At 43.9% G+C, this 140426-nt stretch overlaps 7 protein-coding genes and 5 non-coding genes across 17 annotated transcripts in view; 9 read left to right on the top strand and 3 right to left on the bottom strand.

Annotated features, from left to right (window-relative positions):
• Nucleotides 1-64323: 64323 nt before the first annotated feature.
• Nucleotides 64324-69679, top strand: LCTL (lactase like). Of its 2 annotated transcripts, XM_058847012.1 has the most exons (7): nucleotides 64324-64413; nucleotides 64897-64992; nucleotides 65643-65697; nucleotides 65780-65941; nucleotides 66512-66786; nucleotides 67084-67210; nucleotides 69546-69679. In XM_058847012.1, exons 1-7 carry the CDS (start codon nucleotides 64324-64326, stop codon nucleotides 69659-69661), a joined length of 921 nt encoding a protein of 306 aa, XP_058702995.1. In that variant the 3' UTR covers nucleotides 69662-69679. The 2 variants fall into 2 exon arrangements, with proteins under 2 accessions (XP_058702995.1, XP_058702996.1); XM_058847013.1 differs by lacking the exon at nucleotides 64897-64992.
• A 1343-nt stretch (nucleotides 69680-71022) lies between these two features.
• ZWILCH (zwilch kinetochore protein) lies at nucleotides 71023-79840 on the bottom strand. Its single transcript, XM_058846898.1, has 18 exons — nucleotides 79670-79840; nucleotides 79340-79391; nucleotides 78757-78852; nucleotides 78531-78649; nucleotides 77745-77941; nucleotides 77213-77292; nucleotides 76792-76947; nucleotides 76517-76588; nucleotides 76108-76201; nucleotides 75692-75747; nucleotides 74730-74832; nucleotides 74083-74162; nucleotides 73742-73898; nucleotides 73139-73167; nucleotides 72653-72789; nucleotides 72302-72397; nucleotides 72097-72215; nucleotides 71023-71439 (listed from the first exon to the last, which is right to left on the bottom strand). Exons 1-18 carry the CDS (start codon nucleotides 79723-79725, stop codon nucleotides 71348-71350), a joined length of 1791 nt encoding a protein of 596 aa, XP_058702881.1. The 5' UTR covers nucleotides 79726-79840; the 3' UTR covers nucleotides 71023-71347.
• Nucleotides 79841-79945: 105 nt separating this feature from the next.
• Nucleotides 79946-85090, top strand: RPL4 (ribosomal protein L4). Its single transcript, XM_058846494.1, has 10 exons — nucleotides 79946-80099; nucleotides 81412-81583; nucleotides 82302-82408; nucleotides 82736-82874; nucleotides 83207-83331; nucleotides 83562-83691; nucleotides 84090-84246; nucleotides 84382-84465; nucleotides 84646-84766; nucleotides 84847-85090. Exons 1-10 carry the CDS (start codon nucleotides 80097-80099, stop codon nucleotides 85018-85020), a joined length of 1212 nt encoding a protein of 403 aa, XP_058702477.1. The 5' UTR covers nucleotides 79946-80096; the 3' UTR covers nucleotides 85021-85090.
• Nucleotides 81243-81343, top strand: LOC131583369 (small nucleolar RNA SNORD16). The gene has a single exon (XR_009278510.1). It is a non-coding gene; the product is annotated as a small nucleolar RNA SNORD16 (small nucleolar RNA).
• Nucleotides 82152-82222, top strand: LOC131583366 (small nucleolar RNA SNORD18). The gene has a single exon (XR_009278507.1). It is a non-coding gene; the product is annotated as a small nucleolar RNA SNORD18 (small nucleolar RNA).
• LOC131583368 (small nucleolar RNA SNORD16) lies at nucleotides 82575-82674 on the top strand. Its single transcript, XR_009278509.1, has one exon. It is a non-coding gene; the product is annotated as a small nucleolar RNA SNORD16 (small nucleolar RNA).
• LOC131583367 (small nucleolar RNA SNORD18) lies at nucleotides 83735-83804 on the top strand. Its single transcript, XR_009278508.1, has one exon. It is a non-coding gene; the product is annotated as a small nucleolar RNA SNORD18 (small nucleolar RNA).
• A 178-nt stretch (nucleotides 85091-85268) lies between the features above and the next one.
• Nucleotides 85269-88414, top strand: SNAPC5 (small nuclear RNA activating complex polypeptide 5). Its single transcript, XM_058846496.1, has 3 exons — nucleotides 85269-85416; nucleotides 86306-86395; nucleotides 86876-88414. The coding sequence occupies exons 1-3, from the start codon at nucleotides 85327-85329 to the stop codon at nucleotides 86987-86989; spliced, it is 294 nt and encodes a 97-aa protein (XP_058702479.1). The 5' UTR covers nucleotides 85269-85326; the 3' UTR covers nucleotides 86990-88414.
• A 451-nt stretch (nucleotides 88415-88865) lies between these two features.
• On the bottom strand, nucleotides 88866-121233 carry MAP2K1 (mitogen-activated protein kinase kinase 1). The gene is made up of 11 exons (XM_058846495.1): nucleotides 120901-121233; nucleotides 106605-106815; nucleotides 104866-105012; nucleotides 101554-101631; nucleotides 101018-101069; nucleotides 95674-95798; nucleotides 93359-93566; nucleotides 92848-92912; nucleotides 91546-91607; nucleotides 90631-90676; nucleotides 88866-89771 (listed from the first exon to the last, which is right to left on the bottom strand). The coding sequence occupies exons 1-11, from the start codon at nucleotides 120978-120980 to the stop codon at nucleotides 89658-89660; spliced, it is 1188 nt and encodes a 395-aa protein (XP_058702478.1). The 5' UTR covers nucleotides 120981-121233; the 3' UTR covers nucleotides 88866-89657.
• Nucleotides 121234-127425: 6192 nt separating this feature from the next.
• TIPIN (TIMELESS interacting protein) lies at nucleotides 127426-134001 on the top strand. 4 transcript variants are annotated; one of them, XM_058846946.1, is made up of 8 exons: nucleotides 127426-127603; nucleotides 127947-128107; nucleotides 128515-128608; nucleotides 128834-128909; nucleotides 130119-130241; nucleotides 130784-130847; nucleotides 132660-132857; nucleotides 133139-134001. In XM_058846946.1, exons 2-8 carry the CDS (start codon nucleotides 127975-127977, stop codon nucleotides 133294-133296), a joined length of 846 nt encoding a protein of 281 aa, XP_058702929.1. In that variant the 5' UTR covers nucleotides 127426-127603; nucleotides 127947-127974; the 3' UTR covers nucleotides 133297-134001. The 4 variants fall into 4 exon arrangements, with proteins under 4 accessions (XP_058702929.1, XP_058702931.1, XP_058702932.1 ...); XM_058846948.1 differs by having other exon boundaries at nucleotides 133142-134001; XM_058846949.1 differs by having other exon boundaries at nucleotides 132663-132857.
• Nucleotides 131682-131816, top strand: LOC131583365 (small Cajal body-specific RNA 14). Its single transcript, XR_009278506.1, has one exon. It is a non-coding gene; the product is annotated as a small Cajal body-specific RNA 14 (non-coding RNA).
• A 118-nt stretch (nucleotides 134002-134119) lies between the features above and the next one.
• DIS3L (DIS3 like exosome 3'-5' exoribonuclease) overlaps nucleotides 134120-140426 on the bottom strand; it is a 14351-nt gene continuing 8044 nt past the window's right edge. For both annotated transcript variants that reach the window (XM_058846944.1, XM_058846945.1), the window contains 9 exons: nucleotides 140070-140231; nucleotides 139175-139422; nucleotides 138314-138406; nucleotides 137188-137721; nucleotides 136166-136320; nucleotides 135893-136071; nucleotides 135435-135580; nucleotides 134747-134921; nucleotides 134120-134674 (listed from right to left, as the gene is read on the bottom strand). In XM_058846944.1, coding sequence (XP_058702927.1) covers nucleotides 134363-134674; nucleotides 134747-134921; nucleotides 135435-135580; nucleotides 135893-136071; nucleotides 136166-136320; nucleotides 137188-137721; nucleotides 138314-138406; nucleotides 139175-139422; nucleotides 140070-140231 — 2004 coding nt within the window. In that variant the 3' untranslated portion in view covers nucleotides 134120-134362. The remainder of the gene's footprint in view (nucleotides 134675-134746; nucleotides 134922-135434; nucleotides 135581-135892; nucleotides 136072-136165; nucleotides 136321-137187; nucleotides 137722-138313; nucleotides 138407-139174; nucleotides 139423-140069; nucleotides 140232-140426) is intronic.

Consider the following 140426-nt stretch of genomic DNA (forward strand, 5'->3'; position numbering starts at 1 on the left):
TGTAAACTGAGATTCTCAGCCTGGATCTGTTAACTCCAGTGTGTGACTACAGGCAGGGATAACATCCCAGTGCTTTGCACCACCAGCTCTGGGAATCATAAATGGATTTTAATGGTGACTGAGGGGCTGTGAATGAGGAAGAACTCTCTCTGCTTCCTTCCCAACAGCCTCACCTGATCTCCCAGAAAGCCTGAGAGTGCTCCTGGAACATTCACACCTGGCAGGTGGCACAGTCCCGGTAGCACAAGGCCTTGGCTCAAGCCCTGCTCTTGCTGATGGATTTTTTCCCAAAGCACCAGCTGTCCCCAAGGTTCCCAGCCCCGGCTGGCCGTGCCCTGTGCTGGGGAAGGGAGCAGCACCCGCAGCCCCTGGGGGATGTGGTCCCTGCCTGCCCTGCCAACAGCCACAAACCTCCCAGAGAGGAGCAGGAGCACTCCAGGGAAGGGCAGAGCCATGCCAAACCACAGGGTGGGGCGGGGAGAGTGTGTGCAGGAATTCTGCAGCTCTGGGACTGATAGCATCAGGGACTGAGGATGTCAGGATCACACACATTTGGAATTATCAGCAAGTCACCCTCAGGAGAGCATGGACCCCAGTGCGTGGCCCTGCACCAGCTTGGCCTGCTCTTGAGGCCTTTTTATGCTTTAAATAAACAGAATCAAAGTCCAAGAGTTAAAACTTGACTTAAACTCTTATAAACTGCCAGTTTCTGAAATCACACAAGCAAACAATACTAAAATAAATAAAACCTACAGGCGAACCCTTTCTAAGAGCCCACAGCATTGTTAATGTCAGTACCAGAGAGCGTTTGTCTTCTGTAAAGTTATATGAAGCCTTGGTTTGGCTGAACTCACGTTGTCTGGTCACTTCTCCCTTCCCTGGAGAGAATATGAATGGTTTCTATTTCGAGGAGGTTACAGGTAGCCATAAATTATCACCTAAGTGTGGGCTGCCTCAGCCCCAGCACCTTGCCAGCTCTTTGGAGCACTGGATGGCTTTGGCACTGAAACCTGCCAAGTCTTGGGCCACGTCAACTCAGTTTTTGACATGTGTTATGTGGATCACAGGGAACCATTGCAGAGACCTCGTTATGGAAGAATGAAGCATTTTTTCCCCATCTATCATAGGTACTTTTCAGATGACTGCATTCCTGCAGGACTAAATCATCTTTTTTAAAAGCAATTTTAGCTCCTCACTGCCCGTCCCTAAAATATCAGCCATGACCAGGTAGCTCAGATTGTCACTGAACAGAGTTAATTATCACATTGCTAATTGTGGAGCTTTGTCTTTCAGACACAAAAAGAAATTAATTACTACATTTAACTTTCTGACTCAAAGAAGTGAGTTGACATAAAATCCTGCCACGAGTGGAGATGCACACAAAGACCTTTTCCAAAGTACACATTCCCTTAATGCTCTTGGAATAAAGCTATTTATATGTAATGCATGTGATATATGTTAGCTCACTGATCTTTTGTAGTGTATGAAGGGATGTACTTTAAAGGCAGAGTTTAATTAAGTTTCTTAACACTCCTTTGTGAGGATAAAATAATCATTCCTGTTTTGCAGGCAAATGCTAAAAAGTTAATTAAATTACAAGATCGAGACAGTGACTTAGAGGCAGGGGCAGGAAAAGAGGTTGGAAGACTCAGTTCCAGTCCCAGCTGACAGGAAACTCTCCCCAATGAATGTTCTTGATCAAGACAGATTTCACCTGACTTCAGATCTCACCACAAAGCTCATATTTTCCTGCAGAGACAATCTGAACTGTGAGAAATGTTGCTTTCCTATAGAAAACATAAAATAATCTGAGTGTTGCAGAATGGTAACAATGATAAAGGAATACTTTGGATTCCAAATCTCAAAAACTCAGAATTAAAGACTCAGAATTAAAAACTCAGAATTAAAACTTGAATCAAAGCTGCAAGAACCTGAAAAAGTGCAATACAACACTTGATTTCTTTGGATTCTGAAGCTTCTGAAGGGTTCTGCCTTATTTGCTTCCTTCATCAAGTCCACGATAATCCAAATTAAATTAACAAATAGTTATTACTGGATGCAAAAATGCTGTTTGAAAGAAAAAGTGAGCTGGAGGGCAATCATTAAAATGATCCAGGTAGAAGGTCCACTGATTTACATAGAAATGATTTGTTATTATTGTATTAATGATGTCATTTCTTTATCAAGTCACGATACAAACCAAGTCAAGTGCTTGGCAGGGGATTAAAGGAAAGCTGCAACCCAAGTGAACATGCACAGCTTCATTCTTCTAGAAGAAAGCTTGAATATTCAGTTCATTGCGCCATCACTCCTTTGATTGGGCTAATTAAGTCAATTATGTAAAAATATTCTGGCTTGCCAGGGTAGGCAAGACTTGAGGAACAGTGGAAAAGAACAGAGAGAAGGAGGGTGCCCCAGAACTCCTGAGGAGAACCAAGCAAGAAGGGTGAAAGTAAACCCAGTGATTTGGGAACACAGGAATTAGGGAAATCTGGTTTGTGACACAGCTTGTGGTCGAGTCATGGTGGAACCTCAGTGGATCCTGGGATGTTCAGCAAAATGTGAGAGCTTGTGAAAGTCAAAATATTCATGGCATCTCCCTTGTCAGGGCAGCTTCTCTGTATGACAGAACGTGGGGAGTGTTAAATTCCTTTGGGTGAGCAGCTTCAGCTGTATCTGGAGATACACAGACAAACAAAACAACTTTTCAATGGAAAAGCAGCTCCCAGACACACAGAGCATCAGAGAACAGGGCTCATGAGGCTGAAGGGATTGTGCATCCTCCAGTCACCACTGGAATGGCTGAGAAAGCTGCAAGGCTCTGGAGACACCAGAAATCCTCCTGGATTTAGGGCTCTGGGGAGACACTCAGGGGATTTTGCTGCTTTTAGAGAAGATCCTGCAGCATTTCCTCCAAATTCAGCAGGTCTCTGAGCCTGACCTGTGCTCCTGCTGCCTCAGACATCACTCAGCTCAAAATGCAAAATTGCAAAAACGGAGCAGATAAGAGCAGTGGTCTTTAGCTCAGGTCAGCTTTCTGTTCCATAGGGAGAATAGGTGTGGCTTTGCTTTTCATTGCTTACTACAATGAAGAAAGCAAGTTTTACTTAATGGAAGGTGAATGCATTCTTGTTTATTCTCAAAGGATTATTCTGATTTCAAGTCAACCAATTTTAACACAAAAAAGTGACTGTGAAAACCCTGTTTGGGCCAAAAAGACCCTTCTTGTCACTAACCAAGCTGGCCTGGTGTGGTTGTTATTGTCTCTGAGCACCTGCTGCACTTCCCTGCAGAAAAGCTCCTGGTTTGTCCCTGCTGTGAGCAGAACTCCGCAGGGGCAGGTGCCAGAGTTGGGGCAGCACATAACAAAGTGTCCCTGCTGGAGCACGAGGAGACACAGGGACACAGCAGGGACTGTCCCCTTTGCCCAGCTCATCCTCTGGGCAGTGCTGGGCAGCCTGACCCGCACAAACCCAACCCAAACCTCAGAGCAGCGCGGTGCCCCTGCCCTGAACTCGGCACCGGAGCGGGAGCAGCAGCTCTGTGCTGGCCTCCAGTGCTCCCCAGGTGCAGAGGTGAGCATGAGGTAATCACACCTCCTGAATGTGAGGTTTAGTCTATAGGAAAGCAGCGGAATTGATGTCATTCTGGCACGCAGGGTGTTTTTTCTCTGTAAATTTAGCAGCCAGTAGCACACTGAGCTCCAGAACAGTGTGTGCACTGTGCTACACGTGGATCCCCCAAGCCAGGCCAGGGGTTTGTGACCTCGGCCATCAAACCCTCCTCAACACTCCCAGCCCAGCTGGGACACCTCACTGTGGCTTCCCCATCCCTGCAAGTGTCCAAGGCCAGGTTGGAACCAGGGAATAGTGGGATAGTGAAAGGTGTCCCTGCCCATAACAGAGGTGGAATGAGAGGAGCTTTAAGGTTTCTTCCAACTCCAACTATTCTGGGATCTACAATGCACACTGAGAAGGGGTTTGAACAGAAACTCTGTGTGTTTGCTCACAGAATCTAAACTCTCTCCTAGGGGTGTATTTCCCAAATGATGCAGCAGGTTGCTGCATTTTCAGCCATTTTTTTATTGCAAAATGCTCTTGTGGATACAGTTCCTTTACCAAGTTTAAAGCTTGAATTCCAGTTTGACTACCTGCCTTAGAAATGAGCAGAGCCCTTTCAATGGATCAAAGGCTTGCACTTAGAGGAACAAAACATATTGTTCTAAAGGTAAATACATTTCAGCTTATTAGTTATTCATCCTCACGCTCTCAGACAATGAGTTTTTAAGGTTTTTCAAAGTCACTGAGCCGTCTGTTATTAGACTTTTAAAATGCATTAGGCTCCTCATTAGGTGGCCACACTGCAATGACACATGTACTCTATTAGAAGCTGTGAACTTCTGCATGCCAGTGCTTCTGGGTTCTTTATTTTGTTTTACCAATGAGAAACATTTTATATGAATACAAGACTTTATTGTAAAAAAAAAAAAATTGTATTTCCCCAGTGTCTTTTTGTGTCAACAAAGGACTTTCCTGGAGAGTAATGAGTTTGCACTAAGCAGGCAAACACAAATAAACGAAGTCTATGTGGATAACCAAGTGTGGTGTCTGTATATATTGTATCTCCAAGGATTTAAAAACCCAACAGCACAAGGGATCTGCTCCTTTTGGAAAACAATAGCCATTTATGAAACATTTTTGCCAATTAAATTGCCAGAGAAAAATTAACCCTTATTATTGCAGATGTTTCCAAAGAGATTCTAAATAATCACTCAGCACTTTGCAGAGAGTCTGGAGCTGCCTTGGGCTCGAGCTTGGCCTTTCAGTGGCTGCACTGCTGGAATTCCCAAAGCCATTAAGAGATTTAGGTGCAAACATGCCCCTGATTTCAATGGATACAAAGGGTTAAACCTCTCCCAAGGTTTAAAAACCCCAGCACAGACTAGGACTGGCTTCACCACCACTGTGCTGGAACTTGGCAGTGGCTTAAGAGGACACATCAGCACTAAACAACAGTTTGGAACAGGAAGAGAAGATGAATATCTAAGCGGATTGAAACTCCAGAGGAAATATCACACAGGCTGGCTGGAAGGGACCCAGCAGGCTCAGCCTAATGGTTCTGGGCTTAGGCAAAGCTCTGCTCTGCTCAGGGTCTCACTACCAGCCATCCCTAGCCCCCATCAGCAGCTGGAAGCAGTAGCCAGAACCTCCCTCTAATAATACAGCTGAAAAAAATCAGTCATCAGATTATCTGATTATTTAGATATCTTCTAAAATCCAAACCAGCCCATTAATATGGAAGCACTGGTGGCCAGGGATGTCTGGGAGGACATGGAAGATCAAATTCACCCTCGTGTTCCTTTTATACAGAATATATAAAAAAAAAAGTCTTCCAAAACATAAATATATCCTATTTAGGATACAAGTAGGAGGAGCATTGCCCTGTTGCTTTTATACAGAAAAATAAATAAATATCTAAACTCTTTCACCCAGGAGTCCCAGAAGACTCCAAAATTTCCTGGTTATCTAGGAAAAGCCATTTACACAAGTGCTGTTTCCCAAGCCACGAGCCATAAATCACCTCCAGCCTCTGCACAGGGACATCCCAAGAACTGAAACTCCCGAGAGCTGGGACGGCAGCCAGAGCCCTCGGGAGCAGCCGCTCGGGGCTCCCACACCGGAACGTTCCTCGTGAAGCCTGCGGTGTCTCCAGCTCTTCCTGAAGGCAAATCCAGGAGAATGGGAAGGATCCTGTCTCTCCCAGCCTGATCCCATGTTAAAAATGCTAATGCAGGGCAGCTCCCACGTGGAGGAACCGCTCCGGTGAGTGGCTGTGGCCACGGCACCAGCGCAGGGAGCAGATCCCCTGGGAAAGAAGTCAAACTTCCAGGGATTCCTTCCTTAGCATGGCTCCCACCTGGGTCTTTGGGGGCAAAGTTTAAAGGTTCTGTCCTGCTGCAAGTTGCAGAGGCACTTGAGCCTGGCCTAAAGCCAACTCGGGGATTTCTTTCTTTCTTTCTTTCTTTATAGTCTGGCGAGTTCTTAGTTGGATCAGTTCTCTGGTCCAGGTCATTGCCCTGAAGCCTGATGCTGGAGCAAGGGAGGCAGCAGCAACGAAGATCTGGAAGACAATGAGAGTGGGATGGGATTTCTGTTGTGCCAACAGCAGATAATTATTTCAGGATGAAGTGACACCTAACAGCAGCCTCGCTTGTTTTTGGGAACATCTTCTGGACACAGCACCACAAACTGCACTCTGGGCATTCTTCCAAAGCAATACAGCTATTTTTAAGAAAGAGAATATTCCAAAAGAGAAATGGATTGACATAAGAAATTTGGGGATTCAAAAGAAGATGGTTGTTGGTGTTGAGGAGTGCTCTGTAGAAAATGCATTCCTTTCTCTCAGATTCCCATTGGTTCGCTGTGCTGTATCAGCTCATGGTGCACTTTAAAAGTCCCATTTAAACCTCATGAATGGTTTTTCAGGATGAAAGGGAACAAAGCCTTGGCAGCACTGAGGCACAGGCACAGCTCAGTGACTCTGTGGACGGCTCCCCCTCGTGCCTCTTCCAACAGGAGGTGATTCCCTCACACCCCACATGGACACACCAGACACGTGTTCAGAGTCTCTGATGTACAGGGATGACATTTCACAAAGGACACTGAAATCTCAGCTCTTTATCAACACATGTTTCATAATTAGAATCACATTAAGTGTGGTTTTAGCAAGGTGGTCCTGTCAGGGTGAGGCCTCGCACGGTTGTGGTTTTGATTTACTGGACGCAGTAATTACTTTCTGAGATGAAAGAACCAAAATATGTGTCAAAATATTAATGGCCACTGTCTAAGGAGGCAGAAGGCTTGTGCTGGCTCTTGGGTGATGTGATGAGTGTTAACTCTGTCAGCCCAGCTGAGCAGCTGCCCCTGAGGCAACACAAACATCACCCTTCACTCATTTCCCATCTCATTTTTTGCATAAACATCTTCTGACGGGAAGCTCTTTGCCCTTAAGATTTCAGGGGTCCATGAATGCAAAAATAAATTAATCAGAGGGAATAGATGTATGCTCAATCTGGATAATCTCCCTACAGTGGAGCTGTTTGTGCAATGATTTCGTACCGAGGTTGCACACTGCAATTCTTTACACAGAAAATCCCTAAAAAGGGGTTCTGCTTTAAACCAGGGACCTGGGCAGCTTCCTGAACAGAAGGAGCTGGCCCAAGTCATGTTTGGATTATTCCAAAAATGACCTTTCCCAGCAGGACTTCACTGAGTTTAGCTGGGCACTTTCTATTTAGATCCCAGTGTCAAGGTCCAAAAAAAGATCTGCACTTAATAAACCTTCCTTTATGCTGAGGATTCAGACCCTGGGATTTCACTTCCCTCTCTCCACACACATCATTTTGACCCACAGGACAAGTTTTATACAGCCTGTCTTCAGCTGCAATAGAGCACAAATTTAATACTCCTGACAAATCCATTTTTTGCCTAACCCATCTTCTCCTCAATCACAAATCCCACTTGAAAACACTTTGAAATGGACACCTACTAATTAACAGCCCCACAGAAATTTGAATAATTCTGCAAAATTAAAGCATCTAAAATGAAATTTCAAAAGTCCTGTCTTTGAATGACCTCAATCCCTAGATCCAGCTTTACTGCCAAAACCTGCCACACTCAGGGAAACAGCTGAAACAAGGGAAGAAATAAGGATATTGCAGCCTAATTCACCTTTTAAACATTGCCATTGGTATTATTTCATGAATTTTTGTAGAGGATTTAACTTCTCCCTAGGTCTCTATCAACACTTTTTCAAGTAATGACAAATCTGATTTGTTACAGGAAAAAGCTGAGTGTATCTCAAGCCCTGAAGTACAGCTTAGGAACATCGACTTCCCAGCTTCCAGATCCCTTTGGAAACACTGAATCCATTGTACAGGACTTTTTCACTCGCTCTGCACAGAGCCTGTGGAGGCTGGAATGGGCTCAGTGGGATTTGTGATGGAATCCTGAGTGCCCTGAGGTGAGAGAGACTCGTGTCAGGGATGTCAGGGAAGCTGTATTTCACTGCTGGAATGTTCCTTGTCTCCAGGTACACTCACAGGGTCCTTCCATGGGCTCACATGGGATGGAGCCTCCACAGCCACGGCTTTAAAAAGTTTTGGTGTCTTTAATTGTTGTTTCATTACACATATTTTATCATTTATCCAGAATTTTTCATTTCAACCCCTAGTCTGGTAGATTTACAGAAGCCAACCAGTACAACTGGTTCGGATCTAAAGTTGTAGCCCCCCTTATTCCAAATGATTTGGGATTTTATTTACTATTGCACACAGGCTCCAGAAGGTACAGACTGCATCCTGTGTGTGAACACAGGGCTGTAGCCTTGGGAAATTCAGAATTTAAGGAACACAGAGTCATCCTCTGCACCAGTCACCAGTTCACAACCTGCAAACACAGCAAGCCCAGTTAGGGAGAGATCTGAGGACATGTGGGACTCCTCATGAAGGTACTGACAGCGTGTTTAACCCCAGAACCCTCACAGGACTTAAAAATTAAACTAATAGGAAAGGCAAAACACCTTTTTCCACTAAACTTTCCCAGGGAATCTAATCTTACTGGTTTTAACCCACTTAAGTTGCTCAGCTGCTGCAGAGGGATTTTAATTCTTTGGCTACACTTTGGACACCAGCATCAAAGGGAGAATTTGACTTTCTGGATGAAAAGTGTGCCTCCAACAATACTCAGCCCCAGGGTCTAAGGGGAGGACATTTCCTCCGTCTGCTCTCCTCAGTAGTATCTGTACTTGGTGTCTGCTCTCTCAGTGAGGTGGGGAATCCTCTCTGGAGAAAAAAGCCTTTTTTCCTTACAGGGGAAAACACCAGGAGATGGAAATCTGATGGATTTAATTTGTCCTGGTGTGCAAAGGAATACCTGAAACAGAATTTCAGCTGCCAAGTCTCCATCTTGCTTTCTCCTGGCTGCTGTCACTTCCTTGCACATCTTCTTCCCACAGAGATGGAGCCTGAGCTCATCCAGAGGGACACAGGTAACTCCATGACCATCCAATGGCCAGGATAAAACCAGCTCCCACTAATTCCATGGGAATAAATCAGCCCAGACCTCACCCAGGGATTTTAGGTGGCACCTGAGTGCAAATGACAAGCCATGACAATAATGGCCATTAGCACTTTTCCTGGGCAGAGCCCATATTCCCATTTCCTTGAACGAGATGATAATTATGGACAGGAGCCTGCAAAGGCCCTTTTTTGCCATAACTATTCTGTTTCCTCACTCCCAGTCAGATGGTGGGAGATTTTTTTGAGTGCCCCTACTGTAAATTGCCAAGAATAACTGTTGCCTCCCCTAAAATGGGAGTGAAAACAGCCCTGCGGGTTCCCTCTGAAGTGACAGCAGCTCTGACCGACTTCAAAGGCAACACGAGGTTTTTAGTGAGGGTTGTTTGTTGATTTTTTCTCCAGTGAAGTGATATTACATGGCATTTCCAACCCTCAATCCTATTAAGTGACAGAACTACCTAATAGCACTCATTAAATAACATAACTTGGTGTCAGAAATTCACTGACAGGCTCCTGCAATTGAAGTGGTAGATTTATGCCCTAAAAAAATACAGGTTTGGTGTTATTGTGACTGGGGTTTTTTAATAAATGTCATTTATTTTAACAGGTGAAAGCATAAGAGCCAGGACAGTTCATGAAAAGGTTATCACAGCTGAGAAGCTGGTGCCTGAATTTTACATTTAGAGGGAAGAAAGCACTAAGAAAATGTTCATTGCTGCTGAATTCCTCCAGCTCTGGGAGATCATTTCTTAGGTGACACCTCCCTTCTCTGCAATGCTGTACAAGGCACTCAGATGTTCCAGCACTGTTCAGGAACTTTCCATCCCTCTGTCCAAGGAAGCACCCAGAGTGGAGCACAGGTATAAGACAAGAAACAGCCTGAAGCTCTCAAAGGCAAAGGCAGAATTCAGAGAACCCTCTCTTACCATCATTACAGCTCAAGGATGGTGTCCAGGCACCCTGCACAGGGACAGGTGACCTTGGACACAACCAAAGCCATTTTAGGTCAGCACAGGGACTGAGCTGAGCTGCTCCAACAGCTGAGGCTGCTGAAAGAGCTGTCCCACAACCTTCTCTCCTTTTTGTTTTTCCACCAGCACTTCCCACCACCCAATCCTTGATACCAGTTTGAACTTTTACCAGCCCTTCACTGCTACCTGCACAAATCCTCAGGTCTCTTACCTCGGTTTTCTGCAGGTGCAGTGAGATGAATCTGCTCAGACAGGAGCCCAAGTGCCAGAGCAGCACAGAGAACCTTCCAGGACCATGAAATAATTTAGGTGTAAAGGGACCTCTGGAGGTCACCAAGTCCAGGACAGTGAATCACCATCTTGGCTCTGCTGGATCAGGCAGAGCAGGCAAACCATCCTGCATCCTTCTGCATCTGGCACCAAAATCCCAACTCTCACAATTGTCCAAAAAGGTTTAAAGTTGTTGGGTTTTTTTTGTTGTTACAAAAACTTCTTTTTGTACTCTAAAACAACAACAACAAAAAAATCTTCCTGGAAATAACAATTACCAGTTAAATCCCAGACTAGGACATTTTGACCAAAGGCAGAATGCTCAAAGGAATACCTAAACAATGCAGTGAATATTTGTGCAGCAGGAAGAGTTTGGAGGTGTTTGTTTATCATAGTTTGTTCCTACTAGACAGAAAGGTTCCTAAAGAACCCATATAAAGAGCTCTGATTATTAATAGTCATGAAATGGTATTTCTAACCTGTTTATAAATGGTTTAAAGGAAATCACAAATACATAAAAAACAAACCCAAGTTTACAGTAAAAGGCCAGAGAACTAAATTGCTTATTCCAATAAGCAGTGTGTTATATGGAATGAAGCTGAGCATGTCTGCCATCATTTTACCTGGAAAAAAATCAAAATGGGAAGAGGAGGAAAGATTTTTAGTTTGCCATTTTTTTGCAGAAGCCAAACAAAAGGGAAATGCCCAAATATTGTATTACCCTACTGTACATATGGACAAGTAGTTTGAGTAATGCACACAATGATTTCACAATGTGCTTTGAAAACATCCAATAATGGCTTTGGAAATATGGGAAAGTAATTTTTAACACCACATAAAAAAAGTAATAGAGGGCCCAATCCTGTCACCACTAACTTAAACTGGGGAGAGCTGAACTTTCAGGATCTTCTGGTGGATTTAGAACATTTTTCAACAGCCTAAATCAGACATTAGCAAAGCCCAGCCTTGCTGTCTCCCATCACATCCCCACTTGTTAAATGATTCCCCTCCATTATAATTTGAAGCAGAAGTATTTTTAATGTGTTGAATCTTTGTGTATTTGGACAGTGCCTCCCTTTCCCTGTCACTCTGACAGCTCTGAGCACTCTGGCCATCAGCTGCCTGAGCTGCAGCCCAGCCCTGGAACCACCAGAGTCTGGTGAACTTCTGATTTTCTGCATAATACTGCCACAAAAACCAATGGCTTGCAACCAGTCAGAGGACACTTCTGGAAATGCAAAGAGAGTTCAGTTTCCAGAGATCTTTAGGTTTGAAAGAAACATTTTAACGTTGCCTACACAGTAGGAAAAATACCAAGGATGAATGTAGGGGTTGAGGTTGTGTTAGGGACCAGCCACCCTCCCCATCAATAACATCAGAATATGGCACACTTCACAAGGTGAGCCCTTCCCTTCCTCACCCATCCCCTCTGCAGTTTCAGGTGGTTCTGGAAACACCAAACCTCTGCATGTGGCTTGGGAGATTTCAACCACTGTCCTGCAAACCTGGTGCACTTCCCAAGATGCAGCTGGATCAGACCAAAATTCTGATGCAATTTATTTAAAAAGGGAAAAAACCCAAGCAAATGAATACTGAGTTATTCTTTCTCATGCAATCTCACTGGCCAAGCCTGTACTGCAGGGCTCATCCATTTCTGCCTCCTCTGGCTCCCACCTCGGACACACCCGGCACGCTCCGATCCAAAAGCACCGTGTCATGCACCAGGGAGTTAATGCAGCAAACACAAGGGCAATGACCCAGAGTTCTCACTTACCCTCTGCTTGTCTCACAGCATTTCCAGTAGAATTTCTGCTTTAAGCATCTAAAACCTTTCAGTTTCTGTCAACTGATGTAACTCATGAACTGAAACCTTGAAGCCGTACAAACACGGAAAGGCTCTGCCCAACATCCACCAGGACTCAGGAATCCTCTGGGGTGCCTCAGAGCCAACTTCCCCTTCTCTTCCAATGTGTTAAACCCTACAATTCAGCTCAAATAAACCACAGACTCTAAAAGATCCAGAGGTTCCTTCTAGTCCCCTACTTGGGGTTTATATGCAGTCTGGCTTTAAGTTCAGCTCTACTGTGAATGCCTCTATCAGTGCCTGGCAACTCTTCACATGTCCAAGGCAGCTCATCAGATTAATTCAGTCTGTTTTGTCTTTTCCTTCCAGTTTAGTGTCACCCACAAACAGGAAAACTTTTCCTATTAAATTCTCTTGCTGCTCTGGAAGGCCTGAAACAACGTGATAAAAAAGTTCTACCACGGTAAAGTTGGTCTTGAGAAGGAAAGTTCATTTCTCGTGCTTTTTATGACCTTGCTGACATTTCCTAGCCATTAGCTGGAAATGTTAAATGATAAAAAATACAATATTAATCAACCAATTGAGTTGCCAGTTCTAATTTTGGATAGAAAACTGGACAGAGAAATAATCAAGGACTTACCAGAAAAGCAGATGGCTGCAGAGTGCTTCTGGCAGTCATGCTACTCGCACATGGGACCACTTGTGTTTAACAAATTGGACAACAGAGAGAGAATTGAAATGGAAATTGGGGCTCTACTCCATTCAAATTCTTCAGAATGTTTGTTTTGGATTTAAACCTCTGCTGCAATTTACAACTCTAGATTAGATAGAGCAAGAGTAATATTCTTGACTAGAAGGAAAACAGAATGGCTGAACTGTTTGCCAACTCACACACATTGTTTCCCTGTGTACAAATAATACCAACATAGAAAGGGGTCTAAATAAAACACAGCACTAAACGTGTCTTTACTACACAGCAATAAAGTTGCATGAGACATTTCCCTGAGTCAAACTGCAAGGCCCATATCAGCATGGAAATGGGATGGAAGGAAAACCCAGAGCAACCTGAGATGTCACAGCTGTCCCCGTGCAGCAGGGACCTCCTATTGCAACTGAGAATCCATCCCAAAACACACTGCTCAGGAATTAAAGGGGCATTTGTTTCCAGCATGAACCAGTTTTGAGACACATGGCATAGTTCAATGCTTCTTAATTGATCAGGAAGGTAAAAAACCACAAAACCAATGTCAGCTGTATCAATACCAAGGCACACAGGTAGCAGATGACACCAAAAAAGGAAGAAAAAAGACTCATTCTGTCAGTCTTCCTGTAAGAAATGAGTTACCTCAGTGTTTAACAGGAAAACATGAAGGTCTTTCTCAGTGAGATGCCAGTTGCAGCTTAAGGAAATGTATGGCCAAATATGACATCACCTACCACAACCAAAAATTAAGATGAAAGTTGTGCTGGTCTCAGGGACCAGTCACTCACCAGGGAACCGGTGGTTTTATGTGCACGCCTTCCTGAAGAATCCAAAAATAACATTTTTCCATGGAGCAGAAATTCCTGCAGCGTTCACGCTTTTCCTTTCAGCAATGTTGCAATCCAACGTGCCAGCCCTGTGTAATGAGGTCACTCGACAGCGTAATTTGTAGTATTTTAGTCTGTCAAAATTGATCCCAGGGTTTCTATGGCAACTAGATCCAAACAAAAGATGGAGCAGACAGAATTCGTCTCTCCCTGCCACCACCCAGATTTTTGTATAAATATATATGTGTGTATATATATAAAGCATTACACATATATAAAGTTAATGTTCATGATTCATCATTAAGCAGTGCTAGAAAACTGGCACTGGAGAAATAGCAACACACAGAGCTAACATTAAAAAAAGGTAATAAATGTATAAACTGACATCAATAAAACACATTAAAAAAAGGGAATTCTTCAATTCTCAAACACCTGGGAACAGAGCATGCTTTTCCCCTAAAACCCAGTCAGGAAAAGGTGTTATTCATTTCTGGCTGGAATGGATGGAAGAGGACCCTGGCTTTGCTGCCATGAGGTGGAGAACACACCACCTTCCCCCCAGAAAAGATCACCCTTCAACCATTACTGTTTAACATGTTCATGCTTAGGAAAGCTTGACTGTTATCAGCTTCCTAAGCCTGGGTTTGGAAGTTCTTATGCAAGTCTTGCATGTCTGTCAATTTAATTTAGTGGCCTTACAGGAGATGAGCTGGGTCCAGTGGTTGGATGGGAAATTCTGGATGTGGAACCCAAAGCCATTTCCAGTCAAATAATATTATTAATATCAACACCAGCCAGCCCCTTCCTTTTGAAATAGAAAGGTGGGGTGAAAAGCTCCATTTTCCTACATATCACTTCTCCTTGACATTGGAAGAGCTTCTGAGCACTCCTCAGGAGATGTCATTTGGGTCCTGAACTCAGATTGCCAGCCACACACTGTGCTCCTAACACAATTCCTGACAATCCAAGCAAATCCCAGAACAGCCACATGGGTCCTGACCTGAGCTTTAAAGAGAGGATGAAGCTCCCCTAACAGGTGACACGTACCTGCCTCCAGAAATCTGTGTGGAGTCCATCAATGATTTCCTGACTCCTGTGCACTGTCACTTCACAGCTTCTGGTGTAAAAACATGGGACAGTTTGAGCAGATCCCTAAAAAGGGTGGGAGGGAATTTCTGAGAGCTGATGTGTGAGCTGGGAAGAGGCTGATGATACACTGATTTTTGTTGTGTTGTGTCAGTGCAGGTCCTGTGGGTTTGCTGCTGGCTGCCATCTCTGGAGGTCACCATGTGCCTGATTCCCAAGGCTCTGGATCAGCCACAGGATGGGATTGTGGCTGGAGGGCAGTTTGTCCTCTACACCAACCACTGCTGCCTGTTAAGAAAAAGAGAGAATGTTAAGTTAGAGAAATATTTGCTATTTAAAAGAAAAAAACACACTCAAGAGCAGTGATCCCAAACTGATCCCAAATTCTCCTCCTAGAAAAAAAAAATTCCCCATCAGTTTATGTCCAATGGACAAAAAATTCATGGTGAATACAGGAACAAAATGGTGTGCATGCACAATTTGAAGCACAGGAATATTTCCACAGTTTACCCTCCTAAAATTAAACACACTCAAGTCTTTCACCTGAGTAAAGACCCTGACCCCACAAAGCTCATCCACTCCATGGCAATTCCCTTGAGTCATGAAAAGTGAAGAATCCAACCCTGGCAGAACATGAACTATGTATTATACTGAATTACAGATGCTTCTTTAGCAACTTCTGTCTTTACAGAATATTCACAGCTTATCTTACAGCTGACCCAGGCCTTGGCATGTCTTCAGGTGAATATATTTATAAAAATGTACAAAATGAGCTTTTACCTCTTTTTAACTTCAAAAAAATCATTGCTCTGCTACTGCAGCAGAAGATGCAAAACGCTTGTTTAGGCAGGAGTGTTTAAACAGTAGAAAAATAAATGAAACTGTGGATTTCTTCCTAATTATCACCAGTTTGTGACTGTCAGAGAAGATGTACCTTTTCCATGTGAAACCCCTCGTTACCCCCTCCTTCCAATAAAGGCAATCAACATTGAACTTAAAAGTTCCTGTCTGCATCCACTTTACTGGCTGCACCATCCTGCCCTTTGAAATGGAGTCGTGTACGAGGCCCATCAGAAAAACTGGAGGAAATTGGAGATAAAAAAGATTTTAAAATAAAAACAGTATTTATGTGTCCCAAATGGGAAGTTTGGAGCAGCAAGGGCAGGAAACGGGCCGGTATTTAAGCTGATTACCCAAGCAAAGTCCTCTGCCTTTTCAGCAGAGCCACGGTCCCTCAGTAAAACCATTTCAATTAATTGGAGTTGGGGGCAGGGGGAGCGGGGGGAAGATGTCACATTTTATCTGGAGTGTTAGTGATGGCTGGCTGGAGAGGGGCTTTCAGGGCTGCTAATTGGGCCCGTTTGCTGCGACGCCACACCGGCTTTGGCTGACGGGCCCTAACGAGGCCTGGGCGCAGGTGGCCGCGGTGGCCGCGCTGTCGCAGCCGCTCAGCGCCCGCTCGGCTGCGCCGGCGGCTCGAGGCCCACCGGGCACGGGCCCAAAGGTCCTCCCCGGAGAGGGAGCGAGATCCTGCCCGTTTGTACCAGGAATTCACACAAATAAAAGTCTTCTGGGCCACGCCAGCCCCATGGACATGGATCTTATTACGCGTTTTACCTAATTATCCAGCGGGCTTTTCTCGTCGCGGAGCCCCGGCCCCTCGGGCCGCGCTTCCGTGGGTGTTTGCACACATGTAAAAACTACATCTCCTCATTCACACTTGCACATAACTGACGAGACAAATAATATTATCCTAGTGGGAAGAGCCAGAATTAGAAAGGAAATACTGCAACGTTTAGATTTAATCTGGTGAGCGTTAGATCGTGATTCACTCTGACATAAAAGCTCAAGAGCGCATTTAGCCAGGGTGAAACGCATTACTGTGTTTTACATGAGAAGGAAATAAGTCTGATGTTTCATGGGCTGCATTATTTGCTGTTGAAATCCTAATGACTGCCCACGCTCTACACCTACGTTGTACCTAATGAATTGGGTTTAAATTTTAGAAAGCTCCAGCAACAAATTGGAAGATCGTATTTGCTTCTGGCTCTCCACTGCAGAGGAGATTTTTAGTAAAAGAGAACAGAAAAATGACAATCAATTTTAAAAAAAAGGTTTCAAATGTAGCACTTCATTTATCTTGCCCACATTTCACAGCAGTATTTTTAAAATAAGCATCTTTTTTGATAAAATATTTTTTCTAACAGCATAAACGGGATTGGCATCCCTGGTTTTCAGTATCCACAGTTAAATATCCTGCTCAAGGCTCAGGAAGTTTTGCTTTATCAAATAAAACACTGAATTAATGCTCCATATGAAACAGTGGCTGAATCAACACGAGTTTTACAACTGCCTTAACCCAACCTTCTGCTTGCTTCTCACCCACACCCACAAGATTCCATTGCTTCCCTCCCATCAGCTCCTGCTTTTTGGTGGCCACAGGGAAGAACAAATCCCTGCAGCCTCCTCCCTGCTCAGGGACAGTCTCTTTGGATGGCAGCACTGTCCTGCTCTGGTTTAACACAACCCAGGACTGGCAGGCTCCAGCAGAGACCTTTTTCCGGACATATCCAGGCCCAGTTGTGTTTCCCGGCCAAGGCTCTCCATCAGCATTCCCAGCACTCTCTCAACAGGACAGAATAGACTTCATTTCATACAATCATGGAATAGTTTGAGTTGGAAGGCACCTCCTAAAGGCCATGAGCAGGGGCACTTTCTGCAAATTCCCACCCAACAAGGTCTTGGACACTTCCAGGGAGGGGGCATCCACCACCCCTCTGGGAAACCTGTGCCACTGCTTCACCATCCCCATTGAAAAAACTCCTTTCTTATGTCTAATCCAAGAACTTCACCTCTCTGCTGTTTATGGGAGAAATTTATAGTTGAGATGTGAACCACAGTGTGTGCAGTGCCTTCCTCAGCCCAGGGCATCCCAATAAAACCCCCATGTCTGGGTTTCCAGTGTAATTTGAGTTTTACTTGGGCTTCTGTTCATCTCAACACGTTTCCTTCATGTAGCAACAGGGATGGACATATCTAAAAATCCAAAATACACAGAACAAGCTGCTGACTCTTTCTCACAGATGTCAATTCTCAGGAGCTGCTCTGAGTCCATGAACACCGTTCTGCAAACCCAACTGAGGGGTGCAGGGCTCTCCAAATATTTCCAATTTCAAGGCAGATAAATGTTAGATAAACTCAAATTTTGCAACTTTATTGCTGTGTATTAATCCATGCCAAATCGTGCTTTACATCATCGAATTTATTTTCTGAAAAAAGCAAAATAAAGTTTACAGTTCTGCCTGGCCTCGAGTTTGTTTATAAACACAGGAGCAGACTAGCCTTATTACAATGGGGATGGCAGAAAAAAACCTGCTTCAAGCTGAACATGAGCCAAGAGCGCTCTCTGCAAGTGAAGCATTCATCTGAGTGTGGCCTTGGCCTCTTGGGCCTGATGAAGAGATTTAATAACAGCTTATCGAAGAGGAGATAGATACAACTCCCTCACTTGGAGAGAAATTATAGTGATGACAGAGCCAAACTTCGTGCTTGAGACAGATGCTGGAAGAAGGGGCAACATCAAAAACTGCACCTTGGCAGGCTCAGATGGGAGATTAGCAAAAAAAGCTTTTCAGCAGAAAGGTGGTGCAGCCCCCAGACAGGTGCCCAGAGAGGCACAGGATGGTGATTCTTGGAGATATTTCATGCTAAACGTGTGCCTTTGGACACTTTTGATAAAATGTTGCAGAAAAACTTCTTGACAAGGTATTGGAGGAACCACAGATGTTTGGCATTTCTCAGTGTCCCTCTTTTTTTTTAATAAACACCTTCAAAAGCCTTATCATAAAATGCCTGATGACTTTTGCTCCATGCCCTGTATTCCCAGAATTCCAGACCATCTGGGGCTCCCATGCACATGCAAACCCTTGTTCTGATGGACCTTTCCCTACAAACACAGGCTTAGGAGTAACAGTGCAGGATCTGCCCATGCAAGTTGTGTCACAAGAGCAAACTCCACATATTTGAAAAGATTATCAGTCAACTACAGTTCTTTCCACTGTAGAAACAGTTACTCAGTTAAGATAAACAAAGAAATTCCCATGCACTGAAAAGGAAAACCTATTAACTGATTAAACATGTGAATCAGTTGATAAACCGGTTATCAAAGTTCTGAAAACATTTTTAACAATGACCCTTCCTGCCATGTTTAACAATGACCCATAAAAGCTAGAATAATTCAGCCCTTTACAGGAAACCAGCTGGATAAAAAACAGAAAGTATTTCTGATCTAAGAAGCTGCAGCTATGCCATATGAGCTGACAAATTTAGACACTAATTATGAGTAAAGTAGCGATAAACATTTTAAATGTCAATTAAAAGCTTTGCACAAAGTTTTTTCAAAGGTTTCTAACTCTTTTTCAGCACACAGAAAAAATTGGATGGGTGTTTGTAATTGATTCCTCATTTCAGGCTTTTCAGGTAACTATAAAAATACTTATTAAAAACCAAATCAAAACACCCCTTCATTTTTTAGGACAAGTTGAAGATCTGGAAGTGGAATAGGAATGCAAATACCTGTGTTTTTCTTGCAACTGATCATGCAAATCCCATCTCAGAAAAAACCTCCACCTCAGAACTATTTGCAGACATGCAAAAGCAGGATTTAGCACAGACTAATAATGACATTTCACTTGGTAGGGAACATAATTTTACTTCTCAGCATGTTTTAAAAAAGGTAAATTGAAAAAAACTGTTAGATCTGGCCCTTGGGATAGTTGTAGGATCCTTTCAGACAAGTCCAGATCCACAGAAGAGCAAAAATTTGGGAGCCAGAGAAAGCTCCTGGCTAAGCAACAATCGATCACATGCAAAACACAGACAGAACCTGCTCCACATCAGGTGGAGATTTACATTTTCCCAAAAAACAGAGAAATATTCAGACCTAAGGCACTTTTCAGAGCATTCTATTCCAATGCTTGACATCTATTCCCTTTCCTCCTAACCTTTGTATCAGAGATGTAAACCAAAATATTCCCAAATCCTACTTCTGCATGGCTTCATGGCAAGCAAATGGCCTACAGGTTTATTTTTCACTATTAGAAAACCTGTCCAGAGAAACCCCAGATTGCAAGAGAATTTCACCAGGGTCTTGTACACCAAGTTAACCAAGACTTTGAAAAAAAACTTTTCAGCCAACTAAGAACTGTTTTAGAAGTCACAGAGCAAAGATTCAGGCTTTCTCCCAGTTACTGCAGACTATTGGAAGTAAGTTAAAACAGTCAGTATTTAAACATTTGGCTTTACAATGATCTTAAAACAATCCAGTCTTTTTAAAAAAAAACATCTTCCAGCTTTCTCCTAAGCTGAAATAATAACACATACAGAATTTAATGCCAGTATTCTATTTTCATTCCAGAAACACAACATTTAAAAGCAATCAAACGAGGCATTTGTTAACAGAGAGCATAAATAAAACGTACAGAGGTTTTCAATTTTGAAAAGCCTGCTACCATTTCTGGGAACATCATATCTCAAAAGTGTAGCTTGCTCACTGTATAGAGAGGCTGTATTTATTTGGCTACAGCTCTGCTCTCAGTAAGCATTGATGGCTCTGCTTTTGGAAGAGGAAGAAAATGAGAAGTTCAGAGTGTTATTTTGAAGTTTATTCCAAGACTCTCATGGATTTGGAACACAGCTGAGCCCCATGCAGACCCAGGATGTGGAAGGAGCATCTCTCTGTGAAGAGCTCCTCAGTTCACCAAATCTAAAAAGAGATGAATACACCAAGGATTTGAGAGTTTCAGTTCTGTAATTTGAAAAAGATGTCAAAACTGCCCATTTCATATAATTAAGGTCACGCTGCACTTGTCTGGTGTCCAGAAACAAAGCAGGGGCAGGACAGTCCGTTCTCCCCCTCATCTCCCTCTCAGCAGTGAGAGCTGCTCCCAGTGGGAGCTGCTGCCTTGCAGAGGTTTAATTTTGTGTGTGAACAGAAAGTCAGAACAAGTTTCCCCATAACCCCTGGCTCAGGCAGTGCCTCTGCCTCAGAGCTGGGCTCCACATGGACTTTGTGTGAAGCAGAAATGGGTTTTCCCCATTGACAATAATCTGAAATATTCCTTCAAATGAGATGAAGCAGAGAAATGTGCAGCCAGGTTTGCAAACTTTCCTTTCTCCTGCTTATCCCTCGCTGTGGAGCAGCCACTCTGAAAAACCAAAACCTACATTTTTACAGAAACGGCTTGATTTCAAATGTGTCAGTTACCAAGTGCTCCGCTTGGACACCTTGAAGAATTTTAAAGTTTTCAGGTGGTGAGAACACAGAACTTCCATGTTTCCTTTCTCAGACAGCCCAGAAGCACAGAACCCCACAGTGATCATCAAACATTTCCAGTGCTTGTTGCAGAAACTTGGCTACCTATAAATACATTTACAGCTATAGCTACTTCATACATCCCAGTTGTGTCAGCATTCAATTAAATGCTTTTTCCTATTCAACGTAGATATTTTCACACATGATGTGCAATCCTTGCTCTTCTTCTAGGGATGAAATTTGAGTTGCAAAAGCATAGAGTGATGTTGAGATTCATGGTACTGCTTTTAAAGAAATCTCCTTTGGAACCTGTGATACAGTGAAGCATCGTTTTCAAAACCAGCTTTCAAGCTTTGCAGATGAAGGTAAAAGTGTCAGACAAATAACACTCAGGTCTGGCCCTTGTTGGATCAAAGGCAGCAGGTCTGGAGTGTCAGGCTTCCTGCAGCTCCTCTTTGCCACTGGGAATTCCTGCCAGCTCCAGGGAAGGTGTTTTATTGCTCACACTCAGCCTGACTCATCATTTGCAGCTCGATGCTGCATCAGGAGTCCCTGTGAGTGTCTCAGAACAGCAGCTGGGGACGTGTTCCCATGGAGTGCTGGGATGTGTGGGCACATCACCATGTCCCATGGGTGGGATATGCTCAAGTCCCAGCAGTTCAGCCCCCTTTGTGCCTTTCCTAAGTGGGAGGATGAAGGGAGGGGAAGGGCAGGGATCATTCCTTGGCTTCCAGCCAGCATTTTCCATGGCAGAATCCCATCCCTGCCATGGATGCTCCCTCCTGTCCCATGTGTGCCACTCATTTCCAGCTCCAGAGGGGAGCATGGTGGGAGCAGGTTGGGTGAGAAAATAAAATAAAGTATTTCCTGATGCAAACTGTGGCTGCAAATCCTCAGTTAGAACAAGCAGATCACTGCAGTAACAATAAAAGGTGACTGAGCAATCTCAGACTGTGCAGCCCTGGCCAGGTAGGAACTGTGCTCAGTGGAGGGAATGACAGCAAAACTTCTACAGCTCACTATGAAATATTTCAACTCTCTGCACTGTTGAGGCGATTTTTCAAATTGAGTAATTCAATGAAATTGTCACAGACTGATAAAACAAAGCGACAGTGTCAAATCTGAAAGACCTGAGGGAGAAAAAGAGTTAACAACGACCCTGAAGGGCTTTATTTCAAAATAAACCACGCTTAAAAAAAAAAAAAAAAATCACTGTCTGTAACATTATAGTTTTCAAAGACTGTGCAGCCAGGAATTACAGATAAGCCCTCTTAAGACCATAAAGAAAAATCTTTTGATAGCGTTCAGCTTATTGAACTGGCTCCTCGGTGTATTCACAGCAATAAAGCTGTCAGGCAGACAGAAAAGGAGAGCTAAGTGTTTCAAGCCTCAGCCACATGAACTCCTATTAACCTGCATTACCATGCAATTGTTGCTGTGAGCACAGCGTTCCCTGTGTCAAGTGCTTGTAAAGGACACAGGGAAAATCCTTCAGTGACAGACAAGGTGACTGCTGCTGTGTCCCACAGAGCTCTGAGCACACTGTCTGCCTGGCAAGCACCACACCGAGAGCTGGGAATTATTCCTGGAGACTTCCCCTCTGCTTAGCAAATTTCAGGATGGGAAGAGATGTAATTTCACTTTAATAACTTCCATGTTTTCCATCCCACCGAGCCGATGGTGGTTTGCTGGGGTCTGATCACACACGGAACAGCCTTGGGAAGGCAGTGGGGCCTGGGGAGGATCTGCTTCAAACCCAAATCCTGACAAATCCAAGGTGATGAGACAGGAGGACATTCAGGATAAAACTTCAACGTTTTCATCCTCCCATCACTCCAGCTGCTGTGTCCGAGCTGAATGGGAACACACCTGGAATTCCCCTGGACACAAACCCAAGCGAGGAAGCACGGACAGATTTTTGGATCTGGCTGCAAAGCACATTCTCCATCACCTGGAACCAGTAGCTTGGAATTCTCTGCACCACTCCCTCAGGCACTGCAAAGATGCACCTTTAGGATGCACCAGAAGTGAGGCTGAGAGGAGGCACCCAGGGCTCTCTGCAGATAAATCAGAAGTGCAATCAGCAGGAAGGACTCATCCAATCTGAAGGAAAACATTTGAACAACAAGTGGTGGCTACAAGCCAGCCCTTAATAAATTTCTGCTAGAAATGAGAAAAAGGTGCAGAAAGATTCTGGCACAGCCTTCCAACAGGATGGGAGAAACCACACAAAAAAATGTTACTGTGGTTTAAAATGGTTGTTTATAAATTCACAGAGAAGATGAGACACTGCAGTGACCTGTGACTGCAGGGACTGGGTTTTCTCAGTTCTTACCTTGGATTTGTGCTTCATGCTCTCCTAAATTCCCCTCTCTCCAGCCAGGGCAACATCCTGGCATTTGATTAATGCTTGTGAGCTTCAAGGGAATCACTAAAAAGATGATGTGGGAGAATTCTCAGAGGGCAAGGTATGAGTGCAGAGATAGTTGTGCTTACACTGGGCTGATGGTTTGTTGTGGGCATTGCTGGTGCAGGTGAGGAGGTTCCTGTGTCCATTAGGCTGCTCACTGAGGCCTCTGCCCTTCTCTCCAGCCTTATCTAATCATTTACAAGATTACAGATGTCCTGATTGATAGCAGTGGATCAAATGGGAGAAGGAAGGGTGACAGCCCTCACCCAGTGCAGGGGCTGCCAGAATAGGGACAGCTTGCAGGAGTAACAGACTGGTGATAACATCACTGCACTGCCCTACTGAAATATCTGCTGGAATTGCTTCTGTGAGTCCTGCTGTGCTTCCTTGAAGAGGACAGGCCTCTCTGATTAATCTTCAGTGCCTGGAAGCGAAGGGCAGCACACCAGCATGCACTGAGCAAGTAATTCTGAAGCAGACTCTGTAGATTTCATAAAAGCACGGAGGAAGTTTAAGGTCCATTTACTCCCCTGGGTTTCATTCCAGACATTGCAATGTGCCTCCCTCACCTGTCACCATCTTGCTTTAACAAATGTAGCCCGGGGGGATTTCAGAGCCTGGATCCTGAGCCCAGGTTAAAGTGGCTGCTGCTGACAGACAGAGCTGAGCAGCGCACGCAGAGCCTGAGCTCACAGGCCAGGAGCACGTAGCTAAACTTTGCCAAATTACCTCAGAAAAGCCCTGGTTGAAAGGGATCTTCATTGTAAAATGCTGAAAGACACAAACACACGTGGAAAGCCCTGAGACAACTGAAGTGCATGGGCAGAAGGCAGGAAGCAGCCTGGGTTTTCTGGCTCTCACGGACCTGCCGTGTTCAGCTGATGGCCACATCCAGATTAAGGCATTCCAGAGAAAATGCCCCTCCACACAATCCAACCCAAGGCCAGCCTAATTTCCACTGTGGTTAAAGGGCTGAAGAGCCCTGTAGAGCTGGAGGAAGCTTAGGTTTGCTGAAATCCATGCCAGCAGTATTCATGGAATTCTACCAAATCACTTTTGCTCTCCCACTCTTTCTCCTGTCTAAGCACAACTGCTGAACAGAGATTCACTCATCAGGCTTGTTTTAGCTCTGGCTGTCTAAAGCTCTCCCATTTCCTGCTTCATCCCATCCTCATCACAGGACACTTCTGGAGGTGCTCTGGGGATGTGGCTAACAAAAAATAAATGGGACACACCTTTCCCCAGCCCAGCTCCAGCAAGGGCAGCAGGGACTCCTCAAGGCTCTGGCAAGCTGGGGGCTGTGGCATCTCCCTGCTCTCCCAGTAGCCACAGCAACCACCAAACATTTTGTAAGAGAGTCACACTCCTGCCTCTGTCAAGTGCAGATCCAGGTGCCTGTTCCACTCTAATTCCAGCATCCCTGCTGAGTGAGAGCTGCAGGAGCCTCGGCTGTGCACACAGGGCACGGACCACGCTGAGCGATGTACACCCAACTGGTTTCACCTTCATTCCCAAGACATGTTTCAGCCTGACTGACCTACTTCTTCAAATCCTCTGAGAAAAAGGACAGAGCAGGGCTCCTTCCACACAGTAGCCACTGGAATTCACCATCCAACAGTTCTCTTTTGTAATGCAAGAGCTGTAACCACCGACAGCAACCGCGATTTAGGATACAACAGCATTCACCAACCGTTTCGTTGAATTGAATGTGTATGAGCAGCAAAAGGAAACATCAACAAATTCCAGATGCAGAATGTAATTATGTTTGGATGGCAGAATGTTTCATATTGTTTTCTATAGGAAAAAAAAAAAAAAAAGTCATCATTAAAGCAGTGGAATTTCAGTAAACTATGTTTTGGGTTACAGCCCAGAATAGTTCCACTTGGCAGTTCAGAGGCTTGGGTAAAATATTCCAAGGTTCATAAATCCTTGAGTTTAATTTGTAGATATAGGTTACAGCTTTAGTATCACTGCAAGGGGGTAAATCATGCTCCCACCTCAGCAGCTGCCAGAGGGCACCAGACCAAGCCTTGGGCTCCATTGGGCAGCGTTTAGGAAAAGCACACATCAATGTCTTTGCCGTTCCCATGGCACTCAGATCCTCTGTGCTCCCAGAAGGTTCCTTGGCTGGAACAGGCTCTGCAGCACCTATTTTTAACTCACACTTTAGATGGTGATGTCCTGTGAGGGAAAATGATACCTGGAGGTGGGCTGGACATGGACAAGGTGATTCCTCTCTGACATCAGCTTGTATCAAGTGTCTCAGTCCTGCGGGCAGTTTGGAACTGGGAGGGATTAATTTGTAAACCCAAAAATCCAGCAGTTTTCCACAGCAAATAAATAATTGCATTTACCTTGCATTCTCTGAAACAGGGTAAAGAGTTCCAGCAGTATTGGTTTCTTCAAAACACTCAAAGTGACACCTGTGTTAACCTGGCTCTCACACAGTGCCAAATTTCTGGAGAAAGGGAGTCCCTTATAATCTGGCCAGACTTGCTTTGCTCTTTGAATTCCTGCTCACCCACAGCAGCTCTGCAAACACAGTCTGAGGCTGAGCCAGACTCCTCCAAGCCACCAGTCCTGCCATTGTCCCAAGGAGCACCAGGAATTTGGGTGGCTCACCCAGGGGCTTTGTCTCCTTGCTGCTTGTTTTCCCTGGCAGCCTCCTCTTAAACTACAGCAACATATCCACACAGCAAACACTCAATAACCAGCTCACCATCTAACATCCAGAAATTAGAGAGCAGCTCCACTTCCACTGCCGAGCCAAACCCCAAAATGAAGTGCTGGCCCAGATTAAAAATTCTCCCAGAAAGAGAGAAAATTGTAGCCTTGTGTCTTAGAGTCTCGCCATGGCTCCATTTTGGAGGGTTTGGAGGCTTGTGCTGGGCTGTGCCAGACAGTAAATCTTCAGTGGAGACAATCCTGCTTCTCTAGAGATATTTCCTCTCCTGAAAGCAAACCCCAGTTGTCCTGCATCCCAGCCTTGCCTCTCAGGCCAAATGCATCTTCTCCAATAAATGTCCCAAAAGAAGTTGAAAAATAAGTAAAGACATTTCCCATAAATCCAGATTTATATATAATATATATTAAACTGCAGATGGCAGAAGAATGTAAAATGCTTTGCTAATGGAAGAATTCAAGGCAAAAGCCAGGGTTTTAACATACAAAGAATGCAAATATCCAGCAAACTCTGCAGATCCATGGCCTGAGGAATGGACAACCCCAACTGGGTGTGCAAAGAACGTGTGGAAACCCAAGAGCTGTTTGTACTTTAGCATTACTGATTCCCTCCGTGCCTATAATGTCTCACTCTTTGGGTTCTCCCAGACCCAGACTCTCCAACACATTCAAATCTGGGAGGCTTGGGACTCATCTTGATGCTGCACAGCATCACTGCTCATAAACCAGGCACAAAACCCATGCTTTTCAAAATGACAGCTCTGGCTCCAAAGCCTGTGTTTGGAAAGGGAAAAGAGATGGATGCAAACGGGCAGGAGAAGGCAAGGGAATGCTTCCAGCTCAGGAGGATGGGCAAAATTGGAAACTCAGCTTTCTAAAGCCAAGGCAGCCAGGTCCACAAGCCAACAGGAGCTGAGCCAGGGAGCTCTGAGGTCACCCCAGAGCAGCATCCTGAGAAGGTGGCTCAGCTTCAGCCATGGTGATGATAGTCCCAGGATTGCAGAGTGCTTTGGGTTGGAAGGGACCGTACAGACCGTGTCACTCCTTCCCCTCCCACGGGCAGGGACTTCTTCCACTGTCCCAGGGTGCTCCAAACCCCGTCCAACCTGCTCCTGGATGCTTCCAGGGATGGGACAGCCACAGCTCTCTGGATAGTCAACAACCATGAAGAGTCAAACAAAAACTGTCCACGACACACAAAGGAGGTTTGAGTGAGGCATTTGCACAAGCAAAGGTCAAAGCCAGGACACAAAGCGTTGCAAAAGGTCTGTGCATCTCAATTCACATCCAGCCTACAACAATTTCTTTTCTCTATCTTATTTACATCCTCATCTGAATAGAAACACAGTAAATGAGGTGAGGTTAAAATGGCAAACAAGAATTTCAGCTTAAAGCTTTGATTTAGATGATTTGCTTTCTGATAGTGCTGATGTGAATTGTGCCCCTCAGTTATTTCTGGAGGCAGAACTTATAAACAGGTAACCTACAACAATGTTTCTTAATCCCCCCACCCGCTTAATAAAGTGAAGGATCATCTAAATTTAAAACAATATATTTAAAACACCAAGAACCATTTCCTGGAGTGTTGCCTAGTTTGTTTTAAACTTTTTTTAAACAAAAATAAAAGAGAAGTCCAAGCTGTGAATGTTTGTTTATTGCTTTTATGCTTCAATTGTACTTATTTCTGTGCTCATACAAGTGGAAACACATATCTTTTATTTTTACAACAGCCTTTTTTTAAAAGGGAAGTCACTTCTGCTCCCAATTGTGTGTGTTTTCAACTAAGGACCATAAGATATGAGAAAGGGGATCACAGAATGACAACAAAGATTAATTTAAAAGGTTCTTTTGATATATCTTAATGAGTAACTTGCAATCATGTTTAGTTATGCTTGATTATGGGAATCACATGGTGCCCATTCCAATTTTTAAAAAAAATTTAGACTTCCCTAAATTCTTAAAGTCCCTAAGCTAAATGTCTGGAGGGTTTAGAGTCTCCCTCCCACAGCTTCCCCAGGGATATTTCCTAAAGCAGTGAGAATGGAAAGATAAGCATTCCTCACTGTTCTCACTGTTTGCTGCATTGTTTCATTTCCCCCCAATTTTCAAAGAAATCTATATGATAATGGCAGCACCGGTCTCTCAGGGAGAACCCTTGGTTCCCATGGACATGGATGGCAAAACAAGCAAGGAAATGATTCCTGGGGTGTCTGTGATCTGACAATCCTTGGGGTCCCTTCCTGCTCAGGATATTCCATGTAAAACACCCAAACCACAACGCTCCCAAACTCTCTTCAGGGTGCAATCCTAAATGTTAGGATTTGCAAAGTATTTACAGTTTGCTGCCTAAAATGGAACCCCAAAAATTAAAGTGAATTTCTTCACCTTCACCTAAGATTGAAATGATTTTTTTAAAGAATTTTCTTTAGGATTTAAAGGTAACATGAAAAGCTGCACTATGGAATAAAGATGAGAGCATCAGGGATTTTCTCTCCCTTATGATTCCTTCAGCAGATGTTCCTTCCCTGCCATGGAGGACTCTGTGCTAAGCTCCATGAAGTCCCTCCTTCCTTTAAAAGCTGTCGAAAAGCAGCTGTGCTTGGGCCACCTCTACCATGAGATTGACCCCTGCCCCTGCCCTGCCTGCTCTATCCAGGCTCCATTCCCCAGGGACACACGGGCCAGGCTTGAGTTTCCCGGCTGCCATTCCAAAGCAAAAGCCAGAAATCCAAGAGTCTTTGCTTAACAAATAAAATTCCAGCACTATTCACGACACTGGTGGCTCAGTTTACAGGGAGAGCTGACAGAGTTTTCTTCTTGCTCGGGCTCGAGTGAGTTATGGCGATGAAGGAAGACCCAAGAATGTTGATTAATAGATATTGGAATCTCCAAAAAGGAGGCCCGAAATCCACGGCTGGAAAGGCAGAAGGGCAGGGCTAAGAGACAACCAGAGCTGCAGCAATGTGGGGTAGCAGTGACACTCCAGCCAGATCAAGTAACACTTTGTTCTTTACAAACCCAGGAACGACTCATGGGAGAAAAATTCTAAATATCAGCACTTCCAACTGCACAGAGACGACTTCCAACTGCACAGAGACAAATTCCAACTGCACAGAGACAACTTCCAACTGCACAGAGACAACTTCCAATTGCACGAGCTGCCGGGCACGTGCCGGATTTGAGGCATTGACCAGAAGCAAGATGGAAATTACTTCTTGTTCCATATTTTTTCTCTCAAACCCATTGGCAGAAGCTTTAGTTAGGCTTCTCATGAGTTTGGTCCCAGAGTCTCAGGGTTAAAAGAGGAAAAAAAAAAAAAAAATAAAAAAAAAATAATTCTGCTGGCTGGCAGGAAGCTGCTGGAGCCCTTGGGCCAATGGGTGAAAGGCTGGTTTGATGCAGCTGGGGAGGCCTTGAGCTGAAAGGTTTGAGAATGGACAAACAGCTGTCAAGAGTGATGTTGGTGTAGGTGATCATGGCAAGGGACTGGGAGATCTTCTGAGGAACTTCCAAACCTTCTCTTCCAGCTCCTGAGCACTTTCACATCACCAGCCCTGTTCTAAAGCATTGGAACAAACTGCCCAGGGAAGGGGTGGATGTGGCACTTGAGGATTTAACAGTGGACATGGGGGTGGTGCTGGGTGACAGACTCAATGATCTTTTCCAACCTTAATGATTCTGTGATTAATTTGATTGTTATTCCCACCTAACTAATTTTACAACAACAAATTTCTATCAGACATCCAGAGCTTCACTGATTACGGCACACTTGCTAATAAATCTTCTAAAATCCAGGTTTCTTTCAGCTGACACTCCCAGTGAAGAAGGAGGAGGACACACATCTCAGCCTGTCAGAAATCAGCTGGCAGGCTCAGGCAGCCCAGCAGAGCCTCCAGCTCGCAGCTATCACAGATCTCCCTCCAGAATCTCAGACAGGAGTACGAGGAGCAGCTTTACAAATTCCAGACAAACGGCTCGTTCTGGCATCATGACAATGCAATAAACACACATTTCAAAGGCACATTTGTCAGGTTCCTCTGTTGTTCACTGGACAGTTGCCAGAAGGAATGAAAATGTTACCCAGGGGTGAGCTCTCTGAAGGCATTGGAGCTGGGGCTGAACTGTGCTGATGGATCTTACAGAATCCCAGTTAAGAGGATGCTGGATATTCTGAATTCCATCTTAGATTTATGGAAAACAAGGTGATACATTTTTAAAAAAAAAAAATGTTAGTAGATAAAGCAAAACACAATTAATGCTCCAATACTGTGATAGGAGATTTCTCAAAATGACAGGGGGAAAAAAAAGGAACCAGAACTAAACCAAACCCCACACTCAAGGGGAAGAAAGTAACCATCAGTCAGCTGTTAAATGAAACCTGTTCTTTCTTTCAGATTAGCTACTGTCTAGTGGTCCATAATTAATATTGATTTGAAGGCAGCCTGCCCAAGGGATCCAGAACAAGTGAGTGCAGCACATGCTGACAAATGAAATATCATAATGGTCACTGTGCAGCACGCCTTGAATGAGGATCCATCACTAGGAGAGGGTTTTCCCCCCTCAGACTTCCAAAAGGCAAAATTCTAATTTGACCAGATTTAGACACTGGAAAATGGAACTGATACTTGAGGAAACTGGAAAGTACTGTTCTATTTTTTCAGCTACTTTAATCAGTTTTTCATGTCAAGGCCAGACTGCGTGTCTCGGGGAAGGAATTCCTGGGTGAAAGTCCATGGGCTGAAGGATGGCATTAAAACCTGATTAAAACCTGCATTCCTGGTGGGTTTTGTGTGTGTTCCATGAGCAGGGACCTCATGGAAGGAGGAAGGGGAAGGAGGGCGAGAGGTCAGGCTCTAACCTGGAGTTTTAGCAACCTGAATTTAATTTCTTGCCCTGCCAGAGACTTTCTATGAAGCAGGGGGCAATTCTCTGTCTTTTTGGGGTTTACTTTCACACCTGTGATAAGGGAGTGATAGGATCACCTCAGAGAGGCACAGCAAGGACTTCTGCAATAACCTTCTGCAGCCAGCACTGCCTGACACACTGAGAAATGCAGTGGAGGGACCAAAACTCAACAAACTGATGGTTTTCAAGCAGTGTTTTGATTCATAAATGCAAACAGTAATCTCCTCAGAGGTAACACATGAGGGGGGAAAAGGGTTTTGAAGTGTTCTTTCTCAGAGTCACACCAAGGGGACCCTGGTGGGAGGAAGGAGCGAGTCCTCCTCCAAGGAGAGGGTTCAGGGAAAGGGGAGGAACGTGTTTGGGTTCAGAGCAGCCTCAAGTGATAATTGAAAGGATAAACCAAAAATTGCTTGTACAAAGCAAGCAGCTGCTCTGTGAGAGACCCATTTACACCTTGCATTGGGCTTGCTTTCATCTCTCTAATGACTCCTGCAAGTAGCAGAGCTCGGTGCATTTCCTACCCAGTGCAGCTACCCTGAGGATGCAAGCCACAGTAAACATTACATAATTCAGTAAAAGCTGTGCTCATGACCAGGACAGGAGCTGGAAAGATTTCCTATGTTTCCATAAAACATCCCATTTCCCTCTATACAATCCTATCTCAGGAAACAAACACAACAAAACAAAATCTATTAATTCTATTTTCTAAAACTAAAGAAGGAAATGACAAGTTATATTAAGAAAAATCAGGGTGGCACTTTAAAAGAAAAACCAAGATGTCCCAAATTACTAAAAGCAGATTTGTGTGTCCCCTTCGGTACTGAAGCAAAACTGAAGCAATTTTAGAATTATTCCTTTTTCTTCCATTTATTTTTAAACAAGAATGTTGAATGATAGATAAAACTTAATTTAAAAAATAAGGAATAATCCCAGTAATCATTAATATATTTCAGTAAGATTATTTAAACTCCTTAAACTGTTTATTTCCAAGTCCAAAACAGTTTAAAGCTCACTGTGTAAATACTGGGCTTCTGAGCATCCTGCTGAATTCAACAGCACAGAAAACCTTCAGCATCATTAGAAATAACACATTGTTTGCATTTTTCATAAAGACATCAAGTGTATTTCATCCCTGTGAAACACGATCTCTCCCGGGGAATTACGGATGAGCAAAACCAGAACAAGTGGAAGTTTAATTTTTTTTTTTTTTTAAACGCTGAGAAGCCAATGGGTTAAGCTCTCAATTTATCTTTGTTTCTCCAAAGATACAACACTCTCGCAGAGACATTAAGAGCGAGACCACACCTGTGTTTCTTTAGCGGTGGCCTGCTGAAAATATTTGTCAGGCATTGTGTCAGGAGCCAGAGCACATTCCTTCACTTTATGATTAACCTTTGGAGAGATTACGCTGGGAAAAGGCTCAAAGTGACATTCAGAGTGAATTAACGGCGCACAGGCTCAAGGCTCTGCCCTTGAAGCTGCCGGTGTGTTTCAAACAAAGCCTAAGTCAGACGTGGAGTGAGAGTCCAGAGGAAACAGAATCCACAGTCAAGTGCTGAAAACGAGCCAGGGACGTTTTGATATTTGGGCAGTGGTAAATTCAATCCTCCATAGGAAAGAAAAAAAAAAGAGACAGATGAGAAAAAACTGACCCTTTTAATCAGATCTGGTGACAGGGATGAGAAAATCAGTTTCAGTGGAGTAAAACCCGAGCAGAAGCTGGGCTCAGGCTGTGAGCAGATCCCACAGCAGCCCAACATCTGGAACAGGCTGTGCCACCTCTGCTGGGCTCAGGCTGTGAGCAGATCCCACAGCAGCCCAACATCTGGAACAGGCTGTGCCATCTCTGCTGGGCTCAGGCTGTGAGCAGATCCCACAGCAGCCCAACATCTGGAACAGGCTGTGCCACCTCTGCTGGGCTCAGGCTGTCAGCAGATCCCACAGCAGCCCAACATCTGGAACAGGCTGTGCCACCTCTGCTGGGCTCAGGCTGTCAGCAGATCCCACAGCAGCCCAACATCTGGAACAGGCTGTGCCATCTCTGCTGGGCTCAGGCTGTGAGCAGATCCCACAGCAGCCCAACATCTGGAACAGGCTGTGCCACCTCTGCTGGGCTCAGGCTGTCAGCAGATCCCACAGCAGCCCAACATCTGTCTCAGGTTGTGCCATCTCTGCTGGGCTCAGGCTGTGAGCAGATCCCACAGCAGCCCAACATCTGGAACAGGCTGTGCCACCCCTGCTGGGCTCAGGCTGTGAGCAGATCCCACAGCAGCCCAACATCTGTCACAGGTTGTGCCATCTCTGCTGGGCTGGGCAGAGCTCCGGAGCGCTCCTCCTGACAGGGTTTGCTCCCTGGATCCGAGTCAGCTGGGGCAGCTCCAGCCGCGTTTCATTGAGACTTTATCTCGAGACTAAAGCAAAAGTCAGAGGCTGCCTGAGTCTGGGCACCCGGCCAAATCTCCAAAGACAAAGAACTTTGTCCAGCACAATGCTAATAAATGATTCCACCCTCCTTTTACAAAACATTCATTCTCTTCACTCGGGGCACAGGATCCCTTTTCCAAGTGTACAGTAGGGGATTAAAGGAAAAACAAACCCGTGGCAAAACAACAGCAACAAGCCCTGAGCAGAAGGATTTTCCCTCTGTACACTGACCAGGCTCCCTGGTCCCAGAGCAGTGATTTGAAGCAGAAATGAAGCGGCAGAAGTGAGCAGAGCCCGGCTGTTTGCGAGGAGGTGTCAGGAGCACAAGGCAAAGCTCGCTGCGGTCACCCCGGGGAGAGGGGGATCCCTCAACACCCAGCTCCTGTTGCTGTGCTTTGGCAGTGCCTGGGGACCGGCCTGTCTCAGCGCTCTGCCTTGGAGCTCTGCCCACCGCACATGTTTTTCCCCTTAAAGCCTGGCTGCAGAACAACAGCGAGCGCCTCCGGAGCGGCCAGCCCGGCCCGAGCTGCTGAGTGACGGCGCTGGGACCATCCGAGCTGCCCTCCGGAGCTCGCAGAGAAGAACATTCCGTGTTGTTGAGCACCATCTGCTGGCACCTTGGCCATGGATGCAGGTGCAGCCGCCTCCACCTGAGCCTCCTCTTGCAAGGAGGGCAGGAGTTCCCTTACCCCAGCTGCTCATCTTGCTGTCCTCCCCTTCAATTCTTGATTTTTCTTACAGCAGCGCTGCAATGTCAGTGCCTGATGTGGCTTTTCAGGGTGGCTGGGGCTGGGAAAAGCGTTTCTGCATTGGTCAACACCTGTCTGAATCCAGCTTCACCTTCCTTTGAAATTTATTCCATCAGCTAAAGGTCCATCATTTGAGGATGAATACTTCACAGCCTAATCTCACACAAAAAACAGATGATGCCCTTCCTGAGAACATGGACTGCCCTAAAAACTCCTGGCAAAGGACTTCAGGACAACCAGAGGATGTATGGTTTCATCTCCATCCCTGTTTCTGTTGCTTCTTCATGAAAAGCATGAGGGGGACAGGGGAAATCGTACAACTCACTACAGTAAATTTTCAATACTATTTTGATATAAGCTTTTTTTCATGTGATTGAGAATAATTCTCTGTTTTAAATTATTACAAGACCTGTGACAGGGATTGGATTGAGTGCTGCAGCCTCTGCAGAGTCTCAGTCCCACCCAATGTGCTCCACAGCAGTTTGCTTCTGCCCTTGGAATGCAGCGAGCTGCCAGCTACATCCATGCATTTATCAGGAGTCTGGAAACTCCAGATGGGAGCACAGGATTAATCCCTGCATGTTCCTAAAGCATCTGATATTCAGGAACATCTGGGATTTCCTCAGTGTCCCACAGTGCAGACCTTTCCTACCACCAAAGCATAAAACTCAGCTTTCCCAGGTGGAAGAGAAATAGCCAGGACAGTGGGTCTGTCCCCAAAACCCAAGGAAGAGCCTGGAAGTTGTGGGGTTTGAGAGAGTTGTGGGGTTTTGATTAAACAGAAAGACTTGATATCAAGTAAATAATGGAGTTCACAGACATTCTTTCCTTGTTAAGGGACTTCTCAATACTTGGACTTTGAGGTTGTTTCTGTCAACATCAAGGATTTCTGGTTTTTTCTTTTTTTAATAAATTCCAAAAATCCTTGAAAAACACTAAGACAAAGGCATGACTCACATTCAGAATTTCCTGTTGATTTTTTTTATAATGACCAGGATGTCATTGGACAGCTTGTCCTAAAATAAACTGATTACAATGATTTTAAGAGACATGGGATATAGAAAGTTTAAGGCAGCAATCTGCCTTCTGAGCCCCTCTCACCAGCAATGCTGTGAGTGAGGCCCCCAGGGCAAACTCTGGGACTTTTGCAGGTACAGCATTCCCAGAAATGGGTTTTAGAGGTCCAGTTCTCACCAAAGACTGACAAAGCTCTTCCTGTAAACTGAAACTCAACATAAACCAAACCCAAAGCCATCTCCAAAATCAGAACTGCACTTCCAGGTTTGTCCTCCTGTGGGACATCAACACAGCTGGGAGGCAGATAGGGACACCAAGGGCTGATAAATTCCTCTTCCCCTGGACCAGGCACACTGGGAATGGGGAGGAATGGCCAGTCTGGATCACTTTTCCCAGTGCTCCAGGTCAGAGACAGCTCTGCCACCCAGCACCACATCCCTGCCTTCATTAGCAGCAAGAGCTCTTTGCTCTCCTGGGCTGCCAGTGGCAGGGAGATGAAGATAAATGGGAAGGAATCACACTACCAAAACATTAAACAGGAAGGAAGAGGTTTGGGATGGCACTTGGAAGTGCCCCAGGAGCACAAGCCTGGCCATGGGTTCTGCTGGAGCCCTGCAGAAGTGGAGATGATTACGTTCCTTACGGGCACCTTAACCAGAAAAGGCAATTTTTGGGTTTTTCTCAGACTCTCACACTCACCCAAAGCATTGCTGTTTGGAAAAGTATTCTATTTGTTCATTAGATGCAGGGGATTTCTGCTGACCAGAAAGGCTGGATTTGAATGCCATATGCTCCATAAATCCAGGCGGATAACGCTGATGAGCTGTGAGTTATTTCATTAGCATCATGCAGCTCCAAAGAGGGAGAGGCCACGTTAAACTCCACAAAACTCCACTGAATCCTGTGGAGGAGGGGTGCTGGGGAGAGAAGGAGACTCTCATAACCCAAATAACACATTATGAAACTCGGTTTGGGTCAGGCTGACAGAGTTTGCTAGCGAGCAAAGCTTTCACACACACAGATTTTGCAACTGCAGAGGAAAGCCTTGGTACGAATTACAGAAGGTTAAAAGTTAAGGGAGCCTGTTCCTTGATCCATCCTGAGGTGAGGCTGATCCCAGAGTGTGAATCACAGAGGCAGCTGAACACAGGATGCTCGAGGACAGGAGCAGGCTCTCGCTTTGCGCCGCTCTTGATGTGAGAGGAACAACAAACCGGGGCGGGAGGTGGTAAAGCCTGCCTTGGGAGCACAGCCTGCATGACTCAATCCCCAAAAAGCATCTTTGAAAGTCTCACAGCTGACAAGCAGCCAGCCAAGAGAGACTCTTGCTATTCAGAAATTTAGTATACAAGGAATAAAAATTTGTTATGGAGTTACACATGGCACTACATCTGCAAATATTTTACATTTTCAAATGTTTAGAGAATTACAGAAATACTAACTCCTCCAGCCTCCCTGTAAATGTTCTGAACACATTTTATAGGAGCAGCAGAGGCAGGAAAGTAGCTTTCTCCAAAGCCAGACAGTCAGTAGCAGTTTTGAGGCGATCCAGAGCTAAAAAATTACTGCAGAATATTTAAGAACACTCATTTCATGGCACACACACATTAACTACAACAGTATTCACCCCCACTTTTATCCTTACAGTTTGGGGATCATCATTAAGTTTTAATTAAAATTCCATATGTATTTATGGAAAGGAGACTGGTGGCACCACTGCCTTTACACCAGCTATGATAAAAAAAATTAATGAGAACTCTTTAGTTAATTTTAGGTCCTTATTATCTCTGCATACATTTCATGATATTAATGAATATTGGCAGTGAATGTTATGTTGGATAACATTCTCCACTATGTGGAGGATTCATAATGAAATATCCAGAGCAAAGATTCCTTTTGAAATCCTGATTTAACTCTTTCTACTTATAAATTCCCAGAATCATCACTGGAGAACTGATTTGCTCAATCAAGTATTGCACATACAAAATGACGGAAGAAAGAGAAAGCAAAAAGTTTAGGAGCATCTTCAGTGCTCAAATCTGCTCCCAGGAAATCAGTCCTGCATAGATGGTACAAGTGAACCAAGAAAAATGAAGTTCTGGTCAAAGAAAGAGGAGAAAGAGTCAATAAATTACTGACTGCAGGCTCCCATTCCCCAGCTCTGTCTCCTAAACCACGTTGGTTTGTGCCACACAAACTCCAGCTGGAAAAGGCTCAGCTTTGGGTGTCCTGGTTAAAGGAAAAGCTGCAGCCCAGGGCCTGGCACCATTCCAGCTGGGCTTTTCAGCATCCTCAGCGTGCGGCTCTCTCCTCCCTGCACACACCCCCGTTAATAAACACGGGCTGTGCCCTCCAGGGAACGGCCAGAAACCTCCAAAGTGGGGACCTGCTGTTATTGCAGCCGAGCTGTGCTGGACCTTTCCTCCTCCTCCTCCTCGTCCCTTTCGCTCTCCTCACGCACTCCCAGCCCAGATGGCCAAAGCCAGGCGTGGTTTTAGGGACTTCCACTGCTGCACTCCGATGCGAGCCAGTGTTTGCCTGTTTGCAAAGGACACAGGAACTGATACAACACATCTGCTCCCACAACACTATTTCTTTCATCTGTTGGAGTTTTGGCTTCTCAGAGAGGAAGTAATTGGCTGTTAATTATGGGGGCTGAGAACTGGTCACATCACAGAACTGTGTTTGCGAGCATGATTCATGACAGCATCATTTCTCAGCAGCTGTCAGCAGTAAAGGCTCAGCACTTACAAGAAACTATTATAATATTATACCAGCAAAGGATGAAGACAAATGCTGTGCACAGCTGAGAAAGCAGCAAACAAAATATTTTTCTTAAACCTTTATTCGATAGAGAATCGACTTGAAACACGCTGTTTCTCAGGAGAGATAAACAACAATGCTGCCAGCACGGCTTCCCAGACCGTGAAACTGAAATCCAAACTCTTCAGATGTCCTCCCCAGAGCTGGATGAAAAATGAAAGACCTTTTCTCATTAATAGCTGGAAATTTTAAACTTGTTCTTAATACTCCCCAGACTGTCTCTGTTCCTGTGTCTTTCTTGTCTTGTGCTTAAATTGTTTGCTCCTTGGGGAAGACATTTTGATTTGTTATCTTCATATAGGCCCCAGGAGATCTGGCCAAAATCCAGCCCTAAAGTATTTAAAAGCAGGAAAATAATCAACCTGCATCAGATCAGAATTCCATATAGAACAGCATCCTGTCTCCAGTGACTCCCAGTAGCAAATGCTTTGGAGGAGAAAATGCAAATATCAGAGCAAAGTGGGCTGAACTTCTTCCTGACTGTATTTACCCTGCTCCCTTCAGCTTAGTAAGAAACAAACAATAAGAAATAAAATGGGTATTATGGCTCTGGTGCATAACAGAGAGCTCTAAATGCCATTTATTGTTGCTGTCTCTGTGTGTTCTTTCTGAGAGAGCTTTGGCGAGCCAGGGGAAGTTTGTCCCGTCAAGTGTTACCTCATCCTTGAGGATCCCATCACCTGAGGCATCCCCAGACCCTGCCAGAGCTGGGCTGTACCCATCCCACTTTACAGCCCTGTGCAGTGATAAAACCAGTGGCAGTCCAGGTGAAAATGCTGCTGCAGACTCAGGTGATTAAGGAATGCCTTAATGGTCCCATCAGCCATCCCTGCTAAATCTGCCCACACACAGCACACAAACACTTTTATCCCTTTAAACAAAGTCCAGCCTTGAAAAAAGCTCTTCCCAGAAATCAAACTTTAGTGCACTGGTCAGTGGAAGGGAGAGTTGCACACAGTTTGTCATAACCTCAGTTCTAGGCTGGGTTTCCATGGCATAAATAAAAATGAGAAATTCTAGAGAAGCTGTGGAGGGCTCTTTTCTCCTCAGCAACAACCATAAATCTCCTGTTTGCCAGAGCAACCACCACGAGGAAGAAGATGGTAAAATGGGCACCACCTCTGGCCCAACGTGGTCATCAGCCATGGTAAAAAACCAAGGTGGCTCAAAGACAACACTCACTGAGGAACAGGGGCTTTTACAAGAAACTCAAATACTTCTGTATGGGCTTCAAACTTTTTGGTGTGGTTTTACATCCGCAGTTCCCTTCCGGATAATTGAGGCTGGGGAAAAGTCTGGTTTGCAGTGGGCAGGAAAAATTAAGGCTTCGTGTTGTTTGTGGGCTAAACCAAAATACCAGGACTTGTATGTAAAACATAAATGAGAAGAAAAGAAAAACAATGTTATAAAAATCCCTCAAAGGAGTTTAAGGAGAGCTGACAGATAATGACATCTCCACAAAGCAGGGCCTGAGCCTTTTTCCCACAGAATTCCTGAGACTTTGGAGGGAAAACTGAGAAAAACATTTGTTTCTTCATACTCAGGAAACTTTCAATTTGGGACTACTTATATCAGTAGCTCTAGGAATTTGAAGATGATGATATACTGCCCTCAAAAGTCTGATTTTTCACATCAGAGAAAAGCAAGACTTTTCCTCAATTTCATGGAAACTGGCTCTCCTTGGGATTCAAAACAAAATCCCGTAGTTTTATTAATGTGCAAGCAACTGCCAGAGAATAAATCCTTTATCCAGAACCATAGAGTGAGCATCAATAAGAATTTTTTTAATGTCTTTTAAGGTTACATAGGGGCAGTGGTTTCCATGTAATGGCTGTATGGACACAGGAACATGAGCAGCTCTGTAGCTCAGGTTTTGTCTCTTGGTGAGTATGAGCCAGAAAAGCTGAAGGTGCTCTCAGCCCTCATAGAGTCAGGGTTTATGCTCTAATACCATCTGACTGAGCTTAATTCAACAGTGACCTGTTCCTGATTCATAAATCTTTGTGTAACTCTTCAGGACGAGTTACTCAACTCCAAACCCAGCCCCTCTGCACCATCCTTGAGTCTGGCCAAGACACTGAGCACAGACACAGAAAGAAATAAAAAAACCACCTCAGACACCCCTGTCCTCACACCTGTTCAACACTCCCAGTCCCAAGATAAATTAACCCAGGCCCTGTTGCCAATGTTAACAGAAGTTATTCAAAGAAAAACAGTAGGTAAGTCCTGAATCCAGAAGTTTGGAGGGGAGCAGCCTCTGTTTCTGCAAGTTCTGCAGAGCAGACAAATAGCTCTGATGATAGTTGAGAATTTAGTCTGCAGTAAATGTGCCACAGACCATAGAGCACAAGCACCCCAAGAGTTAAAGGCAGTGTTACCTGACTGATCAGAAGCTGAGTGGTGAAGCTTTTCAAAACCCACAGTCTTATCCAGGTTGTCTTCATAATTCCTGGGCCTTAGAGACAGCCAGAACAGGGTCAGCTACCCAAAATTTATCACCCACACAAGGTTATCCGAGCTACTTCTGCCCCCTGATAAAAACTCGTCAGCTTTTGGAATGATTTCAGGTGGTACCAATAGATTAATAAGGGTTCTGCCCAGCCTGGCATCACCTGTGAGGATCTGACTCCCAACCTGTCCCCTGACAGTGAAACTCAAACCCTTGAGCTCCAAACCATGCTGGTGTAAGAGCTGAGCGTGAGCTGAAGCTGCCCAGCCAAGAACACAGCTGTGTTCTCACGAGGTTCCTCCCAAGCACTGGGAGAGTTGGTGGCTCTCGTTCCACAGCCACAACTGGAGCCATTCACCCTCATGTGACTGGAATCAGAGAGCCAAAAATCCGCCTGAGAATGGCCCTGTCTTACAGAGCTCTCAGTGCTGGCCAAGAGGGTTCTGATCCAGTGGGGAGTGTGGGAGCTGCAGCAGCCACCCCTGCTCAGAGCAGGCAGCTCTGGGGGTGATGCTCACACAAAGCAGCTCATTCCCTAAGTCATTCCTTGGATGTTCTCCTTGGGACCCCCTGAGCTGGCTTTCAGCCCAGGGTGAGGATTTAAGGGTTGCAGTCAGAAGGGTGCACTCGGTGTCCTGGACAGCCTGGGAGGCTCTGCCTGCCCATCCAATGTCCATTTCCAATCTGCTTCTGGAGAAATGTGGAAGATTCACCTAAAAACTAAACATCTCAGCTGGGGAATCTCTAACCAACTCATCACAAAGGAAAACAGCATCTTTTGCAGGACTCGGAGGAAACGTGGACAGTTCCCTTCTGCACAGATTTATTGGAAAGGTTTTCATAAACACAGATGTTGGGAACGGATGGCTACTGTGTAATCATGTGTAGAAAAAGCCAAGGGACAAAATATCCCTTAATGAAGACCCACATACCATGCAATATTCCAAAACAAGGGAGGAAGAAATATGGGTGGTGTTACAAACACACAAATTGCAAGAATCCAGATGCCAATATTTAATTTTTTTTAAAAAATTATTTATTCTCCCACTCTATTTGTAAGCAGAAGAGCCCCAAAAGACCTTGCTCTGAGCAACACATAAGGCAGCTCAAGGGACCTACGTGGCATTAAAGTCAGTTTTTAAAGGATTAAACCCAGTTTAAAACAACAGCATTGAGATGGGAGACAACTCTCACTATTTCTGATATCCTGATTAAATGCAAGGACTGCACACACATTTGAATTGACATTTTAATGTCACAATTTATTTGAAGAGTTTTACTGGGTTTTATAGAATCACAGAATGCCCTGTGTTGGGAAGGTTAAAGATCATCTCATTCCACCCCTGCCATGGGCAGGTACTTGCCCTTCCACTATCCCAGAGTGCTCCAAACCTTGTCCAGCCTTGGACACTTTCAGGGATGAGGCAGCTACAGCTTCTCCAGGCAATTTAAGATTTTAGTTTCTTCTGTCTCAGTTTTTAGAGGTATAAAAAAGATAAAAAAATCTTCATGAAAATATTTCAGGCAATGAACCCTTTGCCCTCTGCTATTCCCAGTGGCAATACTGATTCTGCTGTGATCAGGAATAATCCTGCATTAGCACAGAGGTGTTCACCTTTCCCAAAGAAGAGAAGAAAAAATAATTGGACACTGAAGCAAATAAAAAGCCCAAATTTCTGACTTTTAGCGGTTATTAGTACAAAAATAGGTATTTTAATTTTTCCAGAATATCTCCATAGTATTAGGGAATTTCACTCTCCCTTCCCCCTCCTCCATTTGTGACTTTCATTCACTGATCACAGCAAAATAATATCCAAGGAGAAAAAGTTATTTTTGCCAGTCCAATATCCCTGTTATACCAGTGAACTTTGCAGAAGAGCCCCAAACTCAGGCAACTTAAGAATATATTTATAATATTCAACAAAATAATAAATTCTGCACATGACACAGGAAATAATAATCAGATGATCTCAGCCCCAGAAGTATTTCACTGCTGTGGAAATGCCAGGTTGGAGAGTTCATGTGGAAAAGGAAAAGCCTTGTAACTTCTCCAAACATCAGTCATCACTTCCAGATACCTCTAAATACAGCCATTCATTTCACACTGCAGGATATTGTATTGAAAAGCAAGGCAGGGCCAAGGCAGCACCTTCTACCACTAAATATGCACTGCACAAACCTTAGCTAAGTGTGTTTTTCCTATTTGGAATAGGGCTCTTTCATTTCCAAAAAAGAGCTTCATGCTTCTCACAGAGGAAAAATATTTATAGCTACATGCAAAATGAAAAAAAAAAAAAAAATAAAAAAAAAAAGAAGAAGGAAAAGAAAAGGGGGGGGGGGGGGGGGGAAGAGCTTGAAAAGGCAAATCCAGAGGTATTCCAAGATAGCTCCGTGTCAAATATAGTGACTCATCCACCTCTTTCAATGAAAATGTTCATCCCAGATAGATCAAAGGCCCTGAGTACACCAAGCCCTTTTTGCTAAACCTGGCAGGAGAGTAAAAAGGTTTTCAATCAGCAGCCACTTGGTGGGAGGTCTGGGAACAAATGAAAGCCAGAAGACGCTGGCATTTGAGAGAGACCATCCCCTACAATGCACAATAGGGACAATGTATATAATGTAAGCACAGTTTGTAAGGAATAGAGGGAAGCCTGGCTGGATGTTTTTGTGCAGCTCTACCAGATGGATCTGATATGAGCAGTTCTGCCTTATTTTTGTATAGATTTTCAAAGATGCTCCCCAGCGCCTATCACCATGGCTTTGAAGGCTGGGCTCTTTATTGAGGATTTATTTGGAGCCTGGATGGATCCTGCCCAGCTCTGTGGATGCTGTGCAGTAAAGGAGCCTCTGCAAGCTGTGATATTCCTGTGAGCTCCCATTTTACCGCTTGGGTTTCCACCTCTTCCACCACCCCCACAAAGGTTGGGCTGCGGGGGAAGGGAAACCACAAAACACAGGAAAGCAAAATGTCAGAGTTTAATTTAAAATAACCCTGACCTGCTGCAGCGGCTGCTTGCAGTGGGAGAACACAAGGCTAAAGATTATCTCGCACAGAGGCGTTTTGTGCTGTGCTGTGCCTGCAGCCTCTCCCTGCGGCCGCCCCGCAAGGCAGCGGCTCCCCGGCCCCGGGACGTTCCTGGGATGCTCCCGGGATGTTCCTGGGATGTTCCTGGGATGCTCCCGGGATGCTCCTGGGATGTTCCTGGGATGCTCCTGGGATGTTCCTGGGATGCTCCTGGGATGTTCCTGGGATGCTCCCGAGATGCTCCTGGGTCTCCCCGATCCTGGGGATTCAGCGGTTCCCTGATTCCCCCGAGATGGTCCTGGCTCTCCCCATCCCGCGGGTTGAGCGGTTCCCCCCGGGACGGTCCCGAATTCCCGATCCCGGGGGTTCCCCGGTCCCCCCGGGACTGTCCTGGCTCCCGAAGTCGCAGGATCCCACACCGATCCCACGCCGATCCCACACCGATCCTACGCCGATCCCACACGGATCCCACGCCGATCCCACGCCGATCCCACGCCGATCCCACGCCGATCCCACACGGATCCCACACGGATCCCACACGGATCCCACGCCGATCCCACGCCGATCCCACGCCGATCCCACGCCGATCCCACGCCGATCCCACACGGATCCCACGCCGATCCCACGCCGATCCCACGCCGATCCCACGCCGATCCCACACCGATCCCACGCCGATCCCACACGGATCCCACGCCGATCCCACACGGATCCCACACGGATCCCACGCCGATCCCACACGGATCCCACGCCGATCCCACACGGATCCCACGCCGATCCCACACGGATCCCACGCCGATCCCACGCCGATCCCACGCCGATCCCACGCTGCCATCGTGCGGTCGCTGCCGGCTCCTGGCACCGCTCGCTGGTCCGAGCCGGAATTACGGAATGGTTTGGGTTTGGGATCACCTCCTTCCACCCCACTTTCCCCCACCCCAGGCTGCTCCAAGCTCCGGTACAGCTGAGCCTGGAACACTGCCAGGGATCCAGGGGAAGCCACAGCTTCTCTGGGCACCCTGTGCCAGGGCTTCCCCACCTTCACAGCCCTGAATTCTTTCCCAAAATCCCATCTAACCCTGCCCTCTCGCAGTTAATGCCATGATCCCCTCTGTCAAGCACTGCTGGGGCTTGGGCAGACCCGATTTCCTCAGGGCTGATTTTGGGGACCCTCCTGCGTGGGTAAAATAGGAATGAACATTTCTGGGTGTGTTCCATGCCCAAAGGTTCAGCACTTGTGTGCAGCAATCATCCCATCCTCCTCTCACTGAGCGCTCTGCCTCGCCGCTTGTGGGAAATGGAGAGAAATGTATCCTCGAAATGCTCCTTAATTCCTTCCCAATTTCCTTTGTCCTGCTTTGCTGGCTTCCAGCAGCAGACCCAGCAGACCCAGCAGTCCTATTTCCACCCTGCAGCGTGGCTCATCCATGGCCAACAAGCGGCCAGAGGGACTGGGAATACACAGACTGCCCAAATCATCCCTGGGAAAGGCAGCAGTGCCAGACCACAAGGCACAAACTGCAGCTCACCCCACACTGGGATACTCCAGACACGAGGAGAGGGATACACAGACTCATGGTAACACCACTCTGACCAGGCCAGGGGTTACTGCAGCTGCCTCAGCTTTCCATACACAGGAATCATCTGGGCCATGGTGCTCCAGCCCTGCCCCTGCAGCTGAACACAGTTTTTAGGAAGTCATTACAGTGAGAAAAACAAAGTTGCAAGTTCCTTGAGTTTTTCTGCTATATTTTTATAACTCTTTTTAAATATTAACTGCGCAGAATTGACGATTCCTACAGAAGGGAATATCCTGACACTAATATGCTTCTCAGTCATAAAGAATTCATGCATTTTACCCTGTTTTGAAACTCATTAACCAAGCTTCTGGAAGCAGTTTTTCCATGACCCAAAGTAACAAACAGTTTGAAATTTTCTCTGGGTAACAGTTGCCTACAAAGCACTTAAAATTTATAAACTTTTCGTCCAGTTTGTGCCATTTATCATTGCTAAAGTAAATGGAAGCAGTGGAATCGACTATGCATCATGAGTAATATAATGCAATATTAAAGGACACCCAGTGGAGCACTTTGGAGGCTGAAGGATGTAAATCATACACTCAGTGCTGGGAAACCAGAAGGAAAATGTGCAGCACCATTTGTTGGTGGCTGGAGCTGTCAGTTCTGTGAGCACTGGGGTACAGGACTGACAGCAGGGATTTACTGTTTGTGTGAATGAGGAGAGAAAGGAGCACAGGAAAGAATTCCTAAGGAGTGATCACAGGCGTTTCCATGCTGCCCAAGATGCACAGAAACTTGCAGGGAGATGAGGAGATGGGTTCAGGGAAAGGAAAAGCCCAACTCTTCCCACCTTCCTCCCCAATCCTTCACTGCTTCTTACCTAGATGCCAGGAGAATATATAGATTTATTTTAGTAAAATAACCAGCCACTGGAATTACACTTTGGAATTATTTTCTTTCTTCCTCTGTTTTTTTAATATATTTTGCTTTTTAATCTTTCACTCATTTTCTTTCCCTCTTTTGGATTTTTTCTTCAGTCTCAATGAAGAGACAAGAATCATGATGTAAGAAATAAGTCACCCTTCCCATTCCTCTGTTCCTCTTCCAATAATCTGCAAATTCCATCAGCTGAAGGATGTGGGACAGGGATGGATCGGGGCAGACAGGGAGGCACAGACACAAATCCTGCCTGGTGCTGGTACTGGGGAAGAGTTTCAGCAGAAGGATCAGCACAAACCCTAATCATGTTACAGAACATGTGAGATGAAAATGAAAGTTCAAATTCCTTGAGTGTTTATCTTCATTTGTCCATTTTTGGCTTTTAAGATGGACACGTAGACATTACTGTCCCCAGCCAAATGATGAGAGGATTTATGAAAGATGAAGCAATGTGAACTTCATCTCAAAACTCTCAAAATGCTATTTAATCCATGTTTGTGTCTTTAATATCAAAATATACATTATTTTTTCAGGTATGATGGTCAAACAGTTCTATTGTTCTTCTGGGATAATTACTTGCATTATTGGCAAATGAGCAGCTTCTGAAATCATGAAAGTGATTTTCAGAGTGCTCTGTTCTCAGAGTTTTTAATAAGAAGCTTCTCTCCATCACAATTGCAGAATAAAAGTTTGGAAGAAAATAGATACAAATATTCCAATGACTCAAAAATACCCAGGAAACAATGAATTTTGAAAGCATACTTATCTGCTTTAAGCTGATGGTCTTTAACAAAATCTCCTGACTTTAAAGAGCATTTTTGGCTTTTGAAAGCTTCCACTTGGATCTATAAAGCTGCTCTTCAGAGCCACTTCCTTCAAATCTTTGCAGAAAACATCTGGGGCTGACACAGGGAGCAAACAAGGCAGCAGAAGTCACATCAGCACTTGTGCTTCCCTGGCTTGATGTTTTTGTGGCAAAAGTACCTTTATTTGTAAAAGCAGCAATGTTTTATCCCAATAACAGGGATCACACCTGCAGCCAGTGAGCAAACCCAGGAAAAGCTGGAGGTTCCACGTGGCTGGAATGATTATTTACACCCAGGAGTCCATGGAATCTTGGCCTCCAGTGACAGCTGGGGCTGCTGGGGCTGGGGGGCTCCAGTGGGAACTTCCCAGGAAGGAAAAATGTGCCAAGAGGACATCACCCCTTCCAGGACACTTTCAGGTTTCCCACCTAGCCAGACTGATGCTACCAAGAGTAAACTTCAGCTGGGCGCATGTGGCACCCCCACCAACATCCCCAGTTTAGTCTGGAAGGAAAGATTTCCCATTCCCAGCTCTACCTGACATCCTGGTCAGCTCCTCTCCACCTCCAGATTCAACAAAGCACCACTGCATTGTCCTCCCATCAAACCCCCCCCTGTCCTACATGGGGAGCTCATGGAATAGCAAATTAGGCTCTGAGCTTCTCGAGGATCCTTTGGGAAAGCATTAAAAGGGAGGCCATTTTCCTATTCCAATATTCCAGCTATATTCAGTGCAATATCAAAGTCTAGTCCCCATGGCTCTGATTTCCAAAATGCCAAGTCCCTGCAGGACACACACACACTTCAGAAACAAAACACCATAAAAAGATCAAAGATCCCTCTGGGAATACATTCTCTGCAATCTTCAAAGCCAAATGTCCCCTCACTTGCCCCCTTGCAAACTGATTAATTTCAGTGGGAAGAGTGCTCACAAAATCAGCGGATCCATGCAGGGAGGATAAGTGTTTGTACACGTTGACTCCACAAGCAAATCCCTCTTTCCTCTTCTCCACAGAAACAAGAGGATTTACACTAATTCTCATTTCCAAGCTGCAGTTGGTGTTTAATCTGCGAGCAGGCAGCTTTTCCTTGAGTGGTTTTGCACATGGATGGGATGCAGCCCCTTTCCCTGGATGCAGGAATAAATGAGAGCACCATCTGGCCAGGCCCAGCGCCTGCGGTGCAATTCCAAAATGTGAGGAATGCTCACCCAGAAGACTCCACTCACATCCTCCCTCCTGTTGACTAAAGCTGCTCTGTCCCTTCTGGGCTGCTTTAGAGAAGAATTTGGTGGGAAGATGAGGGCTCTGAAATCCAAACCATCTTCAAATGTGCCTGTGTGTGGTCTGAGCAGGCAGCTTATGCAATGAGAAATGGGAAGCCACTAAAATGATTCTGCTTCTAAATATTTTGACCTTTATTGACATTTATAAGTAGCAGGCAGCTTAATTACCAATTAAAGGAAGTTATTAGCTACAAAAGGAGCCTGTTCTTTTTTTTCTCCCATGGCTCCTTTCCCAAACCAGGGCTGTTAGATGAGATGTCTGTGGCAGGACAAGGCGGAGGAGCCCAGGAGACCTCGGCTACTTGATGGCAAATGTGTACAGAAATCCTTCTAGAAGTCAAAAACCTTCATAAAGGGGATATCCAGAGACAGCCCATGCACAACAAGACTCTCCACTGCTGCTGGGGTTCAAGCCTTGTTTTACAGAACTGTCCCATTTTCCTACATGGAACTGCTTGATATTTCTGGCTGATTTTCTTTCAAGCACATCCATAAAAAGACCTTCCCAAACTGCTTTTTTGGGTTTTTTTCCCCTCTTTTATTATTTTTCCTTCACAATATGCATTTAGGGGTTGGCCTGAGGAGCTGAGAATATTCAGGACTTGGCTGCTAATCCTGACACACACTGTTAAAACAACTGGAAGTTCTGCCCCAGAGATGGATGAATTCCTAGAGCAAACAAAGCAGCTCCTTTAAAATCACCCAACTCTTCATGCTGGATTGCAAGGGCTGGAAGCTCTACACATATTTATTGTCCCACTAGAGCATTGGGGTTGTTTGCTGGGTGATGACACTGATGAGAACATCTTCATTAAAAACAGATATATGGAATGATCAGTGCTCTCCCATAATTTTAGAGTATCTTTCAATAAAAATTAGGTACAACACATACCAAAACTACAGGATAAGCAGAGCTCTCATACTGACAGATGCAGGTACGACTTTTTAAACTGAATTAGTGCTAATATGAATTTAAAAATAGCCTCATGAAAGAATTACCCTACACTTACATTATTTTCAGTTCTGTAATACACATTAATGTTGTTTTAAGTCTTTATTTATGAAGGGAGACATGATGTAGAGAAGACATGGATATCCAAAGATGCTTAAAAACATTATTTCTTCCCTGGGTGAATAACCCCAAGGTTTGAATTCCCAGTAGCTGGGAAGGTGGATGAGTGATCCAAATCTCATTTTGGAGTATGATATGGAAGATATGAAACTTCCAGGCACAATGATTCAGCTTTTCCTCAATTCTTCTCCTGCTTTTATCTAAAGTCCCCCAGTCCTTTCCACCAACCTCAGCTTCTGATTTTCTGACAAACTTCTGGACTCCCAAGCAAGACTTTTAATGCTATTTTTTTTTCCCTGAATTTTTACCCCAGATCTTCATGGCTTTTTCTGCTCTATATTCTTCAGACCTTTTTTATTGAGTTGATTATTCACCCTCACTTTCAGAGGGAAAAGAAATTTTACTTTCAAAACATTTGAAACTTAGAGTTTGATCCTACAATCACCAAAGTCCAAGGCAACAAGGGTGTTCTGTTCAGAGGGAGTAGAAATAATAATTATAAAATAGTAACCCTGAACATTGTTTTTTCAATCAGGAAGCCTTCACATTTAAAAGGAAATCATTTACACCGTGTTCATATTCATTGTCCACCTACACAGGACAGGAGATTTGCTGGACAAGGTGAAATGTGCTGATGGCAGGAGGGCAGAGCTGCTCTCAGCTGAACCTGCTGCAGGAAATGCCATCAAACCCCTCTGGGGAACCAGACCTGGTTCTTGGTACGTGGAAGGTCAGCTGAGGTCCCAGTGTGGGCATTTCACCCCAGGAACAAAACCAGAACTAAAGCTCCAGGGAAAGGACCAAGGGAAGCTGCTGCAGCCCATCTGACACAGACATCCAGTTATCAAATGTCTGAGAAGAAATTCTGTTCAGATATATTTCCCTGAAGTTTAATAACAAGGAGAGCTTGTGCAAATATCAGCTGCAAAGACTTGGGAAAGCAAATCAAATCCGAGCTTGCAACAGTGAACAGGTAACAGTAATAATGAAATATTTGCCTGGATTTTGACAGCCTTGAACAATTCAGTAAATCCTAGCACTCCACGTGCACAACCTGATAATAATAATTATTATTATCAGGAAGCTGCACTGCCCTTGAGAACTGGGCAGTGGGTTCTAGGAGGAAGGAAATTGCTGCCACATGCAGTAAATAAAAAGAAGTTTGAAAAAAAAGAAATACAGAGTTGTGCTGCAGAATCATTCCATTGAGCCTGGCTAGAAACACAGGCAGCTACAAACCAATCATTCATCTCCAACATAAACACAGATTGGGTTCAACTTGCAGTAACATAGGTTGAGATTTTTAGTAGATGACATAAATAAATGTATTTTTATATTTCCTGACCACATTAAGCTTGAAATCAAGAGTTCTAAAATGTGAGCCATACACTGTAAGGCTTCTAATAGCTAATAAATTCAGATAGTCACACTGAAGCAATGTTTTCTCCTTAAAGGTACATTTTGCTGCAGTGTATACAAATACAAGGGGACTTGTTTTTTTATGGATTTGTAATTATATGTAGCTGAACATGATCATTCCATACTGGTTAAAGTTCTCTTAGGAGGACAGCAAGATGGAAACCACTTCAGAAGGCACAATCTCTGGCCCCAAATATTATTTCTACATGGAAAGACATTGGTAAGGAGCTGGGGGAAGGCTGAGGAAAATTACTTTCTCCAAAAAAGACCAGTTGAGGAAAGGTGAAACATTCTGGCTCAAGAACATCAATGTATTCCTCTGTTCCTGCCCCACTTCTACTACTCTAAGAAAGCACAAAACCAGTTTTTATCCTGCCCAGTGCCTCAACTTCCCACGTGTAAAGCAGGGATCAGAGTGCTGCAATTCCTTCAGGTGGGGGTAAAGGAATGAACCATCCTAGACAATCACCAGTAATACTTAAGAGCTAAAATACTCCCTATTCAAAGGTCATTTTTCATCTCCAGCCCTTACAGCACTTCTGTGTGGAGCTGAGCATTGTCCCCACGATAACCCACGCTGGGAAATGGAATTTAACATTTTTCAGCTTCTCAGGAAGGGCCAGCAGCAGTGTCTGCAGTGATTTTGGGAAGGGCCAGCAGCAGTGTCTGCAGTGATTTTGGGAAGGGCTGGCAGCAGTGTCTGCAGTGATTTTGGGAAGGGCTGGCAGCAGTGTCTGCAGTGATTTTGGGAAGGGCTGGCAGCAGTGTCTGCAGTGATTTTAGGTGGCAGAAAGGTGTGTGAGATGCACAAAGGCTGATGCCCAGCAGTCAGAGAGCTCAGGGTCAGGCAGCACAAGGCTGAATTTCAGCTTTGCTCCCCACACAAGCTCTGGCTGAAGGACACAGTCACTGCCCAGGCTTGGAAGGCAAATCCCTCAGCACAGAACGAGCCTGTTTGTGTTTCAGTGGGTCTCTCACAGAGACGTGTTCCCAGTGGGGGAGCCATAAAGAGTCAGTGTGTGCTGGCTGCAGAGCCCCTCATTGCCTGGATGTGCTGGAAAAGCCAACTGGAAATGTCTGAGTGCTGATGTCACTGCAGCACAATCGCTTTGGAGCCTGCTCAGCTTTCCTTGGGGCGCCCATTCCTCACAGGAGCCTCGCTGAGCTTTGTCTCCTGGCTGGAGGTTTAGGAGCAGAGAGATGTGAAGATGGCAGCTGAAAGCCTCACTTCACAACAAGGAAAAAACATCCTTTTAAGGAAGGATTTGTTATTCCTAGCCCAGTTTAAAAGCCAGCAGTTGAGAGTGAGTAAATTAAATGGATGAGCAGAATAAATCTGAAATCAGCAACTGCTTCTTCAAGGGGAATTGAGCTGCATGTGACAAAATTAATAAGAACCTCCCCACCCACCTAAGTTAAGGTTGAAAAATTAAGTGTTTAGGGGCTGGAAACACCAGGTTTAAGGCTGCCATGTGCAGTCCTAATTCACATCTCCTGTGTGATACAATTAAAAGCTATTTTTCCCCATGGCCTCACCCCATTTAGTGGGGAGGATGAACAGAGCTATTCAGTATTTCTGGTTGGGTTTTTTTTTTTACCTTTTTGAGTCAATGTGTGGCCTTGGCTTTATTTATAGCATGCCATTTAAACTCTTCACTGAAAACAGGATTATTCACATCCTTGTGGGTTTTAATATAACACTTATCACAGAAATATTTGCTTCAAAAATATAACAAATGTCTCATGACAAAACCCCTGCCAGTGAGGTAGGATGGTAGCACAGTCCCTTGAGCCCAAGTGCTTAATCAGAATCAGAGGTCCCCCAAGCTTATTTTGTTTAGGATGAGATCATCTGAAAGTAATACAGTGTATAATATATTCTTGGGTTTTAGCAAACCAATGGTAACAAAAACCCATTTCTCTGGGACAGAGCTCCAAAACTTTAGTGCCCTGAGTTCTGGCTTTGGGAAAGCATCTGTTTCCTTTCAGCAGTGGCCACAGCATTTGCAAACCTTGTTCTCTGTGGTTTAAAGCAGCTCCTTCTAAGTCATGGAGCAAACATGCAAGGCCTGATCTGAAGTAAAGTAACGTAGCAAAGAAAGGCTGGAGTGAAATTATTCCTGGCTCACTTGGTTCTGGAGGATTTCCACTGGAATTTGCAACTTGAAAGGCAAAAGAATTACTCCTACCTCTGTTTGCAGGCCTCTGCACATGCATGTGGTTATATAATACACCTAAACCCAAAAAAGTTGTCATATCTGACTGTAAAACACTTGAAATATCTTTGAATGTGTAGCACACAACAGTGCTAATGTTCTTTTTCAGCAGGTAATCAACCATCAGCAAAGGTTTAACAGACTCGAGCCCAGGCACTGCACAGTCAATCTTCTCACAGACAATTCACATTTGCATTTTTAATTTGGATCTGGGTTACAAATCAAGTAACTTTTCTTTTGAGACATTGTAGAAAAAAAAAAAGGTGCTTCAGGTTCTTCCACAAGTATGAAACCATTTGATAAATACAATTTTCAAGTTTGTACAAGCCTCCAGTCCCACCTGCACACCCAGTCAGGGAAATCAATCCATGATTCCCTGTCATGCTGCTTGTTTTACAGCACAGGCTCAGAGAAAAGTGCTTGTTAGAAACATTTTTAAAACATTTACTCACTGTTCTGACAGCCCTTAGGATCTCTTTTCCTTTTTCTGGTCTGTGTTGCTTGTCTCCCACTATTCCTCACTGGTGCTGTCTTCAGAGGCCAGCTGAAAGAAAAATGCACAATGCCAACAGTTTATATCCACCAGACTGGAAACCTGGCATGTCTGGAGCATTGTTATTATTATTATTATTACAAATGTGTTTTGGAATTTGTATTTTTGGCATAATGGGAAGATTAATTCTAAAGAATGTAGCTTAGCTTTATAAAAACATGTGAAATCAGTTTGGATCACATCAAATTGAAGTATTTCAGAGATGACTGGGACTAAGCCTCTTTCTTGATTTGATGTAGCAAAAAGAAAGTTCACAAATATAATCTCAAGTACCACTTAGGAGCATCTTAAATACTGTTATTAAAAATATTGCTATTATTATTGAGTTTAGACTGTATTTAACCCTTCCCATGGCAAAGTGACAGAGGCTCTGAGAAATCACTAAACCAGGCTGCAATTTGCTACACTTTTAACTGATTTACCTTCAGCTCAGTTCCCAAAACAATAAGGAGGCTGTGATGGAGCAAAGCACTGGGGCAGATATTTCACTTTAAGAACACATTAAATCTCCAGTAGCATCACTTGGTTTTGGACTTGAGCTGAAGTTGCTAAGGAGCATTAGTGAGGCCTTGTCTCTGAATTTATCCCTGAAAAAGCAAAAGTAAAATATATTTAATTTTTTTTTTCTTTTCACTGGTTTTGTTTGTTTGATTTGATAAATAAGCTACAAGAAGGTCAGGCCATGGCACCAAACAACTTTCACTCTAAGAGCTGTGAAAGAATTTACATCATCCCAGTTCGTATTCAGTTTCTCCATGAAATTTTAAATATTATTTAGGAAATAAGGAGCCTGGAAGTTTAGAAAGGAATTTTCTCAGGCTGTGCTTATGTGAGCAAAGTCCTCCTGTCCCTGGCAGCCCTGACACTGCAGCCCCTGAGGCTGACCAGAACCTTCTGCTCCCTTTGCTGCCCTTCCCCACCTCCCTGACCAGGCAGACAGAGACATCCCTGAATGTTCAGCCAGAAATCAGAGATCCCTGAATGTTCAGCCAGAAATCAGAGTTTCCAGCTCCCTGGTGCCCTGTGCAGAACCTTCCACTGGCATTTTTCAAACCTGCTCCCAGCTGAAGGGCTGAGGAAGCCAGGGCAGCTCAGGCTCCCAGTGCTGCCTCTCCCTGGAGCACAGCTCCGTGCCCTGCACGGCTCCAAACTCTCCTCTCCAGCCTAAACCTCCAGCTCTGGGCAGCAGCAAAATTAGTCTGAATGTCTTTAGTTATTAAAGTGTTTTATCTGTCCACTCCCTGACAATTTGTGCCTGTCTGGTGCATGAGAAAGGGCCCTTCTGGGGCAAAACCACAGATAAAATGCGTTTTAAAACTGGAATTAAAGCCCTGAATGTGGATGTTTCGTAATCTAAGCTGAATATCCATAGAAAGAACAATTGTATGTTTTTAGTAATGACCTAATTCAACTAATTCAATAATGAACTAATTCAACCCCTTCCAAAACAATTCATGAGCTCTTACTCATTATCAACAGACAGTGCTTGGGGACCTTTGCTAATTACCACTATTCTTTGGTGCTGGATGTATTTATGTCATGGATGCAGGGTAAAGATGGACAGGAAAGAAAATATAACTGTTTCTTTTTGTTCCTACTCACAAACAGTGATGGGAAAACCTCCAAAAGCTTTCTTGCTGTTTTGTGGTTGTCAGGACACTTCATTTTCTCTCATTCCCAAGCTTCAGAAGCTTCCTCTTTGTGATTGCAAACAGATGATGGCAGAGGCAGCAATTAGACTAATCCAAGTAAATTCCAATCACTGGTAGCCTGCAGCAGCTTGCAGTGCTCACATCAAATGGAGGCCCACCCTTAGCACGAAGCTGTCAGCAGGAAAAGAGAAATTAAAATTGATTTTTAGAAGCAAATTTCTGTGACCTTCCTCATTGCACCCAGGAGTATCTATAACATCTGTCATTTATTATATATCATGGCTGGGATTCTTAACCAACCACTGAGCTTGGGCATTCCAAATCCAGTGTGCACCTTTGACTGTATCAGTACAAATTCTCAGGAGTTTTGACCATTTGGGAGTTCCACAAAAGGAGGAAGTGTCTGCACCTCTCTGCACACACCAAGAAACATTAAAAATATACAATTTAGGAGCTCTTTTGAAAAGGACACCTTTAAAATTGGAGCTTTTAATAGAACCAGAATAGATTCTGCAGATTTATCCTGTCCTTGCCAACTTTTACAATCTTTCTTTGCAAAACAGAGGTGGCAGGTTCTCAGACAGTGTAATTTTTTTTAATAATGACCCCAAAAAACCAGTGGCTAGTGATAGCAGCTACTCAGTGAGCTCAATGGGTATTCAAATATGAGAGCAGTGTCTTTCATAATAGTGCAGGAGCTGCTAAGTAAATTTAGTATAAATTTCAGTCGCTCATCTCCATTTTTTCTCAGGAATCCCAGTTCAAACACAAGATCTCCCAGATTCTGGAGGTTTTCTTGCAATGGAGACTGTCTCCAGAAGCTGCACACAGATTTCCCAGGATACCAGACTGGTGTTCCCCACGGTGAAGTAAAGCATCCTCATTCCTCTTCCTTCCAATATTCTTCCATAATTCTAATATTTTTCTCTGAAAAGCAAAACCAGGTCGTAAACCCAGTTGAGCTTTAGACAAGGAGTTTCCAAAAGCAGCAAATATAATGCAAGGAAAGTCATTTTGTAACACAGAAAAACACAAGCACAGTTATACAAGTGTTCTTGTTCCAAGAACAATTGTAAGTGGGTTTTGTTTTGATTTGGAAAAAACTCCAATATCTCAGTGTAGTTGCAGCAGACCACACACTGGAAAAATTACGTGGTTTTCTGGTGGCTGTATAATAAGAAAGGATTTTTCTCTCTGAGACAGAAAAGGCCTATTCAAGGTTGGAAAGGGAGTGTGGCTCGGAAGAATGGAGAATCAGGAAGCTGAGGAGATGGGTCAGAATTGTGTGAGGATGATGTGGTCTCATTTTCTGAACAGCTGCCAGGGAATTAGGAAAGACAGCTTCTCCTTTTTCATCAAAACATAAGGGCTAAAAGCAAAAATCCAATAAAGAGCAGGTTTAGGGTGTTTGCTGTTAAGGGTGGCTCCATCCCTGGTGTCTAGCTGGAGATAAGAGGTTTTGCAACACAGACTGGCACAGATAGAAAACAAAGTGGGAGGATAAACACAATGGGCTCTGTGCCAAAGGTTTTGTGATGTGCTCACACAGAATCCTGCAGCAAGAGAAGCCATAAATATCTCCAGCATTTATGGATGGAGATGCACTCCAGGCTGGAGACAAGTGAACAGCAGATAAAGCACTCACAGAGTCAGACCCTGACTTCACACTCACAGAGTGAGCCCATTGCAGGAGCTGCTTTCCAGGTTATTTTACTGCACTTTACTTCATTGGGCAATCTTGGATGGGCTCCAATGAGTAGATTTTTTTAAAACATTCTTTTTACCAGTAAAACACAATAAAAGATTTTATAGCCTTGATGTGTTTCTGGCACAGTTTAAAAACTGCTGCTAATAAAACTTTACCAAGAGGAAAAAATGACCAAGTTGTCACAATGTAAATATGATTTTTTAATTTATTTTTTTTTTAATTTGGGGTTTTATGCAGGAAACTGGGAAACAACATCACAGGAAAAGATTATGTTAAGAGAAGAAAACCTATGCAAGCACAACTTAGAGTAGAACAGTGTCATGTTCCTGGCAGCTCATGTTAAATGCAGTTGGAAAGAATTGTGTTTTCATGCACACCAAGGGCTGGCTCCTCCTGACCCCTGAGTCAGTGACAATTCACCAAGTGATGCCCTAAAGCAGCAGCCTGGCTTATGAATATGGCACCAGGCTAAGCCAGACAAGAGCTCTGAGCTCAGTCCTGGCCTGATCCAAGCTCCCTGTGTGAGATCCATGGAGCTTTTCACATGGAGAGAGGGTTGATCTGTCTGTCTGCTCCCCCTGCCAGCTCTCTGAACAGTCCCAGCCCCTCCTGGCCCTCCAAAGCCTTTGTTCTTGGGGTGTTTTTAGGTGCAATTTTCATTTAACAAGGAATGAGTAATGGCCACCCTTAATCATCACAACTCTGGCACTGTTCAGCGCTCTGGTGACTCTGGTTCACTGCCCTACCCGGTTCTGCAGGAGATAAAATGTGCCAAATGCCAAAAAAAGTGATAAAACCGTGCCTTCAGCACCCAAGTGCCCTGCAGCAGGAGCTGTGTGAACAGCACTGCCCTCTGTGTGCATCACAGCTGCAGAAGCTGCTGCATTTTAAAGGATCATCACCTCTGCCCCTGAAAATGCTGATATTCCCTGCTCCTGGTGATGTTCCTGCTCTCATTTCAGTGCAATTTTTACTGCTGAGGTCTCTGTAAGATCTCGGAGATCTCTCTTCTGAGAGGCTCTGTAAGAACTGCAATGTTGATGTTTATTTTATGCTACCAGGCAACATTCCCAGTCATCAATTTGGCCACGCGAGGGCACCAGCACTGCTCGGGAAAAAAAAAAAACAACAAAAAAAGCTAAAAAAGACAAAACTGAGCAGCCAAAGGAATAAACAGGAGTTTGTTTACAAACTGTACAGCTGCAGAAGCACAGCATAGCAGGCTCCAGGCACCCACCCAGAGCATTCAGCAGCTCCAGGGGTGCACAGCAGGGAGGAGGAAATCCCCCACCACCAAAACCCAACAGAGCTGAGCTGCTCCTGCTGCCCTGCCAGGCTCTCCTTGCCCAGAGATCCCTTTCTCAGAGTGGGTGTAGGAAAAGCTCCCACACCTTTGTTGTTTTGGGTGCCCAGAGCCTCACTCTGTCCTGGCTCAGGTCTGTGGCACAGGGGCAGCAGTGACCTCCAGGCTCTTCCCCCTCTCCCTCAGCACAGAAAGGTTTTCTCACCTGAGAGCCAGGTGAGCAAAGATGTCTAAAATCACATTTATAGCCCAGCAGGGGTTACCTCGTTTTGTGCCTTTATCTGTGAGAGGAAATGAATGTAACTCCTGAAGTAAAAGAAATGAGTTGTAGCTTGAGCTGAACATCCACACTGGGTGAGTTGTTTTCTCCACAAAGCCACCACCACAAGGAATTCCTTTAGAGAGAAAAGAATGTGATTTTTTCAAGCCTGTATCTTAATTATCTGATTTTAAATGATGCCATGTAAAAACAAAGGCCTTGGTCTCACCAACTCTCACTGAGTTCTCCCTGCCAAACACCATCCAGGACACAGAGATTTGCATCAAGAGAAAATCATGGAATTCAGAATCCCAGAATTCTTTGAGTTGGAAGGGACATTAAAGATTCCCTGATTCCACCCCTGCCATGGCAGGGTCTCCTCCCACTGTCCCAGGCTGCTCCAAGCCCTGTCCAACCTGGCCTTGGGCACTTCCAGGGATCCAGGGGCAGCCCCAGCTTCTCTGGGCCCCTGTGCCAGGGCCTCCCCTCCCTCACAGAGATAAATTCCTTCCATCTGTCCCACCTAAATTTATTTCCCTTTTCCGTTTGAACCCATCCTTGGCCCATCACTGCAATTCCTGATGAAAAATATCTACAAACCCCCTGTTCAAGAGCCAGTTCTGTATGAATGTATAGATGAGTGCAAAGCTAACTTTGCTTACAAAGGAAAATCCTCATTGCTAACAGATCCTGTGGTTAAGCTAAAGCTTGTCCTGCAGCATTGACTGTGGATACAAAAGGATTGTTCTTTTTTGTTTTGACTGTAAGTGAACAAAATGCTGTTTGCAACTAGATGTTTCTCCCGAGGTTTTTGTGATAGCCTGGATTAATTCCATGCAATTATTCTGGGAAAGTAAATTTATTCTGAATGCCCTGGTAGGTTTGTGGCAGTTCAGAGGAATCTCCCAGATAGGACACATCTGTTGTGAAGAACACCAGGTAAGGCAGGAATGGGGGAAATTAAAATAACTCCAGCTACAATCAGGGCAGAAGGGATCACAGCTGCCAGACAATAAGGGGGCAAAAAGAGTTTTACAGGGTCATCTTTACAATCTGAGCTTATTAAACCTTTTTGCACTATTTGAAAAGCTGTTTCTTCTACTGTGTTTGTCAGAAAACCAGAGCAATGATGAGTTCCAAAATGCACATATGAATTTGAAAAGTGTTTGATTGAATATTCCACAGCAGACTGTGCATAAGATGGTTTTATTCAACACAGGGTGCTGTAAAGTCCTAAAGTGTTTTATTCTGCTTGAGCACCTCTTGAGGTACTGAAATTATTTCTAATTCTACTACTAAGAATAATCACACCAAAAGTGGAAAATAAATTGATTTTTTGTTACCTCTAACTCCAACTGAGCTCCTAGCAGCACTCTGTAGAACCCACAGCCCTGGGGCAGTGCCTCAGCTGCAGAAACATGGACAGACCCCATGGAACATTTCCTGCTCTCCTGGCTCCTTTTCCTGGGACTGTTGGTCAGTGCTAATGAGAAGAGGAAGAGCAATGCTAAATTTAAATTTACTGACTGAGCCAGAGACCTACTGGCAATGTCTAAGTTCAAATCACATGTATTTGCAACCTTTTATATTCAAAATAAAAGCAATTCTAGAGTATTTAGACCTGATTTAAAATGTCTGTAGTCTGCTACAAGTTTTTTTTTTACCCTGTAATCTAAATGCTCCCATTTGGAACTCCAAGGTGAAGATATTTTAAATCCAGGGCTAAAGCCTTTAATGCTGAAGTGGTTACATTTTCCCAAGGCAGCTGTGCAGTTCCTGGGTTAATTAGGAGATATGGGATTATCATTAATAAACAGAGGAACAAGAGGTGTCTGGAGCTGTACATTTATTACATGTTCTCAAAAGGGGGTCAGTCCTCTGCCTTTTGTTTTTTGCCAAATTTGGGGGTTCATTCTGGTTAGGAACCAACCTGCAAAGCAGCTCAGGTATTCCAATGCAAAACATGATTATTTTAAATATTTTGCTTTTCCTCATGGTCCAGCCCCATCTTCAGATTCACCAACAGATGCTCGGGAGTGTAAAACATCCTTTGGGGATTATCAGTTTGGGGAAAACAGTGCTTTTCTAAAAAGCCCTTCTGAAACTTTATTTAACTCAGCTAAAATGTGTCTCTCAAACAGTTCAACTTGATGTCACAGTTTAAAATTGATGCTGAGACTGGATAAAAAGGAACACATTAAGATAAAAGCTGCAATTAATTAAAACTGCAATAATTGCAAGTTTTAGTTTTCCTTTTCAGCTTCCACGGGGCTTGATGCCATGACAGGCAGGAAGATGCTACCAGCATAATCACTTCTTTCTTCTCATGTTTAGAGGGTTTTACTTTACTTTGTGGGACAGTTCGAAATTCGGAACAAAACAGGTACCAACAAAGAGATCTTTAGGATACAGATAAGTAACAGAAAATATGGGGCTTCTAATAATTATAATTTTGCACCTCAATCTTCCCTTATTTTCCCCACCCTGGCAGAAGTTGAACTGCTCCTTCCACTCAGCCCAAGCTTTCAATTACATGAAAGCCTTGTAAATCTCCCATTCAGCAGAAAAAAATCAGCTTTTCCCTTTTGAGCCAGCCCTTTTGGAGCAGCAGCTGACAGAGCTCTTGTGTTTTCCCTGGCAGGGATGAGGAGGGACATCCTGAGGTGCTGGGCTGTGCTTGTGGCACTGACGGGACCGAGTGTGGCTGAGGATTTCCCATGGACCAAGAACAATCCAGGCTCCTTCTACTACGGCACTTTTCCAGCTGGTACCTGCCAACCCCGCTGCTTTGGGGGTTGGAATGTTCTAGATCTGCTCCTGGCTTTGCACAAGGGAGTGACCCAAAGGTTTTCCTTGTCCTTCCAGGAAAATGGCAGGAACAGAAATGGAGAATGCAGGAATGTTTTGGGATCTGCTCCTGGGAATACAGGGATCCACATGAGCCACTTAGGAAATACAAAGGAAAGGCTCACAGCTTAACAGTTCATATCCACATCTCCCTGGTTAAAATGCAGTGTAAAAAGTCACACCTAAAAGCTCCTCTCCTTTTTAATAAATTACCTACAATTAATGAAATAAACCTTTATTTCTTTATTAATAAAAAAATACCCTTTGTTATGCAGCTAATTTAAGAAATTAGTGTAATAACTGTGCTGGGTTTGTTTCAAGTTGTTCAGTATTATCCAACCCACTCTTCTGTATGGAATTCTGAAACTTATCCTTTCTTCAACACATATTTAAACACATTCTATCCGAGCAAAATCAAAACTAGAAAGATGCAGGCACTGATTGGTTTTCATGCTCAAGTTTTCATCTCATTTATGACATGGTATTTTGTGTAACAATAGGAAAATAATCCAGAATATTTCTTTATATTTTACTTAACATCTAAAATTGTAGTTGCTAAAACTACCATGAAAACTAGCAGGAAGAAATGATGTGGAAACATAATTTGTTTTTTACAGTAAGATATCTCTGCCATGCTATCAATGCCCTACCTCATCACTGTAAAACACAGATTTCACAGGTTTAATAAATGAAAGTATTCATTTCCTTTTTCAGCGCATTAGAACAGGACACCTTCAATTTATTACCCATTTTCAGACCTATTTAGGCACAGATACATTTTGAAATGTAGAAAACCTCACCTCTCCAGCAGCACTTACCTTGAGTTCCTTTCTCCTATGAACATTTAGCACCAAGACCAATCAGCAGGAAGATATTTCAATAACTCCCCTGTTTTTACCTTCAGGTTTCCTGTGGGGTGTTGGAAGTTCTGCCTACCAGACTGAAGGGGCCTGGGACAAGGATGGGAAAGGACCGAGCATCTGGGATGTTTTCACCCACAGGAAAGGGAAAGTGGTCAGGAACGAGACGGGAGATTCCGCCTGTGATGGCTACTACAAAGTCAAGGTACTTTTAAAGAGGAATTCATTCCTTGCTCTCGGATTCCCATTTTGAAGGAATAAATAAATAAGGGCTTATTTAACTTAGGGCTGATATTTTTAATCAGTAAAATCTTTCCTTATAATCTCATAGGAACAATAATCCCACGGTGTTTCCCAAATACATCTCAGCTTTGCAGGATTTTTGCATCTAAAAAATATTCTAGATGTTGTAGGAAGTCCAAATGCTTAGTTAGAAATACTATAAAGATATTTGAGCTTTAAATAAAATTAACTTTTTGGGTGTGTGTGCATGTATGAGGTTTTTTTCTATGTATTTTTAAGAGGGTTTAAAATTCAGTCTGGATATTACCCATTTTTTTGAAAGTGTAACAAATAATCAATGAAGCTCTGTTCACAACATCTTTCCAAGCCTAATACCATCAAAACCAATTCTGAAATTACTGTGCTGGAGGAAAGACAGATACACAGCAAGAGGAATCCAAATGACTGTGAGAAGCCAGGGTTACATAATTGGAATTACAACTAATTTAATAAAAGCTGTATTCCACTGTGGTTTCTCCACATACATGAAATCCAAGGGAGAACCAAAGGTCTCAGCAAGAACTAGAAGGAAAAAAAACTAATTATGCCTTTCCTAAAATGGGAAAATGCAGGAGAGGTTTCTCAAACCAGCAAAAGTTTGAAAGAACAGCTTTAAAAAGTATCCTAGAGAAGTTGGAACTCTGAGCCTCACTGGGCTGCGGCACCAGAAGAGATTGATGCAGAGACAATTTGCATTTGTATTTAGAAATACTTTCTAAAATTGCTTGTATTTGTCCAGTTACCTGGTCCTCTTTATATCAGAGCATTCCTTGCTTTCATCATCAGAATTCTCTTTGCATTGGCACAAATACCACCAATTCCTAATTTCCTAATTGAACACTGAAGATGTAAAATTTCTTAGCAAAAGAACATATATTCATATGGGATTTAGGGGGTTTTCTCATTCCAGTGTAAGATAGTAAAGTCCAAGTAATTACGTTTTTGAGCCTGAGCTGAAATGTTTGAGGTCAAGATTTACAGGCTTCTATTATTTTCTAATACAAATTCTGACATAAACATAATTGTGTTGCAAAACCTCAGCTCATTTTTCTGTAGTGCAAACATTGTCTCCACTGTTACACAAAACATTACAGGACTTCTTTGGACTGTCAAAAAAAAATGGTTAAAGAGGAAGGCTTCAAGTAGAATGAGCCATCACCTCAAAGATCAGAAAAAAAAACAGATGGAATCCTCTTTTGTGCAAATCTTCCACAGATTTTCTGCATTCAGAATTATTTAAAACAGATGAAGAACTGAAGTTATTCTGCTCAGCCTTGGGATGTGTTAATTGGATTTTCTTCTCACAGGATGACATTCAGTTACTGAAGGAGCTGAAGGTGAATCACTACCTCTTGTCTATCTCGTGGCCAAGGATTATGCCCACAGGCATCAAAGGTAAGCACAATTTCACCACATTCTTCCCAGTATTTTTATCTGTGAGGGATTTTACTCCTGAGTAACCCACACAGTTGCTCAACATTCCTGTTAAACAGATTTCTGTTTGTCTGCATTTATCCATTACAGAATTCCCAAGACTGGAATGTAAAATTCCTTGTTTAATATTTCTAGATTTCTGTTCTTCCAGTTATTTGGGAACTAATGCAGGTAATTCCTTGTCTGTGATTTTCATCAGCTGAGCAACTGAATGAGAAGGGAATACAGTTCTACAATGACACAATTAACAGTCTTCTGGAAAACAACATCACCCCTATTGTGAGCCTCTACCACTGGGATCTGCCACAGGTCAGACAATATTTCAATTACTGAAACACCTCAAAGAAAGTCTTCTGATAGAAATATTTTCCTAAGGTTAAGAACTAAGAGTACTTAAAAAAATTAGAGAAGCTTGCATGATTTTAAGAACTTGTAAATATTTCCTATTTGTTTGAATTTTATGTGCCTTGAAGTTTTGAAAAATCTCTTTCTGAGCTAGAAATACAAACAGAATCAAACAGAAATAAAGGTCTTTTTTAAGCAGCAGCTGACCTTCAAGTGTAATTATTGAATCTTGAAATTCTTATTTCCAAAGGTTCTTCAAGAAAAGTATGGTGGCTGGCAGAATATAAGCATGATTAATTATTTTAATGATTATGCAAATCTGTGTTTTGAGAAGTTTGGCGACCGTGTGAAACACTGGATCACGTTCAGCAATCCTTGGGTAAATCACCAATGCTTTCCTTCCAAACACTCCCATTGCACTGTTCTGTTCCCAAAATTCTGTGGAAGTGACATGAGAGGACAGGAGGCAAAAAAAATGGAGGAGGAGAAGGAAAGGGAGAGATTTAAACCATTAATCTTTGTGGCCAAAAACCTCAGCAGGCAGATTTTGCACAAGGGCAGAGTTTTAAGACATGAAATTCCAGGAAAATTTTGAAAACCCTGGAGAGACACCAGGAATTGGAAAGGCAGCTGCTATTTACCCTTCCCCATTCCTCAGCTCACCTAACCCTCCTCACCAACACCCTGCTCCCAACAAGCCACAGCTCGGTACCAAAGCGGCAGCAGGGCAGGAAATGGGAGCCAAGGAAGGGAAAAAGGGATTGGGGAGGGGCAGCCCAGGCAGAAGAGCACAGGATCCAGAGGATGGAGCACATCCCCTGGCTCTGGAGCCCAGGGAAGAACTGACTCTGTGTGTTTGCAGGCAGTGGCTGAAAAGGGCTATGAGACAGGAGAACACGCGCCAGGACTGAAGCTCGGCGGCTGCGGCGCCTACAAGGCTGCTCATCACATCATTAAAGTAAAAAACCTCCTGAAACTGTGCTTGAAGTGATGTCTCAATTAAGGATTTTTATCAGATTTCACTCTTTAAACAGAAATCGAGTTTCACAGCCATGTAATTTCCAAGTAGGACACTGAAATTATAATCTGGTTTTAAACCTCCAGTGCATAATCCAAGGCACTACCAATGTTCGGCGCTTGATTTAACACTTGTAACAATCTGATTTTTCCCTATATTATAAATGTCTCTTATAGTTTGTTTCAAGCTGGTTGAAAAAGAAAGCATCCAAGTTAGTCTAGAAACAAGAAGTAATCCTGGCCTGTGGAAATGAACCTGAATGTTGCAAGTGACTTCAGGAAGTCTGGTAAAAATTAACTTTTCATATGCCTGAATAAATTAGGGAAAGGCATCCAAAGATCAGAGCCATGGGACAGAATCCTGTCCTGAGGGCTGTGTGTCAGCTCCACGTGGATGTCGTGGAATTTAGGGAAGGAATCCTGCATAAAGGCTTTTGTGATGTCTTATATGAAATGCAAGTTTCTGTAATAAACACAAAAGAAATTCTGTGATATTTTCAGACAGACTTCAGTGCAAAAAGTTCCACCAGCTTTCCATGGCATAAGAGATGAAAATGTGAACGATTTATTCTATTTTTACATTATTTTTAGACTCATGCCAAGGTTTGGCACTCCTACAACAACACCTGGCGCAGGGAGCAGAGAGGTAAATCAGGATTCATTCTGTGATTGTGCTGCTGTTTCTGTTAAGGGCTTAAAGAACTGCAGAACTGTCCCTTTGTTTTAAGGGATGGTTGGAATTTCCCTAACGAGTGGCTGGGGGGAACCTGTTGATCCACACAGTCAAACAGACAGAGATGCTGCTGAAAGGTACATCCAGTTCCACCTGGGATGGTTTGCAAACCCCATTTACAGAGGGGACTACCCAGAAGTCATGAAGAATTATGTAGGTAAGTCCCAGTAACGAGGACATGAATAGATCCACACTTCCAGCAGGGAATAACTCCTGGCCAACGTGGGCTTTAATCAAGTGAGGGCACAGGTGACACACAGCAAAGCAACCAAAGGCCCCTGGGCTGAACACAGCTCCTAAAGCAGTTTGGGAACACACCAGGATACTTTAGATCACTGTTTCTCCATGTATGGTACCCAACTTAATTCTCCAAACCAAAAGGATGAAAGATTATCTCATCTTGAAAAAACCAGTTAAGCTCAGGTGTCCTTGACATTAACAGCAAATTCAGGAAAACCATATTTGGCCCCAGCACAGGTGCCCAGGGCAGCTGTGGCTGCTCCTGAATCCCTGGAAGTGTCCAAGGCCAGGCTGGACACTGGGGCTTGGGGCACCCTGGGATGGTGGAAGGTGTCCCTGCCCATGGCAGGGGTGAGGTGATGATTTTAAAGGTCCCTTCCAACCCAAACCACGCAGGATTTTATGATTCTTTGATTTATTGTTGGAGATATAAAGAAAACCAATTGCCATGCTCCTCAGAAGTTGTTTCCTATAATTATTTTGCTAGGTAGGAAGAGTGCCCAGCAGGGCCTGGGGACATCAAGATTACCAACTTTCTCAGTGCAAGAGAAAACCTATATTAAAGGCACCTCGGATTTCCTGGGAATTGGTCATTTTACCACTCGTTATGTTCTGCAGAAGAACTTTCCCTTCCTCCAAGTGTCCAGTTACCACACTGACCGTGACCTGGCTGAACTGGTGGACCCCAACTGGCCAGCTCCAGGCCCCAAGTGGCTCTACTCTGTGCCCTGGGGGTTCAGGAGGTTGCTCAACTTCATTAAGGTGAGTAGAGAGGATCTTTAATTAAAAAGGAAGAAAATGCCTGGTTTAGATTTAGATTTTCAACAGTTCCAGCTATTGGTCTTGTCATAGTGGGAATTTTCTTTGTCAAAAAACCCTTAATTACAGAATTCAGTCATTTTAAAATAAACCCCATAGTTAACCTAAATTCCTACTACACGTTTTTCTTACTTAGGTAAGTAAACATAGACAATTGTTATTAATGCACTTTGCTAATTCACATATTCTGTCAAAATAAAATGATTTTATGTGAACCAATTTAAACATTCCTGTTTGCAGACCCAGTATGGGAACCCCCTGATTTATGTGACAGAGAATGGAGTGTCTGAAACAGTGCAGTGCCCTCAGCTGTGTGACGAGTGGAGAATCCAGTACCTGAAGGGATACATCAACGAGATACTCAAAGGTCACTTAAAAACAGCTTTATAGGATTTGACTTTTGGAGTGTTTTCACCTTCTGCTTATTTTTTCTTTGTCATTTCCATCACAGAGAAATAATTATTCACAAGTCAAAAAGGACAGCAAACCAGACTCATAAATTTTCACCAAAATGACAACCTAAGCAAAAAATATTAATACTAATACAATAACCTACCTGAGATTCAATACTGCAATAAATAATCAGTTTCCACTTTCAGAAAGCAGAAATTGCTATGCCCATAGAACTCTAGTACCTTTAAGCTAAAGACAACAGTTTCAGAGGATCTAAGTTAAATTAATTTGTACTTCACTTTTCTGTCCTCCTCCCATCTCTTCCTGCTATAAACCAAAACATTTACAGAGCCATATTGTAAGGACAAAACTTTTATCAGTGATTTGTGTTCTTTTTTCCAGCTCTAAATGATGGTGTAAATGTCAAAGGTTACACTGCCTGGTCACTGCTGGATAAATTTGAATGGAACAAAGGCTTCTCTGAAAGATTTGGGCTTTACCACATTGATTTCAAAAACAAGAACAAACCACGGTACCCAAAGGCATCTGTTGATTACTATAAAAAGATTATCAGTGCAAATGGATTCCCAAATCCAAGAGAGGTAATGTCAGCTGCTAAATTTGATCTTTTTTTTCCTTTTTCTTTGATTTACGTGCCAATATCACATTGAATTTCAGGAAACAACTCGTATGAATATGGTACAGAAGGGACACTTTGGTTCTGTACATTAGGGATCTGTTTAATACAGAGATATTCAGATACTGAAAGCGGGAACAGCCTCAATTACTGTTCCTAAAGCATGCCACAAACTCCAACTGGACATACTGATGCAGTCAAAAATTCTCCATCAGAAATTATTTAGCAGTGCTGTCAGATTCCCAGGCAGAAAAATCCAAGTATGTACTACTCTACTGGAAAATTACCTGGAATGTATTATGTGCTGTTAAAAATTTTATTAAACAATTAACTCTGAGAAATAGACTGAAATGAAAACCACAAAGCCACAAAGAAACTTGCAGAAAATCATGAGTTGGTAGAATAAGGTAATTTCAAGTTCATTGTAGGGACAAGGGTTGAGGGGCAGGGAGGGAGCTGTGGGAGTGAGGAGGATGCTCACAGAACTGTCACCCGTTCCCAGGTGGAAAACTGGCATCGGAAGGCCATGGACAGCTGCTCTGCCACACACCAACACCTTGCTGCAGGTAATGATGGCTCTGTTTCGCTCTATAAAAGCAGATTCTCTAAAGTTCAGATATTACATTGCTCCTTGAATTCTGTTAAAAGGTATTTTCTCCACAAAAGCACAAGAAAAATGTCTTTATTTACTGTCTCCAACTAAAACCACTGTAGCTAAATGGATTAGCTGTGGATGTTACTGAAATACAGGAACTGGAAGAGCTACTACTCAAAATTGAACTTGGGGATGGCAGCATTCTCCTTAAAATAAAACTGCTAAATGCTTTTTCAAACACAAACCAAACCCAGACAAATCAAGACAACCATGCAGACAGAAAATCTCTAAATGTTTGACTTTTACATAAAGTGGAACTATAAAAATAAATAGAAGAGCTAAGGAGTGGCCCAAGATTAAGTTAGGGCTCTGATGCTCCTGGTAACAAAAAAAATCCAACACAACTGAACCAGAACACCTAAAAAACCTCCTGGTGTAACCCAGGACCTTTCAGGATGTCTGAAGAAGGAATTTTTTAAGAAAGAGCAAATAACTACTACAGATTCTTACAAAAGGATGAGCTAAATTCCACCTGGTAGGAAACATCCCAGCATCAGCCTGAGCTGATCCTGCTCAGCCTCCACTTCCAAGTCATGCTCAGTGTCAATAAACTGGGTTTACTGAACTCTTCAGGCTTCTCTGGGAAATAGAGTTCTACAGAGTAAGACCCATTTAATTTTTCAAACAGATACAGAGCAATCATAAAAAGGCCAAAGCTTCCCAAGGATTTCTCTTTGACACTTTTCTTTCACCTTGGGGTGGAGGGGAATAAAATTCAAAGGAGCAGTAAAATATTTGTAATGCACTGCAGCTAATTCATAGCAAAGACAATTCTTGCAGCCCTTCGAGCACTGACATGTCTTCAGAAATTTAACTTAAAAAGGAAAAGAGAAGGAAAACTATCATGGATTTGCTCCAGCTTCAGCAGACTTAGGAAATTCTGTTTGCTTTGTTTGCTGTTTATGCCAACGTCAACATTTTTATGGTCCAAAAAACCTTTATGTTAACTCTAAGTTAGGTATTACTGTACTCCAGAGGATTAAATCTCTTACATATTCCTCATTTCTCAAATTTTAGATTCCCTGATTACTCACATGGAAATGGTGACAGAGATTGTTCTTCCTACAGTTTTCACACTCTGCATTCTCATCAGTATTGTCCTCCTCATATTCTACCTTCGAAACCACAGCTAAAATTGATGTTTGCACACATCTTCATTTGCCAAAAGGACTAAGCTGCAACTGTTTTGAGTGGTTAAAATTTACCACAGATTCCTCTTTTTATACCCCTGATATGAAATATTATTTACCAATCCACCTAGAGCTTTTATAATTTTTCTATTCAACTCCCAAAACATCTTTTTACCAAATACATTCTCTTTCCATTGATTCTAAGCAGTAGATTTTACAATCCTAATTATTTTGGAAACTAATACACATTTTGTTCACCAGAGAAATAGTTAAGAGTAAAGTGATTCAAATCTTGCCAGTACAGATTTCAAGTGATTAAAAGCTGCTTGCAAATTCTGATTTCATCAACAGCATTTTGATTACCATGTAATTGCTATTTGAAGAAAGACAAACACATGATTTTAAAATATAAAAGGAATTAAATATTCCAAGAGCACTGCTTAAATATGAACTTATTCATGTCTAAAAGTTAGGAGAATATATACCTTGCTATTTAGGTGTGGAGAGTTGTTTGAAGTGAGTAATCCAAGGTGACAACTTCTGAATCAGATTTCAACCACATCTCTGCAGTTTGGTTTACAGGAACCAGACTTACCTTACACAACTTTGTAATATATTATACACAAAAATGTGGATTTTAAATAGTCCAAGCACTTCCCAAATTAATATTTCACCTTAAATCCCCTTCTACTGCAGGTAGAAACAACTACTATAAAAATTTGGTTCCACAATTCAGCTGGCTGTACTAGAAATACAGCTTCCTGTGCTTGAAACCAGAAGTTATAAAAATTTACAATAACCATCTGTAATTTATAGATTATATAATTAAAAGTATATGCTTTTAAAAGCATGAATATTGGGTGTTTTTCTTATTCTTACTTACCCATAGTTAACTTTTTAATGCAAAAATATTTCTGTCTTATATTATTTGGTCAGCATGTACAACCCTATGGAATTGTTTAAATTAGACCACCAAAATGCTACCTCACTGATTAATCAACAGAACACATGCAACTGCCAACATATTTAAATTATTATGTCCAGCCAATTATACTGATTTTGTTTTTCAAAAAATTATGCAAAACATACAAGACCACACTGTTAAAATAACTCACTTCACATTGAAGGAATAAAATGATTTGAAGAGGAGAGATGTATTTCAAGAATACCCCAAAATATAAATACAGGGACAAAGAAACCCAAACTGGATGAAGATCCCAAGGCCCTGGATGAAGAGGTTTCCAAATCCTTCAGGATAATGAAGAATCACTTGATCCCAGGAGAACTTTATTCTTATTTCTACTTTTCAAACAATATTGCTTGGTTTGTTGGTTAAGATAACTCACACTTTGAACAGTGTCTGATCGCATTTTTAATGATCAAAAAAATAAAATATGAAACCCCAAAGTGCACAACTTTGTTGAATGTCTGCAAATATATGAAAATACCCACCATATTTACAAAATATTTATACTGTACAGTCATAATTGCACTGCATTTTTAACAAATTAGGTGCCTACAGGTGAATTGTGGCTGTGGAGGCCCCACTTAAGTGTAATAAAGCAAATAAACCAGTGAAAATGAACTGTTTGAAGCCCAGAGTGTTTCTAAAAGTTCTGTTGGGACAGAAAACACTGAAATTTCCACCTTTCTGTACCTTTCCAGTCCTGCCTGTTCAGTAACATCAGCTTAAGTGAACTGCACCTGACTGCACTGAGTCATGGTAATAAAATACAGCCTTTCTTCACTGCTTCCATTTACTGCAGAGTCAGAAAAGAAACCTGCAAGGACAAAGGGAAAAGCAGGGATTAGCCACTCTTGTCAGAAGGTGAAGATTAGTTCATGGAGCAGCTTCCAGAACTGTTTTCAAAGTGCAGTTTTACTGCAGTACTTCATGACAAAAATCAATAATGACAGGAAAGATTTACCAAATCCTCACATCAAACCTCATCCCAAAAAGGCAAATCATTTCTGCACCAGTCCCTCTGCTTAATTCTTCCCCATTCTGATGCTTTTCCACTTGTTCTACATTTGCTTGCAGCAAAGCAGATCTCCCCTTTGCACCTTTCTCTGACTTGAGACCAGCATTAACAACAGGGAAATTTCTCTTTCAAAACTCTTCTCAGATTCATTGGCAAACATTTTAGAAATAAGGTGCAAGATTTTTTGGGTATCAATCATTCTCATATTTGGAACTATTCTGTCATTTGAACTCTAAAAACATAACTCAGCCAAGGTAAGAAGGCAAAAAAGTCACCACCTTCTGAATATCCTTAATTCTGTAAATACCACCTCACTCTTTTGGTAGAAAGTAAAATATCATTTTGCTTTTGCTAAAAAGTAAATATAAAGCTCAGACCCACTGAACTCAGGATAAAAACTGAATTTGTTTGAAGTTTGTGCTTTGATTCTTTCATTTCACCACCAGCATTCCCCACCTGAATTGTCTGATGTCCCATGTTCAACTGGAGCATTGGCACTGACTTGCCACGTTGTTTTAACCTCCTTCTGTCCATGCCCACTACTTATCTCCACCTTCCAGACTTCAGGGTTATCACTAAGAGAATAATCAAAAACCATCAAAATTGAGTCAAGTATTCAGTCCCATCTGAATTTTATACTGCAAACTCAAGTTTCTCTTACTTTTGATAGAATTTCTTCACAAGAGCTGGTCTGATAGGCAGCTGAAACACATGCTTCTCATCCAGAGGGTTCTCCTTGTAATACTTCATGCAAATCCTACAAGAGGTATCAGGTTATTTTATTTAAAGAAATGCTTGTACAACAGAACATCATCTTGTGTAAAATTAACTATACTCTCACATTTTATTATTTCCTTTAGTTTTCAGTTTTAGTCCCAAAGCAAAATTTGGCAGGAAGATTCAGCTGCTCCTTCTGCAGTTTCACCAGCATTAAGGTGTTTCTTTAAAACTGTCAAACGAACTCTATTTGTGATTGTCATTTAAAGAGAAAAAGTAAAAATGAAATAATTACTGTGTCAAAGGGAAGAGGTTCTCATGTCTGAACTGCAGTAAGCCTGTACAGCTGACCATTATTTCCAGCATATGGTGAAGCTTTTGAACACGGTGCACTTGTTCCTGGAGATCCACTGATGTGGAGGTGAAGTAATCCTGGAAGAGAAAAGAGCTTTTGCTCTTACCTGAGCCCTCCACTGCTATAGACACACAACACATCCTCAATAAATAAAATCATCTTCCTGCTTCTTTGGAGATTTTTAGAGTGGCCCAGCAAACTCAGAACAAAGTCTTATCAAAGTGTAACAAAGGTTCACTGCCTTAGCAGTGACCCAAATCAGACATCAAGGAAATTATCTGGGAATAAGGAAACAAAACAATGACATTTCTGCAGTGTGTTGCTCCAGCCTCATGATCTGCAGTTCAGTTTCTCAGCTTTTATGATTTGCATCCCACTATCAGCTAAGAATGCTCTGCTTTGGAAAATAAAAATAAAGCATCTCACCAAGTAGGTTGCTGTTGCAAGCTCCTGGCCTGTAAAAGGAACAGCAGGAAAAAAATTAAAATTTAATACGTGGTATCAGATGAAATATAAGCAATTCAGGTGATCAAACAGTAAATTCTACTGAAGCACAAAGTCAGCAGGAGTGTGATGTTATTTATTGACACAATCATTCATTCCAAACAAGAAAAACCCTCTAACGTGATATGGTCAAGGCATCATTTTATTTATCACCAAGGCTGCACAATGAATAAACCCACCATGTACTTGGAGACAGCCACCCTCCTCAGGACACACAAGTTTACAAAAGTAGTGAAAATAAAAAAAGCAAATAAACAAAGAATGAAAACAGGATGACAGATGCCAAAAAGAAATGAAGAGGTAACCACAGCAGTAAAACACAAAGCTATACTTCTTTTGAAACAACTAAGTTTTTAAAATTTTGAAATTTAGAAGCTGGAAATTTCTATTACTCAGGAAGCTGGAAACTGCACTTCAGCAGATGGGAAGGGAGAGAGATGAAGGTTACCCAAAAAGGTCATTATTTCCTGCATGGAACACCTTTTCTCCTGAATTCCTAATGCTGTTACCAAGTGTCAGGCTCACCTATGAAAAAACTGACATAATCCTTCTTCATCTTCTCCAAGCCAATCTCCAGGAGCATCTGAATGGGAGTGATGTCACTGAGGGAAACATCCTCCATCTTTCCATGGTAGGACTGTTGGATCAATTGACTTAAAAAACTGCTGCTCCCTTGATGAATCTGAAAATAAAGCAGTCTTTTTGTGATGACACTGCATAGAATATAATCAATGTTCAACAGAAGTTCAACATCAGGGAAACAAAATTTAAAAACAGCACAAATGAGGGCAGAGAAGGGACAGGAACTGCATTTTACTTGAAACTATCCCAAATTTTAGCATTTCTTGTGAAATACAAATACATACCCATGGCTGTATCTCACCACGTTCCAGGGATTTTATGACCAGAGTGAAACAGTCTATTAATTCCTGATAGGAACTGACACCTGGAAAGAAAAACACAGTATTTTAGTTATCAATCCAGGCTCTTTCTCTGGTTGTTAAGTCAATAACAACAGACCAACACACCCTTGCACAAACAAAACCCCTCAAATTAAAGAAATTACAGACTGCACAGGTTTTTGGCAGCTTTGTCACATGATGACTTTAAAAAACAATCATCAACAGAGATCACTGAACTCTACATATGCTGAAAACTGTCCTTCAGATCTAGAGAAAAAGGAATTATAAAGTTTTGAGTTTTAGAGCAGATAGTTTTTAGCCTTAAAGCAACTACCAATAGTCAAGTGCCTTCTGCAGTCAAATAAAATGAAATTATCTTCCTGCTGGTTTGCCATTGGAAGGTTGTAAGAAAAGACATCATCCTACATCCCTAAAATGGGCTCTTTTCTAGGAAGAGACTGCTGATACCAATTTCCTGAAGAGCTGATGAGTCCTTGAAACCCAGAAATGGACAGGAATTTCCCTGAAAAAGCAATACTGTCTTGCAGATAGAGAAGACAATGAAAGGAAAGAAATGAAATTAAATGTAAGATGGAGCACAATACACTTACCTTTCATTTTGCACCATAATTGCTCAATAAAATCCAGGTCTCCTCGCTCCCCAAAGATTGATTTTATGCAACTGTCCACAGCAGCTGTGTCACATTTGATTTTCTGGAAGAATTTATTGGACTTCAATGAAAAATGGTGCCTGAGAGTCAAAAATCTTCCACATCTGAATTTCTCCAGAGATCAAAACTGGCTGCATCACTAATTTTCCCCCTTTCCAGGGAAACTACCACACAGTACTTTGGAAGTATATTTTTATTTCAAAGTGAGTCCGATTCTTTGCAGAATTATCACAATGGATAACTGCTGGCCTTGGAGCAGAAAACCAAAGCCACTGTCAGAGAGATTTTAGATCTCAGCCAGGTATTGTCTGTGTACCCAGCAGTGCCCTGGGAGGCAAAAATCCAGACACACAAATTCTCAGAGCAGAGAACTATAGCTCCTGTTAGTATAAAGAACTATAATTCCCCATAGTCCTGATACAGAACAGTTCTGTTGACACAGAAATCAATATATTCTTGGGTTATCAACAAAATGCTGCTTCTCTCTTAACAGAAAACAGACCTAAACCTTTCCTTGTAGGCTGAGAGGGAAAAAAAAAATCTCAATATAACCAAAGACATTTTTTTATCATTTGAATTTGCCCATTGCTTTACAGGATCATAAACCTCCAGATAAGAGGACACATATTCAGCTGATACTATCAAATTGGCCCCAAATCACTAAATTAGGCAAGAAAAGCAAATTAATGCTAGAATGCAATGGCACAAAGGTCAGAATTCCTGGAAGAAATCAGACCTTCTCCCGTTATTTTTACACAGCAGAGACAGAAAGCAAGAGATCCATATTCCTTTTCATCACTATTTACATATAGAAACAATATACAAGATTTAGTCAAAATCTGAAATAACTGCAGTTAAAAGGGAAGCAGAATGACAAAGAGCTGTTAGGAGACTGCACACACCTCTGTTTCATTCTTGTTTCCAAGTGTATAATCCCCATCCAGTTTCTTCTTTAAATCTGGGAGTTAAAAAAAGTAAGTTCCACCACTATGAAAAGAGTCATCAAACCAGTCATGAATCCCCTGGCACATCATAAATGACAAAAACACTGAATAATAGAATTGGTTAATTTAACAATAGCTTTATTGGGTAAGGATATAGTCTGAAAAGACTTTTAAAAAATGTTTTTCATTATTTTTACTTTGCTCCATGATATTAGAAAAAAGACAGATATGTATTAACCTATTTAACTACTCTGTGCAGTGGCTACAGCACAGAAATGAACATTTCCAGCTCTAATGCTTTAAAAATTGTATGTGGAATTCCCTTTTATTCCTGTCAAGTGCCCTTCCCTCCCCATGGAACAAGCAGCAATTACCAGTCAGAAATTCCTGGACCAGTTTAAGAGCTGATTCAGACTCTGATGGCTCAGGCCACTCAGTCACACCCATCTTCAGACCTTCAGCCAAAACCTAAGGGCAGCAGGAAAATCACAACAAAAATCAGTTCTTCTTTGGAGTTCTGCATGTGTCATCCTTCACAGGTAACCTCACCAAAAATCACAAATCTCTGCACAGCTAACCAGGAGTTAGAAATTTTCAGAATTTCCTGGATGATTTGTTCTCTTTCTATTCAAGACTTCTAAAACTGAACTCAAAGTTGAGCTAAAAAAACCTCCTGAAGTTATCTTTGAAACATCTGATGAAGTTTTCAATAAAGCAAATTATTAGCACATAAAATCCCCATTCCATGCAAATGTCAAATTGGAATTTCTCCCCTGCACTCACCAAAAGGAACTGCAGCTCTCGGTACAGCTGGAACACAGGACTTCTGGGGTCCCCCGACTCCAGGACAATATTCTGAAAGTTCCACAAGTTTCCCTCAGTTACAAACTTCAGAAGTCAAGCATCCTAAAATTCTCATCAGTGAGAAGCGTGTCAGCACAACTTTTAATCCATCTTATGAACAGGTTACATTGCTTTTATCTTCTATCCTTTATACTATTCATGATGTGAATTGTGCCGAGAGCTTGGGTTCATTTGCTTTTTCCATCCTGACTTACCAGGGTGGCAGCAGAGATCAGTGGGGGAGTCTCCAGAATCTTTTCCACACCATTCCATGTGATATCCACACAGATGTTGCTTCCAAATTCTGCAATGGTGTCCTCTATTGCAGCAGCTGCAATCAGCTCATACTGAGCAAATCCTTTTGTTGTCACCTAAAATGAACAGATTTCAAAAATAAAACCAACAAAACTACCACAGGCAAAGTAATTTTAAAAGCATTTCACAAACACACAAAAAAGGGTCAATACCAGACAAATGCATTATAGACATGACCTGAAATCAGACTGTTATACAATAAAATCATACAAAGGTGAGTTTCCACAGAGGATCTAAAAAGCTTCCCCAAACCAGCATCATAAATCCCAAAATAGAGTTTTTAAACTTAAATTGAAGCCATGACAGAGTGTAAAAACATACAACAGATGAATGATGTCTTATTTTGTGTTCCATTTTGAGCTGTTCCAGGTTTGCAAAACGGGTTTTATCAGCTGTAGGACCTAGGAAAGGAAAAAAGTGAGACTCAAAAATCAAAGTTTGACACAATTCAAATTTGGCACTTCAAATCCATTCCCAAATACTCCATTTGGTGAAGCATGACTCCAGCTGTCCTTCAGAAAGCTGGAATTCTCCTTGCATTTCTCCTATTGATTGAGTCAGAGGTTGTGTAAGATGCTCAATGGCAGCAGTTTAAATCTCCTGTTGCTGCACCTGAGTTGAGGCAGGCCTGCACAGCTACAGGTGCATCAAGTAGATCAAAAAACCACTTCCCCCACACAGCATTGATTAAAACCATCTTTTCTCTTATTTTAATCCCCTCTTGTTCATTAAAACCAGGAATACAGAGCATTTCCAAGTATCACACAAAGAACAAAGAGAGCATTGTGACATCAGCATTCCCACAATTTTTAGCCTTCCTCATTTAATTTTCCGTGCACCATGATCACCTTACCATCACATGAAACCGTGTAAATATTGAGGCCTGTGACTTTGTTTCCAGCCTTGAGAGGCTCAGCTCCAATCCAGCACGTGTGCTGAGGGTCAGAACCATCACACCTGGCCCAGAGGGGAGGAAGCACAACCAGGTCACTTATCCCCAGGTGGGTCATGTTTGGGTTTTGCACCATCGTGTACAAGGAAATCAACTGCCTAGAAAAAGGAAAAAGGGAGAAAGCAAGATGCCATCAAACTTTTAAAATATAATTATTATATTATTATAATTTAAATTATAAATTTATATGCTTATATTTAATATACATTATAAATACGTTAACTTATATTATTAACATAGGCTAAAGATTCTATAATTATAATGGAATATTAAGATAATTAAAAGAATACATTAGTTAGATAAACCACATTTTGGTACCGTGCACTGGTATTTTAATAACACCAAAGACATAAATGAGATTTTTAGGGCCTTTTTTAACAGTTTTACCGAAAAAAATAAGCACTGAAGTCTTAGTGAGCTCTTTTTGCTCATCTACACCCAGTGAATCCCAACAGCCCAGCTCACAAGTGCTTTTCCAATAGCTGGATTTTAGCTACTTTTTAAAATGCTTTTAGCTGTTTAAAGTAGGGAGGCCCTTTTGCAGGATGGAAAATAGTCACAACTCCTTATAAACTAATGAGTAATTTTATCTAGGGGATTGAAAATACAGGTTCTGAATATTAGAAAAAGACACAAAATTACAAAAGAAAACTCCCTCAAAAGGGGAAGGAAATCTTTCACACTTACTTTGCTCTTCCAACAGAAAGAGCCAGGGTTCCAGGACTCTCCTTTGGCAAAACCCCAGAGGCACCAACAGCATCATCTATTTTTGATTCCTCCATGGAGTCACTTTCTTCATTGTGCATCTTTAAAAGAAATGTGCATTTAAGTCAAAAACTGCAAGGTGTGTGAAAAAAATCTGATAGGAATTCAAAAGTCTGGAATACATTTAACATCTATCATGCACACTTACAGCTTTCTGCAAAATATACATTGCACTGCTTCCATTCCAAAATTTTTCAACAGGACTTTTGCAACTGCCACCAACCAATGAGATCTCTACATCAGTCTGAAAAAAAGATAAATAAAAAAATCAAAACTTCTTAGTGCACTGTGTAGAGACACTGCATTTCAGCGTTATTTTTTTTAATACCAGAAACTGCAAAATTAGATAATCCCACAGACTGTTTTCCAATCCCATTGCATCCATTTGTGAGGCACTTGCAGCCTCCCTGCAGCACCTGAAGGGAGCCTACAGGAAAGATGGAGAGACCATTTCAGAGGATGGAGTGGCAGGACAAGGTGGAATGGCTCCACACTGACAGAGTAGGTTTAAATTGGAAACAAGGAAGAAATCCTTCCTGCAAGGGTGGGGAGGCCCTGGCACAGGGTGCCCAGAGCAGCTGTGGCTGCCCCTGGATCCCTGGAAGTGCCCAAGGCCAGGCTGGAAAGGGCTTGGAGCAGCCTGGGACAGTGGAGGTGTCCCTGCCATGGCAGGGAGTGGAATGGGATGATTTTCAAGTTCACTTCCAACCCAAACCAGTCTATGATTTTACCTCATAGAGATAGCGATGTGCGGGGATACTGTCCTTTCCTTCATCACGCATCCTGAAAGAAAAGAAAACGTTGAGATACGCGGCCTTTCCCCTCAGCATTACTCATTAAACAGCAACATTACCCACATACATTAAACGCTCCAAGGCTACAACCGGAGCCTCAGCAGCCTCCCCACAAGCGGGACCAGACCTCCCTCAGCAGAGCAGCGGAGATTCCCAGGCAGTGACCCCGATCCTCACGGGAGCAGGAGCCCGGAGAGCCCCGGGAGCAGCCCCGATCCTCACGGGAGCAGGAGCCCGGACAGCCCCGGGAACAGCCCCGATCCTCACCGCAGCAGGAGCCCGCTCAGGCCGCCGCCCGCCCGGCGCCGCCGCTCCGCCGCCATCGCCGCCCGCCCCAATCGAACCTCCCGCCCGCCGGCGCTACGCGACGCCTGTGAGGGGAGGGTGACACGTCACGCTGGATCCCTCCGCCGGAACAGAGTCCCCTGCTTTGGCGGGGAACTGAGCGGGACAGAGGCGCCCTGAGGGCTCGAGACGGGCGCGACGGGGCCGAAGGGACTTGGGTGGGGACTGGGACGGGGGCCGGAGCTCGGTTAAGAACTTGGACCGGGGTCGGGGGTTGACCGGCCGGCGCGGCAGAAGCGGCGGTGAGGAGGCGGAGGGACATCGACGTAAGTGACGGGGTGTAACGAGTCCTTCCTTTTCCGGTCGGGGCGCGGCGCAGGCGGGCGGCCGCACGAGTAGCTCCGCCGCCATGGTGAGGGGAGCGCCGGGCCCGGCCCGGGGCGGCGCGGGGCTGAGGGGGAGCGGGGCGGGCAGCGGGGCCGGCCCGGGGGAGCCGGGCCCAGCGGGCAGGACCGAGCTATGGGCAGCTGGGGGGCCGCGCTGGCGGCCTGAGGCTCGCGGCCGCCATTTTGGGCCCGTCAGCGCCGGGCGGCCGCGTGGAGCCCGTGAGCGACCGAGCGGGGCCGGGCCGGGCTGCGGATTCCGCGGGCGGGAGCTCGGCGTGGTCCGCCCGGAATGCTCCTTTCCATGGGCATGGGAAGGGATGGGATAAGTCCCCATTGTCTGGCAGCGCTGTGTAGTTTTTTCATGTATTTATCTGAAGTAAAACAGATCCACGGGAGCGTTTGCGCCCATCTAGAGTGGAAAGAGCGGCCTCTATATATCTCATTTTTAACCTATTTTTGTTACAAAACGGGCTTTAATAAGCCTTGGTCTACAATCAAGTTGCAAATGAACAATTTTTCTTGCTATTACAGCTCAGTTTGCTCTGATGCCTTCACCCTGAGCAAGTTTGTTGTTTGTCTTGGGGTCTCTGGGTGAACACCAGGGGCCAGAGCCTTGCTGGGGAGTAGAGTCACATGCAGATATGGCTCTTCTATTGCTATTATCTGGTTAATTTGGAGTTCTAGAGTATTTTAATACCTCTAAAATGAACTGCAGATAGGAAAGGGAAGGAAGATGCTTTGCCTGTACTGTTACCACGAGGTTAATTAACAACCAATATAATATAATGCTAAAACATTTCTTTTAAAGGGTGCTGTTCATTCACTGGCTATTTTTCGGCATCCTTTCAGCCTTTTGACAGACAGCTGGTGCTTGAGAGCAGCTTCATTTTTCACTGCACATATTTTGAAGCACCAGGGATTGTTTTTAGAGGCTCCAGACTTCCCTCTGACACTGTTTGATGAGCCGCAGTCATTGCAGTAGAGAAATTGCTTGCAACATTTCCTAATTCAAGTTACAAGTGTTTAGTTAACACGGGTGGGTTTTTTTAGAAGTAGATGGGAATAGTTTTGAAGGGGTTTATTACAGAGCCTAAATTGTAGAAATGCTTTGGAAATTCAGGTGTTGTTTTCTGGGTGTGAGCTGTGGAGCACAACTTTGATTAAAATATTGCTGTGATGACGTAATTTGCGTCTTATCCAGTGCTCAGCGACAGTTGCCTGCTGTCAGCGTGCTGGCACTGCTGAGCTGACGACTCCTTCGTTCTGAGCAATCCTTGAGGAGCTAAAACACCAGAAATCCACTTTGCTTGTACTGAAGGGTTTGTGCTTCCCCCCCAGGCTTGCGCTCGGCCGCTGATCTCCGTGTACTCCGAGAAGGGGGAGGCGTCGGGCAAGAACGTGACGCTGCCCGCGGTGTTCAAGGCGCCCATCCGGCCCGACGTGGTGAACTTCGTGCACACCAACCTGCGCAAGAACAACCGGCAGCCCTACGCCGTCAGCGAGCTCGCAGGTACGGCTGGCACCGCGCCGCGGGGGCTTCACGTGCAGATACAGCTGCAGAGGGGATAACAGATGTGCCTGTCGCTGGCCTTCTGCATCAAAAGCACTCCTTAACGGTCTGGTTTGAAATGAGGAGCATCGAGGTGGTGTTTGGGGGTGTTCTGTGGTCCTGCTTGAAGTGCAGGTTGCTGGAAGTATCACAATGCCAGGGTCCTCAGGTGGAGTCGTTGTTCTTTGTAAGAAAAACACAAAATGGCTGACAAGTATTCCAGGTGAAAAATCACTGCTCTGCACTGACCTTGTGAGACTTGCCTGAGGCAAGGAAAAGCTCCTGCAAATGGACATTTGTTAGATTTGCTTATGTTGGTGCAGATAACTTCTGCTTCCCAAGAAGGAACGTGCTAGGAATGTGCCATTCTAACCTTGTTTCTAAGTTTCACACAAACATTTTAACTCGTTAGGTATAGCAGTGCCAAGTCAGACACCCATTGAGGATCGAGCTTAAAATAAGTGTTTTAGGTCAGAATCAAGTACATTAATAGACAGGGATTAAGTTTTCCTGATGAAGATTTGTTACGCTGAAATGATGAGTTTCCACTTCATTGGTCCGTGTTTCTGAAACACATGATTGTGTGGAAGTTCTGATTGGTGCCCTGTGTTGAGCATCCCTGTGAGTGTGGGAGCATGGCAGTGATGTCCCTCTCTGAATGACCCTCTCTCTGTTTCAGGTCACCAGACCAGTGCTGAATCATGGGGTACTGGCAGAGCTGTTGCTCGAATCCCACGAGTCCGGGGCGGTGGCACTCACCGCTCTGGCCAGGGTGCCTTTGGCAATGTATCCTTCCATGGCCGTGCTGGCTTCGGGGGCACTGAGCTCAGCCAGCAGAAAGATTTTGAATTGTCCAAATGTGAGATGGAATCTTTTTCTTGAGGTAATGGTTGCAGTTCAGACTAGATTTGCTATGACTCCCACTCTGGAACCACAATGACCCGTTCTGTCTTGCCATGATGTCGTAATTTGCGCCTTACCCTGTGTCCAGGGACAGTTGCCTGCTGTCAGAGTCCTGGCACAGGAGGTTGACGACCCATTAATGCTGAGCAAGCAATAAAAAGTCACTTTGGTATAAGAAAGCACCAAAAAGTTCTTAACTGCAGCTCCCAGATGTGTCGTGGCGGCCGCATGTTCGCCCCGACCAAGACCTGGCGGCGCTGGCACCGCAGAGTGAACATCATGCAGAAGCGTTACGCCATCTGCTCTGCTCTGGCTGCCTCTGCCCTCCCAGCTCTGGTCATGTCTAAAGGTGAGAATTCTGCCTCTGGAATTGTTTGTCTGAGCTGGCGTTGGGTACTTTGTGGTGACTGAAATGGAACCTTGCAGTGCGGTTTGATTTCTGTTCATGGAGGCAAAGATTTACTCAACATTTGGGTACACAAAGTCCTGTGTGAGACAGACCTGTATGACACCACTGGAACTTCACTGCTCTGGTTACTGTGCCTGACTTCATTTCATGAATTTCTGTCATTAATTTAATTTTTCATGTATCATTTGTGAATATACAAAGCAATAACTTTGATGAATGGGTCCAGCCAAGGCCAGTGAGCAGTACTGAGTGTCTTGTGAAATCCTCTCCAGGCCACCGCATTGAGGAGATTCCAGAACTTCCCCTGGTGGTTGAGGACAAGGTTGAGGGCTACAAGAAAACCAAGGAAGCTGTTCTTCTCCTGAAGAAGCTTAAAGCTTGGAATGACATCAAAAAGGTGAGCTATAATGGTGTGCTCTGAAGGGCAAAACACAGGTGATTGAACTCTGCAGTTATTAAAGTTGGAATTCCAAATAATTCTGTATTTTGGCTCGGGAGAATGATGAACTCCTCACTGGTCCGTGTTGCAGATGCGCAGTGCTGATGGTGAAGTTCTGACTGAAGCAGCGTTTTGGGTGTGGCTGGTGGGCTGGGGCTGTTGGGATATTGAGTTTGTGCTTTTCCCAGGTTTACGCCTCCCAGCGCATGCGGGCCGGGAAGGGCAAGATGAGGAATCGCCGCCGCATCCAGCGCAGGGGACCCTGCATCATCTACAACGAGGACAACGGCATCATCAGAGCTTTCCGGAATATCCCAGGTGATTAACCCAGGACACGCTCGCTCTTCCCTTGGGACACTGCCTGGAATGATGAGATTCCACTTCATTGGTCCGTGTTTCTGAAACACATGATGTGTGGAAGTTCTGACTTGCTGCAGTAGTTGATGTGTTCTTTGTAAGAACCTGTTGGGGTGATGTTTAAGGTGTTTGTGACAAATCCTGAACTGTGAGGCACAAATGAGGCTGCTGCTGAGTTTGACACTGGAAAAAGGCTGATAATGATGATTATTATTAATTTAAAAATTCAATAGATTTTTATACAGAGGTGTGTATAGCTCTGTAGTCAGCCATAAACCCCCAGTCTCTTTATTGCTTAGCCTCACGTTCCTCAATTTTAATTACAATCTAAAGGGATTGCTTGGCCTGGTTTCCTGCAGGAATCACTCTGCTGAACGTGAACAAGCTGAACCTGCTGCGCCTCGCTCCCGGGGGCCACGTGGGGCGGTTCTGCATCTGGACAGAGAGCGCCTTCCGCAAGCTGGACGATCTGTACGGCACCTGGCGCAAGGCTGCCACACTCAAGAGCGACTACAAGTGAGTGCAGCAGGCTGGGAGAGCAGCCCTCTTTCTTTCCAGGAAAAGGGATACTGGGACTTGCTCCTAAATGCCCAGTTAAGGTGAATTAGCCACGGTTTTACCACCGCTCACACTCTGAACGTTGGTTTGCAGCCTGCCAATGCACAAGATGACCAATACAGATATCGGAAGAATCATGAGAAGCCAGGAAATCCAGAAGGCACTGCGTGCTCCAAAGTAAGTGATTTTATTTCATGAACAGAGCTTTCGTGGAGAGGTTTGAAACGGTTTTCAGGCTGGAATTTCTTAATTTCTGGGTAAACAGAAGGAATTGCTCTTGTCCAGATCTCAGGGAGAGTTTAGCAGAAGTGGCATTGCGAAATGAGATGATCATACAAACATGGCTGTGCTTTTCAGGAAGAAGATTCAGCGCAGGGTCCTGAAGAAGAACCCACTGAAGAACCTGAGAATCATGATCAAGTTGAACCCGTACGCCAAAACCATGCGGCGCAACACCATCCTGCGGCACGCCCGGAACGTGAGTGGGGCTGCCATGGGCAGGGCTGGGGCTCACCCTTCACGTGGTGTCCTGATTGATCATCTCTCTGTCTGTTCTAGCACAAACTCAAGGAGGAGAAGAAAGCCAAGGCGCAGGAGAAGGTGGCAGGCAAGGCCCAGGAGAAGGTGGCAGGCAAGGCCCCGGCTGCACCCAAGGCAGAACCTGCTGCCAAGAAGGCCAAGACAGCCAAGGTGGCAGCCAAGCCCGCAGCGAAGGCCAAGGCTGAGGCGTAACCGCGGCCGAGCTGCCCGTGGGGAGCTGTGCCCGCGCTCTGTCGCTAATAAACGCTGTTGGATGACGGAAGGCCGTGTGGGTGTGCGTGTGTGAGCCGGCGTTCGGGCGGGCGCTGCGGGCAGGGCAGGGCAGGAGGGAGTTGTGGCCGGGCCCGGGATCGAGCGGCTCCCGCCGGGGCGGCCGCGGCTGCTGTGGCCGGAAGTGTCCGCGCGGTGGCGCCAGCCGCGCGCTGCTCTGGAGGCGTGACGTCACGCGGCGGCCCGTGACGTCAGGGGGCGGGGCGCTGGCTGCCGCCGGCGGGGACGATGCTGAGCCGGCTGCAGGAGCTGCGCCGCGAGGAGGAGACGCTGCTGCGGGTCAAGGCGGCGCTGCACGATCAGCTCCGCCGGCTGCGGGTGCGCGGGGACACCCCGGGGCTCGGGGGAGGCCGGGGGGACGGGAGCGGGAGCGGCGGGAGCGCCGCGGCGGGGCCGGGCCTGCCCCTCAGCCCTGCCCCTCAGCCGCGGCCGCGCTCAGGCCCCTCAGCCCTGCCCGTCAGCCGCGGCCGCGCTCGGGCCCCTCAGCCCTGGCCCTCAGCCGCGGCCGGGCCCCTCGGCCCGCTCGGTGCTGGGAAAGGGAGAGCCGGGAATTGCTGCGGGGTTCCGGGTGCTCTGCGAAAGGGGGGGGATCCATCTGCGGTGCTCTGAGAGGTAAATTGTGTGCAGGGTACATCTCAAAGAGTTAAATGTAACTGAGCGTGTGTGTAGGATACATCTGTAAGGTACCTATAATTGTGAGTGTATGTAGACATTGAGAGATAAATGTGAGTGTATGTAGGATTTGTCTCTAAGAGGTAAATGATGATGCATTTAGTATACATTAAGAGATAAATGTAATTGTGAGTGTGCATAGGATACATCTCTAAAAGATATGTAGCATACAAGAAGAGAGAAATGTAAGTATGCAGGATACATCTGTAAGCGGCACCTGTAATTGTGAGTGTAGGTGTACATTAAGAGATAAATGTATGTGGGATACATCTCTAAGAGGTAAATGTGAGTGTGTGGTTTGCCTGAGCTGCTGGATGGAGAAGGGATAGTTTGAGGTAGTGGAACTGAGGACTGCTTGGGTTTAGAGACTCATGCAAATCCTAATACAGCAGTGTAGAACAGAATTGCAGAAGATTTAACAAAGCTTTTCCAAGGCTGCCAGGTGAGCCCCCCCAAAGCTGTGAATGGAAAGGTTAAGCGGTGTCAGAGGGGCCGGGCTGATGGTGCCGGCAGTGCTCAGTGCGGCTCCCTGCAGGTGGAGGAGCTGGCGCTGCAGTCCCTGATCAGGGCCGGCGAGGAGAACGTCCCTGTGCCCCTGCCAGCCCTGGCCGAGGACACTCAGCAGGTAAGGGGGTCCCTGGGGTCGGAGGGGGCCCCACGGCTCTGCACGGTTTTCCTGTGCAGCTCCTCGTGTCACCTCATTTCATCTTCTCATCACTGCAAAGTTCAGCTGTAAAATGTCTGTTTTGCTGCTGGTTTTAAGGGTTTCACCTTTCCCATCCCCAAAAGCAGCACCGGGGGGGATTGGGAAATACCTGTGTGGTGTAGCTTCAGTTCACCATTTATTAAATATTTTGTTTAATGCTTGTGACACTGGGGTGGCACCGCTGCTGGGGATGGAGGCACAGGTGCTGCAGCTTTTCACTCAATACCTGACCCAGGTGCAGCTTTTCCATGGAGATCAGGGCCTTGTTGCTGTGATGGGCTCTCAGTCAGCACTTCTAGCCCTGAGACCTTTAATTAGAGACTGCACAGCTCTAACAGTGATTTGAGAAGCTTTTGGTGCCCATGCTGGGTTTGGTAATCAGCCCTTTTCTCGTGACAGACGCTTGGGCAGATGGACAGTGAGGCTGCCATCAATCAAACTGAGTTACACCTCAGTGTTCAGAATGATAAAGAGGAAGAGGAGGAGGAAGAGGAGGAAGAATCTGATTCTTGAGAGAAAAAAAATCAGAGAAGGTTTTTAATACAGACTCAGGAATTTCTTCTTCATTCATCTGAAACTCACCAAGTGATTTCCGTGCTGTGCTGTGTGTGGATATTAACTATTTGATATATTGGAGTCAAGGGCAGTGACACTGAACACGTGAATTTCACAGCCTGGGCACATCTTGACTCAGATGTTGAAAGAATGAAAATCTGCTGCACAAATATGTAGCATAATCCATTCCACATTTCAAACCTAATGTAGCTCTTACAACATCTTTGTATGTGGAAGGGAGAAGTAATTGATCAACCAGACTAATTAACACGTGCACTAAAAGCAATAACTTGTCTGTTCTCACTTCCTGATGTGAGAAACAAATCCAGGTCTTGGAGGCTGGTGCTGCCCCAGTGATTACATTACAACCTCATTTGCCTGAACTGGGAATTTAAGATACAGGGTGAGAAAAGATGTGTCCAGGGCTGTCTCCAGCCTTCAGCTGCTGTGTTCTCAGTTCCATGGAAAGCTGGAGTTACTCTCAGAGTCCTCCCAGTGTCAGCCCAACTCTGAGCACAGCAGGGAGGTCCCTGTGTCCCCTTGGTGCTCTTCAGTTCTGTCAGTCTGTGCCAGAGAAGGACTTTCTACTTCTGCTCCTTCAGAGCAGCAGTCAAGGAGCCTTTTATTTGTCCACAAATTGTAGAGTAAGAAATGATCTGTGGTGCTTGTAATAAGCTAATACTCTTAAATTGGTGTTATTTTCTTTTCCTCTCATTGTAACCTCATAAGTCAAGGCAAGGTCACCTGTGATTCTCAAGGAAGAGCAAGAGAAGTTTAAGAACTTACTTAAAAATGGAAAATCATGTGAAATCTCCACAATTTTTGCTTTTGGAAAAGTGTCTGGGATCCTGGGGGTGGCCAGAACTGAAAGTCAGCCTGCAGTGAGTTCCTGCCACTGTTTAATGAGTGTTAATTTGGCTCTTGTTTGGTTTGTACCACTGGAAACTGTTGGGATGTAAATGTGGCTGCATCCTGTAAAGACTAAAGGTTATTTGGGTTTTGAGGATCCTGGATGTCTTAATGAAGGGGTTTAGAACAGGAGTGAAGAGATTGTTTAACAGAGCTTTCCCAAACCTGACAGGTAAAAAAAAAAACCCCAAAAGTCTGAGCCAAAAATGTTATGGTCAAATAAGCCCTGGCAGTGATGTGTGTGAAGAGCTGGTTTGGGAGGAGCTCAGGAGCCATCCTGGCCTTTCTTGGCACATTTCAACTCCAGAGGGTAACTTTGACTGCTGAAAAATGTTATTTGTGCCCAGCATGGTCCAGAGTAGTTTTCATGGATAGAATTCCTGCTGCTTTTGTGAGCGAGTCCCTCGCTTTTGGATTTGAACAGCCCAGTTCTAGCGCATGTTGCAATAAAGTTCTTTTCCTGCTGTCCTTACACACAGCTGTGCTTGCAGTGCCCAAATTATTTATCTGGGGGGACGACCCCAAGCGGGAGTTAAACCTCTCAAACCTTGCTGTGTATTTCTTTCAGCAGACAGTAAAAGGCTCTGGTGTGGCTCTGGTTGCTGGCTGTAGGTGAAGCTCAGGGAAGAGTTTCATTTTCACCCTCCCAGCTGTCACTTCAGGTCTCATTCCAGCCAGGACAGGCTGCAGGAAGCCCTGGATGTGTCAATGAGTCATTTCCTGCCGCTGCTGGGCCCAGGCTGTGCCAGCCCTTTGATACCCGATCCTTTGGCCATGTGGAAGTTCTTGTCCCGCTGATGGGGATTCCTTTTGGGGAGGAATTTCAGGCATTTCCTCATCCAAATCATCCTTTCAAAGAGCTGAAATTTATAGTGCAGGGACCGGATTAAAGCCTTGGTCAAGTTTTAAAAAAAGCTTCAAGAAGTTACTTGATAATATATTTATTAAGAGAACCCATTGCTAAACATCTGAGAGAATAAAACAATAAAGGATTTTCATACACTTTTAGACACTAAACACAGTTGTCATGACTCTTTAGGTTAAAAGAAAGCAAAGTGCTTGGATCATTGTCTTGATTCCATAGGACACTTCCAAGAACTAACTTTTAAAAATCAATTAGAAAGACATACATCACTAAATCCAAGGATGATGATATGTTCGAAAAATAAATATAGAAATATGAACAAGTCTACAATTAGAATATTGCCCTGTACATTCCAAGAAATGCAGAGCTCTTGCCTTCTTCACCTGCAAAGAGAGAGATCTCTAGACAACAGCAACACTGGAGCCTAACTTTCAGGAACAGCTGGGCAGCAGCAAAGCATGCTCACAGACAGGCTCGGAGCATCCCGAGCCCGGGGAGCTCAGGGAAAGCATGATTGAAGTACCAACGATTTACAAAGAGTCTTGATAAAGTTCAAACAAGCCAGGGGCCAACCCCTCTGCCCCAGTGATATTTTCATTAAGAAAGAATATCCATAATCACCTAAAATCAGCAAGCACTGGAACTTACACAGCTTACATTTGGTCAGTGAACGACGGAACCCGGTACGATACCAATTAGTTTAGGACGAGATTTAAAACCGTTTTGGCACATGCTATCAAGACATTCTTCCTTAAGAGGTGAAATACATGTTTGAACAGGTACAAGCTGAGGAAGGAGGACCAGGAGAGCATCGTTGTCACCAGAGGTACAGTCCAGGAGCTGCCCCCGGGCTCAGACGCCGGCGGCGTGCGTGGGGGTGCTGGGCTGGTTAAGGCCGATGGTGGAGCAGAGCCACCCCGCAAAATCCACCTCCTCTGCCTCGGATCTCTTGATGAAAGCATGGATCTGGGCACAGGAGAACAGGGTCAGTGTGCCAGCCCCCAGGAGCAGCCAGAACCATAAATCCACTTGGAGCTGGAAAACTTTACAAACCACGAGTGGAGAGTTTTCCACAGAACTGCAGAACAGGCACTGGGATCCTTCCCCAGAGGGATCCTGCCACAGTGCCTGCTGCAGGGCACTGCCACCACACAAATGGTAAGGATGTGACTCAGCCACTTGAGGTGATACTCTGGAAAAAGTCTGCCTGGGCACTGAAAGGCTTTTTGTAATAAAAAGTCTCCCTGCATTTTGCACCATTACTGTGTGGCAGGGTCAGGCCAGGGAAAACCTGATTTTCTGCAGAACAACCCAAGTCCTGGCATTGCACTTAAAACCATAAAAGGGTGCACTGAGACTGATATGGTTATTTCACACAGGGAAAAAATGCAGGATTTGTGTGGAATTCTACAGACTTAGCAAGACAAAGCTGATAAAAAAGTGAACAAATTTTGTGTTTCAGAACAGATGATTAAAAATGTATTTAATTAGTCCATATGGTAGGTGGAAATTTGTTCTTTTGTCCTCCTAGAAGTATCAATCAATACTTTATTATTAACTAATAAACTCAAGAGAGAATTCTTTTGTTAATTAAGTCACCCATTGTGATTATCAAATGGCAGACTCCACAAAAGACTTTTGATCTCCTTGACAGTCCCTGTTGTAGGAGGGTGTGAAACCTGCAGCCCCTTGATCTCTAGCTCAGAAAAGCTGTTCCTCCTCAAGCTGAGCTGCTCAAGGGCCACCAGCCACCCTCGAGGCCACGTGCTCTGATCTGCCAACCTGCCTGGGAAAGGCATCCATCAAATCAAAAACCTTCACTTACCATCAGCTGCTTCAGGTCGGCTCTCTCAGCAGGATTTTTAATTAAACTAGGAAAACACAAAGTGGTGCACAAGTTACACTCTATTATCTTCTAAAATAAGGCTTGAGTTGTGTCCTGTTGGTTGTGTTGCTCTGATGACACCACTCAATAAAAGCATCAGGTGCCTCTCAGACAGAGATGGGAGCCTGCAGTTCCCTTCTGTGGGTTCCACAGCTCCAGGTAAGAAATCCCGAGTTGTCTGACACTGATGAGTGTCTAAACCAAGCTGGGGAGATAAATCCCATTTCAACTAAAACAACACAAACCACTTTATCCCTCAGGTTTCTTTGCCCCAAGTGTCTCCAAGCTCAGTATCAAGTAGGGCTATTGCATGACTGTCCTTCCTTTGGAAGCTGTAAACACAGATATTTGATAAATAAACAAACTTTTGAACTGCAGTGAGCTGCCTCCCTTAGCACTGGTTCAGTGCTGGCATCACTGAGGGAAAGTGAAGAGATGGGGCAGTGCCTGCTGGGATGAAGGTGTTGGTTCATGGGCAAGGAAGAATTGCCAGATTCTTGCCAAGGAAGGTTCTAGATTGTGCATCCCACTGCAGGATGATGTTCCTGAGCCTTGCAGAAGCTGTGTGTGCTGTGCCTCACTGCCCAGGCTGGGAAAGGGCTGCTCTCAGCTGCACACAGCACAAATTTGGTGCTGAGGAGGGGAATCTCCCCAAGCCTTGGGGTTCCTCTGGATGCAGCCTGTGAGATGAACTTCAGGCAATTAACACCCAAAGAGGATTGTGCTGATTGCAATCCTTACACCCTGGCCTGGAGCAGGGACTCTGTGCCTGTGCCTGATAGACAAAGCAGGGCTGAGCCCAGCCAGTGTCCCTCTGCCACTCAGCCACAGAGAAAACACAGAGAAAATACTCACCATTTGTTAACAAAATCTTGAAATTCAGAACCAAAGACACCATTGGGCAATTTTGGAGGTGGCTGTAAATAAATAAATGAATAAATAGATTTTTTAAATCAGCAATCATTCAGCATAACTAATACATGATGATGCACAACCTACCCAGGGACCTACCAGTTACATGTCCCACATCTGAGCAAAGCTGTAAAACCCTGGCTGATTTGGGTTATTACTCCCAATTGCAGGACCTCAGGTGTTTCAGTAATAAATCAGACTTTCTCTGGCATGGGGTGGGTTTTGGTGGGTTGGTTATTCTGTTTTTCCACACACACCTGAATGGGGTGAGCACAGCCTCAGCTCTCATTAAAGAAGGCTCAGAGCACTAATTAGCACCCTGTCATTCTCCACACTGCTGAGGGAAGATGCCCTGCACATCATTAGTTCCATAATCCTTTTGATGTACATTTTCTGTCCCTGGGAATGAGTTTGTTCAGGCTCTGAATTCAGAAAGAATTCTGACAAATAAAGAAGGGGGACTGCATAACCCTGCACGTTACTGCCTCATCCTCCAGGGCTTGGCTCCAGGATCAGGAGGAGTTTCCACCCTTGCCCTGAGTTACTTTTATGCACAGAGCAGAGACACTCCTCCCTCACTGGTGCACAGCCTGTGCTGGAGGGAGCAGCTCCTGCTGAAGAAGTTTGTGCTAAATCAGAAGTTGGACAAGATAATCTCACCCAACTCAACCACTGCAGCTTTTCAGCCCAAACTGACCCCCTCAGGGATGCTGCAGGAGCAGGACCCAGCAGCTGAAATAATTCAATGCTAACTCTATTCCCAGAGTCACTGCTGGCAGATTGGGGTGTTATATAATATGCAAAATAGATTTGTAATCTGAGAGAATTCTGCAAGCAGATGAGTTACAGAAGCAATTTATCAAGTTATCAGTGGCACAGGCAATGCAGGGACCCAGACACCAACTGTGCCTTTTAAATGTGTGAGGTGGACAGTTTTCAATAATTCATCCAGCTGCTACAAATGACAGCTAACATGAGCATGGGGGTTTTTTGGTTTTTTTTTTATGAAGAACACAAGCAGTGGAGTCACACAAGTTTCAGTGGTACTTGTGAAAATACTGGAAACAACCCATTCTAAAATACAAATCTCTAACCAGCCTTGGAGCTTAGCTATTTTAAAGATAATTGTGACTAAGTCATAAGACTAAACCAGACTAAACAGCACCAACCCCACAGTCCCCCAAATTCCAGGATGTTTTAAAAGTTTAGAGTTGTAAAGTGCAGATGTTAAAGTTTATAAATTACCTCATTGACGATGTAATCCAGAAGTTCAAAGATTGCCATGGGGGGTCTGCTGTCTGATCCATAGGCTGGGAAGAAATGGAGAGGAGGGATCAGTGTCACTCTCCCTCCGTGGCTGTGGGGGTGCTTTAGGGAGCCCTGGCACTTTTGGCACCCAGCAGATTTACAGGGAAAAGGTACAGCAGCAACTGGGAAATGCTTTCATGCAAGGAGACATTTCCAGGTCTGATCCAAAGCATTCACGTCACTGGGAATCATCTTGCTGCCCTTGGATCAGCGTCTTGGAGAGAACCAGAGTAACAGACTGGGATCTCAGTACGGGGCTGTTCACAAGAACCACCAGCAAAAGGGTCTCTGGTGCTCTGCTCTCACAGGGCTCCTCCCAGTGAAGCTGAGCCTGGTGCCCAATACAACCCTGATTTTTTAGAAGTTTAAAGCCCCACTGTGCAGGGATCAGGTGAAGATTTGAAGCTGGCAGGGAAGGGTATTGAAAATCAGTTTGAGAGTAACTCACAGCTCATGGGTCTGCCAGGTGCTCTTTGCCTGGGTGAGGTCTCTGTGACTGGAGAATCTCCTTCCACAGGGCAGCCAAACATCAATTCCAGCTCCTTGGAGTCAGGAGGGGGAATGGGGTACCTGCCAATGGCCATCTCCACCAGGGACAGCCCCATGCTCCAGATATCCGACTGCACCGAGTAGTGAGTGCCCTGCAGCCTCTCAGGCTGCAAAACACAGAGAGGAAGCAGGTTTGTAACAAGAAATTACAAAAAAAGAAATAACATTCTGCAATAATCTGGATAAACTAAAAGACTAAAGCCCAACTTATTAGTACAGCATGCTCAAATGAGTGGCTTCATTGGTATTTTCCTGGAAATCTGTCCTCTGTATTTCCTGAAGTTCCCCAAACAACTGTGAGACTCTTCAGAAATTATCCTCTTATGTGCTGTTTGATTTCTTTAGCAGATATCTAATGGAAGTATTACACAAGGCTCTGCAGGCAAGATCAGACTCAGCCAAAAATGTGTTTTGTATTGTCTTCAGGAGATTCACACACTGTTAAGATATTTAAGTATGGGATTTTTTTGGTCAGTTGAATCATGATCAGAGTGTATCTGGCTATTCCAGTGCTTCACAGATCCTCAGTTCTGAGCAGTGTATCCACCTCCTGCTTCTGCCAAAACCAGCAGATGAGTGCTGCACCAACTCCTTTTCCTTAATTTTTGCACTTGCTTTGTCAGTCTATGTTCAGTGCTGAATATGGTTCCAGAAATTATTAATACATTGATCTACTTCACCCTTAAATCCATTTTTACTCAGAGTTCTCAAAGAAAACGTTCACTTGTCTGTACTCTTTTAAAAATCAAGCTCGTATTTTACCAAAACGGTGCAGATTCCTTTCTGATTACATGCACATCTTGAAGAAATACATATGTAATTTGAAACTCCCTCTCAGAGAATGTGAGAATGCAATAAAGCCTCTTCCTTCTGCCATAAGGGGGTGATAGCTTTGTTTAATTAGTTTTGTAGCATTTACTGAGATTATATTTGAGTTTTCTCCAGTGTCCCACCTCAATCAGTTCCAAAGCCATCTGGAGAAACCACACAACTGCTGGACAATAGAAATGTCCAAATCCCACAATTTTTATAAAATATAAGGGCAAAGGAAGGTGGGTGGATGAGAAAGAGCAGGAAACAGAGCACTTGCTATAAAAATATAATTAAAATGTAGAAATCTGTTCAAGTTAAACTCTGTTGTTTTTACACACCTCCATGTGGTAAAAAGGGATGTTTGTATGTAATAATTCTGTGTGGTTTTGTATCTATAAAAGGGAGCTACTGCAGTGTAGTGTTCACTACCAAGACAAAATCCCCCTCGTGGCTTGGTCTGTGATGCCAGAGAGCAAAGCCAACCCTCAGTCTGTAAAAACAACAAATTGAAGGAAGCTGAAGGCAGACAGCACTTGGCTCCATCCCTTCTGGAAGAGCCAGGGAAAGGCAGGAGCAAGGATGAGCTGGAGCTGTGGATTTGCTTTTGCTCATTAGCAACAGCCCCCAGATGTGAGAGCTTCAAGCCCAGGCTGATTTCAGGTGTGTCACAAATGGCACAAGGACAGTGCAGGTCTCCTGCTGAACAGAGGCAGCATGAAAGCTTTTTTCTCTTTAAGTCTAAGCCCACGGTTTTAATCCTACAGCCAGAGCTGGGAACAAGTGCAGCAGTTAATTGTGTGCTGAACAAGGTGTGTGAGAATAAAAGAGCTGTTATTGCCATTAGCTGGGGCTTGCACATCATGCAGAGAGCTCATCTGGAAAGAAGCTCCAAGGTGTTCCTCATCCCCAGGAGCACAGAACACCCTGGAAACAGCCCCAGATTAATTCCTTGCCCACTCCCAGGATTCCTCCTGTTGCTGCAGCCACGCTGGGATGTGGGAGCAATCCCACAGGAGCTGGTGAGGCAGCACTTTGCCTACAGAGCGACCCCAGCAAATGCTGCAGTGGGAAGAGAACCACATTTCCCAAGGAAAATAAACCATAAACACTGGGCTTTTCTGGGAGACACAGTGTGCAGCCCCCAAAGGCAAGAACTGACTGGGTTCTGCAGTGTAGACACAGCCCCAGCTCCTCTGGAATGTTATAAATATTCCAACTTTTTGGTTTTTCCTGCAACAGTTCTTTCCCCCCCCCCACACACTCTGATAAGACATCAGAATATTCCTGGAATGCTGGAAGAGCTGAACAGCAACAGTTGGTTCTTGTTTGATCACCAGAACTGGGACAACTCAACCCTAACAAACCCAGAGCTGTAAAATCTGCACTTAAATCTGTACTTACAGACATGTAGGAGCGTGTGCCAACAAAGGAGTTTGCCATAGAATCTATCAGCTGCCCACTGACACCAAAGTCACAAAGCTTGATTTCACCTCTAGAGTTTACCAAAATGTTGGATGGTTTCACATCTGGAAAAAAAAAAAAAAAAAAAAGATAATTTAGGAGATAAAACAGGAAATCTGACAATGCAAGGTGAGAATTCTCACGTGCTTCCCTTTGCTTCCCTTCTGTGACACTGTTCTGGCCTTTCTCTGGAATAATCAGAGATTTGTGTCCCTCCCAGATCCATCTCACAGATTCTATTTAACTACAGATAAATAAAAAGAAATATTCCAAATCACACATGTAAAAAAGATTGTCAGCTTTTTGATTTCACCCTATTAAATATTAGGTTTGGGCATCCACATCCTCCTTGCAGATAAATGCTCTCCTTTGAGATAAATAAGTGTGCAACAGCATAACTCCTCCTGAATGATGATACTTTGCCTAGAAATGATCAATAAAGAGGCCCTACATATTTATTTTACAAAGGTCAATGAATTACAGCAGCCACACTCTCATTCCTTCATATCTACATAGGCAGAAATCATCCTGTGGCCAAACACTCCTTGGAGTGGGTTCCTGCTTTCTGGGTTTGGGTTTTTTGGGGTGGTGGTCTTGGGTTTGTTTGTTGGTTTAGATTTGGGGGTTTTTTTGTTGTTTTTTTGTTTTAAAGCTCTGAAAAAATAATTTTCCTATTATTGAAAATGTGTGTTTTAAATAATTTGAGGTTGTTTTTTTCCTGTGACAGAGCCCCCTCATCATTTTGAATTCATCACTTTTCCTAAATGGAAATTTAATAAGGGTCACTGGTAGCTTAGCAACTAATAACAGCTCTTTGTGAACACAAAGGTACAGGGAACAAGTGTTCAGTGTTTCTTTTATAGCTGTAAGGAGGTTTTTCACTGTATCTCACTGCTTAGCTGGTCATTACCAACACATTATCAAAATAAGCAACCAACAGCCCACATTGGCAGAGTAATGCTGCAGAAAAAAGGGAATTGGAAAATTGTTTTGAAGGAAGAGAATTATAATTTCACTTTAGAGCAGACTCAGAAGTCTGTAGGTTGTCACATTTTCATTTGTTTTTCACTTTTAAGCACAGATCTGTCCCAGGAGCTGCCCTTTGCTTGGGATGTCCTGTGAAGAGGGCACTGATGTGACAAAAATCACCATGCAGGAGGTTTATACCTCACTGAGCGAAATCCATGGGGAGGGGACAATAAAACAATTTCAGCTGTTTCCCCCCAGCTCCCTTTTGAGCAGTAACACAAAGTTTGGATAATTATCTACCTTGGGAAATTGTGGCTCTATATTTTTGTCCCTGACATCCCTTTCCAGGCAACTGAAACTCTCCAGGTACAGTTTCCTGGTCTGATTTGGGTATGGAAAATCCAGGCAGGTATTTTGTGTGTGCTGCTTTCAATTCCCCACCCCTGGGAGAGGTTCTGGCCAGCTGGGCACACAGCTGGACCTCCTGCAAGCTCTGCCTCTGGGCAAGCCTTGCCTGCTGAGACCTCACCACAGGGATGGGAAGAATCCAGGCTGGGAGCCTGACCTGGCAGTTTAAACTCCAGCAGGAGCTGAAAAACAACCAAAGCCAAAGCCCAAGCAGCTGGAGCAGGGAAGCAGTGAGCAGAGATTAGAGATTCCCAACTGCACAGGAATCTGCAGCCAAAGCTCTGTGCAAAAGCAAGGTGGAAAAAACAGTGTTTGCAAAACACCCTGGAAGCACAGCAGAGCCTGAACAGACCCCAGGTACCCAGACTTGTGCACAGCTACAAATTCAACTCAGAACAAAGATGTAAATTCTCACTTTCATCTCCAGAGTTTATTGATACTTCATAATTAAATGGCAAAGAAAAAATCATTACCATTCCACTGTCAGTGCCCCAAACCAAATTCTGTTTGTGAGCATCTTTAAGTTTCAGAATCCCCCTGGTCTCTCTTTTCCCCTCAGTGGTTTTGCAGGTGGCAGAGCCACACTGCAGCTCTCAGACCAGCACAGCAACCCCTTCTCCTCATTGGATTTCTGCACAAAGCTTCTCCTCCCTGGAGTATTTTCATTTTCCACACAAGGCATCCCATGTGATCAGTGTGATGTTTGGAAGGCTGCCTCTCCACCCCTCTAAATGTAGCACCTATTCTATTTTCACTCCAGAGCCTCTGAGCACTTGAGCAGTTTCTCTGGAAACCAGAGATTTGTATTGCCAGAGGAACAGGAATGCCAAAGCATCCTGCAAAATGTATGCTGGAACTTGCAAAGAGCAGACAAAAGGAGCACAAAATGTGTTATGTAAGCATTTCAGTTTTAAAGAAAGTGCAAGATATTTTATATACCATCCCAGACAAGCCAGGAAGAGAATTCTAGAGAAGTCCTTTGCCAGGGGGATGGATTTATGACACTGCAAAGGGAGCTGGTAACACAGAGAAGTTTCCAGAATGTCTGATAATCTTTGGAAGAGGTTCCTTTCTCTGCTCTGCCCCTCAAGTTCATTCTGAAGGGTGGCCCTGGATGTTGCCACAACACCTTCAGCCCAGAATTCACTCTGTACCAGCTACTGAGCAGACATGTGAGGACACAGAGCAGAGATGTGCCCTGCAGCACATTACTGGGATCCTCCAATCAATTCCCATTTCCCAAGGCAGGATCTCACGAGAATCCTCTGGAACTGCAACCCTGGACCAGAGCAGTGACACTTCCCTGCTGGGTGGTTCCTGCTGCCTCCAGCTGGGGTTCAAAACTTTACAAAGCAGCTTCTCTGCAAGGAGAGACTTTCCAGAGAGGATTAAACTCCTACAGCACAACAGATACCTTTATTTAACAGAAGAGAAGATATTATTAAAATATCCAGCACAGTCAAGCTCCTCACCCCTTCCTTTCCTGTGCCTGCCTTGGATCCCACCAGTTTAACTTCCAGAGGTTTTGTGATTTCATTCCTGTCTGTTCAGAGAGGAGCAGAACACAAAGCCCAGCGCTCCACATGAGCAAACCCTCTATAAAAGAACTGTATTTTCCTCAATAAAAGGACTGTATTTTCCATTCCTGCTCTAACAAGCCCCAAAAACTTCTTCCTTGAGCTGTCTGGAATGACAAGTGAACAGTTTTCCTCAGTCCAGGACACAGCTGTGCAAGGAAGCACTTTAGGTTAAATATTCCAAACTTGCTGATATTGCCACACAAGTAATAAAACACAGCAGTGGAAGAAATTCCTTCCTGCAAATGAGTTCACACAAGCCTGTAGATTTAAGAACAGATTTTTTTGGCCCTTTGTTGCTATGTTCTCATGTTTAACAGGGATGTCTCTCCATTTTTAAGTCACCCACTCTCCCCACAGCACAACTCCAATAAATCCTGCTGAAAACAAGCCCACCAAGTGCACACATTTTCCCCAGGGATGGACAGTGAGAACAAGCAGCCCATGTGAGATGCTGTTCTCACCTTGTCAGTGCAGCAGAGAAAGCAAAGCACAGAAATCTGCAATTATTAGAGCTGTGTATAAAATAATGCTGACACAGTTACAGGAAAAGTGCTTTTACCAGCATTGTTTATTTCAGCTGGGATCCAAGGAAGAGGCAGTTTGGAAAAACTGCCAGAAGCAGCTTCACCTGCACTCCAACCTTCATAAGGGGTGTCCAAATAATGCACAGAGTCTGTGGCACAGACAGACCCATGGACAGCATCGAGGACAGAAGCTGCAAGTTTGGCTCTGGCTGTCCAGAGATGGGAAAACCACTCACTGTTCTGACTGATTCTCCTTTTAGCTGCCAAAACCAGCCATGGTCAACTCCAAAAATGTCATTTTGGCTCCCTCTTTATCAGACATCACAGATGTGATGTGATCACAGAGCAGCTTCTGCAAGAAGTGCACAGGGTCACAAACTCCTGCTGCTGTCAGAGCACACAGGATGGAAACAGAGCTGAAAAATAAAAACCACAGTGTGGACACGGAATTTTACACTGCAGGGCACACTCAACCCAGTAAAACTGGAAACAATGTGGAAGAGGGATTTTTGTTGTAGAAGAGGAATTTGTTGGTCCATGAACCTGCAGTGTAATCTCTGGTGTAGCAAATACCGTGAGGTTAAGCTGCAATTCAACAAGATCAGGAGGGCTTCATTTTGGATTTATCAGATTTACAGATTGTAAAACTGAAAATAAATAAATAAAAACTGTTGTCTCAGCTGAGCAAGATCAACCTAAAAAAACCCCAAAAACCTCAAGCAACCAACATAGTAACAGCCCACTGCTGTGGCTGACTTGAGAACAAGAAGCAGCAGCAGTAACTCTTCCAGGATGCCCTAAAATAAGGTGATCTCTTTCCCTAGAGTCCTTATGCTCTGAGCAGAGACAAATGACTTTGAAACTGTCACCAGAAATGTTTAGAGTCTCCCTCCAACCTCTTTGCTCCACAAGAGAGCTATATTTGTTTTAAAAAAACCCCACAAGCCAGGAATGTGTGATAAACACAACTTTCATGTGTAAGGTGATCCTACAACAGCTTGTGCAAGCTGGGACTGCTGATTCCTGCAATAAATGTAAATTTAGACGTGTATTAATGTCTGCTGCAGATATTTTATAATCTGAATCTTCTCCTGTGCTCCAGCAGCTGCTGTGGGTTGCACACAGGGCACCACCACTGCTCCAGCTCCACCTTTACATCACAGCCACGGCAGCAATAATGGATTTATTACTGTTCCAAGGGTCATTCTTCTTTAATGGAACATGCAACAGATTAATGGAGGAGCTGGATTTTAAAAAGGGAAACTAAAATCAGAAAATAATCCAATATATTTATTCTAAAGTAACTAAAGACCCAGGAAAAGCAACACTCCCATTTTAGATGTTTTTTAAATTGTTTTAATCTAAAAGAGGATGCAGTTCTGCATGACAGCTCTCAATAAACAGCATGTGAATGCAAGACAGATGGGAAAAAAGGAGAGTTTATTTTAAAAATTTTAATGGCAATGACTACTGAACAGTCAAATGAAATTTAGGTCAGAGGTTTTAATTGCAATCAGTCTCAAACACAGACAAGTTCTGTGTGCACATAAAATGCAAGAACAGCAGCTCAAGCATAGATTATAAACCCAGATAAGCAGCAGGAAGACAGAAGCTGAAGACACCTGATAGTCATGCTAAGAGATTTGGATTTAAAACAAAAAGTTTGCCTTACACTGCCCAAGAAAATCCCTTTGAACCAAAGTCGTGTGGAACCACAAAGAACCGAGCACAGAAAAAAAGAGGTATTTTAATGTGAATAAAAATTATACTCAAGGAAAGTTACAACACAAACTTTTATCTCACCTCTGTGCATTATTTTATGCTTTTCTCTCAGATATGTGAGTCCTTTTATTACCTAGACAAAAATGAAAAAGAAATTAGTTTAGGAAGCAGAAGAGAGAGTTGAATGCTTTGTCTGTACAAGAATTCCAAATGCATGCAGCTTAACAGAAATCCCAAAACGTAATCACTGCCAATCAACACTGAGTTTTAATGGGTACCTCCAGCTCAGACTAGAAAAGAGAAAAACAAATCCAAGCCCTTCCTGGAAGTTCTGCACACAGAGCTTGCTGCAGAACGGAGAGGAAAAGGTAATACTGAAAAACAAGGAAGTGTTAATTCAGCTCTTCTCCAGAAGCATCAACTGATCCAAAAGCAGCGAGTCCAAGCACACACAGCAGAATGTGTTACTCATCCCAGTGCCCACAGTTACCACGTACAAAGATGCTTCAGAAAAGAAACTGAAAAATGAAAAAACACACTGGAAAATTGGGGAATATTCCCTTTTCCCTCATCCCTGGATTGCCCAGCCGAGCCCCAGATGTGCCATTCCCACTCACCGCAATGCTAACTTTGCCCAGGATCTGCTCTGGAATTCTCCCAGCCTTTTTCAGCACTTGATCCAAAGAGCCACCATCCTAATAAGAAATATTTGAAAAGTCAACCTTGAATCAAGTTGCTCTAAAGTATTTTAAGCAGTGCTGTAAATTGAAGCCTGAATTTGTTAAAGAAAAAAAAAAAATAAAAAAAAAATTGCTCTTCACGTTTGCTTTAACATTGTTGTGGTGCAAATCTGAAACAAATAAATCACTCCTCAGGAGGAATCAGTCGGGTTTGTGTTTATTTTAAACAAACATTTGGCCAGTTACAACATCCACTCAAATAAACACTGCACACAATGCTCTTCCAGAGCAGCATTTCCAAGGTTTGGATCTCCTTAAGGAAGCACTGTCCACAAACAGTGACAAGCAAGCAGGATTTCACAGGTTTCTGTCATTTTCAGTTCAATGCATTTTTTTTCTTGTCACAGCCATCCATAATAATCCTCCTCCCCCAAAGACAGAAAGAAAATATTTTATTGATCCTGATTATGGGGCTGAAAACTCATCATAAGGGAAGAGACAGAGTTTTCTGTTTGAAAATCCCAGAATGATGGGGTTGGGAGGGACCTCTAAGGCTGGGGCAGGGACACCTCTCCCTATCCCAGGCTGCTCCAAGCCCCATCCAGCCTGGCCTTGGGCACTTCCAGGGATCCAGGAGCATCCACAGCTGCTCTGGGCAGCCCAGGATCAGGAGAGAACCCAGTCCCACTCCTCTCCCTGCACAGGAGGAGTTGCCTCTGTCAGTTCTGCAGCTCCAGGGTGACTCTCCCAAGGATGGAAGGTTGGTTTGGCACAGAAGGAACCAAAATTGGGAGAAAATGTTTTGAAGGTTCCCTGGTAAGCCATGGCCTTGTTTATTAGATTAAATAAACTGCCTGCATGCACACACACCCCCAGCAAAGGCAAATATATCCCACTGTTGCTAAGAGCTTTTCAAAAGGAAAACTGGGAAAAATGCTGTTTATTTTTAGCAACTGATTCAACAATAGACTTGTGCAAAAAGTCTGGATTCTCTGGACCAGAGAATATACAACCAAAGATATGAAAAGTTATTTTTCAAATTTAAAACCATATCCTGTTGTCTGGATCAGCACTGGATAACTCCCAACACTCCATTACAACTGGAGTAATTAATTGCCTTCTGCCTTAACCTCCCCTTTGGAAGTTTCCATCAACATTTACACTTGGTGAAAGCAAAAAAAACTGGAACACAAAGGTTTATTATTTGAGGACTAAAATCTACAACTCTTATGAGAAGGGAAGTATATAAATACTTATCTGATCACGTATTTTTGTTAAAAACACACCCACATACTCCACACTTGATTAAAAATACACCAGCAGAAAAAAAAATATCTCTAGAAATCTCCTGTTAAACTAGTCTGGATTTCTGGACAGCTGTCTCTGCTGAGACACTGGCATATTAACCATAATTTTATACAGAAAAAAAAAACCCTTTTTTCCCTTTCCCTGAGGACCAGCTCTGATCCTAGACAAGGCTGAACACAATTCAGCTGCCTCGTGTTGGCTGCAGCCTTCAGTGTCTTGCAGGAGCTGCCTCCAGTCCTTTTGCCTGTTAAATACCTGCTGCTAAGCAAAGTTAGGCACTGATCTTGAATTTAGGTACCTAAAAATATCAAACACTCAAGTTCCATTCCTGTTCCACCTCCAACTTTTTGTTCATAATCCTGCTTAGGTTTTGTAACCCGCTGCTAAAAATAAGATTTCTGAGTGGTTACAACTGAAATAAAAAAAAAGACCACAATGGAGATTTTCATCCAATCTTTTATCCGAAAGGAGACCAAAAGCTTCTACCAATGATCTGCATTAAGCTTTATGCTAAATTAGGACTATAATTTAAATAATCCACCTCTCTTTTGATTTCATAACTTATTGATCAGTTATTCTACGTGTCAAAACGTTGGTTTGGACCAGACTGAGCCACCAGATTTCACCCTGCCTTCTCTTAAATTGAAAATGTTTGCTGTCAGACATAATATTCCCTGTCAGATATATTATCCCCTGCTTAGGAACCTACAAACCCTGACTGCTGCTGGTGATTTTCCCATTGACAAATTAATTGAGACTCTTTAGGCCTTTTATTTCTCCACGTGATCTCTTGGATCACCATCTCCCCCCTGGAACGCACAGGCTCCTTCAGCAACCACAGCTGTGCACACCTGTGATATTTAACATATTCTCAAACAATGCCCAGACAGTGGGTTTTTTTTAACACCTACTTTCCTATTTTTCGCTCTTGCTTTCAATTTTGAGAGCTCAACTTTCAAATTCCCAGCAGGAATTTGTGTTTTGGGGGGGGGTGCACACCTTCCCCTCGGCTCTCACATGCCTGAAACCCGGATCGTGAGCGCTCGTTCCTAAGCAACCATCGATTCCTTCTAAAAATTCTGAGGGACCAGAGAAGCATTAAAACAATCACATGCACTTTCCAGAAAAAATACAGCTTCTCTCCAAAGAAACTGTTCTTTTCAGGGGAAAAAATAAAGAGGTCTTCAGCTGTATTGTGTTTTGTGTTGTTAAAAATCTCCACAAAGAGAGGCAACAAATTTGACTGTCCTTTAATTGCAGAGAATTTACTTTTCATGGTTTGAGTCCATATGGCTGGAGAAAGGCAAACAGATGTCGAGAAGAATGTGTACTTTGTATTAAAATGAAACACTGTTAAAAATATTTTTTTTGGCATTAAAAAGTTGTGTAAGATTCCTCTGGGCTTGTTCACTACTCTTCACGTTTGCATTTTCCTTAAAATTTTGAAAAAGGAGCAAAATATGGATTCACATAAATAAGAAAAAATAGAGCCTGCAGTATCAGAGTGATCTGGTCCATTCTACAGAAAGAACAAAGCTGAACCCAAATCAGAACAATTGTTTAAGTAGCAAGACTGGGTAAATATTTTGAAATACAACAAAAGCATAAAAGAGAAGCAATTGGGAAGCTACATTTGTGCAAGGCAGACACTGGAGAAGGGGATAAAACATCTCCTACCAATCCCAACCTCAGATTTGCAGAGCAAATCCAAACCTTCAGCTGAGCAGAGAACTTTGGTGACTGCAGTGCTGGTGGCACTGAGGGTTTACAGGAACGCTCAGTGAATAACTCCCAGTAAATCAATTTTCTGAGCACTCACCATGTGCTCCATGCAGATGGAGATCTCCCCATCAGTGATTAACCCATTCCTGAGCACTCACCATGTGCTCCATGCAGATGGAGATGTCCCCATCAGTGATTAACCCATTCCTGAGCACTCACCATGTGCTCCATGCAGATGGAGATCTCCCCATCACTGTAGAAGGCTCCATAGAAGCCCACGATGTAGGGGGAGTTGCACTCGTGCAGCACCTGCAGCTCCCGGATGATCTGGTTGCGGATGGCTGGCTTGATCTCCAGGTGGATTAACTGCAAAAAGAAGACCACTAAATAAAAGAAAATCTACTCTTCAGGGTTGATTTGTGCCATTCAGAGAGGCTTTCAATACTCTCTGAAAGGCCCTGAGCATGTTCTGCTCTTGGAGCTGACTCTGCTTTGAGCATCTCATGACCTCCAGAGGCCCTTCCTAACCCAAATTATTCTACAATTTAACTGTAAAATACCCCATCCTTGTTTTCCTAGTGGCCAAGGGAAAACACCACAACACAGCACCCATGAAAAGGCAGGAATTCCATCCTCTTTTCACAAAATACTTCTCCAGCAGAAATTTTTAGTTCCAGCACATTTCCTTAGGGAAATGTGTCATAGATGCACTGACTCAGAGGCAGCTGCTGAAAAATATCTGTCCAGGTGTTTGTAGAGCATTAGTGCAAGGAATGAGCTGAACCTCCAATTAAAAGCTCCCCAATACTTTTTCCCTCCCAAGACTGTTTATCCCATACAACACAAGTGTGTTCTTTAGGTGAAAGGAAAGATTCTGGAAAGAGAATTATGGAAATGAAATTTTGGTTAATAAATGGATGAAAAATCGCAATTCAGCAAACAGTTGCATCAAATATTAATGAATTGGGGAAAAATTTCCTGTTAAACCCACAGCAGGTGAAAAAACAAAAATCAATTAAATTGATTTAGTTCAAGAAAACCTCAGTGACTTGTGCATTTTGTAATTCTCACATCCCTAGAACTGGGCATTTTCCTTTGCTTCTCCCCAGACTGCCAGTGTCCCCAGTTTATTCTTAGCAAATTTTCCTTTAGTTTTGCTGGAGACGATGCTGTCCCCTTCTTAAAAAAGGGAAGTTCCCAGTGTAGTAAAACAATGGGTCCCAGGATGAGTGTTCTGTTCCCAGGGATTGTGACAGGAAGTGAAACCTTCTCATGTAAACTAAATGAGAATAAAACCACCCAGCTATTTCAGCCAAAAGAAAAAAAAAAAATCATCTCAGTTCTCCTGCAAACTAGGTCACAACTGCTCCAGGTTGTAAAGCATGAAAAATACTCTCAGAGATGGAAAAATCCCTTCCTGCACAGAAACTGCATCCCAGGATGGAACTACAGAACAGGAGATGTCACTGAACTCCAATGCATTCCCCCATTCCCAGTTTTTTGAGTTCTTTTCCTCTCCAGTCCCATCCAGGGGCCCTTTCCTGGTGTGTGCCTGTGAAGGAAGCTCTTAAGACAGGTGATACCTTTTCCATTCCTCTAAACTTATTGCCCAGAATACAGAATATTGCCACTTTTGTCTAATTTATAACTTCCAGTAATTTTTTAGGCCTCCTTCTTTTTTAGGTCTGCTTCTGAGTGAGAAGGAAAAAGGAGGAACAAATGCCAATCCTTTCATTACTAGCACATGTGACACTTCTTCTGAAAAACTGGGAAGCTCACAGAGGATGAGGAAGTGCAACCTTTCCTACTTTAGGAAACACATGCCCTTCTCTGAAAGTTGGCATTAAATAGTAATTTTTGTGTGTCAACAGCAATTATTTCTCTAAATAGAGTCACTGTATTTCAGAGAAAACACGCTCTATAAACACCACCCCCAAGCTGCTCTTTCTGGCTCTCACCTTTCTTGCCATTATGAGGCCAGAGGGTTTGTGAGACACTTTGAAGACCACACCACCATTCCCTGCTCCCAGCTCACTGATCTTCTCAAAGTCATCATCCTTCAGCTCCCCAACCTTCTGTTTCTGGGTGAGGAATGCTTCCAGGCGCTTTCGCTGCTGCTCATCCAGCTCCAGCTCTTCCAGCTTCTTCTGAAGTGCTTCCAGATTTGTCCTGCACAAGAAAGAAGCGCAGGATTGAGCGGTGCTGGGAGGGGAAGAGTGAGGGAACAGAGGTCAGAGTTAAAATCACTCCATTTTTGCACCTGCACACGTTATTTAGAAGGACCCGACCTGCACAGTCACCCCCGTGAGATGTTATTGCAACTCTGATTTAAATAAACTGTGTTTTATCCCAGATAAAACAATGACAAACACATGACACCCAGTTTCCCCATCTGTCAGGTCCAAATCCAGGCATGCCGAGTTTCACCACCTCCAGGAGTGGCTTAATGACTCTGCATTTCTGGTCAGAGAGAGCTCCTGAATCACAGCACAGCACTCCACGCTATTTTTAGTTGTGTGTTTTCAAGGTTGTGTTGTAATTTCCTACAGAGTTTGCCTAAATGTTTTATTGACTGGTTTTCACAGGACTGTATAACCAACAATTCATTCAGAGGTTTCTCATTTGAGTATCAGTAAAAAGTCATCAAGCCCAGCCAAACACAGGTTCAAAACACGGTCACTGAAAATGTGAAAGTCTTTGACCCAAAGGTTCTAAGCTTATTTTAATTTTGTTAAAGGACATATCTGCTGAAAACCCCATTTTAACATCTTTAAGCAACACAAAATAGAAAAACAAAACTTTATACAGGAATTAAGTTTGGAACTACAGACACAAGTTCAGTTTTCCAGGAACATTTTAACAACTTCAGTTCCTATGGAAACTCTTCATTCCAATATGACAACTTAAAGGCTCCTTTAAAATTTCCTGCTTCCAACTGCAACAATAAGTTGTTTCAAGAGTAAATATTTAACAGCAAATACCTGTTTTGCTTCACCAAATTTAATGCAATGTTCCCAGGGAATACAGTGTTGCTAGGATGAAGAATTTGAGGAAGAGAATCTATTTCTTCAGAAGTATGAAGACTGGAACTGCTTTCCATTAAAAAAATATTAAATTTCACTAATAATCAAAACCATTTCTATTCATCACTTCATAAAATGTTCACTTTGAAAATATGTTGTACAAAGGGACACCCTGACACCCAGTGAGGAGCTGGTCAGCTGAGAGGATGCACAGCTACAATCACAACTGTCTCACATTAAAAATGAAGTATCTGCACCAAAGCAAAACTGTTTTTATGCTATCTTTTAAAGAGAAACACCATTTCTGTCCTCATAGCATGTTTTATACCTGTATAATCACAGCCCAATAATCCTGGAGTATCCCCACTGAATAATCCCCCACGAAGATATACGTAGCTTACAAGAATATCCAAGTTAATCTGTTTTACTGACTCTGTTTTAAAGATGAATCATTAAGAAAGAAACACATTTTCTGAAATTCAGAAATGAAAAACTGAATGATTAATCACTGGCTTATTTTTTCCCCATCAAATGCACCCAGTGAAGCAAACAAATTCCAGGCTGCAGTCAAAGTGAGGTGTGTCTTTCCTAGAATATACCTGAAGCAGCTCTTCTTACACCATGATCACAAGAGAAAAGCTGAGGAAAAGTTAAGCACTCCTTATTTTCCTGCAATAAACTCCAGAGCAACGAATGCTGGACACAAACTCCACGTTTTACCCTGGAAAATTACTGTTGTGAAAAGACAGAGCTCAAGCCTTCATTATAATTTACAAGCTTTGAGAAGAAACTTGCTGTCATTTTATGGATTACTGAGTAAAGCAGGGCTGTCCATTTGAAATTAAAAAAAACCCCACAAACCAGAGACACAGAAACAGGGTGCAACAAGGCTTTCCTTGCTGTGCTTTGAAGAAAACAACTATTCAGTTTTTCTCTCAGGCAGAAGGGGGTTTTTGGCTTTGGAGACAACACAGAGATGCTTGAACACATGACTTGGAGCAGACAGACTGCTGGTGTGATGGAACAAACAACTGATGCTTTAGCAACAAAAAAAATTTGCTAGGATAGCACTTATCATGTCTATTTAGTCTAATGTTTGTCTGGATAAAGCTTTTTTTTTCTTTAATAAGTTGCCTGTTTCAATCTAAATAAACTTGGTATTGATTTAAAACAGGCGTTTCCTTGCTTGAAACTATGAATTATTGCTGAGGTCCCTGCTTGAATACAAGTCAAAAGATTCCAAAAGCTCTCACAGATGAGGAAGTATTGGATCTCATGAGTTTCAGCACCTCAGGTTTCTCCACCAAGTGAAATCACCAGAATGTTCTAAGCTTTAATGGTAAAACCTTCATTATTTGCAGTGTCGAGCAATGAAGTTCTCAGATTTTCAGGACCAATTCTCTAACTGTAAAGTGAATTAATCTGAAAGATATGAACCCAACAACTGCATTGTCAGAATCACTATTCAGAGTGTAACTAGCAACATCTCCAGTTAGTTTCATGATAAGAATAGAACTATAATAACTGAATGTCAGGCATCAGGAAAGAATTGATTTTTTTCATTCTGATCCTTTGCTTGAAGGACATTAATCAATTTAAAATGCAGATAGGTAAATAGAAGGTGTATTTTTGTTATCAAAATCGGTGTAATCTACTCAGGGTATTTCCAGGAGACAGGACTTTGGAAGTTTCAGTTTTTAACTCCAACTACTGTAGGAACACTCCCCTGCCTGGCAGCTGGGACTGTTACCTGGACTCTCCCAGGTGAAATCATCACAGCAAGTTGCAAAGCACAGAGAAACAGGTGGAAAAGTAAATCATTACACAGGAAGTTCCACAAATCGAATGAAACCAGCACATACAGAGCACAGAAGAGGGAATACTTCAGACAGTTCATCACCAGGCACCACAAAAATGTTCAGGAACTTTGGCAGCTAAAACAGTAACATGCTACTGTGCAACTGTCTGCCTCCAGAAGGAGCACTGGTAGTTACTTAATCTTATATAAAACTTTTATTCAGAGACAAAGATTCCTATTAAAATTCATCACCATTACCTGCTGCAGTCTTGGAGTTGTGTTTTTCACTGTCAAGGCACCATGGCTTTGCCAGGGATCCATCAAAGCAGGAAATCATCAAATCAGCTCAGGGCACCACGGTGCCAAGCACTACTCTAAAGCAATAGGTTATCATTTAATTTATTGCTGGCGGTTTGAAAGCCAAGCACACACTAAACTGCACCAGGGATGGGATCCAGCTCTCACAGGGTGATCCTTGGGATGAAGCCACGGGGAGGTCAATGCTGCTTCCCCCATTTGTTGAAGAAACAGAGGAATCCCACACAACACCACCAGTAAACACCTTCCTACTCAGCTGGCAGGAGGATAAATACCCTGCACAGGCAGCAGAAAACACCTCTGCACTCAGTGCAGTGCCTTCACAATTATTGCAAGATCTCTCTCTCTTCCTGACTAAATGGAAAGTTGAAAGGAAAACGCACTCAGGGCATGTTTTTGGGAAAGCTGGTTGTTTCTTTCTGTCTTCCAAGGGCAGCATGAGGTACCAGGTGCCACAGAGGAGGAATTCTCTCCACCCACATTTGATCAGGGAGGATCTTTCCTATTAACTCACATTGTTTCTTCCTTTCTGTGCTCAAGGAAGTGTTTTGACAGTGCAGCATCCCCCTGGCCATCTGGCACTTCTGTGACCTCCCAAGTTCGAAAAGAACGCAGAAAGAACTCAAACACAGCCCACCTTCCCCAAACACTGACCCCTGATGGGTGTGGAGAAACCTCACCTGTATCCCTGTCCATCTGGGACCCTGGGGGAACCCACACCCAGCCCTTCTGCTGCCTTGTGCAGGTGAGAAAGGTTTTCCAAGGAGAATCACAGCGTGGGAATGTGGGAGCTTTTCAGACTCAGGGACACCCCACCCTGGGCAAGCTCACCTGGGATCTTTAAATGCTCACCTCCCCCAGTCCCTCACCTTCTGCCAATGGCCAAAAGTGGATGCTTGGGTAAAAGAATCCTGGGTGGACACAAGAAGCCGAAATAAATGTCCAGCAACACCTGGAGTCACTGCAGCACCAAGCACCCTGTTCTCTGCTTCCCAGACACGCACATGCTCCTATCCACAAACCCCTGGCCTGTCACAAACACCATCCCACCACAAGGTCACTTTCTGAGCCCATCACACTCTTCTTTTTAGGGCTGGCTGTAGATTTTTTTCCAGATTTTCTTTTTAAACATCCAACCTCACCCCCCCCCCCCATGATTTCTAACCACCAAACACGTGCACATCACACACAGCTGGGCACTGCAGGGCCAGAGCAGTGAGTTAGGGCACAAGGAGCAAATTTTTATTTCATGTGTGCAGGTTGGGCAGGGAGGAGTCACAGACTGAGCAGAGTGAGAGCACTCAGCACACAGAGATGCACACAAGGCAAGTGGAGATTCTCAGCTCCTGGTTTTGGGGACAGCCACCTGAGCATTGAGGAAAACACTCCTGGAGGAGATGCATGAACGTTTTAGAACACACTTGTTCTCTTGGAAGCAGTAAGAGGAAGAGAAATGTTGCTTTTAGTCTGCTAGCACATAATGGCACAACAAAAACCAGAAAATAAGTCCTTAATTAATACCAGTACTCCAAACCCCTGGGAGCTTTCTTTTTTTTAAATTCATGTTAGTGCTAAGTTAATCACACACTCAACCCTAAAGGCTACAGTAAAGCTGTTACTCAACTCTACTTCAGAGAGAGAAGAAAAAAATGTGGCAGGGGAAAAAGAAAAAAAATCAGAGAGTCTTTACCAGTAATTTGTCAAATATCTGTTCAAAGGCATTACTATCAGTGCTGCAAGCTGAACAATTAGCATGAGTGAAAGCATCAAGAAGTACTTTCACTTTCAGATCTCCTGTCGCATGAGGATACAAAGCTTGGGGGTTGTTTTCCAGAACAGTGACATTAATGCTTTCCCCAAACCCACACAACTGTCAATTTGGAGAAGAAAGTAGGCAGTTCACTACATAATTTCCATGAACAACCTCAATCAGGGAGCTGAAATTAAGTGTTAGGAACATGAAGACATTCTGTGGTTTTGAGAAGACAGACTACTATGTTGTGTGACTCTGCCAAACCTGGGCAACAAGACAAATTCTTATTAAACTTTTCCTTGAACAAAGAATAACATGGAAGATAAATGTAATTCCAGAAGTCTCCCAGCTTAGAGCACAGGTGTCTGTCTGGTCTAACCCCAGTGCAGTCTCATAAAACTTGCAGTCAGAGCAACAACTCAAAAAAATCCAAATTCCCTATAAATGTAAAGGAGTCTGTTTTGGAAAACTACACTGGTTTTCAACCCTTGTTGATCTTCAATCCTTGCAATGCGTTAGAGGATCTTAAAAAAATTCCCTTGTACTTAGGTGGGATTTCTAGGTGAATTTATCATCTGAACATCACAGACTGGTTCCTTAAAGCTCCTCTTGTCCCACCCCTGCCATGGCAGGGCCACCTTCCACCATCCCAGACAGCTCCAAGCCCCATCCAACCCGGCCTTGGGCACTTCCAGGGATCCAGGGGCCTCCCCACCCTCACAGGGAAGAGTTTTTCCCTAATATCTAACACACCATCCACTTCCACATTGCAGTGACATTGTATGGCATAGAGTCAGGTTTAATACTGCCAGAAAAAAAGCCAAAAACACAACCCAGTTAAGAGGCATTTGATTAAAATCTATTTCTCAGTAAAAGGCATGCAAAACAAAACTATTAGAAAAGCATTGCTCTGTCCAAAAGAGTATCCTGCTACCCTAACTCAATGCAAATTCTCATTTTTCTAAGGCTGAAAGGCATGAGTTTTAAGGAAGAAAAGAGATGACACAACTTCAGATCTCCTGTTGGGTCTCTGGACAGCTGAACTTCCAAAATTCCCTTTAGGCTGAGCTGTTGGGGGGAAATCTTTGCTTTAAGCCTCCTTCTCTTTTGCCTCACCACCATCCCATTAAACGCTGCAGCTTCCTCCCCTAAGCCAAAGCACATGGAACACGTGTGAGCTGAAGGCAGAGCTCAGCAGACAGAAAAGCCAGCGCTGCCAGCAGGGGCACAGAGGATTCATGCCCTGGGTGCTTCTCCCCATCAGATTTTTTGCAGCTGTTCCCATCCCTTGGTGTTCCAGCCCCTCACCCTGAGTGGCAGCAGGAGCTGCCAGAAAACTTTTGCAAACCCTTTGGCATATTGAGCTCTGTGGTTAAACCATGCCACAGAGAGGGAGTTTGGGCTTCTTTTCTGAGTTAAGAGGTTTCCTCAGGACTTACTAGACCATTGCATTCAGAATTTGCCCTAAATCAACTTTGTAATCTCAAGTTAAGAAATTCTACAGCCAAACCTTCAGGACCAGAAATCCAAGCTCTCCATCTCCCTTTCATGTCTGTGCACCACGGATTTTTCCCAGCCAACACTACACGTTATCAGGATAAAGGAACCACAGCATAATTAAAACTTCCTTATGGACAGAAAAATGAACTTATTGATTGGATATTTAAAGTAGAACACAGAAGATACACAGAATTATAAATTCTGATCATCAGCTGACACATATATTTACATAGGCCTGCATTTCCATTGTCTCTGAAGCAGGAGTTAAATATAATGACAAAAACAAAGGATGAACACATGCAATAGTCACAGTAACAATATCTTCCCAACTGCCCCATGTGGTGGCTACACAGCCTTTGGGGAACACTACAATAATAAAAAAGATGAAGTTACAGGATCAGTTTACAAGGCTCCTGAACAGGCCAGGATTAGAATTGAGACTCCTCTGTGCAAGGGCTGAGCCCAGAGCACAGCAGGACAAACTCCATCCAGTGCCAAAATGACCAGGACCAGGAAAAGAAACTGCCAGAAACTGTCTGAAACAGACCAAAAAACCTCATAACTGGGATTGTGAGAAAGCCAGGGATGGAAGGTTATCCTGTATTTCAAATGGATGGATTACATAACACTGAATATCTGTCAGCACAGCCATTTAGAGAAAGAAATTAGTAACTTTTACTTAATATATGAATCAAGTGTACCAACACATACAGAAATATTCACGTATCTATATCCAAAGAGAACATTTTTTTCCCAAAAGAATGTGTTCTGCAATCTGCTGACTCATTTTCCCACCACACTGAAAAAAAAAAGTTCTGGAAAAGCACAGAACAATGCTGAGTTGTACAAAACCCTGCAAGAAAGGAAGAAGAGTTGCCAGGAAGTTTCAAGGGTTTGTTATTAAAACCCATAAGGAGGTTTTTAAGAAGGTTCTTGTTCATCCAAAGAATCCCACACTGCTGGAATATCTCCATCCTGGTGCTCAGGATGTAAAGTAAAATCATCTGCTCCTTTTGCATCCCCTGTCAGGGATGATGCTTCCTGCTGCTGGATGAGGCTGGATCCAGGTGGAAATCCCATCCTGAGCTGTCAGCAGGGAGAAGTTCTGCTGGAATCCACCTTCCTCCTGCTCAGACACGACTCAGGATGACAAAGGCTCCTCCACAGATGTTTGCCAAGAGAAGCTGAGCACTGAATGAGCCTTTCCCAGTTGTTCCCTTGCTGTGGGCAGGAAGCCTTGCACTTCTGTTCCAAAGTGTAACCACGATTTTGTCTGAGTAATACTGAGCACTTATCAAAGCAGGAATCACCTGATCACTAATTTCTAGTGACACAAGTGGTTAGAAAAATAAATCCACCGCTTCCTCGAAAAAAAAAATAAATTAAAAAATAAAAAATTAAGAAGTCTTTGGAAGAAAGAACATTATTCCCCAAAGATTCAGTTTTGCCAGCTGACATTTCTTCCTCCAAAAGACATTCTTGTGTTTTGGCAGAGGAATTTGCACACTTTACACAGCCCAGCCAACCCCCAGGGCAATGGTGGGGGAACAAATGCAGCTGTAAAAAAGGTAACACAGGCAAAAAGAGGGAGGAGCTTTTTTACTGGAAAATTTAGAATTTAGTAAGTGAAAGGGAACAAGCTACCTAAAGATGAGATGGAAAGGTTTATCAGACCTCACAGAAAATTCCTTCCTTGGCTCATTTCACAACGTTTCTCCTGTACACAGTGTAATACATAGTCAAAATCCACCCTAAAAACTGGCTGGTGTATTTCCTGCCTCACAATTTTCACAATTTTGTAAATTCCCCACAGTTTTCATGTTTGGGTTTCTTTAAGTCAGTGCTAACACAAAACCCCTTTTTCCAGGTTAACAACAGCTGCACTGTTGTTATACCAATAAATAATTCAGCTACATGTTGGGTTTACCCAGAGCCTCTCAATCCCTGTTTTTGGCTGTGAGATAACACTGGAAAATCTCACAGGTGATTTGCTCCTCTTGAGACAGAGACCTGAGACTACTCCATTAAAATATGTGCTGCTCAGGAATTGCTGTAATTTCTGAATTCCAGCATCTCTCAGGCTCCCCGTGCTCTGCCAAGGCAGGAGGTGATGGTCTCATTCTGCACTCATTGCAAAGCAACTCATTTACAAATGAACTAAAAACACATTTTCACTGGGATTATTTCCCTGGCTAAGCTGTGGTTACCCCAGTGCTGGTGGACAGAGCTCTGGGAACTCCTCGGGGATGCTCTGGTGGGCTCTGAGTTCTCAGCCAGAGCAGCAGACACGGGCACAGCCAGGAGAGGAGAGACTTCTGCAGAAGGAGCAGGATCTTGCACAAGCTCTGTTGTGAAATCACACCTCTGTGACCATCTGCAGACTCAGTGTAAAGGACAAGAAAAGTAGCTGGATCCATGAGCACAGCTGCACTTCCCTCACCACTTATTCTCCTCACATTTCCTCAGCAACGTTTATTTTTACACCCAGTTTTTAACTCCCCTAAACCAATTAAGCTTTTGGGAAAAAAAAAGACACCTCACACAAACTGAAGTATTCCTCCATTACCATCATTATGTTTAAATCTGACTGTCAGAACGTAACAAGATGGGATTAAATGTCTTAAAATCCTTTCTACATGCAATCCATAATTGTCAACAAAAAGCTGCCTACAGCCAGCAAGAGCTGCACAGGTCAATGTGCCCCTTGCATTAATTTCTGTGCTAGTGGTGTACACTTAGTCATAATTTTTTTCAGCACAAGTCCGTGAGGTGCTGCAGGCTCTGACCTTTCATTAATTTATTATAACAGATCACATGTTCTATTAGTGTGTACTTAAGTAACATTAAAATGGTATTTCTAATTCAATGAAGGACTATGCCAGGCTCAAGCACATTAAAAGGGAAAGCTATGCATGGGTATATTTTAATTTAAAATGCACTCATATCACATGTATTTGGAAGCTTGATTAATCCTTCATTAGTAGGGGATTAAAAAAAAAAGTTGCTTTTTTAAAAAATATTTACTCGCTTGCAGAAATTCTATGTGTATATTGAATGCAACTGCAATCCAACCAGATCAGTTATAAAATTCCAGGGTCTAATCTTCCAGAGCACTGCACACAGGCAAAAAAAGCTCCCCTGAAGCCCAAGGAATTCCAAAAGGGGGAAAAAAAATAAAAAAATAAAAAAAAATCCCCCCCAAAGGAAGGCAGAAATGACCCTGCAAGCATTAAAGTGAACAACTCTGTGAAAATCCTCCTTTCCTTTTATCTAATCTCACATCCAAGAAAAGTGATAAAAAACCTGCTCCATGGAGGACAAATCCTCTTGGAACAGGATCCACTGGGAAAGAGCCCACAATGGAAACTTAAAGCCCAAAATCCAAAGCCCCATAACCCCATCCCTCTGATGGGACACAGCCTGCCCTTCTACACCTCAAAAACCCAAACTGAAGCTCCCTTGAGAAAAATACTGAAAAACATGAAAATTGCAGGAAGCACAACAAGTAAGCAATTGTTTACTTTGCAAATTGTAATATATATCGAGGTGCAAACCAGTTCTGCACAATCCCCAAACTTTTCTTAGCCAAGCAAACACAGGGAAGTTGCACCAGCCATTGAGGGACTTTCTTAAATGCAATTTAACCAGAATAAACAGCAACAACAAGGAAAGGTTGATTAATTAATACTCAAACTATGACTGGAATTTGCAGTCACCCATTTTAACAAAATTACTCCCTGGCTTGAACGGTTCTAAGGCACAGATTTATTATAATTAAGGCTTTAAAAGGAAAAAAAAAACAAAACCAAAAACCACATTGTGCCTGATCACTTGGTTCTACTCACAGTTTGCTTTGGATTTTCTTTCTCTTTCAAAAAGAAATACAGTTCCTAAGGTGGTAAAGACCTATGGACAGTATCTTAAATGCCTCTCAAGGGCCCATTTCAGCACATCAGAGAAAATGCAAATTCTGTTGTCTACTTTTCTTTGCTCTCATTTTTATCTAATTAAACACAAACCTCCTATTGTAGCTGATACTTCACATCTGAGATTTGCAGAGGCCACAGCTCAGGCTTGATTTGGGAGACACCAGTTGTTGCTAAAACATATACACAGTTATATTTTGAAAAGAAAAAATAAATACACTTCAATCCCATCATGTTAAAGCTCATAAAATACATAAAAGTTGCTATCACGCAATTTTTAAGAAGAATCATTTTCTGTATTTAATCAAATCCCAGGCACTCTTTGGAAGGTTTATGTTTTAGCACAAGAGCTAGGAAAGTTGTTTAGACTTACTGAGACAAAGTAAAAACTAAGGCTTCAGAGCAGTCAGTTTGACCATTCTCTCTGACTTTTATTTTTATTTTAAAGATGTAATTAAAGAACTTCACAGAGTACCTTTCTTTTCATGTAAACAAATTTCTAATACAGAAAGTGGCATTATCTCAAAACTTGCCTTTTTTTTTCTACTTCATGTTCTGGGGCTGGATTGGCTTTAGAGAAAGAAAAAATGGGTAAAAACTGTCAGATATTCAAAGCAACAGGGAGTCAGAAGTTCGAAAGGAACACAAATCCATAAATTGGAGATTTGTTCTTGTTGGTTTTGGCTATTAAGACACTAAACTAGTCCAGAACGTTCAGCCAGAACAGTTTTCCTTCAATTAATTTTCATTCAGGTTTGCCTGGTAGGGTTTTTTTTTCCCCTTTCTCTGCAGAAGCTTTGCACAATTATATCAGCACAGCTCCAAAGAATGAAATTAAATCTACAGCTGGCCTGTGTCATCTTGGTTTCAGCTTGAGGAGCTGAGGCAGCTCAGAGCAGCAGAAAGCCGAGGAACCGCGACTCCACGGGAAGTGTCAAAAACAGAAGTGAAGCTGAGGGCACAGGAAAACCTTTCATCAAGTTGTCTCTATTGTCCAACTGGGCAGAGCCAGGGATCGGGAAGGCCCTCGAGAAAAATGATTCGTGCAGGATGTTGTGGTTAAGTAATTGCTACAAGTAACAAAATCTGCTGTCGGAGAGAAACATTGTGAAATTTTCATTTAAATATTTGGGATACGGGTATTTAAATTGTAAGTGCACTAACTCCCCTTCATACTACCTTGCCAGGGATAAAAAAAAGATTAAAAAAAGAAAGGAATAAAGAGAAAAGAGTCATGCACATGAGACCCAGGCCTCCTGCATACTCTTAAAGCCTTACACCATGTGTTATAAACTTTCCCTTGCTCCAGTCAATGAGCTCCCACCACCAAATAAGGATGAAGACAGAGGACAGGACACAAATGCAAAGCAGGACATCCTGAATCATCCAGCCTCTTCTTTCATTTCCTCCCTTTCCCCTTCCTTTCTGCCAGGATGTCACGGTGTCAGAAGTGCTCATTCCTAAAAGCATTAATAAGTTACAGAACCTTCCCCCCTCTGACAGCGAGAAAGTCTCGGAATTCCAGCACACAGCTCCATGGCCCGTGCACATCCGTTTGGTTTTGTGCCAGAATCGCCTTTGGGCCTAAATAACTTCCTTCCTCCTGGATGTTCGGGTCCCTCACGCACTCACAGACAGGAATTTCATCGCCTCGCTCGGAATCTTCCTTTTTGCTTTGCCAAGTCATCCGAGCTCCTTGCGCGCTGCGCCGTCTCTGAAGAGCAGGGAGGCGTTTGCAGAAGGACAGGTTTGTGTATGTAAGGAGCAACTGGAGCCTCACATAGCCAGAATTCCATGATAGCAGGCTCAGGGCTTTAGAAAGTGTTAATGTGGCAGTGCAGGGATGCACGGCATACTTGGAACGCCTGGTGATGCACAACAGCCTCACAAACACCTGACTGAGGAATTCAGGCACTGACCAAAGGGGGAAAAAACCCAGAGCAGGAGAGGGGAGGAAAATAAACAACCTTACAGATTAAGGAAATGAAAAACAAAACTGTTTCCAACTCAATTCCAAAAACATTTCCAAATTCTGATGCAACTGTTCTTTGCTATTTGAAATCTTTTACAATGAGGGCTTAAAATTAGCAGGATGAGGGGATATTTCCATGATTAATTAATCCTGGCTGTATATAGGACAACTGGTTGCTGAATTTACTTCCACTAAGCTACTTCTTTTAAAAATACTGGACACCTCTAAGCCTGGCAAAAGCTGGGTATAAGGTCTTGTGTGTGACACAGATCAGAAGTGTGGGGGACACACACACAAACCCCAGCCAAATCAACACACGGAGCAGAAAATGAAGCACGGCAGTTCATCAGGGCAGAAAAGACTCAGCACTCCCAGGAGTCCCCAAAGGCTTCCAACAAGTAAATGAGTACCATACACGTAAAAGCAATTTAAAATTAATGACACTTCTTGAGGGAAGAGATACGATATTGAGTATATTGGGAGCGAGGTGATTTACATCAAGTACTACAAGCAGCGAGTGACTGGTGTATCAGATTTATTCTGTAGAACAAGGCTAAAATGCAAAGAGATCCCTGAAGACTAAAGCAACATATTCCCAGCTGCCTTGAGAAAATCGACTGGGAAGTGCTACCCAAGCAAATATAAAAACACAGTATTTTCTCCCTGTCAATCCAGAACAAAAGCTCCATAATATTCAGACCATAATGCTTAGATACAATCAGTAACTCCTGCCAAAGAACAGTTTTTAAACAGCTCATCACTCAGTTAATCATCAAAAGAGTTTGCTAGAAATGTCACAGCTGGAGCTGCTAGATGCTGGATTTTTTATTTTTCAGGAGGAATTTGTTTGATTTCGGGGTTACATTTCTTTTGCGGTTGATTTGGTTTTGGTTGTTTGATTTTTTTTATTTTTATTTTTTAGATGTTTGGGTGATTAAACGAGATCTGAGCCTGTGTGAAAACGTGGCACTGCTGAATACAGAGCACTTTAAAGCCCAAGACTTGCACATGTCACTGCAAGCCTGCCTCACATCCTCTGTGTCACCGTGGTACAGCAGCACATCTCAGCTCAGTTTACATCTCCCACAGAGGACCGAGCTGACCATACAGGGGCAGGAATCTGCTCCTCCAAGATGCACCTTCACTAAAGGGCTAGCCCGACACCATTGTCTAAAAATCAAGGTGTGAACATCGACCAATGAACCTCAAATTAAAAGCTTCTGTAACATTTCATCACTTCGAGGTGCAGGTGGTGTGTCTGCCTGACCGAGGCCACCCTGCCCACCCACATCCGTGAGAAACGTGCACCAGAGGCTTCATCAGCAACACGCAGCCATCCAATATTCAGTATTTTTTCCCCAAGAAGTGTCCCCGTGATTAGCTCAGCCCTTCCCACATTTACAGTGTCATGTTTGTGTTGCACACAGAGGAGCTCTGAAGCAGTTTCTGCACACACACTCCCTGCCGTACCCAGCACAACATGTCAATTAGTGAAAAACAGATTTGCTCAAACTAGCGATTGTTTGGGTTAAAGCCAAGGACAAGGCAAAACAAAACAAAACACCTTTTCTACAAATCTGCGGCTTGCAGTATAAATTCTCCCACATACACGTATATGAAATATGCCATCGGAAACGTGTAATTTGGCATTACTAGATAATTATATAAGCTAAGAACCCAGCAGACACCATTACGGACTACGAGAAAGGAGTTATACAAGTTTCCCCTATTTTTTCCCCAGTTTTTTTTTCCCCCTCGCGTATGTGACAGAAGTTTGTTTATTGCCGAAGGCAGCATCTCCTTACTCGGCGGAGGAGACCCCGAGTATTCCCCGCGCTGGGGTTCCCCGAGTCCCCTCCGGACTGCGGGCCGGGGCTGCGGGGCAGGACGGGCTGGGGAGCAGCGAACCCCGCGGCCAGCCCCGGCCCGGCCCGGCCCGCACCCCCGCCCCCGGCTGCACTCACTCTGCAGAGCTGGTCCCGTTCACGGCGGATCCATCGGGAGCGGGGTTCAGCTGGATCGGCCCGGGCTTCTTCTTCGGCATCTTCGCCCGCACACGGCGCGCAGGGGAGCGGACGGAGCGGCCGCGGCCCCACTTCGGACGGGTCCGAGGGACTTCCTGCGGCGCGGTAAACTCGGGGGGGAGCTCCCCTGTGCGGCGGTGGCCCCGCGGGCTGCGGGCAGGTGACGGTGAGGCTGCCGGACCCCGCTCCGAGCGCTCCGAGCTCCGGCGGGCACTGCCCGGGATCGGGATGTGCCCGGCCGGGACCGCGCCGGCGCGCGCCGCCTGCACCCGCCGCGCGCCTGCGCGGGGAGCGCGCGCACGCGCACGGCGGGGAGCGAGGCCGCGGGGAAATGCTGCCCTCAGAGCGCTCCTGCCCTCAGAGCGCTCCTGATCCCACAGTGCTTCTGATCTCACAGCGCTCCTGATCCCACAGCACTTCTGATCTCGCAGCGCTCCTGATCCCACAGTGCTTCTGATCTCACAGCGCTCCTGCCCTCAGAGCGCTCCTGATCCCACAGCGTTCCTGATCTCACAGCGCTCCTGATCCCACAGCGCTCCTGATCACAGCGCTCCTGATCCCACAGCACTCCTGATCACAGCGCTCCTGATCCCACAGCGCTCCTGATCTCACAGCGCTCCTGCCCTCAGAGCGCTCCTGATCCCACAGCGTTCCTGATCCCACAGCGCTCCTGCCCTCAGAGCGCTCCTGATCCCACAGTACTTCTGATCACACAGCGCTCCTGCCCTCAGAGCGCTCCTGATCCCACAGTACTTCTGATCTCAGAGCGCGCCTGATCCCACAGTGCTTCTGATCACACAGCGCTCCTGCCCTCAGAGCGCTCCTGATCTCACCGCGCTCCTGATCCCACAGCGCCCCTGATCCCACAGCGCTCCTGCCCTGAGCGAGCCCTGAGCGAGGGTCAGCGGGAATAATCTTTCCCTGTCAGAGTGGGGAGGCTGCACAGAGAAGCTGTGGCTGCCCTATCCCTGAAGTGTCAAAGACCAAGTTGGACGGGGCTTGAAGCACTCTGGGACACTGGAAGGTGTCCCTGCCCATGGCAGAGGGTGGAATGGGATGGGCTTTAAGGTCCCTTCCAACCCAGCCTATTCTATGATGACTTAAACAGAGCCTTGCTTTAACATCGACATGCTTCCACAAACCGATAAAGAACTGAGTTTTTTTAAGGGTCTGCCCCTCAGTACTAAAGGACATGTGAAGCAGCGGCAGAGAGGCAGGACAATGGTGTCCTGTGACAGCTCGGCTGGACTTGGGCAGCTGGAACAGCGCTGGTCACTCAGCCCAGGACACACAGGGCTGTCACCAGCCTGGGCTGGCTCATGGGCCTGTGGGCACATCACCCCTCGGGCAGGACAGCTGGGTGTCCGTGCTCCAGCGGGCTCTTCTGGGGTAGCAAAATTGCTTTGAGAACAATATTTATCCTTGCTATGGTCAGTAGAACGTGTTCTTCCATACCAGTGTTCTCTCCACGAGGGAGGATTTAAATGTAAAGGTTCTGTTGTTTAGCTGTGGATCTTGTGGGGGGTCGAGGAGCAGGATATGGAATATTAAAGCACCCAACGGCCTTGTTTGGATAACAAAGCAAATCTGGACATGTGTGTGCAGTTAACTATGACACATACACTAATCATATGATAAAATTCAGGAGATAAAAAGAGTTCTGTGCATTTGACTTCCGTGAACGGTGTGACACTACAATCCTGCCTCTACTGCTGAGATCTGTACAGAACTTCATTAAAGTTTGAGTTGCCTTCGTAAGATTAATTTCTCATTGTCTGAATCCAGCAGAAGTCAGCTAAAAACTCTTTTAAGGCCTGTAGGAGTTACACAGTGAGAAAGGCTTGAAGATTTCTTCTGATTTCTGACACAGCTGAGAAATTCTTTCTGTTGCTACTGTACATTTCTGTACCACACAGTGCTCCATCTGTCAACAAACACGACACATCAAGCAGAAAAGACTCTGCAGCTACTCATAATTTTGCTTAAGTGATAAATGAGACCTCTCACAGACACACGTGAGCCAAGAAGTGAAGCAGCACCGAGCAACTCAGCACTAAGGTGGGGGTAGTGGCTTGGTACTGGTAAAAGAGTGAAAAAACAGTTTCTTTGGCAGTTCCATTTTTTCCCTGAGAATCCCTAGCGGTCTTTTTCATACACAAGTCATGTGAATACACCACCTGAATGAATAACATCTTTCCAGCAGTGGACAGGTTTTATACTCCAGTGAGTTGATTCAGACACAAAAAGAAGTGTAGAGTTAATTCCATAACAAAATTTCTATTGTGAACACTTTGGATAAAGAACCAGCCTGAATTCTGTATGATTTGAATTTCTGTGGTTTGCAAAAACACAATTATATTCTAATCGAAGTAATTATTAATGTTTTTACAGAAACTGAAATGATGAACAAAGTTCCCCATATATAATACAAAAATGCTGAATAATTCTTATAATCTTATTAATTTCTAAAGTAAAATTAAATAAATAAATATTTTTTCCCCACAGCTTTGCCATTAAAGACATATTCCCTCCATCCAACTCCGGATACTAAGGCACAGCTCCCTCCTCTGGAGCGCTTTATCCTTGCACTGAGAACGCTGGGCTGTGAAATGACTGATTTCATCAATCTCTTTTAAAATCCCTTTGACCAAAGCACAAAACCCAAAAATATCTTGGACTGACTGTATCTAGAAATAAATTCACGGGCATATGGATTGATGCCACTGCAGAAATAATTTCTGTACTGTTGTCTGTAAAACAAATAGGTTTAACATCAGGACATTTGTTACTAAAAATTAAGTACATTTCCCCAGCCAAAACAGAACACACGTTTTGGGAATTTGAATATTCTCCGTGGAAGGAACAGTGTTTGGCTTTACAAACAGGTGTTTCTGGAGGTGAGTCACAGAGGAAAAGATGAAATAAAAATAGAAGTTGCTGTCATTTCAGTGAGAGGTTTCTGAGCGGGGAGACTTTCTGATTTATTGATTTCACCACTGCTTGGAAAAATAGAAATAATTTGTCTCTGTAAATAGAAGTGGAACATAGAAGCTTGTCTTCATTACCACTTTTTTTCCCCTTATAGAAACCGAAATTTTGCCTAATTTCTTGCATGAAAAGAAAACCACAATTACTGTATAGATCAATTGCATCTAAAATAAGCAAACTCTTCAAACTCGATTGCCACATAGAGCTGTACATTTTACTGCCAAAACATGTGCACACAAACTTCTATTTGAAAGATTTAATACTTCTTAATCTATTTAGTGGTTAGCAAAGCAAGTTAGGGAAATAATTAGTCCCATAAAGCAATGGAATTTAAGAAGTCTGGTTTGAATTTGAATAAAATTAGCCAAGAGGATCAAAAATTATTTGAAGGGAGCTGACAGAGAGCCTGACAGAGATCACAACCTGCCTAGTACCTTATTTTCCACAAGAAACAGATTTAAAAGAGCACTGTGGATTACAGCCCAATTTTAATGCTTTGTGATATACTAAAAGCTTAGAAATTAAGGTTTAAAGTGGCTGCATAATATCAAATTTAGATTAGATCAGCAAGGTATAAATGTAAATAAGTATAAATCACAAATAACTGAAATTTGCTTAATCCTTAAGATGTGACTTCCCACTAATACAGATACAATGGGAGCAGTTGTGCCGAGGGTTTATGGCATGAACAGCTTTGCCAACATAATATTTGAAGGGTTTTTTTTTCTGAGCAAATTCTGCTCCCTTAGGAATAAACCCCTTCAAGCATGGAAGCAGGCAATTATCCGTTTGACAGATTTCCTTTGCTGTATATTACGTGTAACAAAGCAGGAAATGAGACTGAAATATAAAATAAGGTGCTAATTTTCTGCAGTTTTTCTAATGAAATTACAGTAATCAAATAGAAACAAGCAGTAATATTTCCTTTTCACCTAAACTAGAAAACAAAAGTGTTTTCTAGAATAGAGGCAACCTGTGGGGGTTTTTTTGTTTGTTTTTTCCTGACTTATTATTTTAGCAGCATGCGGCTGGTTATTCATTTCCTGAGGAAAAACCAATAATCAATGTTTGCCAGCATTTGCTTTTTATTTAATTAGGAACATAGGATTGGAAAGAACCACCTAGGTCATCAAGTCCAGCTTCTAATTAAACACTCTTCAAAAATATTGATTAATCAAAGTTGCATAAATATGGTGGGGTTTATAATTCTGTGTTCTCTGTAGAGATTGTAAGTGATCTACTTTTTGTTTTTTTGTTTGTTTGTAAGGATTTTTCAGTACAAAGAGTGGCTATTATTTCCAATGCAAAGAGCTCATCATGTAGATATTTGATTTTCAGTAATATTTTGTGCTGGAAATTAGCAGCACTTGATCTATGATTATTATTAAATCTCTGTGTTAATTTTCATACTTCAACTGCCTCAATCGATTGAAGAAATTGGCTATACCTAAAAAGATAAGATAAATTGATTCAATGCTAAAAAATCCATTAGTGTGTTCTCCCTATATTTAATATATTCTTGACTATAAAAGATGCTGCAGCAAGTGGGAATATACATTTTAAACATTAACTGTTAAAACAATTTTAACCAGAAAGTAACTGCAATTGATTTGGTCATATTAGAAGGAATACATTAAATTACCAGAAACACTGTATGTCAAATTTGAATTTATAGAGAAATAAGGGAAAACCAATTCCTTTAATGGATTCATATTTTACATTAATTTATATAGTTTTGTTTAAACAAAGAGACTATAATTTAAGCCAGATACACCTCTATGGACTGAGCTGTAAAAATATGAGAACAATTTACAGCTCCTACCGCACTGGAGACGGGAGCCTGGAGCCTCTCCTGTTGTCCCTGCAGCCCCAGTCCTTACATGGCATTTTATGTGCACAGCTGCCAAACCTCTGAGGGCTCCGAGTATTTCCTTCCAGCCTGGACAACTGCAAACTGTTCTGTTTTAAATTCCCTGAAGGCTTTGTCTGCAGAAGAGCTCAGGATTGCTCTCTGTCCTGGTCCTTTCCTCTGAGACGGGATGGGAACCCCTGACCTGGACTGGGAACAGTGTGGCCACAGGAGCAGGGCAGCGATTCTGCCCCTGTGCTGGGCACTGGGGAGGAACTGCTCGAGTCCTGTGCCCGTCTCCTCAGTTCAAGAAGGACATTGAGCGTGTCCAGGGAAGAGAATGGAGCTGGGAAGGGGCTGGAGCCCCTGGAGCAGCTGAGGGAGCTGGGAAAGGGAGAAAAGGAGGCTCAGGAGGGCCCTTCTGGCTCTGCACAGCTCCCTGACAGGAGGGGACAGCCGGGGGGATCGGGCTCTGCTCCCAGGGAACAGGGACAGGATGAGGACATCGTCTTAAGCTGCACCAGGGGAGGCTCAGGGTGGACAGCAGCAGGAATTTCCTCACAAAAAGGGTGGTCAGCCATTGGAAAGCGCTGCCCAGGGAGGTTTGGAGTCCCCATCCCTGGAGGTGTCCAAGGAATTCCTGGAGGTGGCACTCAGTGCTCTGGGCTGGGGACAAGCTGGGGGTCAGTCACAGGCTGGACTCGATGGTCTTGGAGGGCTTTTCCAACCTCAGGGATCCTGGGATTCAGTGAAGTTACAGGGGGCTCAACTATTTTAAATCCCATTCTTGGAGGTGACTCATCATGGGGCTTTGCAACATTGGATATTTCAAATTAAACAGTAATCCCCAGCATATTTTCCCTGCCACGGAGACACTACAGGCGCCTGTAGATGCTGATGGGTGAGACATTGCACATATCCCAGCCATGTGCAGTGGCAGCCCAGAAAGCCAAGCGTATCCTGGGCTGGTCCACAGGGAGGGCAGCAGGTGAGGGGGAATTCTGCCACTCTGCCTCGCTCAGGTGAGACCCCACCTGCAGAACTGCCCCAGCACAGCACGGGAGTGAGTCCAGAGGAGGCACCAGGGTGATCAAGGGCATGGAGCACCTCTCCTATGGGGAAAGGCTGAGAGAACTGGGATTGCTCAGCCTGGAGAAGCTTTGGAGTGACCTCACTGTGGCCTTCCAGTTCATCAGGAGACCTTACAGGAAGGATGGAGAGGGACTATTTACAAGGATCTGGAGAGAAAGGACAAGGGGGAATGGCTTCAAATTGACAGAGTAGGTTTAGATGGGATATTAGGATGAAATTCCTCCTTATGATGGTAGTGTGGCCTTGGCACAGGTTGCCCAGATCAACTTTTCCATTCCTGAAAGCATCCAAATCCAGGCTGGACAGCACTTGGAGAAAGCTGGGATAGTGGAAGGTGTCCCTGACGACAGCAGGGGGGTTGGAATGAGAACGCGGTAATCCGTAACATCCCTTCCCTCCCTGGCACCCCGAATTCCAGAGTCCCGGGAATCGCCTCAGACACCCGGCCCCGCCCACTGCGTTTTGGCGCCAAAACCCCTGAGCCGCCGCGTTCGGGAGCTCGCGAGACCCGGGGCTCTCGCGGGACTCGGCGCGCGCGGGGGCGGCCCCGGCCCCTCAGCCGCGGCCGCGCTCCCTCAGGGCCGGAGCCGCTCCTGCACCCGCCTTCCCTGACACCGCCTGAGCCCTGCCCCGCTCCCGCCGGGGGCTCCGGGGTTACCTTCCCTTGGGGAGCCGGAAAAGGGGAATCCTCCTCCACACCGCGTTTCGAAGTGGGTGAGCTGTAAATTTGGGGAGTTGCCGCTCCATCCCCGAAGGCTTTGGTCAGGGATGAGAGTGGCGCGCGGCTCCATGGATGAGCGCTGTGGTCAGGAATCCTCTTATTTTGGTTAATTCCTGCCACTCCTGAGTAACTTTGACGAGTTGAAACATCACAAACCCTTATTTTTTCGGCTGGGTTATGTTATCCTCCGTATGGTATCTGCTGTTTAATTTGTATGATGATCTGGTTGGCAGATCTTTTCCCGAAAAAGCTGTAAATACCGTATATAATTGACGTTTATCTGCTTATGTGGCAGCCTCGCTGCTTCTCTTTAAATGCTTTTGGTGTTTTCTGCAGGAGGGGGAAAAAAGGCTTCTTTGTGGCAATGCTAGATCCTTTAGAGAACAACTTGTTTGATCTTCCGGATTATGAGAACACAGAAGACGAAACATTCCCACCTCTTCCACCTCCTGCCTCTCCAGGAAGAGACGATGCAGAATGGGCTCAGGCTAATGGAGGTGAACACCCGGGATCCCTAAAAATCCCATTTCAATGCTGTGCAATCGAAATTGGTGGTGTTCGACTACAGTGCGTTAAAATATGCAGAAAACAAACTGTAAATTTAAATTGTTAATCATGCGATGCTTTCTGGCTTGTGGGAAGTTTATTTTTGTAGATTCCATGAAAATATGTAAACAAATCTTTATAAAGCTCAAGCTCTTCTGACAAAATGTTGCTACAAATAATTATACAGCAATGATCTGTAGTTACTTTTTATGACTTGGCTTTTAGAAGAGATAAGAGTGTTGGATGCACTCTCCATGCACTTATCAGTAATACAAGTAGGAACTTAAAATGTGCACAATACAATCCTCGGTGATGGCAATTGCTTTGAATACTTAAATGATGCTATTTTCTTCCCCAGATCCAGATGGAAACCAGGAGTCCCAAACAAAGGATTCTGCTGTGACCACACAGAAAGCAGTTAAAAGACCAAGGCCTAGATTAGATGCCCAAAGGTAACTTTGTACAGAGTATTTCTCTGTGTGCTGATTTTGGTGTAGGGCTGTGGGAGAATGACTAAGGTACCTCTAAAACTGGTGTGAGTTCTTTATAGTCAACAGAAAGAATCCAAGCTTTAAGCTGTTCTAAGGAATGTGAGAGTTTTTTCTTTGTTTCTTTTACTTGTTAATGGAAAGAAGAAAGTGTGGGTTTCAAATAACTGCCCCATTTCCTATTGCCAGGTTAATTTCAGAAAGGGGACTGCCAGCTCTGAGACACATGTTTGACAATGTGAAGTTCAAGGGTAAAGGGCACGAGGTAAGACCTGGTGAGCTTTGGTTTTATTTCCTGGGAGGTTAATGCAGATTTGTTAGAGTGCTGCCCATCTGATATGGGGGGAATTTATAGTACTCTGGTTAGCCAGCTTCCCAGCAATATCTGAACAAACCCTGATGGGGTTTGGAGCTTCAAGTTTTAAAACAAACATGAATGCTTTAAGAAAACCCATCTTTTGATCATAAAATTATTTTCCTCGACTGTAAAAGTAGAATATCACATCTGTGACTCTTGTATTGTCCATACAAGCAGGGCTTTGAATCCCAAGGTTTTTAAGAAAAGTGTGACATACAACAAAGAGAAAAGAGAAATCAGGACTTTATCTACAAGCTTTTTTACTGTTTTGGGTGTGCTTAGACATGCAGAGCTTATTTTCCTTTACATATCATTGTAGAGTCGGTTGTAGACAGGGGAGGGTCAGTCTCTTCTCCCAAGTAACAAACAATAGGACAAGAGGAAACAGCCTCACATTGTGCCAGGAAGGTTTAGATTGGTTATTAGAGAAAATTTCCTCACCAAGAGTGTTGTCCAGCACTGGGCAGCCTGTGCTGTGGAGTCATCATCCATGGAGGGATTTAAAAGACATTCAGATGTGACACTTGGGGATGTGTTTTAGTGTTGGCCTTGGCAGTGCTGGGGGAGTGGTTGGACTCTGTGATCTCTGAGGACTTTTTCCAACCCAAACAATTCCATGATTCTCCTGGCACACTTGGAAGGACACCTGTGCCTCTCTCTTTTACAGAGAGCATCCATGGTATAAATGTTCTCGTTACCACTGGAGGCACAAAGGATCTGGGCAGTAGTGCTGAAAGGTGCAAAAACCTTTCCTAGATCAGCTTATTTTGCTGCATCTGCATTCTAAACAGCAGGATCAATGCCATCTGTGTCCCTGTGGATTTATTTCAGCCTGGGTTCAGCCCTGGTTGTTTAAGGACAATGCTTCAGGACCTGTAGATGTTTCACAGGATATGCAAATGCTCCCCTGAAATGTATCAGTGCTGTTCTCACAGCCTGAGTTTACACTGATGCTGGGTTGTGGGAGGAGGAAGGAAAGGTTACCCACACATTTGTACTTCTGAGCACTGTCAAGCTGCAGATGCTCCATGCTTTCAGGAATTGCTTCCCTGTTTCCCTCTGCAGTCTCCCTTCTCTGGCAGCTTTAGTAGCTGGGTATTGTCTTTTCTGCTCTAGGCAGAGGACCTGAAGACACTGATACAACATATGGAGCACTGGGCTCACAGACTGTTCCCAAAACTGCAGTTTGAGGATTTTATTGACAGAGTGGAATCTTTGGGAAGCAAAAAGGAAGTTCAGGTATGAATTGTTTCTGTCAGTTTCTCTTCATGGTGTTTGGAATAGTGCAAGAGGTAGGTTTAGGGGATCAATTATGCAGCAAAAGAAGACCTATGCTGTGCATACTGCTCAGAAGTATAATGTTATTTAAATTAATTTCTCTCAGTCTAGAGCTCTGTCTGGTACTTATGTTTATATTTAGATACAACCTTTCTTTATTTGAGATAATACTCCAGAGAATTGACTTCAGCACTTTCAGGATATCTTTAACCACAGCAAGAGTGCTGGAACTGGCTGGAGTTTTAGGTTTTGTTTGGTTGATTTTTAATGCTTGAACCTGCAAAAGAAGACTGATGAAGAATTCAGCTTCACCTGGCTGAGTGATAGGTGAAGGACTGGGAAGATGAAGGTCTGTGTGTCAAATGGACATAAAATGAAAGGAGTATTTTTTTCAGAGTAATAAAGTGTAAAATGAAATTGCTGTGGTTTTCCCATCCTCCCAAAGTTGAACAGAAAAACTTGCTACAGGTGAAATTACCAGTGTTTTAATCTCCCACCTGCAGACCTGCCTCAAGCGGATTAGACTTGATCTTCCTATTTTACATGAAGACTTCAAAAATAATGAAGGTATGCTCTCACTGCTATTTGTTCAGTACTTCAGTGCTGGAGATTATTTATTTCCCTTCCTACTGACCAGAAGTGAATGATCATGTTAGGCTTTTCTAGTGTAGAAGAAATTGTTGAGAGGTCTCTGCTTTAAAACCAGGCTTCTGTGAGTCTTTTGATGGCAAAACTGAACTGGTACTTGCACATATGCATGTAAAAATAAATATAATTGCATGGGATGCTGAAAGGAAATGAAGATGGCTATTGTTAGAAATGTTGTTCCAAAAATCCCTAGAACTGCAGTTATTGAGCACACAGGTTTGTGTTGTGCTTGGATCCTGTTAAAGCAGGAGTCAGACTCACCCTGGTTGCAGCCCGAGGAGTTGTGGTGCAGTCAGTGGTGTCTGTCCCTCGCAGGCAGTGCCTGCTCATGTTGGGGGCACTGTTGTGTCTGTCAGTGCTGGCACACAGCTGCTGGGAGAATTCCTGCTGCCAGGATCAAAAAAACCCAGCACTTGCCGAGGACATGAGTCAAGAGTCTCTTCCAGTCGGATGGAAATCAGACATCAACAGTTTTTTAATTAAAGAGGAAGTACAGTTCACATATTAACTTGAAAGAAACTTAGCAGCAGCAAGGAGGGAATTTCACTGTCATTCCTAAGGATCTGTGCAGGGGTTTACATTTCTGGTGTGGGTCTCTCTCGAGGACATTATCTACCCATTGTCCCATTTGTCTCCATGTGACCCTTGGCCTCCAGCCCAGCCAGTGCTTGGGAATGATGGTGTGGGGGATGAGTTTGTGAGTGGTAACAGCTGGCCTGAGCTTTGGGGTGCCCTGGGGGCAGTTGGTGACACGTGGCTGCCTTCACTGCTGCTGCACTGCGAGAGCTGCACTGCAGCCAGAAGCAGCCACGGACAGCAACACCAGTGGTTCCTGCCGACAGCGTCTGCAGAGCCATCAGATTGTTCTGTGCGATGGTTCCACACACTGCGCTTCACACGTGGTGCTGAGCTGCTCCTGAGCTGTGGCACTGCAAGGAAAAGCTGCAGTAGGTGTCTCACAGGTGGAGATAAACTCAGGCTGGAGTAATTAACAACCCAAGCTTTTTGTCTGCTCACATTTCTATTCACAGGCTTGAAGTGGTGCAGAGGCCTTGGGCTCTTTCAAGGGTGCTGTGCTGCTCTCTGGGGGTGAAGTTTGTCTAACTGAGCTGCCTCCACTTTGCACAGTTCAGTGCTGGCAATGAGTAAATATCTCTGGAAGAGAGCACACTGAATTCAGAACTCAGTACTCAATGTATGTGTTCAAATTTCTGATTCACAGAATCCTGGAATGGTTTGGGTGGGAAGGGGCCTTAAAGCCCATCCTGTTCCATCCCCTGCCATGGGCAGGGACACCTTCAATTAGTGCCACACAGCCTGGCCTTGAAAGGTTGGAATTCCTGTAGGGACTCCTGCCACTTTCTAAAGGACAGTGTTTTATTAGCAGGGATTGAAGGAAAATTACTTGGCCCTAAGGACTGCCTGGATTTCCTGTCCCTTTTTGACCATTGAAGCACAGCTGCTGTTGCTAACTCAGTACACAGAGCTGTGCCTCTGCACTCAAACATTGTGAGCTCTGAGCACTTGTGTCTTTTGAATACTGGGGATGTGGGCCTAGGCAGAAAATTGCCCATTAAAATTAAATTATGGAATGAGCTTCAGCTGTCAATACAAAAGGTAGGACATAGAAACGCTTCCAGAATGTTCTGTTGACTGATGTGTAGTGCATCTCTGTGGGTTTAAAGTGTTGATTCTGCCCCTCTTCCCCCTGCCACTCCTCCTTTTAACCAGCAGGAGAAGGGGAAAGCAATGGGCTGGATCCAGCTGCTGAAGATGCACATTCCCACTCTGGCAATGCAGAAGAACTGAATTCCCTGCCTGGAACAGCTCTGACGGAGGAGCAGCAGGAGAGGATGAAGAAGAACCGGCAGCTGGCCCTGGAGCGGAGGCAGGCGCGGCTGCAGGGCCTCAGCCAGTCCCAGCACCAGGGTAAGGGCCCAGTTCAGTGCTAACAGGGAGGGCAGGGGCTCTGGTGGCTCTGATGGCTTTCCTGGGAAGCGCTGGAATGTGCAGCTCTCACATTTGAGCAGTTTTCCTGTGGTTAAACTCCCTGATGGTCGTACCAAGCTGTGACAGCTTTGTCTCTGGTGAAATGCAGCTCAGCCTCTTATCTCTGAGTTGCCTTTGCTGGGATGGAAATTCTGGTGATGGAAACATCAGCTAAACACAGCAGCCGTGTCTGCTCACGGTTTTTCTCTTTTTTTTCTCAGCAGAGTTCCCCAGTAGTTACTCAGAGGAGGAGTTTGACAGCCCAGTTGCTCAGGATCCCACTGACCTTACTGGAGACACTCAGGTTCCTGCAGCCAAGGATGCTCCCACAGAAGATGATGGAGATGATGAATTGGAACATGCCAGGGAAGAGCAGTAACTTCCCCACACTGTGAGTGCCTTTCTTGACCAAACACCCCCCTGCCTGAAGTACTGTGACTAGACTGAAATGTTGCTGGCTCTTGGCACTCCAGAAGCTCCAGGGAAGTCTTTCCCATGGCACCACTGAAGAACAGAACTCTTCCCTGGAAGCTGCACAGGAGCAGCTCCATACACCAGGAAACAGAACAAAGTTCTTCAGCTGCACTTGAGCCATCTTTTTCACCTCCCAAAACATTTTTTTAGGAAATGTTTCTGAGTTTTTGGACCTACTTTGAGTATAGTTTATAATTTATATTAAACTGAATTATCTGGGATGTTGATGGGTTAAGTTACTATTAAAGTTGTGTTTGGGTTTTTTTTTTTTTAACAGGTCTTTTAGGGGTACTGGACTTTTTTTAACTGCTTATCTATTACTTCTATATTTTTCATATGAATTGGAAGCTATTAAATTTCAGAAATCAAACGTGAAATTCTTGTATGAAGCTGTTCCAAGGCCAGGGCTCCCACACTTCCCCATCCCTTGGGTCAGACATCTGTCCCCAGAGAAGCACCTCCCCTCAGGGAACAAAGCCTTCCTGCTCCTGCTCTCTGCTTCATCTTCTCAGCATCCTGGGGTTCCTTACACAACAGCTTTTCCCTTTTCTGGAATGAAGGAATCACCCATTCCAATAGTAAAAAGTACTGAATTTCTACACACTGAATTAAGCCACCCTCAGGGCAACAGGTGTTATTTTATGAAGGAATTGGCTTTTTATGTCCTTGTAGGGAAGAAGGAAGTATTCAGGTTTTAAGAACTTATTTTGCTCATGTTGTCCATAAAGTAAGTTTTTGAATGATTTTTAAAAGAATTCACAGCACAGTGTCTTTAGTCTGAAATATGAGCTTTATCAGGTATAAAATCTTCTCATAAGTCATCCATACTCATAATCAGATAAAAATAATTCTTATTTAAAATAGACATTTAGCTTCTTATTGAAAGGACTCTTGAATATTTAAATAAACTGCTTTTTACAAGATCCCCCAAGCACTTGTGCACAGTGAACAGGATTGGGCCAGGTCCCAGTTCAAGTCCTGATGTCCTGTGTCACATCCAGCAGCGCCAGCTCCCGGATCTCCTCCAGCAGCTGGTACAGGCTGGGCCCCTTGGTCTGGCAGAACTCCCGGGACTCCTCATCCAGCACTTCCACCCTGGCTTTCTCTTGGGCACGCTGGGCCTCCTCTGCAGACTGGCTGACTTCTTTCACCAAGTCACACTTGACCACGTGGAGACTCTTCTGGGCCGCCTCCGTGTCCGCAGTGTGGTGCGGCGCGTTCCTGATGATCTCCAGCTTGATGGTTTCTGCGTGGCAGCGGGAGCTCTGCACGAGGATTCTCACCTGCAAAGCAATATTGGGGTTAAATTTCTGATGGTGCTATTCCCTTTTCCTCCCCTCAGATGAGATACTCACTGTGATGTGATCAAAAAGGCTCAAGGTCACCGAGTCTCCAGTGGTTGTAGTGGAGGTGATTTTATGCTGAGAGCGATGGAGGGATCCAGGCTTCCACTGGCAGCTCCCAGACCCTTGACAGGAGATGACCAAGCCCTCTTTGTTTTTCATATAGGCTGCACCTTTGATTCCATAACTACAAAAGAGCAGAGAAAAGCTGTTCTAACCATTTTCAGGTCTCTTCTTTTCAAAACCCACAGCCTGGCTGGGATTGTAGGAAAGCAACAGGAAGGGCAGGCACAGCAGCCTGGTAATCCTGCTCTGGGGACGCTGAGAGGTGTTGTTAAAGAAAGCCAGACAAGAAAACACCATGGAGACGGTGACTGAAGTGTTTTGAGAGCAGTGAAGCAAAAGTGAAATAATAAGTGATCCACTCTCTTAATGCTGGGTGGGGCCTGGAATGGCTCAGCAGTGGGAGAAGAGCAGCTTTACAGGTTTTTCCAGACAGACAGTGAGGAGACAATTCTCCATTAAAAAAAAGCTCCTTGAAGAGCAGCAGCACATGTGCCCTGTGTACTCTGTAAGGCAGCAGCCTTTCTCTGGCCCTTGAGCCTCATATCCAGCCCCTGGAATGCTGGAGATGCCAGATGTCCCTCCCAGCAGTCCAGCAGCAGCAGCAGCAGGTGTGGTTGCCAGCCCCCGGGCTCACCGGGGCACGAAGACGAGCACGCCGTTGGTGCGGATGGAGTAGATGACGCCGTCGGCCACGCAGCGCTCGGCGCTCTCGGCGCTCCTGTCCCGGAAGTACATGCACTGGAAGAGCTCTGTGGATTGCTTCTGAGCACGCTGGGCTGCCTGCGAGCACCACACACACACACACACAGACAAAAACATACGTAAATATTCCAACAAGCATCTCTTGGCTTTGATTTTCACTGCTGCTTTTTCCCATTATTTATTCTTTTACCTGTCCCCAAGAAAAATGACATCTAAAACAAAATCCTGCGTGCAGTACAAGTGAAGTATGAGAAGCAAATTGGTATTTAAAAAAACCCCAATGCACTACAAACAAAAGTAAAGTGATGCTCTTAATTCACAAAAGCCAGAGTCAGGACTGGTATCCCATTCCCAAGGGCACCATGGAGAGTCCCACAGGGATGCCCTTACCCGGTTCCTGTTATTGATGTGTCTGCACAGCTCCTCCAGATCCTTGTTACTGATGATGTTATCCTTAACATCCCCCGTGGTTCCCCTCAGGGCCGCTGCCATCAACAGCCTGTGCACAACGATGTCAGCGTATCTCCTGATGGGAGAAGTGAAGTGAGTGTACTTCTCCAGGGCCAGCCCTGCCAAGAGAAAGGAACAGAGATGAGAGGAGCGCTCAAAGGCACCACCCAACAGTTCAGGAATGAGAGCCAAGGCAGAAAAGTGACCAGATACCGTAATGATGGAACTGCTCCTCAGGACAAGAGCCAGTTGAGAAGTACAGGGCGTTGGACATGGCGTGGGTGGCCATGGAGCGCAGCAGTTTGTTCACAATGGGATCTGAGGGGTCGTTTGCTCTGTCCAGAGACTCGGCCAGAGCCTTGTTAGACCTGGAAAAATATTAATTAATTAACTAATAAATTATTTTTATTAATTAATTAAAAATAAATTTTTAATTAAATCAATTAATTTCTTTGTTAATTTCTAAGAAAATGATGCTATCCCTGGCTATAATGGCTCACAGTTAACAACAACATAAAACCCACATAGAAGTTAATAGTTATTTATACAAAAATGGCAAGCAGAGTGATATTGAAACATTCAATGCAGTTTAGTAACAGCTCTACTCTAACAAAATGTTTAGAAAAATCCCAGTTTTCAACCAGGTGTCTGCTGCAACCTGGAGAAGCAGGGACTGGAGCAAACTCCATCCTGTGCAGTACAAAAGAATGAGCTGGCCCAAACCTTTGTGTCCAGCACAAATGGGACATGGTGACACCCAGGTCACAGGGGCTCTACTGATGCCCTTCACCATGCTGAAGATAACTCAGGTTATCTTGCCCAAGGAATTCTGAATTATTTTGAGTCATTTAAAATGACTACATTGCACAGAATTCACCTGATTTAAACCAGTACACTCTTACACAGGAAATACAGTGCAAAGAGGAAATACAGAGGATTACAGTGGAAATACAGGATTACAGTGCAAACAAGGCCACTGCACAGCTTGACCACTGCACAATGACTGAACAAATGTTTTGTCTGGGCATGTCTAAAATTATTCAGCCACTGCCATTTGCAGAATGCAGGCAGCTTCTGGTCAGAACATCATCAGAAAGGTTCTGATAAAACTTTCTAAGAACTTTTATGCAGCGTCTCTTAGCATTAAATACTCACAGCTGGAGTTGTTTAACAATAACATGGCCAAATAGCAAATTGCTTAACTTCAATTACAGAACTTTAGTAGTGAAAGCTACCGTGTGTCTATGGAGAAGCCTTTGGCACTGGCACATTCCCGAAGCTCGGTGAAGAATTCCTGGCGTGGTGGAGGGTGCTGCCGCAGCAGAGCTTGGTGGGGAAAATCCTCGGAAATCCTTTTCGCCACCCAGTGGTTGGCCAGGATCATGCATTCCGCCACGGTCTCGTGCACTTCCAGCGGCTGCTTGGGGACGAGATCATGGATATTCCGTTTGTCATCCAGCTGCACTCGGATCTCGATCCCTTCCAGCTCCAGCGCGCCGCACCTGTCCCGCTTAGCTCGGACGTGTCGCGCTATGTCGGTGAGTTTGGATATGGCCCAAAGCAGCTCAGCCAGCTTCTCCTGCCTCGTTCCCTCATCCAGGCCCTTCAGCTCCAGGATATCCCTCACCACGCTGGTGTCCCCATCCAGCAGTGCCTGGGCTGTCTCGTACTCCAGCTTGTAGGCAGAGCGGATCAGGGTTTTGCTGTATTGAACCCTCAGCGTCTCGAACGACTCCTTCTCCAGCTCCCACAGGACGCTCACAGCGTATCTTAAAGACAACACCACAGTTCTGGAATAGCTCTGGCACACTTAAACTCCCATTTCAAGCATATTCAAATCTTAGAAATTTATAGATTTAATTCTGGTTGTGGAAACATCTTTTTCTTTATGGAACCAGTGCTCAGCAACACCACTAAATAATGCACTTGCCTTTCAGTCTCATGCATGACAACTGAAATGAGGACCAGCTACACAGCAGTATTTTCAATTTTTATCTGATTATGAGTATGGATGAGTTATGAAAAGATTTCACACTCTGCTAAACAGAGTATCCCTAAGGTATAAGGTCTCCTTTATGTTAAAGCAGGGCTACACTGTGATAGTTATTTTTACCTATTTTTATTTTTATTAGTAAGATGCATCCAGAATGAACATCTCTGTACCCTGAATATCCTCGTGCCAGCCTTGCATATCCTTACACCAGCAGCCAGCTGAGCTGTAAATTGATATTAACTGGTCTGTAAAATTCACCCTACCTGAGGCAGAACTGAAAGGTAATTTTCAATGTACACAAAGAATAATGCAGTAATAATGCAAAATGACTTGTAAAAGTCCCCCTGGCCAGAAGTCCCAGCCCTTACCTGTCCACCCCGCTGAGGAGGGAGCACAGGTCAGCGCTGAGGACAGAGGGCAGCATGTCATAGCGCCGGTCCGCCAGGTAATACGTGGTGGCCCTGGAACAAAACACAGTTACTGCTCCTCCCACCAGGACTCCTGGGTATAAGCACTGCTCCACAGCCTGATCTGAAAAAGGTTATTCCCACAGAACACTCCCAGGTGCAATACCAAAGTCAAATTATTTAAATAGCTATCTCTACAGAACAACCCTAATTTTGCCTTCCTTGGTATTTCAGCTGTCATTAAGGGCAGAACTGGGGCTCAACAAAATTTGATCACTGAAGAAGAGGTGACTTAATGGCTACATCAAACATCTCTGCTGCCTACACTTTATACTTCTTTGAATCTACAAAGAATACAGTTCATCAAGTGATTCAGCAGTTTAACTTCAAAACAGCGGCAGCAAAAGAAAAAAGAGAATGAAATATTTGCACATTAAAAGACAAGATTGAATATTAGAACATAAGCCTAACAAACACCTCTGGAATTAAATTCATGTAAGACTTAATTCCATTTTGTGGGTGTTCATCTCTCTTGGAGAGCAAATAAGTGGTTTTTAAAAATACTTTAAGTCACAGATGTTAAATTAGACTACAAAGCAAAAAGGAGTGATTAGGGAAAAATAAGCTTGTATAGCTTTCTGGAAAATGTGTCCAAATAAAAGCAGAGTGTCATTAGTTATGTAACAGTTTAATTAGCTTTAAGAAGTCTTTAGTAAGACATGAAAAGTGAAAGCATGTTTTTTTTCCTTCCAAAGTTTCCTTAAGGTAGTATCACAAACTTCTGAGCTCCATAAATTTTCTAATTTCCAGGAGATAACTCACCTTGCTCTGGCCTCAACATCAGTGTAGGAATTTGCTGCCACGAAGTGAGTCACATCTGCAATGTGCACCCCCAGCTCGAGGTTCCCGTTGGGCAGAGTCCTGACAGAGAGAGCATCATCCACATCCTCACAGCCCTTGGGGTCAATGCTGAATATCAGGTGTGTATCTCTCAAGTCAAGGCGTTTTTTTGCCTCCTCTGGACTCACTTTCCATGGATTCTTTGGAGAACTCACTGGCATTTCACTCATCTATACAGAAATATTGTCAATGAACACAGATTTATATATTTTCTACAAAAAGATGCCAACAAATAAGATTTGTTTTTCAAATTTTTCTTTTGTTTCATTTTCCAAGTCTATTACATTTAAAAGAATTCCATGTGTATTAATAACAGTGTTATTACCACAGTGATACTGCAGCTCTGGCAAATATAACCATTACATATTGGTTTTTTAGTCTTCTTCTTTCAATTAATTGTAGGTATAATCAAAATAGTTATCTAAGAAAGCTGGCTCCTCTCCCAGCTGAAAACAAAGTATTTAAGTCAATGATTTTGGTAGGATGAGGCCTTTAGAATCAGTAGCATAACCACCTACTAAAGACAGAAAAATCTGAACAGTCTAACTCAAATTTGAATTAAGAGTTCACAATCTTCTCCTCAGAGCAAAAGGATTATCTTAAAATCACTCTTGACTTGAAAATCCATAGTATCAATAGAACCACAGATCCAAGAGATTCCAGAAAAATAAAGTAAAATAATCATTAATTTTCAGCTTTCAAAATGGGGTTTCGAAAAACCCACTGGCAACTAAGATGTTGAACTGTAAGAGGGTCCCTCTCTTAGAGAAACAAGACCCTGGAAATGAAAAGACTGGATCTGATCACAGAGACAAACCTGGATTTCTGAGAAAGGGGCAGCACAAATGCTGTTCTCCACCAGAATAGCAGCAATTTCCCCCTCCAGATCCCCAATTCTCCCCAGCACTCTCACAAAGTGTCCGTTTGGATACAGGGAAGTCGACTCCCAGGAATCGATGCGCACGACAACTCTGTACTCCTGCAGCAAGACAGCTCTGTTAGAACAGCTCTGTGCCCCTGAAAAGTACAATTTATACCCCTAACACAACCTTGAACTCAGCAGAAAAATCCCAAAGCAAGTGGGATGTAAGTGCTCAGGGCAGCTGGACTGTGGCCCAAATTCAGAACTCAAATAAACTTTGTTACCTGAAGTGGTTCTGACAGGAACTGAACC

This window comes from Poecile atricapillus, chromosome 11 (assembly GCF_030490865.1).
Source record: "Poecile atricapillus isolate bPoeAtr1 chromosome 11, bPoeAtr1.hap1, whole genome shotgun sequence".
Taxonomy (NCBI): Eukaryota; Metazoa; Chordata; class Aves; order Passeriformes; family Paridae; genus Poecile; species Poecile atricapillus.

Excerpts from the sequence above, each read along its gene's own strand:
- TIPIN (XM_058846946.1), top strand. The coding sequence starts at position 127,975 with ATGCTAGATCCTTTAGAGAACAACTTGTTTGATCTTCCGGATTATGAG. Across the intron at positions 128,108-128,514 it reads ATGGGCTCAGGCTAATGGAG|ATCCAGATGGAAACCAGGAG; the intron begins GTGAACACCCGG and ends TTTCTTCCCCAG. Across the intron at positions 132,858-133,138 it reads CAGCCAGTCCCAGCACCAGG|CAGAGTTCCCCAGTAGTTAC; the intron begins GTAAGGGCCCAG and ends TTTTTTTCTCAG.
- SNAPC5 (XM_058846496.1), top strand. The coding sequence starts at position 85,327 with ATGCTGAGCCGGCTGCAGGAGCTGCGCCGCGAGGAGGAGACGCTGCTG. Across the intron at positions 85,417-86,305 it reads ATCAGCTCCGCCGGCTGCGG|GTGGAGGAGCTGGCGCTGCA; the intron begins GTGCGCGGGGAC and ends GGCTCCCTGCAG. Across the intron at positions 86,396-86,875 it reads TGGCCGAGGACACTCAGCAG|ACGCTTGGGCAGATGGACAG; the intron begins GTAAGGGGGTCC and ends TTCTCGTGACAG.
- MAP2K1 (XM_058846495.1), bottom strand. The coding sequence starts at position 120,980 with ATGCCGAAGAAGAAGCCCGGGCCGATCCAGCTGAACCCCGCTCCCGAT. Across the intron at positions 101,070-101,553 it reads TGGGCAAAGTTAGCATTGCG|GTAATAAAAGGACTCACATA; the intron begins GTGAGTGGGAAT and ends ATTTTTGTCTAG. Across the intron at positions 95,799-101,017 it reads GCATAAAATAATGCACAGAG|ATGTGAAACCATCCAACATT; the intron begins GTGAGATAAAAG and ends TTTTTTTTCCAG.
- ZWILCH (XM_058846898.1), bottom strand. The coding sequence starts at position 79,725 with ATGGCGGCGGAGCGGCGGCGCCGGGCGGGCGGCGGCCTGAGCGGGCTC. Across the intron at positions 74,833-75,691 it reads GAAACAAGAATGAAACAGAG|AAAATCAAATGTGACACAGC; the intron begins GTGTGTGCAGTC and ends AAATTCTTCCAG. Across the intron at positions 72,790-73,138 it reads TTGCAACAGCAACCTACTTG|GATTACTTCACCTCCACATC; the intron begins GTGAGATGCTTT and ends TTTCTCTTCCAG.
- RPL4 (XM_058846494.1), top strand. Across the intron at positions 83,332-83,561 it reads CTTGGAATGACATCAAAAAG|GTTTACGCCTCCCAGCGCAT; the intron begins GTGAGCTATAAT and ends TGCTTTTCCCAG. Across the intron at positions 83,692-84,089 it reads AGCTTTCCGGAATATCCCAG|GAATCACTCTGCTGAACGTG; the intron begins GTGATTAACCCA and ends GGTTTCCTGCAG.
- LCTL (XM_058847012.1), top strand. The coding sequence starts at position 64,324 with ATGATTAATTATTTTAATGATTATGCAAATCTGTGTTTTGAGAAGTTT. Across the intron at positions 65,698-65,779 it reads CTGGCGCAGGGAGCAGAGAG|GGATGGTTGGAATTTCCCTA; the intron begins GTAAATCAGGAT and ends CTTTGTTTTAAG. Across the intron at positions 67,211-69,545 it reads CATCAACGAGATACTCAAAG|ATTCCCTGATTACTCACATG; the intron begins GTCACTTAAAAA and ends CTCAAATTTTAG.